This window comes from Vitis riparia, chromosome 5 (assembly GCF_004353265.1).
Source record: "Vitis riparia cultivar Riparia Gloire de Montpellier isolate 1030 chromosome 5, EGFV_Vit.rip_1.0, whole genome shotgun sequence".
Classification (NCBI taxonomy): Eukaryota; Viridiplantae; Streptophyta; class Magnoliopsida; order Vitales; family Vitaceae; genus Vitis; species Vitis riparia.
The window spans coordinates 13,732,186-13,876,364 of record NC_048435.1 but is presented as its reverse complement, the minus strand read 5'-3'; the positions used below and the strand labels follow the sequence as shown (position 1 = coordinate 13,876,364).

The 144,179-nt window shown below is 37.9% G+C and overlaps 3 protein-coding genes across 5 annotated transcripts; 1 reads left to right on the top strand and 2 right to left on the bottom strand.

The window, feature by feature from the left end:
- Positions 1 to 27,295: 27,295 nt before the first annotated feature.
- On the bottom strand, positions 27,296 to 28,386 carry LOC117915187. The gene is made up of 3 exons (XM_034830754.1): positions 27,954 to 28,386; positions 27,741 to 27,810; positions 27,296 to 27,647 (listed from the first exon to the last, which is right to left on the bottom strand). Exons 1-3 carry the CDS (start codon positions 28,384 to 28,386, stop codon positions 27,296 to 27,298), a joined length of 855 nt encoding a protein of 284 aa, XP_034686645.1.
- A 25,577-nt stretch (positions 28,387 to 53,963) lies between these two features.
- LOC117914955 (protein arginine methyltransferase NDUFAF7 homolog, mitochondrial) lies at positions 53,964 to 134,775 on the top strand. 3 transcript variants are annotated; one of them, XM_034830484.1, is made up of 14 exons: positions 53,964 to 54,042; positions 54,153 to 54,229; positions 54,371 to 54,482; positions 55,533 to 55,615; positions 64,803 to 64,868; positions 68,645 to 68,745; positions 79,536 to 79,654; positions 95,279 to 95,319; positions 96,138 to 96,226; positions 114,410 to 114,587; positions 114,666 to 114,782; positions 117,141 to 117,185; positions 133,253 to 133,381; positions 134,273 to 134,775. In XM_034830484.1, exons 1-14 carry the CDS (start codon positions 53,982 to 53,984, stop codon positions 134,405 to 134,407), a joined length of 1,353 nt encoding a protein of 450 aa, XP_034686375.1. In that variant the 5' UTR covers positions 53,964 to 53,981; the 3' UTR covers positions 134,408 to 134,775. The 3 variants fall into 3 exon arrangements, with proteins under 3 accessions (XP_034686375.1, XP_034686374.1, XP_034686376.1); XM_034830483.1 differs by having other exon boundaries at positions 95,276 to 95,319; XM_034830485.1 differs by having other exon boundaries at positions 53,978 to 54,042; positions 54,121 to 54,229; positions 95,276 to 95,319.
- Positions 134,776 to 136,013: 1,238 nt separating this feature from the next.
- Positions 136,014 to 137,495, bottom strand: LOC117915186 (probable pectinesterase 29). Its single transcript, XM_034830753.1, has 5 exons — positions 137,287 to 137,495; positions 137,014 to 137,173; positions 136,662 to 136,874; positions 136,298 to 136,545; positions 136,014 to 136,170 (listed from the first exon to the last, which is right to left on the bottom strand). The coding sequence occupies exons 1-5, from the start codon at positions 137,493 to 137,495 to the stop codon at positions 136,014 to 136,016; spliced, it is 987 nt and encodes a 328-aa protein (XP_034686644.1).
- Positions 137,496 to 144,179: the final 6,684 nt, after the last annotated feature.

The following is a 144,179-nucleotide window of genomic DNA, read 5'->3' as shown; positions in this document are numbered from 1 at the left end:
AGTGTCCATGCATGGGAAGGGTATGGGTATTTCATCACTTTTAGTGATGATTACTCTAGGTTTGGATATGTATATAGGAAATTTGATACCTTAGATGCATTCATTGAATTTAAGATGGGATTGAATAACCTATTAGTTATACATACCATGTCACATCGATTAGATCAAGGTGATATGTCTAGTAAGCTTGATTATTTCTCATATGATTATTTCCTAGTTATTTGCATTAGGGTCTCTATTGCAAAATGGGGAAGTGGAATGAAGATATCAAACTTGGATGGACATAGTGAGATCATGGATAGGTTTCTCGTATTTTCCCAGATTTCTTTGGAGATATGTCTTATAGACTATGTAATGCCTCTTTTTCTTAAGAGGTATATCAGTTTATAGGATATCATCAAGACTCATGCTAAAGACTCAAGAATACCCAATAAAGGTGTAAGGAACATACCAAATACTTTTGTTGTTAAGACCTCACCAAATGAAAGAGGGAAAAAGATGAAGGGAAACAATAACTAGGGTAAATCATCTCCTCAACTTTATTCATTTCCTCTAACCCATTATTGTTATGATTGTTATCTTTTTTTTAAAAGTAAACAATTCCATCTTTCTTTTGCATCATTAACTTTCTTTTACATCATTAATGTACACTCTATTTTAGTTGCTTAATGAGGCACTTTAACACCATGTAGAAATGAAATCACTGCACTTTGTTATCATAGCACATTAAAGCCAAAATCCAAGCTTTCGAATGGGACTCATCACCAAATAAACTGGACACATTACAACTATATGAGACGGATAATAAAAAATGATAGAATATATGATCCAAAATAAACTTGTTTCAATTTTAACCACAAAATACAATAGACTTATTTCAAATGGATAATAAAAAAATGGAACAAAGTATATGCATGAAATAAACTTGACTCAATAATAGAAAAATAAAATATAACTATACTATTTCCAAGCCTTAATTTTGTATTGGTGTTCTAATATTTGGTTGTTTAGATATGGAGTCTTTTTTGCAAAAAAAAAATAAAAATGAAAATGAAATCTTTCCTTGTATTCCAATTTGTATATGACCAATATCAAGTTATGTTAAATGCTACTTTGTAATTCAAATAGATTTTTGTATCATAGCGTGTTAAACTGGTTTTTTCTTATTACTAAGTCATGGCTAGTTGATGGATGATTTAGTTAGTTGAGTTTGTCCGTTCTATTAATTTTTCTAGATACTAATATGAGTAGAACTTGTTTCAAAAGGTTAGTGGTGGTCTTTAATTTGCTGGCTGGGTTCCTTGAGGATAGAGCAATGGATCATAATTTTAGTAGAGTTAAGACATATTTTTTTTTTAAAAAAAAAAAAACTAATACAAGGGTTTTGATATATGAAGGTTTTTTTCTCAAAGTGATTGTGGTGACATTAGCAGTTTTTCTTCTTTTGCATTTTCTAAATAATTTAAGGTTTTGAGATCAGTTTAATTTTTTTTAATGTCCATTTTATCTTCTCTTTAGTCTAACCCTACAATCATCACATGTATAGAGTTCTGTCCAGAAGCCTCTCATTCAAGAGTTTTCTGCATTTAGTCAGTACCATTAATGAACCAATTTCTTATTCTGGAAAACATTCTAGACCTACTATCAAGCAAATGCCTATGAAGATTCAACATAGGTGACAAATGTATCTGGAAAATTCTCATTTCTCACTCAACAAGTCTGCATCTAAAAAATTATGGAATTTGTAGCATCCCATCCTAACCTACCTATGAAGACTTATATTTCAATTATTGCATAGTAGGGCTGCTACAATGAACTTCCCAAATCGTTCTTTTTTTTTTTTTTTTTTTTTGCTTATGTTTTACTTTTCTTTGAGAAAAGTTTTCAAGACAACTTTTATTCAAAATCTGGAATAGGAGCACCGAGAACTGAGAAAAAAATGATATTAAACCACTTTGTTTTTCTTCTGTTGCAGTAAGCTACATGGCATGGATTCTAAGTCTTGCCCATGAATCTCATCAGGATCTCTACAGTCCATTCATTTTATTGTTAGAAACACAACCATCAAATGGGCATTATATCAAACTAAAAATATCAATTATTGAAGTGTAAAATTGAATAAATTGTTAAATAAAGATATAAAATAAATAAATAAATGCTCTATCTAGAAATATCTTCAGTCTCTGTTAAAAAATTCTTAAGGTGAGGTTGGATTTTTTATTCTAAATTAAGGAGTAGAAGGAGTAGAAATTATATTTTTAGAAATAAGTTTTCTGAATGTAATAGATATAAGATTCTTATTTAAAGTTTTTCATGGTCTGTGTATAAGCATGTATATTCTTCTTTATTGAACTTTTGTGATTTGTTTTTAATCAAGGTCGGAGCTTCTACACCAATAGTTTACCAACTGAAAAGTTTTATCCCCTGGTATATTCTGGAAATGGTAGAGCTGCTAATGCTTCTGCAAGTGATGTGTAAGTAAATTGATACTCCATCCAAATTCCATCTCAAGTTTGTTAATTGGCATCACAAACTCCTAGGTCTCATTCTATAGGCATGACTAGTAACATTTGCTTTCTTAATGTTGTAGACAACTTTGCTCTGTTGGATCCCTAGACCTAGAGAAGGTGACCACTCTTCAATGTAACATGTTTATTATTATTATTCACTGTTAATAAAAAAAGACGTTGTGGACCCTGTATTTCTGCACGTGTTTCTACTCGAATGGCAAACTCGTTTTTTATTTGAAAAAAAAGATTTTTTTTTATTTAGAAAATGACTTGGAGTCGCCACTTATTTTTGTTTTATTTTGAAAAGGAAAACAAAATAACAAAGAAAACCCTAAGTGTGACTTCTCATTTGGAAAAAACGGTTTGTAAAAAATCAAACCTAGGCTCGGGGGTCAGGTTACTTATTGGGAATGTACAGTAAAGACCGTAGCACCCCTCTAAGCCCCTAAAATGGGTTTCTAATAAATAAGATGAAACAAGCATGACAATTGGTAAGGAAATAAATAGATACCAAAATGATCATACACTGGAAGCCAAAACATGCATAGAGAATAGTCAAAGTGAGAGTGAGAGCATACTTTAGCAGCAAGCAAAAAAACGTTGTCATGAAATGGGGTTAGTGCACAATAATGAGTACAAAATATATCACATGTGTCATTAAACAGAGTAAGAAACCATCACTGATAGATATTGCACTTCAATCAAATTTATATTTTAAAGAAAACATCACTGATGTTAGGCCTCCACAAAAGCCCAATTTATTTTTGTATGAATTAATTCCATAAATTCCATTATTTGGAATTATAGAATTAAATTCATGCTTATTTTAAATCAGTTTGAAAATTAAAAAAAAATGTGCAAAATGCTAGTCGAAGATAAAATGGCAACAAATTTGATTGAAAATGGGATTTTTGAGACCTAAAAATTCTAATTATGAAAAATTGTGGAATCAAAGCAAGATTTTTATTCTGAAAATCAATTTTTTTATAAAAAAAAACAGGCACGAAGATGGATAAAGGAACACATGGGTTTTGAAAATGGGCATAGGAAGGTGGCAATGCAAACTAGAATCATGTATGTAGGCTCGAGGCACAATTGGTACCGCACTGTGAGGTTGGTGATTGCAGCTGCCATCATCTCTGAATTTCCTATCTTGCCAACTACCATGTAAACCATGCATGCCCACATGGGTGGACTCCTTCTTTTCCATGTTTGAATTTGAGGTAGAATCACTATGCACAAATCCCAAATTACTTCACTCCTCATGCTCTGATCAATCCTTATTTTTGTAGTGGTCTCATCAAGAACTGATTTTTTTCAAACTGTAATTCATGGTATTTTGCCACAACTTTTAATGGATATGACGCAAGTTCTTGGGTAACATTAGGGGGATTGAACCACCAATGCTTGTTGAATGCAACCAACATTTTGTCATTGTGAGAAACATTCACTATGCTGAGATTTGGAGCTAACAAGGCCTTTGAATTCATGTTTCGATCGAAACCTCCATCAACCGGGTAAGCATCTCAACCTGCTGCAACTTTTCCAAGTTCCCTTCATTTTACCAATTTTCATAACAAGCTTCTTTGCATCCTCCATTAATTTTTGCTCATGTTGGAAAATGTCATGCATGTTATGTAGACAGGGATATGGGAAAGGCGACAAAGAGATCTGGTAGAGGGTTTGGTGTAGGTGGAGGGCTGAATGGGATTCAAAGAGTACCAAAGTGGGACTGCATGATAATTCCTCCCTAAGTTGTAGAGCATTGTCATGATCCAAATTGAAATGAAGGCCCAGACGTGTGAGCATCAAACATATATCTAACTGCATCTCCAACTTCAACTTTTGTTACTATTTTTGTTCCTTTCAATTGAAGGCAACTTCGTCTTTTTTTCTAAAATCAACATGAGCTAAATCGACTGAAGCGAATGAAGGATTGGACTCTTGAATCTTGTATTATTCTAGAATATTGAGTTTAAACACTGACATAGCTTTTTTGCACACTGCCCAGGCCTTCCTATCCTCATCATTCAGTATTATACTTGCATTTTCGACTATTTGGTGTTGCTTTCACGCATTATAGGTGGCCATGTCAGTTGAACCCACGTGTGTATAAGCCCAAAATGGGATGGTTGATTGGCAAAATTGTGTGAGGATTATAGAACTTGAATTCTCATCATAATGGGGAGGGGAGGGGGGGGGGGGGGGGGGGGGGGGGAACTGCCAAGTATTGAATATGCTATGAGTAGGAACAAGCGAAAACAGGACATGTGTGCATCGAAATGGTCATGCATGCAGGCTGCACGCCTATGAGTAAGAAGAGGAAGAAGTTTTAAGTAGAGGAAATAGTGAGAGAAATGGGTTTGGAGGTCGAATGAATGGAAAAGGTAGAGTGAGAAGTGGGTTTATAGGGTATTGAAATATGGAGATATGAGTATGGTGATGGAATTAGCTGCTGGCAATGGGTATGATAGATGAGGAGGTGGTGAGCTTGTCATGACGTTTTAGACGAGAACGGTTTGGCTTGAGATTCAGGTTTGATAGAATGGGGTTTCGGTGGAGGGTTTTACAAAGGTTTTGGATGGCCATGCATGACAATGCAAAGATGGGATAAATGGTGGCTACAGCTGCACTTGCGTCCTTAGGCACTCCATCACCTCGATACTTTAAGCAACATGTTGTGTTCTTGCCCTGGCAGGGGTCACACTGGGCTATCATAGAAAAGGGCTCAAAATCACTGTTGGTAATTTCAGCTGTTGAAAGTTGCTCATGGTATGCCTTTTCAGTAGAAATCACAAAACATAAGAAATTTCTTCTGGACTTGTCTACCAATTGATTCCCATGAACAATATTTCCTTCTTCAAAAAGTCTCGCTTATTTTCTTTTGTTTGTTCAGCACTTCAATTTCCCCAGATGCCTACTACTCACACATTCAATTCTAGAAGTGTTCTGAATCAAGAGAAGGCATTGATATTAGGGGATCCTCCGGGGTGTGTCCATGTAGGAGCTAAATCCAGGCTAATAAGGCTCTCGTCTTCACATTCAAGCACCGCTCTCTAGAAGCACCAGGGGTACTCTTCACGTTGATTAATGGTGCCAGCAGAATCAATCTTGACCTAGGAAAACACCCTCAACAGCTAGACTTTTTCCATAGCTGAATCTATCGGACCTACTTGAGCTCTCTCAGAAGCACCCCGATCAAGATGGCCAGCCCAAACATGATACCCAACACTCTAAAAATGCCAAAAACAAATGAGAAAGTAAAAAAAAAAAAAAAAAAAAAAAATAGAGCATGCACAAACAAAAATAATACGGTTAAACCTAGATCCATTTCATAAAGATCAATGGGCTGGATACAGATAGGATCAAAAGGAAGCAAGAGCATGATCTTTGATAATCAGATTCAGTGATGGATCCATATTCAAGTCATTCAAGAACAGATAAATGCACAAGTTGTTTACAAACAAAGCTAAAACAACCAGACTAGAATCAACAAAAATGCATAAAAATCAGTTTTAGATTTCATAAATATACATAATATCTTATGTCAATATTCAAGCACCAAGATGAACCCAAAATCAGCAGGAAACAAGGGAGAATAGTCTAAAATGGGAAAATGTAAAATATGTTGTAATCATACTTAGACAAGAAAAAAAGTGGTGATTTGATTCTCTGCTTCTTCTCCTTTGCTGCTCCCTTTTGCTTCTTGTCGTTACTGCTCCAAATGTTCCTTTCTACTCTTTAACTCCCTATAGAATGGCCCTCATTGAAGTTGAAATCGTTTCCCTATCAGTTCACTCTTTCTATTTCACATTTTTTTCCAACTCTCACTCAAAACCCTTGAATCCTAGAAAAAGAAAATGTGCTCATCTCATTCTTATCTTCTCTGTAAAACCCCTATGTTTTTCCTTTTTCAATTGGTTTATTCCTCAAGCTTTTCTTCCTATTTCTCAACTGATTCCTCCTCTAGCTATGCCCCTTGCTCCTCCCAACGGTTTTCAAAATCTTTCCCCCACACCTATCACCTATTGATTGCCTCCTTTGAAAACGCGTACCTCCACCAACAGGTAAGCTGCCACTTCTTAATGACCTCTCCAAAGATGACACATGGACCTCTAAAAAACTACCATGTGGCAAAAACAAATGGGTGTAAAAAAATAAACCCAAAATGGGGGGTCTACAAATATGCCCATTTTCGGTAAAGCTCATGAGTGCAAGGAATATGAACACCATAGCGAAAAGAAAGTGTGAATAGTGAGTGAAATGAAGTGAACTCTACCAAAGAACAAAAGAGACCCCCAAAAGGACACTAGTAAAACACAAACTCACTCAAACCAACATATGAAAAAAAAAGGGCCTTAATCCTAAAAGAAATTTGACTCTCTCAAAGTGCCTCTAAAGTTACACTAAGGATCCAAACTCCCTCTAAGACGTCTCCAAAAGTGACTCGGAAAAATAATATCAAAGTCGAGTAGCAATCAAACCACCTTGGAGTACAGAAAAGAATGCATTCAAATGGAACTGCTTTATGTGAACTACATGAGAATGCTAAGGCATCAGTAATGTAACTGAATCATGTGCCTTAAGTCCAAAGGACTATGTCGTGTGCGATGAAGGGGGAAATCTAGAAGATCATGATGAAGAAGCGATAAGCGCAAGGTAATGAGGTAAGGAAGATGGGGACGAGTGCAAAACTATGAAGGTAATATGTGCAATGCATATGAATATGAATGTCGGGAGCTATGACTCTGAATGATAAGGCTGAGGAGAAATGACTCTAAACCCCAAAAGGGAGAAAAAATGGTGACTCTAAATGCCTAAATGAGTATGCACAACAACTTTGAACATCAAAACTAAAGAAAGATGGTGGCACCGAATGCCAAGCTGAACAATGGCTCTAAACACCAAATTAAATATACGGCTTTGAACTCCAAACTGAATATGTGACTTTGAATGTCATACCGAACAATGGTTCTGAATGTCGAACTAAAGATATGGCTTTGAACACCAAACTAAAAAAAAAAAAACATGATGGCTCTAAATGCTGAACTAGAAACAAACAACATCTTTGAATGTGGAACTAGAAACAAACAACAACTCTGAATGCTGAACTAGAAACAAACAATAGTTCTGAACACCAAACTAAAGATACAACTTTGAACGCCAAACTGAAGATGCGACTCTGAATGTCGAACTGAAAACATGGCTCTAAATACCAAATGAAAGAAAGACATGATGTCTATAAATGTCGAATTAGAAACAAACAACGACTCTAAACACCAAACTAAAGATACAACTTTAAACGCCACATTGAAGATGCGACTTTGAATGCCAAACTGAAAATGCGACTTTGAACGTCATACTGAACAATGGCTCTAAATGCCAAACTAAAGACATGGCTTTGAACGCCAAATTGAATATGTGGCTCTGAATGGCATATTGAACAATGGCTTTGAATGCCGAACTGAGATACGACTCTAAATACCAAACTGAAATCATGGCTCTGAACACCAAATTGAAGGAGATATGTTGGCTTTGAATGTCGAACTAAAAATAAACAACAATTTTAAATGCCAAACTGAAGGATGCGGCTCTGAACGCCAAACTGAAATCAAACAATGGCTCTAAACACCAAACTAAATATACGTCTCTGAATGCCAAATTGAAGATATATGATGGCTCTGAATGTCGAACTAAAAATAAACAACAACTCTGAACGCCAAACTAAAGATGCGGCTCTAAACACCAAATTGAAGGATGCGACTCTGAATGCCAAACTGAAATAAAACAACGGCTCTAAACGTCAAACTAAAGATACAGCTCTGAACACTAAACTAAAGATATACGATGGCTCTAAATGCCAAACTAGAAACAAACAATGGCTCTAAACTCCAAATTGAAAGAGATATGATGGCTTTGAATGTCGAACTAAAAACAAACAATGGCTTTGAATGCCAAATTGAAGACACGCAACAACTCTGAATGCCATACTGAACAGTGATGGTTCTGAATACTAAACTAAAAAATTGATAACACTAAATACTAAAAATGTGGCTCTGAACACCCAAATTGAATTGACAACTCTGAATGCTAGGAATGTGGCTTTGAATGCCGAAAATATGGCAATGAATACCTGATCGTGATGAGATGATGGCTCTAAATGCCACAACTGAGAAGAGATAGTGACTTTGGATGCCATAACTGTGGAAAAAATGGTGACTCTGAATGCCATAACTAAGAAGAGATGGTGGCTCTGAACGTCATACTATGAACCACGACTTTGAATTCCTACTATGAACTGACATCTCTGAATGCCTACTATGAATTGACAACCTTGAATGTCAAACTGAGAAGAACGACTCTGAATGTCGTAACTGATAAGAAATGGTGGCTCTAAATGCTGAGTTGCAAAGAAATGATGAGAAAGAAATATGCCCAAGTGTAGCATGTCGTCACAACTCTCAATCCACTAAAAGGGTCTGAAAGAGACTCCATGAGTCTCAAAAGATGCTCCGTTAGCGAGTTGAAATGGTCAAATCAACTATAAATATAGACTCACAACTCATCTGACTAAATCGCAATGCCTGACAAAGTGTCACAATAAGTCGAACGCTTCTAACTTGAAATGCTTTGCTAAAGGAATCCATCGTCGTCTCAAAGGAATGAATCATTGAGTCTTAAGAAAATAGTCTGCTAGGGTAACTACCACGACCTCAACATAACAATCTACTAATGAGTCATGGATGTGGGGACAGTCAAAACCCGAATGTCGTGCTCCGCTGAAGGCTTATCTCGGCAAAAATCATCTAAATTGTGACAGTAATGAGAATAAATATCACTCGTCCTAGTAATAAAGATTGTAACCACTCTGTGAGAAAACAATCATTTCCACAACAAAAAAAGGAAAATATGCCCCAATATAGCAACTAGTGCGTCTGGTTCGTCCCGATGACTCGAGAATAACTCAATGGGAATGTATAAGAGATTTGACATGTACTCCACTGAAATGATGATATGGGAGTTTATGCGCCTGAGATAACTCCATCAAAGAATCACGACAATATCAAAAAGTATGAGCCTGATTTAATAACTCAAGAAAGGCTCCACTGGAGAATTAGGACAAAATGAAAGAAAATCATCAACCCAACGTGTATCTCGTAAATGGGGGTGATCATGCAAATCAATGGAGATCTACAAATCTCAACTGAAGAGGAAATATGCCCCAATATGGAATCAAATGTGTGGTAGGTCGAAAAATTAGATGACATCAAATCATCCATCATCAAATGTGTAATCCTAGTCATCCATGTCCATAATTGAATTGGATCCACATATCAAAGAGACGTCTCCTAGAAGAATAAGCATGATGACATCTAAATGCCGAAAAGTGAGTCTGACTGAATGCCTCAAGAGAGACTCCACTGGGGGATCATGATAAGATAATGGTAGACCATCAACTAGACATGCATCTCATAAGTGGAGATGATCATGCAAATCCGTGAAGATCTATAAACCTCAACCAAAGAGGAAATACGCCCCAATATGACATCAGATGTGTGGTAGATTAGAAAATCAGACAACATCAAATCATCCATCATCAAATGTGTTATCCCAGTCATCCAAATCCACAGCTGAATCGAATCCAAACATCAAAGAGGCATCTCCCAAAAGAAGAAACATGATGACATCTAAATATCAACCAAATCTCAAAAACCTGTCCAAGTAGAGCCTATTAAAGACAACATCTGATCTCATGGCCTCAGGGTGATCTTAAGACATAAGACATAACGTAGGCTAGGGTAATAAGGTGATAGGATGATAGAAATGAAGGGCAACTAGGCCTAAATACCCAATGATCAAAACATATGCCCTCATGTATAGAAAATATTGTGAGCCATGGACTTAAGGATGCTCAATGTGAATATGGTAACAATAACGAGGCAGTGAAGAAAATCGAACTGATAATGAGATGCGTAAGGATGATGCAAAGAGAGTATCAAACCTGGAATGGGTCATTGTAAGAAAAGAACAAATGGGTGAAACGAAGAGGATGAATCAAAAGCAAAAGTGAGGATGATGGCGAAGCAAAGAACACAAAGAGGAGTGATGATCCACTCAAATCAAACATGAAATGAAGTTACATCAACAATAAACGTAATGATGGAAGAGACAATGACCCAGAGCTCCTAAGAGAAGGTCACTCATCTCACTCTCAAAATATACAACAAAGTGAATACATAGAATGGAACGTCTCGAAAAGCTCACATACGAACTCCCATTAACAAACATACTTAATAAAGTCACCCTCGAACATCAATATGAACGCTCAATGATGGAGAATACTATACACATGCACTTATTATTATTATATTTTTCATTTTTTTACATATATACAAATGCACATACTCTGAATGTAAACAAAGAAGCTCCACAGATGAGGTCACAAATGGACAGACATACTCTTAAATGCTAATGTAGCATAAACTCTCTCTGACGAGGTGACCTTCTCAAACTAAGGATCTATGGATCAATATCCATGAGATAGAGAATGGAAATAATGTAACTATCCTCCATGTAATGAACTAAGGAAGATCACCACTCGGGGTGGAAAAAGATGGAGCAAAACAAGTAGTAGATAGAATAAAGAAGAGGAGATGAAGAACACAACCAATGAGATGTGATGGAATGCAGTAATGTAGAAGTAGGAAAAAATAATGAGAAGAATGCGCCCATAGGCCCAAGGCTCATGAAACTCCTAAACAAAGCATGCATACACTAAAGGGTCCCTATCCCGATGTAGAAATGTGAGCAAGGCAATAAGAAAGAAAAGCTATAATGCACATGCAAGGCTCAATGGGCTAACAACGGTCTATATGTCAAAAGTGGGATAACAAGGTATATGGCTAACCGAAATGATGGCCACCCATCCTACAACCATCGTCTCAAACATAGTACCTCTTTAGTTGATCCACATTGGTTGGATCTAAGAATTGGTTTCCATCTAGATCCATCAACCATGTCAAGTCCTCTGGGGTCAACTCCTTAATGAAATAAGGTCCGCTCCAACTAGGTCTGAACTTCCCTCTAAGATCTCTGACCAATCCTCTAATGACCCTCAAGACTAAGTCACCTCTCTTTAATGGTCTAGGCTTGACCTGTTTCTTGAAAGCATAGGTCATCTTCCTCTGGTAGGCACGAACATGGTTTGTTGCCCTCAATCTCCTCTCATCTAGAAGATTAAGCTGAGCTAATCGAGCTTGAGCCCAATTTGCCTCTGAAATTTGCTGCTCCAATGCTACCCTCAATGAACCCATCTCAATCTCAACTAGTAATACTGTCTCCATACCATACACCAAGGAGTATAGTGTGGCTCCTGTAGAGATGTGAAAAGAAGTCCGATAAGCTCACAATGCAAAAAGGAGCTTCTCTGACCAATCCCGAGAAGTCTCGACCATCCTCCGTAAGATCCTCTTAATATTCTTATTCGCGGCCTCTATTGCCCCATTAGTCTGTGGCCTATATGAAGACGACCTATAATGATGGATACCATATCTCTACAATAAGGTGTCAACCTCTACCCTAAAATGTACTCATCTATCCGAAATCAGCTCATGAGGGATTCCATAGTGACAGATAATGTGTGATTTGATGAAACTAGCAACCTCAACCAATATCAATCTCGCATATGAGACAACCTCCACCCACTTGGTGAAATAATCAATGGCAACCAAGATGAACTCATGACCACTGGAAGACTTCGGCGAAATCTTCCCAATGATGTCTATACCCCATACTGAAAATGGTCATGGTGAAGTCAATGCGTGAAAATTTGAATGTGGCACATGAATAAGGTCCCCCATGTATTTGCCACTATGGAAATCTCTGAACAAACTGGCAACAATTTGTCCCCATGGTCAACCAGAAATACCCAATCCTCATGATCTTATAGGCCAACATATGCCCTCCCATATGTGGTCCACAAACTCCCGCATGAACTTCTCTCATCACTGGATCGATAGAGGCACGGTCTAAGCACAATAGTAACATCCCATCAACTGATCGTCTAAACAATGTCTCACCACAAATCACAAATCGGGTGGCTAACTGTCTCAATGCTTTCTTATCATTGGTCATGATGGCCTCAGGATATGCACCAAGTCTCAAAAATTGGTATATGTCATGGTACCAAGGCAAGCCATCATTTAACTCTGCTTCATCAATTAAACAACAATAGGTAGGAACAAATCTCAACTCAATCAGTAAAGGGCGAATAATGGTATCAGTAATGCGAAACCAAGGTTTGGTTAATCTCAGTTTTGATAATAACAAAATAAGTTTTGAAACTAATATTATATTTCAAGTGTGATTAGGCAAGAAGATTTCCAAAGTGGCAATCACAAAGAAAAAATCAAGCCAAAGAGAAATCAATAAGAAGAAGAAGACCTCAAAGAGAAGTTCTTTTTAAGACCCAAGCTTCATAAGATCTCTTTGTAAGGTTGTTGGTGTAATAGGTTTTTTCATGCATTATATTCTTTACTTATGCACCAAAATTATCCAAGAGTTATTTCATTTTAAATCCTTTAAAATTGGATGAATTCATGTTTTCAACTAAAACCTTATGTCAAATGTTTTCCAAACTTGTTTAAAAGGTTTTAAGTTGAAAAGAATGGTTGTTGAGTCAAAAACGGCTTATCCGGTTGAACCAGTCGAGGAATATATTGATTCCTAACTCAACCGATCCAGAAGTAGGTCGATCCCCAACTCAACCGATTGAGGTGTGCAAAAAAAAAAAAAAAAAAACTTCTCTTTCTTCCAAAACGGTTGTTCAACCGGTCAAGGATGAACCTCAACTGGTTGAGGTCCAAAAATTACCTGTCAAGCATTAAATGCTAACGGCTAGTCAACCAGCCGACCCCCAACTCGATCGGTTGAACCTCCAATGGTTAGTTTGGTCGTTTTCCTCTATAAAAAGGCTTCAATCTTCATTGTTTCATGAGCTTAATCTTCCTAAACATTTATTGAATATATTTAAGCCTTGGAAGAGTATTTTTTTAGGGCACCATTGTTCTAAAGCTTGCATATCATTAGTATACTTGTAGACCCTCCATTTTGTCCTACTAGCACATGTCCTATTATGTGTCTGTTTGATACTTTTTAATAATTCTCTAGTGACCCATTGGGCACCACCTTAGGCCCACTTCGGCACCCTAGGCCCATTTAGATACACTTGGTGCAATAGGTACACTCCTAGGTCACTTGACACATTTCTAATCACCCTACATCACTTAGCACTTTTCTAAACCTTCTAGGTCACTTAACACATTTTTTTATCACTTAGACACCTCCTTAGTTTAAATTCCACCTAATTCACCTTGGTACTTTCCACTTAGGTCACTTAGGCGTTTTTTCACCCAGGTCACTATGATGTTTTTTTTTTGGGCTTAATTCCCTAAGATTAATTCCTTGATTGCTTGATTTTGAGATTAGGTGAGTATTTGGCTTGATTTTGATTTTGATTGCTTAAGATGAATTTTCGATATTTAATTGTGTCAATTTGATATTTTGTTTTTTTTTTTAATTTAATTTTTTATTGTGTTTTAGTTTAATATTTAGATTATTAATTATATGCATGTGATATTTATTTATTTTTCTTATTTTTATTTATTTATTCATCTACTTATTCATTTTCAAAAAATTGCATGTGATTAGTGATCTTATCTTATTATTATCATTATTATTATTTATTTATTTATTTACTTCATGTTATTATTATTATTATTATTATTATTATATTAAATTTATTTTACTTTCATTTCTTTTCTTAAATGTTTATTTTATTTACTTAGGCAAAAAAAAAAAAAAACAAAAACAAAAAAATTTGAAAAGTAAAAACCGAGGGCATAAAAAAAACCGATATTTTTTTAAAATGGAAAGGTGCAGAAAATGAGGCTTAGAATATATATATATATATATAACATAGGTTTTGAAAAAAGAAAAAAAATTAAGAGCATTTTGGAAAATAGGGAAAGACGGTAGACGATCTAGAGGCGAAAGGAAAACAAAAAAGAAGCGTGAAGAAAAAGAGGAACCAACTAGTTATTCTAGAGAAACAAAAAATAGAAAGAAGAAGAACTGAAAAAGGAAACTGAAGTTTTTGGGAAAAAAATGGGGTCGTTGGCTGAAGAGAAAAATGGCGAGAAAGAGAAAAACAGAAGAAATGAAAAGTTGAGGAAAACCAACAAAAGTCTGGAAGAAGAAGAGAGAGAAAGCTTGGAGGAAGAGTGAAAAAAAAATAGGAGAGTAGGTTGTAAAAAGGAGAAAGAGGCTGTGGAAAAAAAAAAAAAAAAAAAAAAACGGAGTAAGGAGTCTTGAGAGAAAAGCAAAGAAAATGTGAGACGTTTTGAGAAAGAGGAAGAATGAGCTGTGAAGAGCTTTCTAGTCTTGAATCTCTCATGGTATTTGTGAATTGTTAGAGAAAGTCAGATTTGAGGAAGAGACATTGGGATCTTTTCCTCTTCTTTTGCCAATTCCCCATGAAAGGAGAATGAGAATGCTTACCTTTGGCTTTCAGTTTGCTCCTTGGAACTGACATTTTTTTAGAGATTTGACCAACAATCAAAGAGATAATAATTTAGGGGGTTGTTCTTTGGTACCCACTCTTTATTTTGGGGGGTACTTATCCACATTTTGACCCCAATAATAAAATGACATGTGTAAAGTATATGTCATTAAAAAATTTATAAAAACTTATCAAACCGGTAAAGATGACTTGTTGGTGAGAAATAATCACATGCATTTCATACATATCTAAATATTACAACTTTTTTTATAATTTATTATTAAATATCAAATATAATTTTTTATTTAATGAACTACCTAACTCTATCTAAAAAAAGAAAATCCTACCAACTACCCTTATACTCTCATTATTCATATATACAAAAATGGATACTAATTTAATATGAAAATTAAATAATTTCAACTACCATATTACAAAATATGTAAGATGTGTTTTGATAAATCAAATTTGAAGATCAAGTTTGAAACTTTTTGAGGGAGAAAATTTAAAATTTGTATTATACGAAGAAGATGAAGGATTTCAAGTGATTACAAGTGTCAAAGGTAATATTTGATATTTTTATTTAAATATAAATCTTGTAAGTAGAAATGTGATGTTAAATAACGAATATGTAATGATTTATAAAATTTAAATTTTAGATTTTTTTCTGAGTTTATTATTAAATTTTGTTATTAATATTTTTATATCATTTTTTTTTCATAGATTAAATTTGAAGATGAAATTTTATGTCTTGAAAAAGACATTATATGAAGGATGTCAAGTGATTACAAGTGTTAAAAAGTAACAGTTGATATATATATATATATATATATATATATATATATATATATATATATATATGTCATGTTAAATGACATTTAAGTATGTAATGATTTATAACATTTTTTTGAATTTTTTTATGAGTTATTATTAATCAAATTGAGACCATTTAGTCATTTGTTATGAAATTGTCATCAATATTTTTATATTATTATTTTGTATATTCATAGATTAAATTTGAAGATGAAGTTTTATATATCTTGAAGAAGGAAAACAATGTGAGAGAGGGTACGAAAATTGTGAGAAATGGTACGAACAAAGTGAGATGGTGTACGAACATTGTGAGATGGGGTACAAATATTTTGAGATGGGGTATGAACTTTATGAGAGGGGGTACGAACTTTGTGAGAGAGGGTACAAACTTTGTGAGAGGTGGTAAGAACTTTGTAAGAGGGTACGAACTTTGTGAGAGGGGATACGAACTTTGTGAGAGGGGGTATGAACTTTATGAGATGGGGTACAAACTTTGTGAGAGGGGGTACGAAATTTGACAGAGAGGGTACGAACTTTGACAGAGAGGGTACGAACTTTGTGAGAAATGGTACGAACTTTGTGAAAAGTGGTACGAACTTTGTGAGAGAGGGTATGAACTTTGTGAGATGTGGTACGAACTTTGTGAAAGATGGTACGAACTTTGTAAGAGGTGGTACGAACTTTGTGAGGGGGGTACGAACTTTGTGAGAGAGTGTATGAACTTTGTAAGAGATGGTACAAACTTTGTGAGAGGTGGTACAAACTTTGTGAGAGGGGGTATAGACTTTGTGAGAGAGGGTACGAACTTTGTGAGATGGGGTACGGACTTTGTGAGAGGGGTACAGACTTTGTGAGAAAGGGTACATATTTTATGAGATGGTGTACGAACTTTGTGTGAGAGAGTACGGACTTTATGTGGTACGAACTTTGTGAAAAAGGGTACAAACTTTGTGAAAGGGGGTACGAACTTTGTAAGAGAGGGTACAAACTTTGTGAGAGGGGGTACGCACTTTGTGAGATGGGGTACGAACTTTGTGAGAGAAGGTACAAACTTTGTGAGAGGAAGTACGCACTTTGTGAGATGGGGTACGGACTTTGTGAGAAAGGGCACGAACTTTTTGAGATGTGGTACGTACTTTGTGAGAGGTGGTACGAACTTTGTGAGATGGGGTACAAACTTTGTGAAAGAGGGTACGAACTTTGTAAGAGAGAGTACAAACTTTGTGAGAATTGGAACTTTGTGAGAGAGTGTACGAACTTTGTGAGAGGGGGTACGAACTTTGTGAGAGATGGTATGAACTTTGTGAGAAAGGGTACGAGCTTTGTGAGAGATGATACGAACTTTGTGAGATGTGGTACGAACTTTATGAGAGGGGGTACGAACTTTGTGAGAGCGGGTACGAACTTTGTGAGATGGGGTACAAACTTTGTGAGAACGGTACAAACTTTGTGAAAGAGGGTACGAACTTTGTGAGAACGGTACAAACTTTGTGAAAGAGGGTACGGACTTTGTAAGAGAGAGTACAAACTTTGTGAGAGTTGGAACTTTGTGAGAGAGCGTACGAACTTTGTGAGAGATGGTACGAACTTTGTGAGAAAGGGTACGAGCTTTGTGAGAGATGATACGAACTTTGTGAGATGTGGTACGAACTTTGTGAGAGATGATACGAACTTTGTGAGATGTGGTACGAACTTTATGAGAGGGGGTACGAACTTTGTGAGAGCGGGTACGAACTTTGTGAGAACGGTACAAACTTTGTGAAAGAGGGTACGAACTTTGTGAGAACGGTAAAAACTTTGTGAAAGAGGGTACGAACTTTGTAAGAGAGAGTACAAACTTTGTGAGAGTTGGAACTTTGTGAGAGAGCGTACGAACTTTGTGAGAGATGGTATGAACTTTGTGAGAAAGGGTACGAGCTTTGTGAGAGATGATACGAACTTTGTAAGATGTGGTACGAACTTTATGAGAGATGATACGAACTTTGTGAGATATGGTACGAACTTTATGAGAGGGGGTACGAACTTTGTGAGAGCGGGTACGAACTTTGTGAGAGCGGGTACGAACTTTGTGATAGCGAGTACGAACTTTGTGAGAGCGAGTACGAACTTTGTGAGAACGGGTACGAACTTTGTGAGAGCGAGTACGAACTTTGTGAGAGCGGGTACGAACTTTGTGAGAGCAGGTACGAACTTTGTGAGAGAGGATATGAACTTTGTGAGAGAGGGTACGAACTTTGTGAGAGATTGTACGAACTTTGTGAGAAAGGGTACAAACTTTATTGAGAGGTGGTACGAACTTTGTGAGAGGGGGTACAAACTTTGTGAGATGGGATATGAACTTTATGAGAGGGTGTACGAACTTTGTGAGAGAGTGTACGAAATTTGTGAGAAGGGGTACGAACTTTGTGAGATGGGGTATGACCTTTGTGAGAGGTGGTACGAACTTCCATCATTTCTAAGCTTAATTAGTATCAATAAACAATATTATTGTATTTCCATGTGGAAATTTTTTTTAAAAGTTTGAAAATTTGTAAAATTTTCGAGGGTAAAGATAATGTGACGAAGGGTGCTAAGAATATCATTCCTCACATTATTCGTATATTCTACAATTATTTAGTGTTTTAATTTTTTAATTTTCTTGAAAGTAATTTTCATCATTTCTAAGCTTGATTAGTATTAATAAACAATATTATTTGTATTTTTAAGTGGAGAATGTGAGGTAGGGTATGAAGAATGTGAGAATTTCTCATAATCTTCATACATTTTCTCATATTTTTCTTATCCTCTCTAATTTTTTAGTGTTTTAATTTTGTAATTTTTTTGAAGGATAATCTACATTATTTCCAATTTTAAAATTGTTTTAATTCTTTTTTTTTTTTTGTAACAATTCTATCAATAATAACTCAAAATAATATTATTAGACTATGTTATTATTATTTCAAGTTAAAAAGTAAATCTGAAAATTTAAAAATATAAATAATTTAGGGTACAAAAAATATGAGAACGGTACGAAAAATGTGATAAATACATGTTTGGTACTTTCATCACATTTTTCATATTGATTTTTAGTTTTAAAATTTTTGAAATTACAAATTTATTTTTGAAAATACTATCATTAGTAACTCAAAAGAGTAGTAGTAATTTATTTTATTATAATTTAACTTTAAAAACCTTAAATTCAAAAAATGTAAAATTTGGAGAGTACGGAAAAAAATTAGGACGATCTACTTACTTAAGCTTTACATATGTGTGGACCCTCACTCGATCCACCGGACCGGCGCGACTCGCTTTTAAAAGAAAAGAAACAATGAAAAAGTTGAGTTTTCCAGTTTTGAAAAACCTGCCCCGGTGAGGAACGGTGTTGTATGGAGTCGCCACTTACTTTTTATTTTTATTTTTAAAATGGGAAAAATTAAGTAAGAACAAAAACCCCTAATGACCCTAGTATGGAAAAAACGGTTTGCGAAAACTAGATTCTGGGTCCGGGGATCAGGTTACCCATTGGGAAGGTACCTCATGCGAGGTAGCACCCCTCTAGGCTTGGAACTCGGTCTCTACTAATGAATTGGGTATGTGGGAGCATATGGCTCAAAGATGAAACCCTAGGCTAAATAGATGTCATGAATCACACAATCCTAATTGGTATTTGGCATGCATATGAATTCAACCAATCAAAACAATGGGTGCGTGCCTGTGGTCCCTAGCCATGCGCTGTATAAAAGGTCAGCCAAACACAAATAAACACATAACAAACATTCAGGATTAAGCACCATGCATGCATATGATTCAACAATCAAAACCAACGATGCATACCTGTGGTCCCTAGCCATGTGCTACAGCAGAGGGTGAGTCAGCCACGCAACATGTATTCAAAATCAAGCATCAAAGCTTGTGCTAAAAAGGAAGATAGTTGGTTGAAATGAGGTAAGGGACTCCCCAAATGTCATACAAATCGAACTAGACTCATCTAGACCACACCACCCATAACTTCAAAATTGCCCATACTAACTGAAATCAAACACTGACTTAAACCTTCAAGATGGCTCACAAGTGCCCTATAGCAAATGGGTTTGAGCCCCAATAAATAAGGGCTCGAAAAATGCCAAAATCGAGAGCTACCTAAAGTCCCCCAGTAGAACAGGTTGAACTAGTTCTCAACTGGTACAACCGATTGAGAAGAATTCCCAAATTTTTCTAAAAAAACTCCTAAATGAGTGAGGATTCAAACAAAACAAACGGTTCTCAATTCTGAGCCCGGATGAGTGAGAACCAGACAAAGAAAGGTCAGGGGTTCTTCATGGCTGATAGAGGCAGCCAGCTATGGTGCTGAACCGGTTGAATCGATTCCCAACTGGTTCAGACGGTTGATAAAAAATCCAAAATTTGGCTAGAAAGTTTCTAACTGAATAAGGAAGCAAACAAAAGAAATAGCTCTCAATTCCGAACCCGGATGAGTGAGAACCAGACAAAGAAAGGTTAGGGGTTCCTCATGGCTGACAGAGGCAGCCAACTATGGTGTTGAACTGGTTGAACCGGTTCCCAACTGGTTCAGACAGTTGATAAAAAATCCCAAATTTGGCCAAGAAGTTTCTAACTAAATAAGGAAATAAAAAAAAAAACGGTTCTCAATTTTGAGCCCGGATGAATGAGAACCGGACAAAAAAAGGTCAGGGGTTCCTCATGGCTGACAGAGGCAGCCAGCTATGGCGCTGAACCGGTTGAACCGGTTCCCAACCGGTTTAGACGGTTGATAAAAAATTCCCAAATTTGGCCAAGAAGTTTCTAACTAAATAAGGAAACAAAAAAAAAGAAACGGTTCTCAATTCCGAGCCCGGATGAGTGAGAACAGGACAAAGAAAGGTCAGGAGCTCCTCATGGCCGACAGAGGCAGCTAGCTATGGCGCTGAACCGGTTGAACCGGTTAAGCTGGTTGATGAAAAATCCTAAATTTGGTTAGAAAGTTTCTAAACCATTCATAACCAATCAACAACAATCATGTGTGGCCTTTATCACCCACACCCAAGCAATACAATCTTCATATCAAAGGAAATAAAAGATGATGCGGAAGGAGAAAACGCATATGAAGAAGATGAAGATAAACTGCAGGTAAAAAAAAAATTCAGCCTACTTACCTCAGAATCTCCACCAGATATGATCCATGTATGCCGATGATGACCTCCAAAAAATGAGATGCGGTAGCTTTCCTCTTCAAAATAACCACAGTGCTGAAGCTTTCTCCCACGCTCTTAACTAAGAAGGTGCCCTGACCTTCTATTTTTCTCACTAGCAAAATATCCTTTCTCCCCATAGTCCTCATTTTCCTTTCTTTCTTTTATACTCATACCCCTCTCAGCATTTGAGCCTCCTGGGTTCCTTCCCCTTCAGCACCGAAATCCCCTCCATCAGCATGGAAAACACACCCCTCATTATTTCTCTTGCACTTACGAGGCCAGCTCACTCCTTTCAGTTTTCAGCTTGCTTCACCACCAAGAATCCATATGAATTCGTGGTGGGCTGCAAGGAACCCAAACCAAGGCCCAAAATGGGCCCACAACATTGCCCAAAACCAATCTGGAGCTTATGGGCCTGAGCCATGTAGGATTTGGGTCCCAAAATTACCAAAATCAGTGTTTTACAACGGCTGACTCGATGAACCGGCTGAACCGGATGCCAACCGGTCGAACAGGTTGCAAAAAAATTTGAAAATTTGCAAGAATGTTCCTGGAAGAGTGAGGAATCCATGAAAAAAAACGGTGCGCAATTCCGAGTTCGGAAAAGGGAGATATGATCAAAATAATTACCAAAAATCAGTGTTCTACACCAGTTGACTCGATGAACCGGTTGAACCTGATTCCAACCGGTCGAACCGGTTGCAAAAAATTTTGAAAATTTGACAGAATGTTCCTAGAAGAGTGAGGAATCCATGAAAAAAAATGGTGTGCAATTCTGAGTTCGGAAAAGGGAGATATGATTAAAACAAGCCTGAGTGCTCCGAACCTCAACATGCCCCTATAAACTCCAACTAAGCTAAAACATCGGGATGACCCCACTTCCTTTCTATAGGGTGATGTGAACGACTAGGAAAATGGCCACAATGACCCTCCAAAATGAACCACATATGCACCACAATGGACCACAGACAAGCCCACACGAGGCTCGGACACCGACTAAGCCTAAAAGGGGCCCTAGTGGTGCCATATGAGAACGATGGGTGCAGGTGACACCCAAAGGATAAATGTCAGTGTCGAGGGACAAAATTGAGGGTCTACAAATATGCCACTCTTCAGTAGAGTGAATGAACGAGTGAATTGTGAGTGCGATGTGCAAACAATTCAAGAGTGAAATGAACTCTAGTGAAGAACCCAAATGACCAACAATTTTGTCCCCACCCAATAATAAAGGAGGCTAAGGGAAATAAGTCATGCTGACCGAATGGACTATGGGATACAGGCACGATGCCGGAGAAAGATACAAGGAGACCCGATCACAATGTCGAGAAAGATTAAGGATCTAATTCGGGCAAGTACCAGAAAAAAGGTGGAATCCGGGCGAGTACCGAAGAAGGGTTCGGGCAAGCACCAAAAAAGGGTTCGGGAGAGTATCGAAAGAGGGTCCAGGTGAGTACTGGAGAAGGGTTCGGGCAAGTACCGAGAAAGGGTCTGGGCAAATACCGAAGAAGGGTTCGGGCAAATACCGGAGAATGGTGGAATTCGGGCGAGTACCGAAGAAGGGTTCGGGCAAGTACCGAAAAAGCTCCGAGCAAGTACCGGAGAAGGGTCCGGGCGAGTACCAGAGAAGGGTCCGAGCGAGTACCGGAGAAGGTTCCGAGCAAGTACCGGAGAAGGGTTCGGGCAAGTACCGAAAAACGGTGGAATTCGGGCAAGTACCGAAGAAGGGTCCGGGCGAGTACAGGAAAATGGTAGAATTCGGGCGAATATCGGAGAAGGGTTCGGGCAAGTACCAAAAAAGCTCCGGGCAAGTACCGGAGAAGGGTTCGGGCAAGTACCGAAAAATGGTGGAATTCGGGCAAGTACTGAAAAAGGGTCCGGGCGAGTACCGAAGAAGGGTTCGGGCAAGTACTGAAAAAGCTCCATGCGAGTACGGGAGAAGGGTTCGGGCAAGTACCGAAAAAGCTTCGGGCGAGTACTAAAGAAGGGTTCAGGCAAGTACGAAAAAAAGTCCGGGCGAGTATCGGAGAAGGGTTCGGACAAGTATCGAAAAACGGTGGAATTCGGGCAAGTACCGAAGAAGGGTCCGGGAGAGTACCGGAAAATGGTAGAATTCGGGCGAGTACCGGAGAAAGGTTCGGGCAAGTACCGAAAAATGGTGGAATTCGGGCAAGTACCGAAAAAGGGTCCGGGCGAGTACCGGAGAATGGTGGAATTCGGGCAAGTACCGAAGAAGGGTCCGGGTGAGTACCGGAGAAGGGTCCGGGTGAGTACCGGAGAAGGGTCCGGGCAAGTACCGGAGAAGGTTCCGGGCAAGTACCGGAGAAGGGTTTGGGCAAGTACCGAAAAATGGTGGAATTCGGGTAAGTACCGAAGAAGGGTCCGGGCGAGTACTGGAAAATGGTAGAATTCGGGCGACTATCGGAGAAGGGTTTGAGCAAGTACCGAAAAAGCTTCGGGCGAGTACCGGAGAAGGGTTTGGGTAAGTACCAAAAAATGGTAGAATCCGGGCAAGTACTGGAGAAGGGGATCGAACTCGGGCGCGATGCCGAGGAACCACCGAACTAAAAGGAGTAGGGATGCAAAGACTAAGGCTCTAGACGCCTAAACAGACAGGAGATGCCTTAAAAAAAAAACTCAGAGCATAATGGGGAGACTCAAGATGCAACCACCGATGTACTAACCTTGATGACAAAGGGGTATGCCCCAATATGACTCTCGGGATTGCCAACAAATGACTCGAAGAGGCTAGAAATCAAACACTTCCATCATGACAAAAGAAAGGGGTATGCCCCAGTGTAACCCTAGAAAATGACGACAAATGACAAGAGAAAAAACAATCACCATTAACAGATGGAAAGTAAGGGGTATGCCCCTGCAGGACAACTCACAAATGTGACCAAGGGTGACAAGAAGGAGTTATGCCCCAGTCTAAAGTATCAATATCATGTCAAAATCCCATAACCACACATATGGTTAAAGTCAGAGAGCTGAAAATATCACAAACATCCATCCTTGAAGAAAAAACCCTCAACTCTAACCCATAACATTCAATATCCACAAAAACTGATAGGGGGTATGCCCCAGTGTGTACATCTGAAACTCAAATATCTCAATGAAAACTCTGAAACACATCACTGAAGACCTACTCGTTTGAACATAACGAACAAGACAATGAATGGGGTATGCACCCCTACTAGGTCGATGAATACCGTGAATCTAATCTCGAGTCAGATCCTAGAAGCACTCTGTTGTATGAAGAAACTGAGCTGAATGCAGGGCTTACTCAAACTCTGATGCCCATAACATCGCTAGGTGAAACGGAATGCCTGCGTACATGAACAAAAACCACAGCCAGCATGCAAGGATGGGGACATGCCCCAGTATGAACATGTTAAAACATCGAGTAAAGGTGCCCTCAATGGTCCCAACTGTCTGTATCATCTGTCTCTGATCACGGGCCTAAGGCAAGTAAACTGAATGGAAAGACAATATGTGACCCTCGATATCCCCCGAAGTAATGGAGACCTGTCAACATCCCATACTCAATCAGTAGACGAAGCCTGTCCGAATGAACCGCATCGAAGCAAACACGAGACCTTATGGCCTCAAGGTGGTCTTACAACTCGGACTGTAATGTAGGCCAGGGGTAAAATGTGAATGAAATGATGGGAAACAAAGGCCCAAATCTCCAAATAGATAGTGCCAAACCCCTGTGTGCGTAATGTCAAATATCGCAGAACCATGTGAGCGAGGTGACTCAACCATGTATCTAAATAAATAAAAAAAATCAAACAATAGGTGACATGCACCAAAGAACTCATCGTTCATGAAGCGAGACGACGATCGGCGAGGGTAGCTGAAGATGAAGAGAGATGAGAGAAACAATGAATGGAGGTATAGGAAATGGAAAAACAAGCTAGGAAACAAGTGTAGCAATGTGTGACAATGGCGAACAACTCATCTTAAGAACGGCAAATCAAAGCAAGTCACTATATGATGGGAATGGTGATGTAGATAATGATCCAGGAAACCTAGTGCAAAGGAAACCCAAACCTCACTCCCAATGTGTCACCCAGATCCATGGTGAGAAGGATCGTTCAATGCTCTCACCCGACTATTAATTTTTCCCTCTTTCAATTTTTTTCTTTCTTTTTTTTTCATTCATTTTTTTTTCTTTTTTAAGTAGGCCGAATACCCCACTAGCATAGTCCAACCAAAAGAACCTCAAATCTCAAACCCAAATGGTCTCCTCAAACTAAAACTCCTGGATCAAAACCTAAGGGTGGAACGAAAGATGTGACAAGCCTGACTTGTAGCCTTGAGACAAGAGCGCGTCACCATCACACAAGGGAAAACAGAAGCGAAATGAATACGGTGTGAAGATGCAAAACGAGGAAGAAAAGAAACAAGCAATGATGCAAAAAAAACAAACGAAGAATAACACAATGCTCCCAATGCTCACAGATCTAATCAATAAATACAAAGCGCACAGGGGCAGGCCCCCAACCTAGGTCAAAAAAGGTATGCAAGGCTGAATGAAAGAAAGGGCCATAATAAACCGCGTGAGGCTCAAAGGGCTAGCAATAGGGTATATCGATGTATAGGTGTGCAATAGGGAATATGGCTACTCAAAGTGACGGCCACCCATCCTCTGACCATGATTTCACGCATAAAACTTCTTCAGTTGATCCACATTGACTGGCTCTGTGAACTGATTTCCGTCTAGGTCTGTCAACCAGGCAGCTCCCTCTCGAGTCAGATCTCGGATGACATAAGGCCCGCTCCAACTCGATCTAAACTCGCCTCTAGGGTCACTGATCAATCCCCTAAGGACTTTCAAGACTAGGTCACCTCTTTGGAATTTCCTAGGCCAAACCCTCCTTCTGAATGCACGGGTCATCTTTCTCTGATAGGCCTGAGCATGATCTGATGCCCTCAATCTCTTCTCATCCAATAGGCTAAGCTGATCGTAACGAGACTAGACCCACTCGGCCTCGGATACATGTTGCTCTAGTGCTACTCTTAAAGATCTCATCTCAATCTCAACAGGTAACACTGTCTCCATACCATACACCAAAGAATATGGGGTAGCTCCAGCAGAGGTACGAAAAGATGTACGATAAGCCCACAATGCGAAAGGGAGCTTTTCTGACCAATCCCGAGAAGTCTCGACCATCTTTCTCAAAATCCTCTTAATATTCTTATTTGCGGCCTCAACTACCCCGTTAGTTTGCGGCCTATACGCAGACGATCTGTGATGCTGAATGCCATACTCCTGAATCAACGTGTCCACCTCGCCCTTGAAATGCACCCCTCTATCATAAATCAGCTCATGAGGGACCCCGTATCGGCAGATAATGTGCGATCTGATGAATTTGGCCACCTTGGCCGTTGTCAATCTAGCATAGGAAGCGGCTTCCACCCACTTGGTGAAATAGTCAATGGCTACTAAGATGTACTCATGACCACTGGAGGACTTGGGCGAGATCTTCCCAATAATATCAACACCCCATACTGAAAATGGCCAAGGGGATGTGAGTGCATGCAACTCAGAAGGTGGCACGTGTATCAAGTCTCCATGCATTTGACACTCCTGACATCTCTGTACAAACTGGCAACAATCTGTCTCCATGGTCAACCAAAAGTAGCCAGCCCTCATGATCTTACGCGCTAGCATATGACCTCCCATGTGTGGGCCACAGACCCCTGCATGAACCTCTCTCATCACTCAATCTGCAGATGTACAGTCTAGACATAATAATAACAGGCCATCAGGTGATCTCCTATATAGTGCATCCCCGCAAATAACAAATCTGGTGGCCAACTGTCTCAATGCTCTCCTATCCTTGGTCGAGGTTGACTCTGGGTAAGTGTCGCATGACAGAAACTGATAAATATCGTGATACCATGGCAACTCAATCTGATCCTCTATCTCTCTAATCAGACAATAGTAAGCTGGTGCAGACCTAGTTTCAATCAGCAATGGCCTAACAGTCACCCCCGCGGGGATCACAATCAACACCCCATACTGAAAATGGCCAAGGGGATGTGAGTGCATGCAACTCAGAAGGTGGCACGTGTATCAAGTCTCCATGCATTTGACACTCCTAACATCTCTGTACAAACTGGCAACAATCTGTCTCCATGGTCAACCAAAAGTAGCCAGCCCTCATGATCTTATGTGCTAGCATATGACCTCCCATGTGTGGGCCACAGACCCCTGCATGAACCTCTCTCATCACTCAATCTGCAGATGTACAGTCTAGACATAATAATAACAGGCCATCAGGTGATCTCCTATATAGTGCATCCCCGCAAATAACAAATCTGGTGGCCAACTGTCTCAATGCTCTCCTATCCTTGGCCGAGGTTGACTCTGGGTAAGTGTCGCATGACAGAAACTGATAAATATCGTGATACCATGGCAACTCAATCTGATCCTCTATCTCTCTAATCAGACAATAGTAAGCTGGTGCAAACCTAGTTTCAATCAGCAATGGCCTAACAGTCACCCCCGCAGGGATCACAATCATAGAAGCCAAGGTGGCTAATGCATTGGCAAACTGATTCTCTGCCCTGGGCAGATGTATATACCTTAACACATCAAATCCATCAATCAACAGGTCAAAGTAAGCATGGTAGGGTTTTAGCTTCTCATCCCGAGTCCTCTAGATACCTTGAGTTTGCTGTATAACCAAATTGGAATCCCCGTGGATCTCCAACTGTCTAATGCCAAGATCAAGTGCAGTCTCCAAACCTATAAGCAAGCCTCATACTCCACAATATTATTCGTCAACCGGTGATGATCGGAAAATGCTAACTGGACTGATCTGGGGATATGATCACCCTGTGGTGATATTAACAAGATACCAATGCCAAACCTCAACTAATTGGCGGCACCGTCAAAGTACAACCGCCATCCCGTAATACTAGTCATTGAAATGATCTGCTCATCAGGGAAATCATCATCAACCGATCTGTCATCGGATATCGACAAAGAAGCTAGATGATCTGCAACAATGCTTCCTTTTACTGACTTCTGTGTGACATAATGAATATCAAACTCTGTCAACAATACCAGCCATCTCATGAGCCTACCGGTCATAATAGGCCTGTCAAATAGATACCTCAACGGGTCCAATCGTGAGACCAAGAGCACGGAATACTCTGTCATGTAATGTCTAAGTCTCCTAGTGGCCCAAACCAATGCCAAGCAAAAGTGCTCAATCATAATGTACTTGCACTCATACTCAAGCATCCTCTTACTCAAATAATAGATGACACGCTCCTTCCCCAAATCATCAAGATGAGCTAACATGCATCCTAAGGCCATGTTTGAAACTGATAAGTACAGAAGCAAAGGATGCCCCGGTGTGGAAGGCACTAAAACCGGAGGAGAAAGGAGACACTCCTTAATCCTCTCAAAAGTGCGCTGACAATCATCACTCCAAACTGTAGGCTGATTCTTCCTCAGAAGGCGAAAGATAGGCTCACAAATGTCTGTCCGTCTAGCAATGAAACGACTGATGTACTGCAATCTGCCTAGGAATCCCTGATCTCTTTCTCAGTCCTCGGGACAGGCATGTCAAGTATGGCTCTAATTTTCTCTAGATCAATCTCTATACCTCGCTCACTAACAATGTGTCCCAGCAATTTTCTAGAAGCCACCCCAAAGGTACACTTCTTAGGATTCAATCTCAGCCTGAACTGTCTGATCCTCTCAAAGAACCTTTGTAAGGCTGCTAAGTGATCTGTCTTGTCTCGGGACTTCACTATCATGCCATCCACATATACCTCGACATCTGTGTGCATCATATCATGGAATAGAGTAGTAGCAGCTCTCTGATAAGTGGCTCCTGCATTCTTCAACCCAAATGGCATTACCCGGTAGTAGTAAGTACCCCACTCAGTAATGAAAGAAGTCTTTTCCATATCCTTTGGAGCCATCAGAATCTGATTATACCCAGAAAAGCCATCCATGAAGGACAACATCGGATGCCCTGTAGTGCTATCAACCAGCATATCAATGTGTGGGATGGGAAAATCATCCTTAGGGCTGGCCTTATTCAGATCTCGAAAGTCAACACAAACCCTAACCTTGCCGTCCTTTTTGGGAATAGGGACGACATTAGTCAGCCACTCAGGATACTCAACCACTAACAAGAAGCCAACACTAAGTTGCTTTCGAATTTCTTCCTTAACCTGCAAACTCCATCGAGGGTGTAGTCTCCTCAATTTCTGCTTAACGGGCCTAGCATGTGGTAAAATGGGCAGGTGATGCTGCACTATGGAGGGGTCAAGGCCCGGCATGTCCTCATATGACCATGCAAATACATGATCGCATATAAATCCAGTCGGGTCATTTAATAAAAAACATTTATAAAACCTATGACCTCATACTAGTGTAGCAAAGCTACTATAGTATAGTGGCTCTAGGGTCGAACTCTGGGATGGGTTTTCATTCTACCAATGATATACTCAAGATTAGAAATTGAATTTAATGATTTCCTTTATCAAAACTTAAAGTTTAAAAGAAAATAAAATTTGTTTTGAAAGTGTTTGAAACTAAATTAACATAAACTAATTAAAAATGGAAGAAAGAAAGTTTCTCGGAGCTAAGGATTGCTAGGATCAAGTTTAGAATGCAAAGTGGAAAATTCTGGATTTTTCTCCTCGCATTGGGGATTTAACCTATAGTTATTTCCCGAACCGGTATAGGTTTAACAATGAAGATTTAATCCATAAAAATCAATAGAAATGGTAGTCAAGGTCCATTAATGGCTTTAGACACTATGGGTCTTCATCTTGAACCACTTTCCAATGGCTCGTACATAATAACTAATGGACTGATATGGATCTAGCATTAAGCATCCACAGAGACCTGAAGCTTACCATGTATTGGCCATTCAAAGTGATTCTAAGGGATTTAAAGCACAACTTTGGATTTAAAAGCCATTTATGAACTTCAACTACCTGTATTTAAGGCACGAGCGTTTTCCACCTTTGCATCTGGACTTTTCACCTAGCTTCCTTCACTCCAAGAAACCAAAAGTTTAGCCTCTCATCCTCTGAGAAAATATCCTCAGAGGTTGTTTGGCTTCCAAGAAAAAGAAAATAGTAAAGAGAAAAGGGAAAACAAGAGAGCTCTCTATTTTTCTAAGTGTAAAACATAACACGTATCATATTTGTCTTCAAGAGGTGATTTCCACCCCTTATATAGTCTTTACAAAAGCAAAGCTTGTGATTGGCTTGTTACAAGGAGAAGAAAGGAAATTACATCAAAAAATACATAAGAAAATATCTAAAGTGGAGTCGGCAAAAACAGAGGAAAATTCGCACCACGCATGGGGTGTGCGAAACTCGCACACCTGAGGGGGTGTGCTAGTTTTGCACACCATTCGCACACCATTCGCACAGCTGAGGGGGTGTGCGAGTTTTGCACACCATTCGCACAGCTGAGGGGGTGTGCGAGTTTCGCACACCATTCGCAAAGCTGAGGAGGTGTGCGAGTTTCTCACACGCCTGGAGTAGTTGTCTTCCGAAGGCCATATCTTCCTCATTTCAGCTCCAAATCGTACACGGTTTGAAGCATTGGATTCTTGACTTCCTGAGCTTTGAAATGATATATAGCATGTAGAAAATGGGTTTCGGAAAGTGCTCCAAAAGTGCCAAAGAAGACTGCAGCTACTGTCCTCTATTTTCCTCTTTGCTTCTCTTTGCTTTTCTTTGCTTTTCTCCTTTGGTTGGCCTGTCTTAATGATCCAAAAAGCTATTAAAACACTAAAACTAGCCACAAATATGATTCGAAGTCATTGCTAGGTCCTTAACATGCCAATTGGAATAAAGATGGAGAATTACTACACAAAAGTGCTTAAAACATAATGACTTAAAGGTGTAAAATAGCACTTTTTGGGTAGTAATCACTCCCCCCAACTAACACATTGCTAGTCCCTGAGCAATGAAGGAGAGAAAAAGAAAGAAAAATAGAAAATAATAATTTACAAAATCATGTTGATCACTCCAAAAAATAATCAAGTGGCATGATTGGATCAAACTCTCACATGGCAAGTTAAGGATATAAAACTCAATCATCACTAAGAGTCATCAAATAACTTACCTATCACAACATACAAAGAGTGGGCATTATGCAAATTTGAGTATCAAAATAATTTCCATTCCCAAAGGATCAACTCTTAGTCTTTCACAAAAATCTAAGTGTTAAGGTACTTAGTTTCCAGTTATAGTATGTCAAACTATATTCTCCCCCCAACTAAGGTTTTTCTCTAACTTTAGCAACACTAACTCATATATAAAAGGCTAAGAACGCACCTTTTTTTTTTTTTTTTTAAGGATAAATACTCCACCCATCCACCCATATAACGAGCATTGAGGTCGGTGACTCCTAACCAGTAAAGGCTTAGGGCACCAGGCTTTAAAGATTTTCACCATATACCCCTCAAACCTTGCTCGGGTTTCAAAGCAAGTGAAGCAAAAATTATTTTCATAAGACACATTGGCCTTTTATAAGGTGTCCCAACACTAATAGAATGAGGTCAATGGCACCAAGTCGAAAATTTCCTAAGTTTAGGGGGTGAGAAAGTTTTCCATCTTATAATTGGAATCTAATGTGTTCAGTGTGTGAAAAGATTAGAGTGGAAGACTTAAGATTGAAATCAAAAGGAGCTTCAACAATTTATCAACTTTAATAAGCATAATACAAACTCTGAGACTATGGCAATAAGATAAGAATTTAATTTCTCCCATTTACTTTTGAGAATTTATCTTTGAGAAAACAAAGAGAGTTTGCAAAAAAATTTGTTAGCAAAATAACTTAACCAAAAATTCAACAAATTACTTCCTCAATTCTCCCCCCAACTAGGATGAACATTGTCCCTAATGTTCCAAAAACAAGCGATAATAAAAGGGAGGAAGTGATACCTCCTGATAGTAAGAGAGTCTGAATGAATAGGAGAAACCACATGTTACATAAGAAAAGAAAAATCATAAGAGTGATGAATAGAAGAAATAAAATAGAATAGCTAAAATACACAAAAAGAGAAGATGTCTATATAAACTGAGAGAGTACAATATACAAAATAAACATGGAATACATCCAATCCCAGTATAAAAGTGGTCCAAAATATATAAGACATCCAAAAACGTAGCATATAGATACAAAAAAGGAGAGGAATGATCATATGATCAAGTAGTAGGCTCCTATGGTGGATAGGAGGGGTCCTCCGCTGCAACTGTGGAAGGAACCGCTACAGGTGGAGCTAGTGGTGAAAGACCGAGGTGCTGCTGAATCTCACGGAGAATGAGAGTCTGCTGGTCCTGCTGAAGCTGAAAGTGGTCCATCCGCTCCATAATGGCCGTCTGAGTAGTGGTCAAAGTCTGGAAAGAAGCGAGCAAGGCACAATACTCTACACCAGGGATAGTAATGGGTGGCTTTGATGTAGGAGGAACAACAGGTGGAGCATCAGATGATGCTGCCTCTGGTACTGGCTGTGGAGGAGCTGAAGTGGACGGAGCAGGAGGGACTTCCCTTGGCTCGGGAAGTTCTGAGGACTGGCGATGGAGCTATATCTGAGTCCATTGGTCAAGAGAGAAGCTCTCTCGACAATGGCGGCGGGGCTCGGAATGAGGGTCTGCAGGAAAATCCATATGCGCCAACACATGGCATAGCAGCCGAGGAAAAAGTAAAGGAATGGTGTCTGCCCTCGCAAGACGCCGCGTATGCACCTTCTCCTCAAAATGGAGGAGAGCGGCCATAATCAAATGATGGAGGCCAAAGTAGTAGCCCTCAGAGATATGGAATAATGCCTCCATAATGGCCCCTCGCCTCTGCACTTTATGCTGAAGAGGAAAAAGATTGGCGCGAAGCACCACATCAACTAGGAGCATCCCTGGGGGAAGCTCCCTCCTCAAAATGGTCCTCTGGGAAGATGTCCCTCGAGATAGGATGCGAACCATGTCCCACTCAGAAAGTGGGGCCCAACGTCTAAATGTAGCAAGATCTGCTGGTGCAAAAGGGATATGGAAAGCATCGACAATCTGTCTAGTCCCCAAAATACCCTAGCGTCCATCAATGGTAAAAAGGATCGAGGCTGGTACCGGGACGCCACGAGTAGTCATAGACTGGTAAAAGTCTTAAGCTACTCGAGGATAAAAGAACTGGGGTGGAGTCATAAAGGGTACAAGATGGTACCTCTCAAGTAGGTGGTATGAATCCCGCAACTCAGGCTGTTGTCGCATAAGAGAGTGATCGAAATATGTCTCGACATGAAAGTCTCTCGATCGGCAATCGGAGTTGCCCTCAATGGGCAAGCTGGGTCTAGGGCGCTTGGCGGAAGAAGGCTGAGACTGTGAATCCCGAGGTGCTCTAGAGGACTCTCCTGGCTCTGAAGTCTTGGTTTTCTTTGTAGGAGGACTTCGAGGTGGAATTTGTGTAGGGGCCACAGACGTGGCAGATGCTCTCCTTGTATGGTATCTGCTCTGAGGGGCAGACTCAGGTAAATGTGAGGGTGCATCTAGTGGGGCCAGCACAGGGGCGACATTCTAACTGCTCTGGGGAGCTGAGGTATGTCCTCCTCGGGTCGTAGGCATGATGAAGCGATGAAATGAGGCTCAGAGGCTTGGGATTAGGGAAGGTAGGGATGGAGAAACTGAAATTTTCGCACAAGGGAGGGGGGGTGTGCGAAATTTTCGCACACCACAAGGGGGTGTGCGAATTTTTTCGCACAGGGCATTATTCACCCGCGCGTTTGAAGAATTGTAGCTTGTTCAAATGGTGTAAATTTGTGGCCTTTGAGGGTGGGAAAAGCTGGCTTAGGTAGGAAAAAGAGTTTTCATGGTGGCTAGGCTTGGAAATTGGAGCTTTTCAAGAGGAAAATTGAAGATTGGAAGCTCCCATGGCCAGCGGCAATGGGTTTCTTATGAAGAAACCGTGGCTTGAATGCTTATGGTTTAGGCTTTAGTTTGGTAAGAACAAGGTTGGGATTGGATTATGGATGGATTTAGAGTGTTGAGTGAAGATTTGAAAGGATTTTGATGGTGGAAGGAGGTGAAATTGCCAAAAATTGAAGGTGGTGAATAGTGAATGCCACGGCTATGGAATGGAGCTATGGAGAATGGCTGCCATGGTGGTGTTGATGATGAGGGATGATGAAGAAGAGGAGCTTTGTGGATGGAAATGGGTGATCGGAAGAGAGGTGTGAGAGAATTGAGGAAGAAGCTTAGAATTTGAAGATGAGAACATGGCTTTTAAAGAGAAAAATGAATTTCGCACAGGGGAAAATGGTGTGCGAAATTTTCGCATACCTGTGATTCTCCAAGACAGAGAGCATGGTTTTGAAAATTGGCGCAAAAAAAGAATTCGCACAGGGTTCGCACAAGGTTCGCATTCTTGTGAAATTCGCACAAGGGACCAAGAGCATGCAATTTTGAAAAGTGGTGCAAAAGCAAATTCGAACAGGGTAAGTGGTGTGCGAAATTTTCGCACACCACAAGGGGGTGTGCGAATTTTGCTGAATCTTGTCTTTTCTCCCCTGTTTTCCCTTGTTTTCACCAAGACTTGATTCTTCAGCCTTCCTACCTACATGTTAGCACAAAAAAAACAATTCAAACCACATTAGAATGAAATTAAAGTCAAAATAGAAATCAAAACATGCATAAACACAAGAAAACACTAGATTAAACTAAAATCAACTTAAAAGAAAACAAAAAGAGGATGAACTTTTTAGTCTTTGGAGAGACTGAGTTCAACCATGAACCAAGTGTTTTCATGTTGGAGGTGGATCAAGGAGGATGAATTCCTCCTTGTCTCGGGAAAAAGATTCGATAAAAGGCTTGAGACGATGCCCTTTCACTTTGAAAGTTCGAGTGCTATTGAAGTTGAGTAGTTCCACTACTCCATTTGGTTGCACATCATGAATTATGAAAGGACCCGTGCATCTTGATTTCAATTTTCCCGGAAAAATATGAAGCTTAGAGTCATAAAGCAAGACTCTTTGCCCCTTGGCAAAATTCTTCTGATTTACCAATTGATCATGCCATTTCTTCAACCTCTCTTTGCAATTTTTGAATTGAGGTAAGCATCATTCCTCATTTCCTCCAATTCATTCAAATCCAAACATCTTTTCAACCTGGCTCTTGTCAAATCCATGTTGAGCTTCTTGATTACCCACCATGCTTTATATTCAATCTCCACTGGAAGATGGCACGCTTTGCCATAAACAAGGCGATAAGGAGACATTCCAAGAATGGTCTTGTAAGCGGTCCTACGCCCATAAGGAATCTAGGAGTTTAATAGACCAATCCTTCCTATTCACATTCACCACCTTCATCAATATATTCTTGATCTCCCGGTTGGCTAACTCAACTTGGCCACTTGTTTGAGGGTGATAAGGTGTAGCTACCTTGTGCTTAACCTCATATTTAGCTAGAAGAGTCTCAAAAGGTTTATTGCAAAAGTGGGTTCCTCCATCACTTATAATGGCCTTAGGCACTCCAAATCTTGCAAAGATGTTGTCTTGAGGAATTTAAGAACCACCTTGTGATCATTGCTCCTACATGGGATTGCTTCCACCCACTTAGAGACATAATCTACTCCCACCAAAATGTAGGAATGTCCAAATGACATTGGAAATGGTCTCATGAAGTCTATCCCCCAAACATCAAAGACATCCACTATCAAGATGGGGTTCAAGGGCATCATATTTCGGCGTGTAAGCTTACCAAGCCTTTGACACCGATCACATCCCTTGCACATAGAGTGGGCATCCTTGAAAAGAGAGGGCCACCAAAACCTTGATTGGATCACTTTCATAGCTGTTTTCTGGGAGGCAAAATGACCTCCACATGCACTATCATGGCAATGGGAAAGAATTCCGGATTGCTCTTGTTCAGGAACACATTTCCTTATGATTTGATCCGCACAATATTTGAAGAGAAAAGGCCTCCTCCCAATAATAGGCATGGACCTTAGCAAAGAAACGCCTCTTGTCTTGGGCACTCCACTCGCTTGGAACTTCCCCAGTAACCAAGTAATTTGCAATGTGAGAATACCATGGAGCTACATCTATTGACATGAGAGACTCCTCAGGGAAGTCATCATTGATAGGCAGACCATGTAAGTCATGTGCTATCACAAGTCTTGACAAGTGGTCAGCTACCACATTTTCTACTCCCTTTTTATCCCGGATTTGGAGATTGAATTCTTGGAGCAAAATGATCCATCTTATCAATCTTGCCTTGGCATCTTGCTTGGTTAGCAAGTACTTCAAAGCGGAGTGGTCAGTGAACACCACTATAGAGGACCCTACCAAATAGGCACGAAACTTATCCAAGGCAAAAACTACTGACAACAACTCCTTCTCAGTAGTTGTGTAGTTCCTTTGAGCCTCGTTCAAAGTTTTGCTCGCGTAATAAATCACATAGGGCTTTCCATCCTCTCTTTTCCCCAAAATAGCCCCCATAGCAAGATCACTTGCATCATACATTACCTCAAAAGGTAATTTCCAATTTGGGGCTCTCACTATTGGTGTAGTTGTGAGAATTGCTTCAGTTCCTCAAAACTCTTCTGACACTTCTCATCCCACACAAACTTGGCATCCTTTACCAAGAGTTCACAAAGAGGCTTTGAGATTTTTGAGAAATCCTTAATGAACCTCCTATAGAACCCGGCATGTCCTAGGAATTGCCTAATTCCTTTAACATTTGTGGGAGGTGGCAACTTAACAATTAGCTCCACCTTTGCCTTATCTACCTCAATGCCATTTTTGGAGATTATATGTCCTAAGACAATGCCTTGTTGTACCATAAAATGGCACTTCTCCCAATTTAGCACTAGGTCTTTCTCAATACATTTGTGGAGAACTACTTCTAAGTGCAACAAACACTCCTCAAAAGAACTTCCATATACAGTGATGTCATCCATGAAGACTTCCATGATGCGTTCCACCATATCACTGAAGATGCTTAGCATACATCTTTGGAAAGTTGCAGGAGCATTACATAAACCAAAGGGCATTCTCCTATACGCAAAAGTACCAAAGGGGCATGTGAAGGTTGTCTTTTCTTGATCTTTCAAATCAATCTCTATTTGGAAGTACCCCGAGTAACCATCTAGAAAACAGTAGAAAGGATGTCCTGAGACTCTCTCAAGGACTTGGTCCATGAAAGGCAATGGGAAATGGTCCTTCCTAGTCACTGAATTCAACCTCCTATAGTCTATACACACCCTCCATCCTGAGGTAGGACATGTAGAGACTTCCTCCCCTTTCTCATTCTGGATCACAGTGATTCCAGATTTCTTTGGAACTACTTGGGTAGGGCTCATCCACAAGTTATCTGAAATGGGATATATGATCCCTGCTTGTAGTAGCTTCAGAACTTCACCCCTCACTACCTCTTGCATGTGAGGATTCAACCTCCTCTGGGGCTGCCTCACTGGTTTTGCATCTTCCTCCATATAGATATGGTGGGTGCACACCAAAGGACTAATCCCTTTCAAACCAGAAATTTGCCATCCAATGGCTTTCTTGCATTTTCTGAGGACTCCCAAAAGACTATCCTCTTGATCACTTGTGAGATTTGAAGAGACCACCACTGGACATTTCTCATCTTCCTCCAAGTATGCATACTTCAAATTAACAGGAAGTGGCTTCAAAACAAGCTTTGGAGGATCCTCCATAGCTGCTCCTTGTGAGTCCTCCTTATTGAACAGTGGTAAGATCTCTTCCCGTCTCCTCCAAGGAGACATGATAGCTAGCACATCAGAGGGTTCAGGTAACCCTTCTTCAAGCACTTCAAGGCTTTCATTCAAGCTCTTTCTAAGCTCTTGTTACAATGCTCTTCAACCAAGGTGTTGATCAGGCACACATCCTCCAGTCCTTCATCCTCTTCTGGGTGAAGATGTCTCTTGCAAAGATGGAATATGTTTAATTCCAAGGTCATGTTTCCAAATGTGAGCTGCATCACCCCATTTCTACAATTGATGATGGCATTGGAGGTAGCTAGGAAAGGTCTCCCAAGGATGATTGGCACGTAATTGGCTTCCTTAACAGTGGGATCGGTATCAAGCACAACAAAATCCACGGGATAGTAGAATTTGTCCACTTGAACTAGAACATCCTCTATCACCCCCTTGGGATTTTGACTGACCTATCAGCTAAGGAGAGAGTGATGGCTGTGGGCTTCAATCCTCCAAGTCCCAGTTGCTTGTACACAAAGTATGGGAGCAAATTCACACTTGCCCCCAAGTCTAGTAAAGCTTTCTCCACAAGTGTCCCTCCAATGTTGACTGCAATGGTGGGGCAACCCGGATCTTTATACTTAACTGGAGACTTACTCTGAATGATAGCACTTACTTGCTCAGTGAGGAATGCATTCTTTGTCACATGTAACCCTCTCTTGACCGTGCACAAGTCCTTTAGAAACTTTGCATATGTGGGGACTTGCTTGATCATATCAAGTAAGGGTATATTCACCTTCACTTGTCTCAAGACTTCAAGAATTTCTGATGAATTCTTGATTTCCTTCTTTCCATGTAAAGCTTGAGGAAAAGGGGGAGGCATATGTTTCTTCATCATATCCTCTTTAATCACTATCCTTGGCTCTTCTTCCAAGCTTGATTTGGATGCACTTTTGTTCCCACTCTCCTCTTCTTGGTTATTGCTCTCTTTAACCAAGGTTTTCTTTGACAAGAGTTCTTCATCTTGCCTCACCTTAGGCAAGGGTTGATCAACCTCCTTTCCACTCCTCAAGGTGATCACAACTTTGACCTCCCTCAACTTTGAAGACTCCTCCTCTTGGGTTTCAACTTCATGAACACCCTTTGGATTTTGGCTTGGTTGAGAGGGAAACTTTCCTTTCTCATTCACTGTGTTGAGGTTGGTAAGCCTAGAGATGGAGTATTGAATATTATCTATCTTCTGATATAGATCATTTTGCATCCCATCCATTCTCTTATTTAGAGAACTCTCAATATTCTCAATCTTTTGGTGCAATTGGGAGTTGATTGACCTTTGTTCACCCATAAAGTCATTCATGACTTTACTTAGGTTCGCAATGGCTTGCTCCACTGAAGAGGTTTGTTGAGGTGCTTGAGTTTGGGCTTGTGGTTGGTATGGAGGTGGTCTTGGTTTCCAAGAAAAATTTGGATGGTTTCTCCAGCTTGAATTATAGGCGTTTCCATAAGGTACATTGTTGTTAGGCCTAAATTGCCCCACAACATTGGCTTGATCACCTAACATCTCCCTCACAGTTGGCATGGTTGGGCACTCATCCACCACATGATCACATGATTGGCAAATGGTGCATGGCATGACATGGGCTTAAGTCTCGGAAATGGCTTGGACTTCATGCATCTTTTTCAACTCAAGTTCTTCCAACCTCCTTGGTATTGTTGCCACCTTAACTTTCATGTCCATGTCTTCACTTAACATGTACATTCCACCCTTTGGATTTACAGGAGCTTTCATCCTTCCCAATTCCTTTGAGTTGGGCTCATCCCATCCTCTTGTTACCTCAGATACATAACTTAAAAAATCCATGGCTTCTTCCGGATTCTTACTCATAAAATCTCCCCCACACATGGTTTCAAGAATTTGCTTCATGGAGGAAGACATCCCATCATAGAAATAGCTCACCAAGAGTCATGTATCAAAGCCATGATGAGGACAAGCATTGATGGCCTCCATATACCTTTCCCAACATTCATGGAACTTCTCATTTTCTTTTGCAGAAAAGTTTGAGATTTGCCTCTTCAACCCATTGGTCCTATGGGTGGGGAAAATTTTCTTCAAAAATTCGGCCTGAAGATCAACCCAAGTCCTTATGCTCCTTGGCCTTAAAGAATTAAGCCATATTTTTGCCTTGTCCTTCAAAGTGAAAGGGAATAGCTTGAGTCTCATCAAGTCTATTGAAGCTCCTCCCTCTCTAAAAGTATTGCACACCTCCTCAAACTCCTTGATGTGGGCATATGGATTCTCACTCTCCATTCCATGGAAATTTGGTAGAAGGGGCACAATATGGGGCCTTATAATCAGCTGCTCAAGAGGAGGTACGATGTATGATGGTGCACTCATCCTTGGTGGGTGCATTCTATCCCTCATGGATAGATATGCATTTGGATTACCCCCTTGACCGTGTTAAGAATTCTGCTCCTCTTGTGGAGGGTCCATGATGTTTACACATATATCCAACTCTTTGTCTTGAGGATTCTCAATCCTTATTAATCTTCCCTCTTGGTCCCGAATCCAATAGGGCATGCACAAATCACTACTTACCTGAAAACAAAACAAAGACAACAAAAACAAAAGAAAACTAGAGGAAAGTTAAGGTTAGAAAGAAAACAAAAGAAATTCTACAATCAAAAGAAAGAAAATAAAGTTAGTGAAAAAGGAATTCACCAAACTTGTGATGAAAATCACAAGTAGCCTCTAAAAGGTTGTATCACTATATCGTGGCACCATCCCCGGCAACGGCGCCATTTTGATCGCGTATAAATCCAGTCGGGTCATTTAATAAAAAACATTTATAAAACCTATGACCTCATACTAGTGTAGCAAAGCTACTATAGTATAGTGGCTCTAGGGTCGAACTCTGGGATGGGTTTTCATTCTACCAGTGATATACTCAAGATTAGAAATTGACTTTAATGATTTCCTTTATCAAAACTTAAAGTTTAAAAGAAAATAAAATTTGTTTTGAAAGTGTTTGAAACTAAACTAACATAAACTAATTAAAAATGGAAGAAAGAAAGTTTCTCGGAGCTAAGGATTGCTAAGATCAAGTTTAGAATGCAAAGTGGAAAATTCCGGATTTTTCTCCTCGCATTGGGGATTTAACCTATAGTTATTTCCCGAATTGGTATAGGTTTAACAATGAAGATTTAATCCATAAAAATCAATAGAAATTATAGTCAAGGTCCATTAATGGCTTTAGACACTATGGGTCTTCACCTTGAACCACTTTCCAATGGCTCGTACATGATAACTAATGGACTGATATGGATCTAGCATTAAGCATCCACAAAGACCTGAAGTTTACCATGTATTGGCCATTCAAAGTGATTCTAAGGGATTTAAAGCACAACTTTGGATTTAAAAGCCATTTATGAACTTCAACTACCTGTATTTAAGGCACGAGCGTTTTCCACCTTTGCATTTGGACTTTTCACCTAGCTTCCTTCACTCCAAGAAACCAAAAGTTTAGCCTCTCATTCTCTGAGAAAACATCCTCAGAGGTTGTTTGGCTTCCAAGAAAAAGAAAATAGTAAAGAGAAAAGGGAAAACAAGAGAGCTCTCTATTTTTCTAAGTGTAAAACATAACATGTATCATAGCTGTCTTCAAGAGGTGATTTCCACCCCTTATATAGTCTTTACAAAAGCAAAGCTTGTGATTGGCTTGTTACAAGGAGAAGAAAGGAAATTACATCAAAAAATACATAAGAAAATATCTAAAGTGGAGTCAGCAAAAACAGAGGAAAATTCACACCACGCATGGGGTGTGCGAGTTTCGCACACCATTCGCACAGCTGAGGGGGTGTGCGAGTTTCGCACACCATTCGCACAGCTGAGGAGGTGTGCGAGTTTCTCACATGCCTGGAGCAGATGTCTTCCGAAGGCCATATCTTTCTCATTTCAGCTCCAAATCATACACGGTTTGAAGCGTTGGATTCTTGACTTCCTGAGATTTGAAATGGTATATAGCATGTAGAAAATGGGTTTCGGAAAGTGCTCCAAAAGTTCCAAAGAAGACTGCAGCTGCTGTCCTCTGTTTTCCTCTTTGCTTCTCTTTGCTTCTCTTTGCTTTTCTTTGCTTTTCTCCTTTGGTTGGCTTGTCTTAATGGTCCAAAAAGCTATTAAAACACTAAAACTAGCCACAAATATGATTAGAAGTCATTGCTAGGTCCTTAACATGCCAATTGGAATAAAGATGGAGAATTACTACACAAAAGTGCTTAAAAGATAATGACTTAAAGGTGTAAAATAGCACTTTTTGGGTAGTAATCAATACATCCAAGTATGACCTGAGCAGGTCAATCAACCTACTCCTCTCATAAGGAGATAGAGAAGAGCCAATCCTAATCTCCCTGGGCTGATCTGGTGCCCCAAAATCTATCAACTCTGTGCTACCAGAAATGGGTGTGACTTTCTCGTCCTCTGTGTCAGAATCACACTCTGACTGACCACCCAGTGGGTCATTTGTATCTCCCACATCATCAACATCATATATATGTGTCGTGGGTGCTAGTGGTGCAATAAAAGGAAAATGTTGTGACATAGTCAAGTACTTGAAAATACTCATATCATTATTATCATCAGAAATATCATCAAAGCGGGTGACAAACCCGGACATAGTGTTAGAAGAAAGAGGCGGGTCCACAGAGTCGGACGCTACCTCAACAGAAGTAAAATCGAAGTAATGACATCAAGGACTGACTCATCATCAAGTATGAGAACTCCAAATATGTCAAAAGCAGAATGGGGCCCGCATGGGGCTACATCAAGGATACGACCAATGCTTATAAAATCCATATCATCAGTGTAGGCATCAGGAATAGAGTCATCCTCATCAGTCTCGAGTACAGAACTCCAAACATATCAAAAGCAGTATGGGGCCCGCGTGGGGCTGCATCGAAGATACAGCATATGTCGATCATGTCCATCTCGTCAGTGCCATCTCCCAAATCCATAGGTAGGTCATAGTCAGGGACCTTCTCGGGAAAACACATAGAGAACACACTAGCTCGGTCTAGTGATGGGGGCGCAACTATCATGGCACCAGGCGTCTCAGTAGTCCCGGTGTCCAAATGCATCGGACCCAGGGCTTGCTGGATGTCCTGAATCTCAACTGTCTCTGGAATGCGAACAGTCCCCTCTGTGCGGGGTGTATGCTCTAAACCCCTGATGAAGTAGTCAGCCAACTGGAAGGTGTATGGGTGGAGTGGATAATCAAATGGAATGCCAGTCATGCGAGCCCTCACTCTATCCCTGCGCAGCCATGCCATATAATGTGCATCAGCCTCTATGGGGATGTAATCCAATCCATAGGGTGTGTCATGATCAACTGCGAAAGTAAACTCGTGGGGCCCTTGCTGGCCGTGACCCAATCCCATGCCAGGCAAATAAGACATGCCTCTCATCATGCTGAGCACCAAAGTCCTGTTGTGCTGGTCGAATGACATAGGTACCATATCTCTGCTGCCATCCTCTAAGCTAACAACCTGAACCTCATCGAATGTAAACCCGGTCAAATGTAAGTCATTCTCACTATGACTGATATGTAACACTGGCTCAGCCGAAGTGATAATATCTTTATCAAACTGTATCGTGATAATGCGCCCCTTGTGTATGAACTTCACCTTCTGATGAAGGGAAGATGGTATAGCACCAGCCTCATGAATCCATGGGCGACCAAGAAGCAGGTTAAAGGATGATTGAATCCTTAAAACCTGAAATACTATGGAGTAACTAACTGGCCCAATCATGACATGTGTACTGAGTATACCCATAATTGTCCTCTGAGTCCCATCATAAGCTCTAACAGTCTGTGTAGAAGCCCTAAAATCGGCTGGCGAAAACCCAAGTGCAATAGCAATAACCAATGGACAGACGTTCAGGGCAGAACCATTGTCCAGCAGAACAGACGGCACCCGACGGCCTGAACAAACAACATCAATGAATAAGGGTCAAACATGATTTGATCCCTCTGGTGGCAAGTCATCATTAGAAAACACTATACATGTAGCTCTATCAGCTGTCAACATGTGAATATGCCCCTCTAGGGTAGTAGCAGTGTCAACCCTAATCTGGCCAAGGGCTCTGACCAATGCATCTCTATGTGTACTAGATGAGGCCAAAAGGCTCCAAATAGATATGTGAGCTTGAGTAGTGCGCAGCTAGCGTAATATCTCATCATCTTCCCTCTGAACCTCCTCTCTGGCAACTATACCAGCAAATGGCCTATCAACGGGTGGAGGTTGTGCTACCCTTCCACTCCGTGTAACTATCTGAACATCTCTGTGAGGGGGCCTATATTCCTTTAGGAACAGAATGAAGGGTGTCATAGGTGGCACATGCTGTAAGTATACTGGTGATACTGGAGGCGGCCCATAAATCTTGTCCGGGGTCAAACTAAATGGCATGAGGATCTGCTATCTAGGTATATATCCAACAAAATCTAACTCCTCATAAAGACTGATCGACTGAGGAGCCTCTCCATCCCAACCCATCATAAATATCTCATCCCCTGCAAACTCAATCAAATGTACCCCTTCCGGGGGTGGAGGTACTGCTCTAGTGTCATGAGTAGGTAGCGGGTCTGTGGCTACACCCGGGCGCCCCAAATCAACCAAGCCCTGATCAATCAAATCCTGAATGGCATGTCTCAGTGCTGAACAGCTATCTGTATCATGGCCTATTCTCTGATGGTAGGCACAGTGAAGATCTGTCCTGAATCCTAGGGGAATAGGCTGTAATGGTGGTCTAGGCGGTAGTGGGACAATTAGTCATCCCTCAACCAAACTCTGAAAAGCTCGGCTCAATGGCATCCCAAGTTGTGTGAACTGTCTAACTGACCTCGGTGGAGGCGGTGCTCTATATTGATGATGGAATTGCATAAGCGGCCTCTGGGGTGCCTGTGTAGCATATACCAGCTATGGTGGTGGGTGCAGATAAGTAGTCCTTGCCGGCCTAATGGGAGCAACTGGTCTGTACCGATCATGCTGTATCATTTGATAAGGAGTGCCTAAAAACTGACTTTGAAACGGAGGACGATGTGCGGACCTGTGTCCTGTCATGCCAATAGTACCAACATCTGAGGGCCTGGGTCCTGATCCCGGTTTCTTCCCCTTTGAGTCCGAATGGGAAGAATCTACCCATAAACCTCTAGATATACCCTCCTCAATGCTATAAAGGGCCTGCACTAACGAGCCAAAGTCTGTCTGAGGGAAGCCCATGAGATGCCTAGCAAAACGGGGCTGAAGGCTACGCATAATCATAGTGATCTAATCGCACTTTGAAGGTCTATCAATAATCTGTGCTATCTTCTCCCTCCAACGGGAAATGAATGAAGTGACTGACTCATCCGGCCCCTATCTGAGGGCCTCTAACTCCCTCTAAGATACATCCACTACAGTATTGAAAGAATACTGTCTAATAAACTCTTGTTCCAAATCAACCCATGTCCTACGTCTCGAAGGGTCCAATGAGGCAAACCAACGTTGAGCAGCACCACTCAGTGACAGAGGGAATAACATAATCATATATGCCTCATCTAGTCTATGTGTGAACCCTCACCCGATCCACCGGACCGGCGCGACTCACTTTTAAAATGAAAAGAAAGAATGAAAAAGTTGAGTTTTCCAGTTTTGAAAAACCCGCCCTCGGTGAGGAATGGTGTCGTTTGGAGTCGCCACTTACTTTTTATTTTTGTTTTTAAAATGGGGAAAATTAAGTAAGAACAAAAACCCCTAATGACCCTAGTATGGAAAAAACGGTCTGCGAAAACTAGATTCTAGGTCCGGGGATCAGGTTACCCATTGGGAAGGTACCTCATGCGAGGTAGCACCCCTCTGGGCCCGGAACTCGGTCTCTACTAATGAATTGGGTATGTGGGAGCATATGGGTCAAAGATGAAACCCTAGGCTAAATAGATGTCATGAATCACACAATCCTAGTTGGTATTTGGCATGCATATGAATTCAACCAACCAAAATAATGGGTGCGTACCTGTGGTCCCTAGCCAAGCGCTGCATAAAAGGTCGATAAACACATAACAAACATTCAAGATTAAGCACCATGCATGCATATGATTCAACAATCAAAACCAATAATGGGTACCTATAGTCCCTAGCCATGTGCTACAGCAGAGGGTGAGTCAGTCACGCAACATGCATTCAAAATCAAGCATCCCAGCTTGTGCCAAAAAGGAAGATAGCTGGTTGAAATGAGGTACCCTAAATGTCATACAAATCGAACTAAACTCATCTAGACCACACCACCCATAACTTCAAAATTGCCCATACTAACTGAAATCAAACACTGACTTAAACCTTCAAGATGGCTCACAAGTGCCCTATAGTAAATGGGTTTGAGCCCCAATGGATAAGGGCTCGAAAAATGCCAAAATCGAGGGCTACCTAAAGTCCCCCAGCAGAACAGGTTGAACTAGTTCTCAACTGGTACAACCTATTGAGAAGAATTCCCAAATTTTTCTAGAAAACTCCTAAATGAGTGAGGATTCAAACAAAAGAAATGGTTTTCAATTCCAAGCCTGGATGAGTGAGAACCAAACAAAGCCCGATCAGGTGCTCCTCATGACTGATACAATCAGCCAGCCATGGTGCTGAACGGGTTGAACCGGTTTCCAATTGGTCCATCCGGTTGATAAAAAATCCCAAATTCAGTCAGAAAGTTCCTAAGTAATTAAGGAAGCAAACAAAATAAACGGTTCTCAATTTCGAGCCTGGATGAGTGAAAACGGGACAAAGAAAGGCAAGAGTTCCTCATGGCTGACAGAGGCTGCCAGCTATGGTGTTGAACCGGTTCATCCGGTTGATAAAAAATCCCAAATTTGGTCAGAAAGTTCTTAAGTGATTAAGGAATCAAACAAAAGAAACAGTTCTCAATTCTGAGCCCGAATGAGTGAGAACCAGACAAAGAAAGGCAGGTGTTCCTCATGGCTGACAGAGGCAGCCAGTTATGGTGCTGAACCGGTTGAACCGGTTCCCAACTGGTTCAGTCGGTTGATAAAAAATCCCAAATTCGGTCAGAAAGTTCCTAAACCATTCATAACTAATCAACAAAAATCATGTGTGGCCTTTATTATCCACACCCAAGCAATACAATCTTCATATCAAAGGGAAGAAAAGATGACGAGGAAGAAGAAAAAGCATATGAAGACGAGGAAGATAAACTGTAAGTAAAAAAAATTCAGCATGCTTACCTTAGAATCTCCACCAAATATGATCCATGTATGCCGATGATGACTTCCAAAACTGAGATGTTGTCACTCTCCTCTTCAAAAAACCACAGTGCTGAAGCTTTCCCCCATGCTCTCAACTTAGAAGATGCTACTGACCTTTTGTTTTTCTCACCAGCAAAATTTCCCTTTTCTCAAAAATGCCAAAAAGGTCATTTGCTCTCCTATCCTCTCACCTTTTATACTCATACCCCTCTCAGCATTTGAGCCTCCTGGGTTCCTTCCCCTTCAGCACCGAAATCCCCTTCATCAGCATGGGAACCACACCCCTCATTACTTCTCTTAAACTTACGAGGCCAGCTCACTCCCTTCAGTTTTTAGCTTGCTTCACCACCAAGAATCCATATGGATTCGTGGTGGGCTGCAAGGAACCCAAACCAAGGCCCAAAATGAACCCACAACATTTCCCAAAACCAATCTGGAGCTTACGGGCCTGAGCCATGTAGGATTTGGGCCCCAAAATTACTAGAAATAGTGTTTTACCTTAGCTGACTCAATGAATCGGGTGAACCTGCCGAACCGGATGCCAACCGGTCGAACCGATGGCAAATAATTTTGAAAATTTGACAGAATGTTCCTAGAAGAGTAAGGAATCCATGAAAAAAAAAATGGTGCGTGATTCAGAGTTCGGAAGAGGGAGATATGATCAAAACAATTACCAAAAATCAGTGTTCTACACCGGCTGACTCGATGAACCGGCTGAACCGGCTGCCAACCAGCCGACCGGTTGCAAAAAAATTTTTAAAATTTTACAGAATGTTCCTGGAAGAATAAGGAATCCATAAAAAGAAACGGTTCTTGATTCCGAGTTTGGATGAGGGAGATACGATCAAAACAAGCCCGAGTGCTCCGAACCTCAACATGCCCCTATAAACTCCAACTAAGCTAAAACATCGGGATGACCCCACTTCCTTCCTATAGCGTGACGTGAACGACTAGGAAAATGGCCATGGTGACCCTCCAAAATGAACCACATATGCACCACAATGGACCACAGACAAACCCACACGAGGCTCGGACACCGACTAAGCCCAAAAGGGGCCCTAGTGGTGCCATATGCGAACGATGGGTAGATGTGACACCCGAAGGATAAATGCCAGTGTCGAGGGACAAAATTGAGGGTCTACACTATGCCCACGCATAACAGTGCTATACAACTGCAAGTGAATACGGGGGCACCCTATCCCCGTGTATCTCTCAATGTCCGGCATGCGGAACTCAAGAGGCAAAGCTGCTACTGGCAGATCATCATATCCATCCCATCAGAAACATGTAGTGATCTCATCCTCTGCTCAATCCTGTCAATACGAGCTTGGGTGTCATCAGCAATCTGTGCAGGTGCCACAACAAAATGCGGTGTAGTCTCAGTTCGGCCTTGCAACACAAATGCTCCAGCTTGGGGAGCTGACTAAACTGGTGGTGGTGGTGGTGGTGGTGGAACTATGTAGTCCTACTGTATAGTAGGTCTAGATGGCCCAGGTGGTGGTGGTGGTGGTGTGGTAGAGTCATGCAGTGTGCTTCCCGGAATCGGTAATGGCTGGGCCTGGTGCCCATCAATCCTCTGACCCAATCCTAAGATAGCGTCCTTGAGTGACGCCATGGTATCGGTAATCTCAGCCAACTAGTCAACAGTAGCGTACTGAGGGTCCATATCTCTATGATCTGGTATCTGCTCTAACTGGATGTGTGGATCTGATCCTCTAACCAGTCTATCTCCAATCCGAATCCAAGCTCGGGAACCCAGGTCGATCTCAATCAATAATCCTACAAAAGGAAAGGGGTACGCCAGTCCCCGTGACTATCAATCCGGACATCAAACTAGGAATGTATGACTAAAATCTTCCAAGAAAATGAACTGACATGTGATGTCAACAACTAAACCGATATACAGTTCCGTAGGTAGGAGCGGGATTCTGACATGGTGATACCTTAGGGGTAATGTGGCTCAAAAGTCAAAAAAGAGAAGAGGCAAGTCCTAAAAGACTAGATGACTGTACCCACAGGGATACGCAACCTAAGGTCCTAACCAACAATCAATCAACAATCAAAGTGACATGCTGGCCACGCATGTATCCATGAAATCCAGCTCAGGGCTATACAGGTCTTCATTGCTCAAATATCTGTCTTCTCCATAGTGCTCCCAAACATCGATATAGCCCTTATGCTAGACCCTATTCCAAACCCCTAGCTTGGTCGAAGGTGAACAATTGGGAATGACTCCCAAGAAACACAAGCAATCCATGAGGAATAGTTGACCAAGACTAGTGATTCGGAAGTAAGAGGATACACACGTGCCCTACAAACACAAGCAGCAAGCAGTCATGCAAGGGAAGGAGCAGTCATACAGCAAATAGTCATGCACAAAGAGATAGCCTACCACACATCTACACACAATCTAATCATCTAAGTCTAATCCCAAATGTCATAGCTAGATACCAATCAACAATGAGCAAGCATGCTAGAATCCAACAGGTGAACACACAAGCAACAACACATCACAGGTGCAAGCCAAATACCAACCAAGTACGTGATCATCAATCATCTATGTAGCCTAAGAGTCTACTGATCAATGAACCATGTGCTCCAATATACCCAACTCAAGTTCAAGCTTGATCTTCTTATGAAAGCAGAGATTCTGGGTTCGATCCCCAGCGGAGTCGCCAATTTGTGGACCCTCACCCGATCCACCAGATCGGCGCGACTCACTTTTAAAAGAAAAGAAACAATGAAAAAGTTGAGTTTTCCAGTTTTGAAAAACCTGCCCCGGTGAGGAACGGTGTTGTATGGAGTCACCACTTACTTTTTATTTTTATTTTTAAAATGGGGAAAATTAAGTAAGAACAAAAACCCCTAATGACCCTAGTATGGAAAAAAGCGGTCTGCGAAAACTAGATTCTGGGTCCGGGGATCAGGTTACCCATTGGGAAGGTACCTTATGCGAGGTAGCACCCCTCTAGGCCCAGAACTCGGTCTCTACTAATGAATTGGGTATGTGGGAGCATATGGCTCAAAGATGAAACCCTAGGCTAAATAGATGTCATGAATCACACAATCCTAATTGGTATTTGGCATGCATATGAATTCAACCAACCAAAACAATGGGTGTGTACCTGTGGTCCCCAGCCATGCGTTGCATAAAAGGTCAGCCAAACACAGATAAACACATAACAAACATTCAGGATTAAGCACCATGCATGCATATGATTCAACAATCAAAACCAACGATGCATACCTGTGGTCCCTAGCCATGTGCTACAGCAGAGAGTGAGTCAACCACGCAACATGTATTCAAAATCAAGCATCAAATCTTGTGCCAAAAAGGAAGATAGCTGGTTGAAATGAGGTAAGGGACTCCCCAAATGTCATACAAATCGAACTAGACTCATCTAGACCACACCACCCATAACTTCAAAATTGCCCATACTAACTGAAATCAAACATTGACTTAAACCTTCAAGATGGCTCACAAGTGCCCTATAGCAAATGGGTTTGAGCCCCAATGGATAAGGGCTCGAAAAATGCCAAAATCGAGGGCTACCTAAAGGCCTCCAGCAGAACAGGTTGAACTAGTTCTCAACTAGTACAACCTATTGAGAAGAATTCCAAAATTTTTCTAGAAAACTCCTAAATGAGTGAGGATTCAAACAAAAGAAACGGTTCTCAATTCCGAGCTCGGATGAGTGAGAACCAGACAAAGAAAGGTTAGGGGTTCTTCATGGCTGACAGAGGCAGCCAGCTATGGTGCTAAACCGGTTGAACCGGTTCCCAACCGATTCAGACAGTTGATAAAAAATCCCAAATTTGGCTAAAAAGTTTCTAACTGAATAAGGAAGCAAACAAAAGAAACGGTTCTCAATTCCGAACCCGGATGAGTGAGAACCAGACAAAGAAAGGTCAGGGGTTCCTCATGGCTGACAAAGGCAGCCAGCTATGGTGCTGAACCGGTTGAACCGGTTCCCAACCAGTTCAAAGGTTGATAAAAAATCTCAAATTTGGCCAGGAAGTTTCAAACTGAATAAGGAAATAAACAAAAGAAACGGTTCTCAATTCCGAGCCCGGATGAGTGAGAACCGGACAAAGAAAGGTCAGGGGTTCCTCATGGCTGATAGAGGCAGCCAGCTATGGCGCTGAACCGGTTGAACTAGTTCCCAACTAGTTCAGACGGTTGATAAAAAATCCCAAATTTGGCCAGGAAGTTTCTAACTGAATAAGGAAACAAATAAAAGAAATGGTTCTCAATTCCGAGCCCGAATGAGTGAGAACCGGACAAAGAAAGGTCAGGGGTTCTTCATGGCTGATAGAGGCAGCCAGCTATAGCGCTGAACTGATTGAACCGGTTTAGCCGGTTGATGAAAAATCCTAAATTTGGTCAGAAAGTTTATAAACCATTCATAACCAATCAACAACAATCATGTGTGGCCTTTATTACCCACACCCAAGCAATACAATCTTCATATCAAAGGAAATAAAAGATGATGTGGAAGAAGAAAAACATATGAAGAAGATGAAGATAAATTGCAGGTAAAAAAAAATTCAGCTTACTTACCTCAGAATCTCCACCAGATATGATCCGTGTATGCTGATGATGACCTCCAAAAAATGAGATGTTGTAGCTCTCCTCTTCAAAATAACCACAGTGCTGAAGCTTTCCCCCACGCTCTTAACTCAGAAGGTGCCCTGACCTTCTGTTTTTCTCACCAGCAAAATATCCTCTCTCCCCATAGTCCTCTTTTTCCTTTTTTTTTTTTTATACTCATACCCCTCTCAGCATTTGAGCCTCATGGGTTCCTTCCCCTTCAGCACCGAAATCCCCTCCATCAGCATGGAAAACACACCCCCCATTATTTCTCTTGCACTTACGAGGCCAGCTCACTCCCTTCAGTTTTCAGCTTGCTTCACCACCAAGAATCCATATGAATTCGTGGTGGGCTGTAAGGAACCCAAACCAAGGCCCAAAATGGGCCCACAACATTGCCCAAAACTGATCTAGAGCTTATGGGCCTAAGCCATGTAGGATTTGGATCCCAAAATTACCAAAATCAGTGTTTTACACCGGCTGACTCGATGAACCGGCTGAACCGGATGCCAACCGGTCGAACAGGTTGCAAAAAAATTTGAAAATTTGAAAATTTGAGAGAATGTTCCTGGAAGAGTGAGGAATCCATGAAAAAAAAATGGTGCGCAATTCCGAGTTTGGAAGAGGGAGATATGATCAAAATAATTACCAAAAATCAGTGTTCTACACCGGCTGACTCGATGAACCGGCTGAACTGGCTGAACCGGATGCCAACCGGTCGAACCGGTTGCAAAAAAATTTTGAAAATTTGACAGAATGTTCCTGGAAGAGTGAGGAATCCATAAAAAAAAACAGTGCGCAATTCCGAGTTCGGAAAAGGGAGATATGATCAAAACAAGCCCGAGTGCTTCGAACCTCAACATGCCCCTATAAACTCCAACTAAGCTAAAACATCAGGATGACCCCACTTCCTTCCTATAGGGTGATGTGAATGACTAGGAAAATGGCCACGATGACCCTCCAAAATGAACCACATACGCACCACAATGGACCACAGACAAGCCCACACGAGGCTTGGACACCGACTAAGCCCAAAAGGGGCCCTAGTGGTGCCATATGAGAACGATGGGTGCAGGTGACACCCAAAGGATAAATGTCAGTGTCGAGGGACAAAATTGAGGGTCTACAATATGATTATCAAAATGTTGAATTTTAATGAAAATACTCATTTCATATTAAAATATTATCATATTCATTTTCATGTTGAATTTAAATGTTTAATAACTTGTTAAAAATAAAATAATGTAATTATGATATATGATGACTTTTTTTTTTGTTAATAAATATGTTTTCAAATTTTATATCATTTTTATTTTTATTTTTTTCCAATTCTATTTTTATCTCATATTTATTTTACTTAAACCCAAAATTGTTGAGAATGGGGGAAGAAAGAAGGCCACAACCGGTTCTTCTCTTAATTGGTTAAGTGGAATTTTTATTTCAAATTTAAAATGGATGGCCAAGATGTAATCTTGAACATCCAATGGCTTGAAAAACTTTTCGGTAGGTACCGAAGAGGTACCCTAGAATTTTCCTAATTTAGGATTTCTCAAAACAAGACCTAGGGAGGCATTCTCTGTTGCATAGACCCTCTCCAAAAGCTCTATCTTTCGAGTATATAGCCTTTTTTCGTCGTCCCTTTATTATGGCTCTCTCTCTACCTCTTCCTTTCTCAGTGTTGTTCTCAAAACCAGTGACTCTCATCTAAAGCTGCCAGAAAAAAAACTACTATTTCAGCACCCAAAAAGTGGTTTTCCAGTGACCTAATAGTCTCTAAAACAAATCTGCCACTTTGCTCAAAATAAATATAGACAAATTAGAGAGTAAAAATAAATTAAAATTAAAGAAGTTTTATGAGAAAATGCACGAGCATATTAAAAAGAATATAAAGAAAAAAAAGAAAAATAATAATAAAAAGTATAATAGGTGACAATGGATTTATGGTGGCAGGAGAGGAAAAAAAAAAGTGGAAATGTGGCAAGTGGTAAGGGAGATATATTAATGTGAGAAAAATAATAAAAATAAATGACACATGTACTTGTTAATAACTGGTATTAAATTGGTGTGTATTTTGTTATTTATTTTTGAGGGTAATTATGGATCAAATTTGAATGCATGAATAGACAATGAATAGACAATATTTTTTCCTATTTTACACCAAAATTAAAAAGAAAAAATTAAAGTTCCAAAATCTCATATTTTTTGTAGTTGGTGTATGGTAAGGTGATTTTCCCTTTATCTTTATATATATATATATCATAAAATTAAAAATATCAATATTTTAATAAATTTACATTTTCTGGCCATTACTTAAACCCCGAATCCATTGGTGAGACAATAAGCCCAAGAAAAACCTCGAGTAAATGGCGTCTCGCACTCTCACTTGTTCCAAAAGGTTTGCTCTGTATTTCGGCAAGCCCAAAGGTATTTTCTCTCCAACAGGCGCACTCTCTTTAACTGTTTCTCTCTCTAAATATTCTAATATGCCCTCTCTCTGTACAGTTTCTCTCTCTGAATTTTCCATTTTTGTACAGTCTTTTCATGCGAATCGTTTACTCCTCTGATCCCAGCTTTTTTCTCAACGCATATTGTTGGGGACAGACCAGTTCTTGTGAGTTATTTTCTTTCTGAAAAAGCGCATTTCTATTCTCATGTCCTCAGCTTCTTCAATTCAAATAATGGACAATGTTTTTAATTTTTTTTTTCTTGGTTTCTTGGTGTTTTTTTGTTTTTTGTTTTTTTGTACCGGCAGGTTCGAGATTTTATCTGGTCTGCATTGTACGACCCAAATCATGGTTACTTCTCCCAGAGATCTGGGTCTGTGGGAATGCTTGAAGAAAGCATTAAGTTTAATCGGCTACAAGGTATCTTTAAAATTGTCAATGTTTATGATTCATCTTTTAAGTTCGAATTTGATGAGTAATTTTCTATTCCCTTTTCTGAAAGATCAGACGTTCAGTGATTGGAGGTACAATTTATATAGCATTATAGTGTAATAATATAATTTTTAATGTGTAAGAAAACTCAATCTTGGGAAAAATTTGTACTGGTATATATATATATATAGGGGCGTTATAGGGTTGAGAAGTGTGGCTAAAATTTTTGTGTTCACCTTTTTTGTAAGCAAGGAAAGAATGAGGGTGAGTAGGTTTGATGAAGCAGAAAAATGCTTCTGCATTTGCTGTGATCCTTGATTCTAAAACTTTATCATAGTAATAAATTTAGCATTTCAATTAATTTTCCCTTTTAACAGGTGAATAAAAATAGTATTAACAATTCCTAATAAACAGGGGCACACTGAAGTACATTAGACCCAGTATGACAATGTGGAAGAGAAAAAGTAGAATAAACTATTGGAATGAGCCAATCAATCAGATCTAACAAGAATATGGAATCCTCATCCATGAACTTTGTAATCATGATGTGTCTATATATTGTGATGATCATGATGTGTCTATATATTGTGCCCACTGTTGGCTTCTCACCTAGTCCAATCCCTTTGAATGCCAATTTTATCCAATCATTGGCTTGTATATTGCACATATGGATGGCATATCATTTCCATCATCATGGATTTTCATAATGTTGGTTGCCTTTGATGAAAAATCTTTCTCAAGGATATGTTGAAGTTTCAACCATCAATGAGTTGGGCAGCTGGTTAAAATATCATTTATTGGTACTATTGACTATCATAAATAACTCATGTATTTTAGATAATATGTTGCATTAGCTTTTGAGACTCCAATGTCAATCAATTGGGAACCCATTTGACACAACTCCAAATGGACCTTGGAGTTTCAAACTATATCTTGCTTACTCTTGCTCAATTTCTTTTACTCCTCTTTAAGTGGTTACTAAATGAAAATATTGCATAATATTCTATTGCTATGTACTAAACTCTTGGCATATTTTAGGCCGGAAAGCTTATATGAAATACTTGGAAGGTATCTACAGCCAGAATGACATCGCCTGGTTTACTCCAGTTGAACTTTTCAAGGTAATGTATTATTTATCTTTTGGTATTCTGTATACACAACTTGCTAAATAATAAAAAAAAACTGAAGAGGGGTTTTGAAGTGTTAGAATTTAAGTGATAATGATACTATTGATTGTTACCTTGATGAACTTACAAGTGTGCTAGGCACCATGTATGAGGAGTTATGTAATTATAAACCTCGTTATCTGAATAGATGGGGTTTAAATTTCAATCGAAAATTTTTTAGTTTCTCTAAATTTTGTAAAGTGGAATAATTTTTCATTTGTTTACATTTTGTAGCGCCTCCCCTTATTTCCCTTTTTAATTATTTATGAAGCTTTTATGAAATTTCCACTTCTTTTTTTTTTTTCCCACCATCTTCACCAAAACTTCACAATTTTTATTTTTATTTTTTATTTTTATTTATTTATTTTTATAGAATTTAATACTTACATCAAACTTTTTTTTTGATCAAAATACTTACATCAAACTTTGTATGTCACTTCTTGACATCTTCACTACTTCTAAATTTCTAACTTGCACAAGCAATTGCATTATTTGACTTGTGCTTGATTTTCATTGTGCGAGAAAGTACCTAACACCTTGCTCTCAAATTGTTAATGAACTTGATTTTTAACCATGCGCTTTGCTAATTGGACATGAATTATGCGTAAGATATGTAGGGAGTATAACCTACTTATAAGTTACTTGTTTATTGGTCCACAATAGTTTTCTTCATGATCATGTTGAAATTATTTTCTTTCTTCTTTTTCCTTTTTGTTTTTGTTTTGTTAATTTTTGTTCTTCATTGTATTTTCTTTTGTCTTTATTTATTTTCTTTTTCTTTGATTTGTTTTTTTTTTTTTTGGTTGTTGTTTCTAATTATTTTTTTTTGATCAGTAAATGATAGTAGTATTGAAAAGCGCCAAAAAGTGGTGCACCAAAGTACACATGATGTATACAATGACCTCTATAAAGCACCAAAAAAAGGAAGAGAAAACAAAAAACTACCGCCTCCCTCAAAATGAACCTAACCAATCAATAAAATCAACAATGGACTTCGAGCTTTCACCTATAAACAGTTTGGTCTAAGTTAACTAGTTACTCAAAAACAAGAATTTCAGTCTTTGGATAAAGAGCTCCACACTTTCAAAAGATCTCCTATTCCTCTCTTTCAAAATTGTCTAGAAGAGATATAAGGGTGCTGCTCTCCAAACTTTTTTCAGTTTTCTTCTACCAAAAGAGCCGTGCCAACCTAATAACATCTCTTTAATTGTGGACTGCAACACCCAACAAACCTTAAAGAGAGAGAACAATAGCTCTCACAACACCTATGGCTTGCCACAATGCAAAAGGATATGGTTAATTGGTTCCTCATGAGCCAGACAAAGGCAACAACGATTAACCAAAGATCAACCCCTCTTTTGAAGCTGGTCAAGAGTCAATACTTTCCCCCAAGTTGCCTCCCACGCAAAAAAGTAGGTGGAACCCACGCATTCCACACAACACTAGCTGGAAATTGCACTAAACTTCTTGTCTCAAGGCTAGCATAAAGGGATTTAACAGAGAAGGTTCCATTCTTAGCCTCCACCCACCATATCTTATCCTCACTACTCATCTACCACCTTATCTTGCAGTCTTGCCAAAAAGCGCTCCATCATATCAATCTCCCAATCATTTAGAGGCCTTGGGAAGATAGGATTCCAAACACCCCTCTCATTTGAATGCTGCCATAAGTCCACCACCCAAGCCTCTTTGGAGTTAGATAAGGTAAATAAAGAGGGAAAAGAAACATTTAACAGTTCATCTCCACACCATTTATCTTTCCAAAACTTGATCCTCTTCCCATTGCACACTGAGAAGGATACTCTACAAAAAACTAAATCCCATAGCTTCCTTATGACCTTCCATAACCCAATGCCATAGCCACCTCTCACTTCTTTAGAGCACCAACCCCCTTCCATTTCACCATATTTGCCACTAATAATTTGTCTCCAAAAAGCCTCCCTTTTTGAAGCAAAATGCCAATTCCACTTACAAAGGAGGGCCTTGTTAAGCGAATAAAGGCACCTAATTCCTAGACCCGCCTTCTTTTTGTTAGTACAAATGTAGCCCACTTCACCAAATTAGGCTTACTTTCTAAGGTCCCACCTCTCTAAAGAAAGTCCGTTTGAATTTTATAGCAAAGGGTAATTTATTTAATGGGAATTCATGAAGCAAGGTAAAAGGTGTTTTAGAGTTCCTTAATTGTGTTACTGAGTTGGTGGAAAGATTTACTGCATTACTTTTTTTTTATAGGAAACGACAAAGGGATATATTGATAAAAAAGAAGTATAACAAAAGGATGAAGAATCCTCCCACCAAAGAAAAACAAAACTACAAGGAAGCAAATACAAGAAAATATAAAGTAAAAACAAGTAAACTCTCTAGGTTAGACTAACCCAATGGAATTACACACCGCTAACCAATCAAGTTGTAACACATTAAGGGGAGTCCGAGAATTGAAAGGTTATGACGAAAGTTTAAGTTTCAAGATAAGGGACGAGTAGAGCCGAGAATTGAAGAAATAGGACTATTCTTAGTCGTGACTACTCTAAATAGTCTCGGATATTGGACTCCCAAAGGTTGGCCCCCCCACCACAAGTCTTCCCATAACCGAATTCTTTTCCCATCTCCTACCACAAACCGAGTAAACTTGGAAAACTCCTGGGAGACTTGTGCTTGACTTTTCATAACGTTCCATTGTCATATCAGCATACATAGCCTTGAAATAAGACACACTTTCAATGGGTATGAGAATGATAAGTGTACCGAAATTTCTTTTTTTTTTTCTTGGGCAGAATTTGGATGGGTTAGATAGCTTTGCAACTAAGATATGGAAATTGTCCTCCCATCCATCTTTTAGTGATAAAATAAAATATGAATGCATAAGTGGATGAGTGAGAGAAGCAATGGGAGAGAAAGAGCAAGAATGTGACGGCAAGGGGGGTGAAGATAGTGAGGTGCTTTGAAGAAGAAGGAAGGGGGAGCAGCTTTGTAGTGGAGTCTAAGGTGTTCGAGCTCGCGTTAGTAGAGAGAAGAGGAAAATCCCAAATCTACATCGTGGAGAGAAAGAGAGGGGTCTCGTCATGGGTCCGAGTAGGAGTGGAGAGTTTAGGGTTTCTCTTGGAGGGTTTAAATCACTGCATTAAGGACGAGAAAGAAGGAAGATGGGAAAGGGAATGGAAGGAAAAGGGGAGATCTTACTCTCTGTTGCGAAGTGCGAATAAAGCGGGGTGTTTCCTCCGACTAGGGGTAGTCGACTCGGAGCGGAAGCAATACAACATCTACATTCCAAAAGGTAGAGGAGAAAAAGGGGGATGGGCTTCTATGGCGGAAAATCTACAACTAATGGGAGGATCAATCGGCAGAAAGGACAACATACAAGAAGAAAGGGTTGTTGGGAACTTTGCTTTGGAGAGAACGTACGCGGAAGTGGTGAAGAGGCCGAGATGTAGGGATCAAAATTCAGTCAGAGTGGAGGTACGACGGGAGGAAATCCACAGAAATTTGCGGAAATTGGAACATTGCATCGTTGGGAGTTGGAACCCTAGGTCAGGTGAAGGTGAGGATTTGGAGAAATTGGGGAGATTATTGGCGAATTCTTGGGGGTTGAAAGGAAAATTAGGGCTGGCAAGACTGGAGAAGAATAGGGTTTTGTTGGAGTTTGAATTCTTGGATGAAGCCAAACGCGCTCTCTACTCAGGGGAGCGAATGATGGGAGGGCTTCACTTGAGACTTGAGCAATGGAGCCCTAAGACCGGCTGTAGGGAAGAGGAGGAACTAAGAAACGAAGCTTGGGTTAAAATTGTTGGGCTACCAGTTTCGTTGTGGGACCTGACCATTTTGAGAAGGGTGGGGGATGAGTGTGGTGGCTTCATTGCCATCGACCCTCAGACGGAGAAGCTGGAGGAGCTCCAATGGGCTCGGATCTTGGTAAAGACGAACAGACAATTTATGCCGAGCATGCTGGAGATCGGTGTTGAGGAGGACGTTTACTCCCTTGTTCTCTGGTGGGAGCTTAGACCGTCCTTGAGGAAGGCCAGGGTAGACAGTCGTGAAACGATCAGTTGAAAAAGTGGGGAGGTTAGGGGTGACGACTCCTCACGTGCCGGCTCACGCGTGGAGGAAGAATCGGATTTCGAACGGCCCAAGGCATTGCTTTTGTTAGCTGAGGGGATGGGCATGCAGGAGAGGGGTTTGGGCCGTGAGGTGATAGCAGACCGGGCCTAAGGATCAGCAATCATGGGCTCATTGAAAAGGGCCTGTGGGCCGCGTTTGCAAAGTCCATCAATGGGCTTAAAGCTAAAAGGAGTGGTGGCTGAAGTTGCTGGGCCAGAGGTTGGACCGTCCAAGAGATGGGCTGTTAATGAGGCTGGCCCAAAGCCTAATGGGCCAACTAATCTGGATGGGACCAGACCAGATAAGCCTATGTCCCAAGCCATAGTCAAAAGCCCCCAGGAGAAGGACTGTCTCCTGGACTACAGAATAGCTAGAAGCGGGAGCTTCACAGAGGTAGAGCATTTATTTTACTAGGAGACAGAGGAAATAAGGAAGCAACAAGAGAAAGCTATTCTCTCAGCAACAGACAAGGCTCTGGTAGAGGAAGCCATGAGATATGGTTCTGGTTTAAAAACAAGGGGAAAAAGGGTCTATGGGTCTCCTCATCTTATTCCTTATTCTTTTGATCGGGCTCCGGAGGGGGAGTATTAAGATTGCTCTGGGGTGATAAGGGAGGTAACTGAAGTTGGGCCCGGAGAGGATGGCAATGGCTGCTAGGACTTAGTAGAATTCACTAATGTCAGTAACATGGTTAGGGGTGTGGAGTGGGGCTCAGATATGTCCGAGCCTCAAGATATCAGGAGCGAGAAAGAGGACAGATGGGAGGAAAGTAGTTTGGCAAAGTTTAGTCACTTGGGTTTTTCGACAGAGGGTCTGGAAAAGGAAATTTTGAGCTTTCTGATCAAAATAAGAAAGAGATGGGAGAGGATTCATAGCAAAGAGTTGTTGAAGTCAAAATTCGAAAGGGAGTTAAAGAGGTTGGAGTGCTCAGTTAATTATGAGAAGGGGAATAAGCAGAAAGGCCCATCACAGGGCAAAAAGGGTCAGATTGCAGTAGATCAATGAAGCTAAAGTTGTTAAGTTGGAATGTGAGGGGAACAAATGATAGTTCCAAAAGGAAAATCATCAAGACTTTCATAAGGAATCAAAAGGTTGATTTACTGTGTATTCAGGAGACAAAAATCCAACTAATGTCGGAGGGTGTGGTGAGAAGTTTAGGTTCAGGGAGATTTTTAGATTGGAGGGCCTTGGATGCGGATGGGGTAGCGGGAGGCCTATTGATTTGTTGGGATAAAAGGTCGTTGGAAATATTGGTTTGGGAGGAGGGCCAATTCTCTCTATCTTGCAGATTTAGGAATGTGAAAGATGGGGTTGTCTGGGTGTTCACGGGAGTCTATGGTCTTTTCACCAAAGAGGAAAGGGAATGCTTGTGGGAAGAGATTGGGGCCATTAGAGGAATTTGGGAAGATCCTTGATGCTTAGGGGGTGATTTTAATATTACCCTCTTCCAAAGAGAAAAAAGTAGACAAGGGAGAATAATCCCAACGATGAGGAGGTTTGCTCATATTATCGATGAGTTAGGACTGGTGGATCTTCCACTGCAAGGGGGGGTGTTTACTTGGAGTGGGGGTCTTAACAATCAGTCCTGGGCTAAACTGGACAGGTTTCTTGCGTCTCCTAGTTGGTTAGATCATTTCAGTGGCGTGCTCCAAAGAAGACTGCCTCGGCCTATCTCCGATCACTTCCCTGTTCTCCTAGAGGGTGGCGGGCTAAGAAGAGGTCCTTCTCCTTTTAGGTTTGAAAACATGTGGCTAAAGGCTGAGGGCTTTATAGATCTTATCCGAAGTTGGTGGAGGGGGATTGAGGTCAGAGGCACTGCTAGCTTTAGATTGGCAGAAAAGATGAAGGGAATCAAACAGAAACTAAAAGTTTGGAATAGAGAGGTTTTTAGGAGTCTGGAGTGCAATAAAGTTTCAGCTCTACAGCAGGTGGAATTTTGGGACTGGATGGAAAGTGAGAGAAGTCTATCATTGGAGGAAACAGAATTAAAAAAGGAAGCAAAGAAAAATTATAAAAAATGGGTACTCATGGAAGAAACCCACTGGAGACAACTCTCAAGGGAGATATGGCTAAGGGAAGGGTATAAAAATCCGGGCTTTTTCCATCGTATGACAAATGCCCATTGTAGCAATAACTCCTTGGACAAAATTAAAATTAATGGGGTGTGGCTTTCAGAGGAGCAGGAAGTGAGGGAAGGGGTTGCTAATGCCTACCAGCAGATGCTTTTTGAAGATTTGGGTTGGAAGGTGGATATTAGGAGGCTTCAATTAGAACAAATCAGCCAGCAAGAAGCAGAGAATCTAGAGATCCCTTTTTCTGAAACTGAGGTCCAATCGGCTTTGTTAGAGATGAATGGGGACAAAGCCCCTGGGTCGGATGACTTTACTATGGCGTTTTGGCAAAGCTGTTGGGAATTCGTTAAAGAGGAGATTTTGGAAATGTTTAAGGAGTTCCATGAGCAAAGTTCCTTTCTCAAGAGTCTCAATAATGCTTTTCTGGTTCTGATTCCTAATAAAGGTGGGGTTGATGATCTTGGGGATTTTAGAACCATTAGCCTTTTGGGGGGGCTATATAAACTACTGGCTAAAGTGTTAGCTAACAGACTCAAGAGAGTGTTAGGTAAAGTGGTAGCCCCAACCCAGAATGCCTTTGTGTTGGGAAGACAAATTCTTGATGCTTCTTTAATTGCGAATGAGGTGATAGACTCGTGGCAGAAAAGAAAAGAGAAAGGGCTCATATGCAAATTGGATATTGAGAAAGCGTATGACAGCATTAACTGACAATTCTTGTTGAAGGCCTTACAAAAAATGGGATTTGGATCAAAGTGGTTGGGTTGGATGTGGAGTTGTTTATCTTCAGCTAAGTTCTCAGTCCTGGTTAATGGGGTACCAGCTGGCTTTGTCCCGAGTACTAAGGGGCTACGCCAAGGAGATCCCCTATCTCCTTACCTCTTTGTTTTGGGAATGGAAGTGCTTGATGTTCTTATTAGGAGGGCTGTTGCTGGGGGTTTCCTTTCAAGGTGTAGTATTCAGGGTGGTAGAAGGCCCACCCTGAAAATATCCCATCTATTCTTTGCTGATGACACAGTTGTGTTTTGTGAGGCTAATAAAGAGCACCTAACTCATTTAAGCTGGATTTTATTCTGGTTTGAAGCTGCTTCAGGTCTAAGGATTAATTTGGCCAAAAGTGAAATCATTCCAATTGGTGTGGTGGAGGAGATTGATGAGCTGGCAACAGAGTTAGGGTGTAGGGTGGGGTCGTTGCCTTCTCAGTATCTGGGTTTGCCTTTAGGGGCTCCTAACAAGGCTCATTCTGTGTGTGATGGGGTGAAAGAGAGAATGAGGAGGAGACTTGCGCTGTGGAAACGATAATATATTTCCAAAGGTGGGAGAATCACTCTAATAAAGAGCACTTTGGCTAGCATGCCAATTTATCATATGTCTCTCTTCCAGATGCCTAAGACCGTTGCTAGAAGATTAGAAAAAGTACAAAGAGATTTTCTTTGGGGAGGGGGAAACTTGGAAAGGAAAGCTCATCTAGTTATGTGGGAGGTGGTTTGTGCGGACAAGAATAAGGGTGGGCTAGGCTTAAGGAAGCTAGCGCTTTTGAACAAAGCTTTGCTTGGTAAATGGATTTGGAGGTTTGCTTTTGATAAAGACAATATTTGGAAACAAGTGATAATGGCGAAATATGGGCAAGAAGGTCATGGTTGGAGGACAAAGAAGGCTAATGGGGCGTTCGGAGTAGGGGTTTGGAAGGAAATTTTGAAGGAAATTGATTGGTGTTGGGATAACATAGTGTTCATAGCTGGGAAGGGTACCAAAATCAGTTTTTGTACTGATGTTTGGTGCACTGGTATAACGCTATCCCTAAACTTCCCTCCTCTATTTGTTCTGGCTTCCCATAGGAATGCTACGGTGGAGGAGATGTGGGATCAGAATTTTGGTCAAGGGGGTTGGAATTTAAGATTTTTGAGGGATTTTAATGATTGGGAGTTGGATATGGTAGAGGACTTGCTCTATGTTTTGAGGGGTCATAGGCCCTCTTTGGAGGAAGACTCAGTTTTTTGGAAGGGAGGAAGAAACGGACAATTTAGGGTCAAAGAAGCGTACAGCTTGTTGGCTAATCCCAATGACATTGCTTGTCCGTCAAGTTGTATTTGGGTGGATAAAGTTCCAACCAAGGTTGTGTTCTTTGCTTGGGAGGCTACATGGGGGAGGGTGCTTACTCTTGATAGGCTTCAGAAAAAAGGATGGCAACTCCCTAATTGTTGCTTTTTGTGTGGGTGCGAAGAAGAAACTATAAATTATATTCTTATACACTGTATAGTGGTTAGAGTCTTGTGGAATATCGTCCTTGGGTTATCAGGTGTGCAATGGGTCTTTCCAGAAACTGTAAAGGAGGTCTTAACTAGTTGGAGGGGCCCTTTTGTGGGGAAGAAAAGGAAAAAGATATGGAAATCCATACCGTTGTGTATTTTTTGGACGGTTTGGAAGGAAAGGAATAGACTAGCTTTTAGGGGGGGACTGTTAGATATTCAAAAACTTAAGAATTTTTTTGTTTGTAATTTATGGAGTTGGGCTAGATTGAATATTTGGAGAGGTGTCTTTTTCCCTTATAGGTTTCTTGGAGTGGTTAGCTTCCAATTAAGGGGTGGTGAGGCTTTGTTGGCTTTCTTTTTTGTTTGAGAGGTGCTAGTTGCTTTGTATACCCCCTGTATGCTTTGTGGCTTTTCGCCTCTGTTTTAATACAAATATGATTTATTTATAAAAAAAAAAATAAATAAATGAATTATTATTTGTTTTCTCTCTGTATAGTGTAATGATGATTATTATATCTAATGTTTCATTGTGCTTTATGGCTGTGAAACTAAGCTTCATTTCTACTTTCCATTGGCATTTTGTTTCTTCGTGTTGATAACCGATTTTGCTTACCCTAGTGATTGGATTTTCTTTTCACTTGGGTGCGATGTTGTCTTTGTTCCCTTTTGTGAGTATCTAGAACTTTTCTTTTTTGCTATGTTATACACATTTTTTTTCTCTTGTAGCCTTGGTATGCCTATGGAATTGCTGAAGCCATATTGCGCACTGCTGACCTTTCAGTTCCTCTAAAAGTGAGCTTCCTCCTTTTTTCTATCTTCCACTTTAAATTTTTTTAATGTTAGATTCTTATTGCTTGTATTGCTTGTAAGTCTATCTGGCATCTGATAAAAGATAATAAAAGCTTAAAGGGACCGATGTAAGTTTGGTGATGAAAATTTCATTGTAGTGAGGCCTTCTATAATTGGATCAGTAACCCATCTAAATTTAACAATACTGGCTCAAATATGACAGGCGAGATTTTTGTTGGTTAATGGTTTCTATGTTCAATTTTAATGTTTAGATCCCAAGCCTTGGTTCTATGGTAGATATTTCCTTAATTTTTGGGAGAAGTGCTTTATTGGAATGTAGGGAGCACAACCTTTCCATTCTGGCTGGGTTAACTATGTTGCTTCAAAGTTCCCTTGGTCAAGTAGTTATTAACACATTGGGGCTTGAAATGGTCAATCACAAAAAAAGTATGGATCCTTATAGGGGAGTTCACACCAACACCTTTGGCTAATGAAAATTTGAGAAAATAAGAGAAATTTTTTTTGAAAGGAAACCACCCTACCACAAATCTTGATGAAGGCTATAACTCTTAATCCATCTTAATGATGTACCTTTAGGACAACTAAAATCTAGGTATCCTTAGGACATGGCTCCACTAGGTGATTTTGGAGTTTTCTCATCAAAATCGTTGTCTTCATGTACTAGTAGGACAACTAAAATCTAGATATCTTTGGGATATGGCTTCAAGAGGGGATTTTGGAGTTTTCTCATCAAAACCGTTGTCCTTTGTGTCATATATAGGTTATAAACTCCAAGCCATAGGACAATTGAGAAAGTGAATATTCACTGTTTTGCTATTGTCTATACTTACCAAAAAAAAAAAAAAAAAAAATGTTTTTCTAGTGTCTAAAAAGACAAGACGATGCTTAGGGAGCCATGCTTGCCATTCTTTGTGTGATTTTGGTTGCAGAAGGATGGTAGGGGGTACTTGAACCCTTGTAGGATGCTTTGGGAACCTTTCTTCCTTGTGGGATCTATTTGTTAGAGTTCTAGGCATCATCATTAGGGTGACTATGTTGGATATAGGGATGTGTGCAATGGTAGCTAGACTCAACTTGGGGTTAGTGAAGTATGGGAATCCCTGCCTTCATGATGTCTCTAACTTAATATTCATTTAGGTTTTGCCAGGAAGCTTTGACTAGTTGGGGATTGGTGGAGTATTTAGAGGTTGTTATGCTTAGAACTTTGTCTAAGCCCTAGTAAGTTCTAGGAGGGAGTAGGGATTGAGATTCTAGCGTTACTAGAATGCATGGTTGAGGTGAAATCTATGGAGATTAGCAACTTTAAAGTGGTAGGAGATTCAAGTGTTCTTATGTTGTAGCTTGTGAGGGTAAGATGAGAGCATAGAGATGGGAGATGTGGTTCAGAAGATTTTAGATCATTTGAGAGGGGTGTGTTAATCTGTTTTTGGATGCTTAGTTTTACCAACCAGGCAGCGAATGGGTTGGTTAATAGAATAGCTTGGTTAATAGAATAGTTTTGTTAATAGAGGCATTTGTTGGGGACTTCCTCTCTAAATGTTCACCTTGATCATTGGTTTCCTTGCTTGTATTTATGGTGATGTGGGCTCACATTTTTATCAGTCACTTTGGATCCTTTACTTCTATTCTTTCCTAATAGGCATTTGTTTGGCATGAAAGATAGCTTGACCTTTCTATATCATTTTTTTTTTTTTAAATTTTTGGAAGAGAATTAACTTCTCCTTGCATTTAAGAAAGTTTTAGAGACCTCCTTTGACATTTGGTGGAAGATTAATCCTTCAAGGTTTCAAATCTTAAAAAAATTCCTTCCGTCCCTTCCAAAATTTGAGTAAATTCTCATGTTACTCATTAAATCGATCTAATAAATAATAAAAAAGAATGGTTTAACCTTAAATGCAATTAATTTGACATCCAATCTAATCTAATGAGTATATCATTTGTAAAAGAAAATTCAGTTTTTTTTTTCCATGAAATTCTGTTATTTTTTCAAATTCTAGTTATAAAAAATCTATATTTTTTTTTAGATTCACTTAAAATTTTTTTTCTTAATTAGAATTTTTTATGAATAGAATTGGAAAGTCGAAATTATAAAAATAGAAAATTTCCAAAATGTAACTTGAAATAAGCCTGTGTGTGCACTCTCGTGTTTCTTCGTTTTTAATGAAAAATATTTAGAAATATAATGTTTTCCTATGAATGGAAGTGAGAAAATTCAAAACTTTTCATAAATGAATATGTACAAGGAGATGATTCCACAGAATAAAAATTGAAGATATAGAAGTTATTTGTAAATATAATTAAAATTGAGCGTTTTACTTAAAATTTATTTGTTTATTGGATTGAAGCCATATTAATTGAGTTTGGGATTAGATTGGTCTTTCATTGTGTATTGGATTGATGTGAGAAAGGTAAATAGGTTCTTTAAGAAAATTTTGGAAAAGGAGTTTTCCATTAGAAAAATTAAGCCTAAGTTAGGATTGCATCTCAAATGTCTGGGGAGGTACTTGTAATTTGGAAAATCTCAGGGGGGGGTTGGTGCACTTCTCTCTCTCTCTCTCTCTCTTTCTTTCTTTCTTTCTTTTTTTTTTATTTTTTTTATTTTAAATGATTTAAATGCTTGTTTGCTGTAATTTTGGTAGTTATCCAAGTGTTAATCCTCCTTAGAGACATAGAAGGTGGTTGTTGGTTGACTACTTGTCATTCTCATCCTAAATGAACCTTCTAATGAATAGTCTTTAACGACCATTAAAGCATCAACATTCTCTATAGTTAGGCCATACCTTCAAAGAAGACATACTTCTTGGCAGAATTTGTTTAAGGCATCCCATAAATATTTGAAAGACCCTATGACAGAGGCTTAAAGAGTATATGTGATGGGGACAAGTGGCAGCCACCTTTAAAATTTTATTGAAGGAGCAAAGGAATGGGCTATAAGGCCCAAGATTTAATTTGGCATTCTCTGGATGATAATGGGCTGAGCATAGATCTTATATGATTCAATATGAGTTCAATCTAGAAGTATTTTCTAGAAATTAGATTATGGGCAGTCATAAGTTATGACTTTTAATCATTAATGTTGTTATTTTCCTAGAGGCTTTTAATGTGGTCTGGTAGTCAATCCAAGTTTTTGCTATTTTCAAGCTACATTACTACTATGTGAATAGTTCCAAGGAGTTATAACTCTCTGGAGAAGTTCTATTTGGTAGTTGATCTGTCTTCTAAAAGAAATCAGTAGATGAATGATAAAATTTTCTAACATCCACTATTAGTTGCTAGGAGTTGTTCACCTGGGTGTGAAGCCTAAAGGTTTCTAGGAGTGATTTCTAGAGTTCTTTTAGAGGTACCAAACATCTACCCTCCTTTCATTTCACTTTGCTGTCATGCATCAATATGCTGAGGAGATTATTGTCAGGGGCCTAAGGGACAGTTTAGAAGAATTAGTACTATGCTAAACTAGATACTTGGGAGCCAGTTTGAAATTATCCTTAAAACTGAAGTAACTATCCACATAACTCCTTATGATCCTATTACTTTGTCATCCTTATCATGCTTCTATCAGTTGTCACACTTGTTCCTCAAGGCAAGTATCCTCATTCACTTTGCCACCTTATTACTAAAGTGTTACACCATCAAGGTAATGCTCAATCATCACCATTACAGTGCACCTTAATGCTGAAAGGTCCTCGAACAAAATAACACGAAACATCTTTTATTCATCAAGGCAAAATTTGATCCTGCTGTTTATTTTGTGCATACAGATATATGAAATTGGTGGTGGATCAGGAACTTGTGCAAAGGGCATAATGGATTACCTAATGCTGAATGCACCTGCTAGAGTTTACAATAGTATGAGTTACATGTATGTACATTCATTCTCTCCTTTTACCATGACAATAAGTTAAACCTGTATATGCTGACATGGGGCTTACAAATGCCACCTTTTTGATATTTATCTTTGTTTACATGCTTTATCCAAAGAATTTATTCTTTAGGGCAGAACTTAAACTCTACATGGTAAATATTAGATTTAAATTAATACATCTCCTCATTTTCCTGCCTTATTATCTTTTTTAAAGATTATAACATGCTATGGGAAAAAACATATAAATTAATCCTATAAAAAATGAATATAAATTTAGATTTTAAATATTCAAAATACCAGGGGAAACAACTTATAACAATGTGAAATTTCTGGCAGTGCAGGATTTTGTGTGTGTGTGTGTGCGCGTGTCATTGAGTGTTGGTTCTCATCTGTGGATAGACCTCTTCAAAGTAGCTATCTGGATTGAGTTCTGTTCTTTCTGTACAAAGACATATAGTTACACCTATTGCTGCTAATTTGGTGCTTGGAAAAAAAATAAAAGGTTGATTGGATCAACTTTCAGATTTTATCTTGATAAGATAATTTCATTTTATGCCTGCTGAGGTTAGAGTTGGTGATTACTGGGATAACTAACTGATAAAAAGGCATCCAAGGCAGTCATGAAAGTGCATCTAAATTCATTGGAATCTGGTAGATTCTGAAGTTGATGCTGTCTTTTTAAGTTTTTAGAAAGTATCAGAGTAAGGTCTTAACTTCAGAAACTTAATTTGAGCTTTTGAATTGAATGACCATTGGCTCAAAAATCAATCTAAAATGTTGCTAAAGAGTACAGATTGGTGATGCTGTTGTGACTATAGAGCATAATGTCATTATGTGGTCCATTGAAATGATGGTCCAAACCAGCTCTAAGTGCTACTTTTTTTTTTTTGATCAGAAACACACAAATGTATTAATTGATAATAAAAACATAAGAAGGATGAGAAGTCTTCCTCATGATGACAAACCTAATCTAAAAGTAACTAAGTAAACCTCCACAAAACAAGGAAGGCTATACAAAAAGGACAAAAGACCTATACAAGTATAACAACACCAACCCCTATAACCCATCCCTAATGTGTACAAATTGAGAGCCAACTAAGCTGAATAACACTCAAAGGTTAGGGTTTAAAAATGTCTATACAGTAAGCCCAAAAAGAAACATGGAAATGAAGCAAAACCCACAACGACTCCGACGTCCTCCAAGTGTCCTCAAAAAATCCGAGCGTTCCTCTCTCTCCACACAATCCGCAACAAAGAGAGACATGTGATCCTCCAAAGAACCCTACCTCTAATTGAATTCCCAAAATACTTGAAGGAGATCACCATCATATCACAAATATTGCTTGGTGGAACCCACTCCATCCCAGCCTATTAAAAAAATCCTATACCACAATCCCAAAGTAATCGGACAATGTAGGAAAAGATGATCAATTGTCTCACTACTCCTACATAGAATGCACCAATTAGGACTAAGGACTTTGAAAGGCCTTCTCAACTGTAGCATGTCTGGTATTTACCTTCTTAAGTGCCACTAACCATGCAAAGACCTTGATCTTAGAAGGAACTCTTGATTTCCACAAAAAATTAGCTTGGTAGAAGTGAATTGAATCTGGAGAAAAGTATAAGGCTGAAAAAAAACGATTTTACTGAGAAAACTCTTGAAGAGGATGGTACCCAAGTTCTTGCATCTGAAATAGAAGGAGTCAAATGGACATTGGACAGTAAGGACATTAATCTTTCAAGATCCTCAATCTCTGTATCAATTAGATTGTAATGAAAGGTGAGATCCCAAGACAAAGAAGTGTTATTACCAAGGATAGCTGAGATAGGATAGTTTTTAGTAGTGGTGACTCTGAAAAGACTTGAGAATTGTAAACACAAAGGTTGACCCTCTCACCACAAATCTTCTCAAAAATGAATTTTGGACCCTTTACCCGCAACAAAACGAGTGTGTGTAGAAGAAACTTGGAGTAAATGTGCAATGGCCTTCCAAGGGCAATGATGTGACCATCTGACTATATATTGTTAGCATCCCATCCATTAGGATGTGTCCCATAGAGACTCAAGATGACCTTATGCCAGAGGGTAGAACTTTCCTTAGAGTACCTCCAAAGCCACTTCCCTAATAAAACTTGATTCTTCAAAGAAATTTTCCCTAACCTTAATCCATCAACTTCCTTTGGCCTACAAACTAAGTCCCAACTGACCAAATGAATCTTTTTACCTTCCCCACAATCTAACAAAAAAAATATTTTTGTATTTTCTCAATGCTATTGAAACCAGGATCTTGAAAAGAGAAAGAAAGGAGCTTGGAATATGTGACAAAGAAGACTCAATTAAGGTGATTCTATCGCCAAAGGATAAGAAGACTTTTTTCCAACCATCCAACCGCCTAGAGACTCTATCCAGCAGGAGGTCCTAAAAGGAAATCGATTTTGTGTTCCCCCCTAACGGGAGGCCCAAATACGATAAAGGCCAATCATAAATTGCACAATCAAGCAAAAAAGCCAACTTGGTGGTTTGGTCTTGGGTAATGTTGATTTAAGAAAGAGTGCTCTTATTTAGGTCAATCCTTAGCCTTGACAAACGCCTAAAAACCAACAAAATTAGCTTAAGTGAATGCAACTCTTCTAAGGATGTTTTAGAAAAGAAGATGGTGTCGTCCACAAATTGTAAATGAGACACCTTGGTCCTATTTCTACCCACCCTGAATCCCTCGAATAAACCTCGCTCCTCCGCTCGCATAACCAATCTGCTTAAAATGTTAGTCACAATGGTGAAGAGAAAAGGGGAAAGAGGATCTCCTTGTCTTAGACCTTTGAAAGCCTTAACCCACCCTTTAGCATTTCCATTCACTAAGATTGCGAAAGTCACCGATGATAAACATCTCCTCATCCAAAACCTCTATCTTAAACTAAACCCTTTTCTTTCGAGTATGTGGTCTAAAAAATCTGAATCAACATGATCATAGGCCTTTTTGAAATCAATTTTGAAGATTATGCCTTCCTCTCTTGATCTCCTCTTCTCATCCACCACCTCATTAGCGATCAAGACAACATCCAAAATCTGTCTCCCCTCAACAAAAGCACCTTGGGTCAAATAGATGGTGTCTTGGAGGACTTTATGTAAACGCCTTAAAAGAACCTTGGATATGATTTTGTACAAACTGGTAACCAAATTGATAGGTCTATAATATGAGATTTTGCTTGTTTGACTCTTTTTTAACACTAGAGCGATGAAGGTAGCATTCGTGCTTTAATTAATTATCTCGTTATCGTGAAACTCTAACAACACTTTTAATAAATCATCCTTAATCGTCTCCAAACACTATTGATAAAAACCAATTGTGAAACCATCTACATCAAGGGGTCTTTTCCTTATTGAAAAGCATCACAACATTGAGAATCTCTTCCTTTGAAAAGGTCGATCCAACCACTCAACACTCTCTACTGAAATAGGAGGCAATTCAAACCTTCTATCCTCCAAGACTTGCTTGAAGGTTTGGAAAATAACTTCCCAAAATGGCGCTTAATCTCCTTTAAAATGCTTTCAATGTTATCTAAGGTTACCCCATCTTCTGACACCAAAGATTTAAAGAAACTCCTATTCTTCCTGCCATTAGCCACCCTATGAAAAAATTTAGAATTACAATCCCCTTCTTTTATCCATTTGACTCTTGTCTTTTGCCTTCAGAACACCTCTTCCTTAAGCAGCACCTCTTCTAGATCCCCCTTTTTTAAAGACCTTCTTGTTGCCAATTCAAGAGAAAAGTTCCCTTCTTGTTCCTTCTCATCCAGTCTTGCTATGTCCAGAAGAATATTTTTCTTTTTTCTTTTTAAGTCTCCAAATGACACCTCATTCTACTTTTTTAATTTTGACTTGACAAACTGAAGCTTTTTCATGAATTTGTGACCTTCCCACCCTTCAAATCGACACTCGTTCCACCAATACCTTAAATTATTCTTGAACTCTGAATGAATTAGCCACACGTTTTCAAATCTAAAAGGTGTCGACCTTCGCTTAAACGGATTGGTAACTAACACAAATGGACAATGGTTCGAAGTTAGTCTGGGAAGTGTGAAGAAACTGAGAATGATTTAAAATTCATTCAAAAACTATATCTTTTTACATAAACGTATCCCTATTTAACAAATACACAGAGAGCAATTAAAAAGGAAAAAATACAAATATGGAAGAACACAAATTATCCACAATTGGGGCCTCAATCTTTCCCTATTATCTTACTTATCATCATTCAAAATTATAACGGATTTCCACACTCCCTCTCAAGTTGGATCATAGATATTAATCATGTCCAACTTGCCAATAAAGTCTTCAAAGCTTGATTTCTGTAACCCCTTGGTGAAAATATCGGCCAATTGTTCCCTTGTAGGGATATAAGTCATGCAAATAATCCCTTTTTCAATTTTTTCCTTTATAAAATGTTTGTCCACTTCTATATGTTTGGTTTTGTCGTGCTGAGCAGGATTATGAGAAATACTAATGGCAGCTTTGTTGTCACAATAGAGTTTAATGGGGAGCTTTATTGTAATGCGTAGTTCTTCCAATAGTTTCTGCACCCATAGTCCTTCACACATACCTTGTGCAACTGCTCTGAATTCAGCTTCGGCACTGCTTCTGGCTACTATACTTTGCTTCTTACTTCTCTATGTTACTAAATTCCCCCAGACATAGGTACAGTAACCTGTAGTAGACCTTTTGTCATCTACTGATCCTGCCCAATATGCGTCTGTATAGATCTCTACTTTCTTCCTATCACTCTTCTTAAAGAATAGTCCTCTCCCTGGAGAACCCTTTAGGTATTTAAGGATCTTATACACTGCTTCCAAATGACTTTCCTTTGGTGAGTGCATGTATTGGCTAACCATGCTTACGGCGAAAGCAATGTCAGATCTAGTGTGAGAAAGGTAGATTAGTCTACCTACTAGTCGCTGATATTTCTCTCTATCCACGGGCTTTCCGTCACTTTCCATTATGTTTCTTGCCTTGATAGGGGTATCGCTTGGCTTGCATCCCAGCATGCCAGTCTCAGTCAACAAGTCAAGTACATACTTTCTTTGGGAAATACTAATTCCCTTCCTTGATCTGGCAACCTCCATTCCTAGGAAATACCGCATTTGACCCTGATCTTTCACCTCAAATTCTGTGGCTAAGACCTTCTTCAACCTTTCCACTTCTCTTGTGTCATCTCCAGTGAGAATGATGTCATCGACATACACGATTAGAATGGTCATCCTTCCATCATTGGACTGTTTGAAGAACATAGTGTGATCTGACTGTCCCTGTTGGTATCCTTGGTTCTTAATCACCTTTGCAAATCTATCAAATCATGCTTTGGGTGATTGTTTGAGACCATAAAGAGATTTCTTCAATTTGCATACCGTGGTTTCTTCTCCTTCCTTACAAAACACTGATGGTAACATCATAAACACTTTTTCTTCTAGTTCACCATTCAGAAAGGCATTCTTGATATCAAACTGATGGAGTGGCCAATCGAGGTTTGCTGCCAAGGATAAAAGAACTCGTATAGTGTTCAGCTTTGCTATTAGTGCAAATGTCTCGGTATAGTCGATGTCATAGGTCTGAGTGAACCCCTTTGCAACTAGGCGGGCTTTGTATCGTTCTATTGTGCCATCTGTCTTATATTTCACTGTGAATATCCATTTACAACCCACTGGTTTCTTCCCTCTTGGCAAATTCATCACTTCCCAAGTCTCATTTTTTTCCAATGCCCTTATTTCTTCCATCACAGCCTCTTTCCATTCTAGAATTTCGAAGGCTTCTTGAATGTTTTTAGGAATCTGGATTCTGTCAAGGTTAGTTGTAAAAGCACAACACTTTGCAGAAAGAGAATTATAAGACACAAATTTCAAGATAGGATGGAGAGTACATGAACGAGGTTGTTTCCTAAGAGCAATGGGTAAGTCATCTGTTACCTGATCAGAATTAGAGCCATACTCCCGAGGGGTTGGAACTATCACCGGTTCTGACTCTTTTAGTGTTTCGGAGATGACTGTCTCATTGAACTTCGATTTTGGCCTCCTTGAGTAGACAAGTGTTTCCCTATTTGTCTGTAATTCCGTATCTCCCCCTGAGTTTAAGTGTCCTTTTGTATTAGACAAAAGGGTAGATATAATGCACGGAGTGGATTCAAACATAGCAACATCAAGATAGTCAAAGGTTAAGGAAGGTCTAGTTTCATTCATGGACTCCTCCTGAAGCGAGTAATAGGGAGTATGCTAAAAAAATGTGACATCTAGGCTAACATATAGCTTCTGAGAAATTGGGTCATAACATTTGTACCCTTTTTGTGTGGAAGAGTAGCTAAGAAAGACACATTTAGCGCTCTGGGATCAAATTTGTTCCGCTTAGGTCCGTGAGTGTGGACAAACATAGTGGACCCAAAGACACGAAGTGGAAGATGTGCATCAAGTCTCGAATGAGGGAAAAACTCTTGGAATTTCTAGAGGGGTGTGACAAAGGATAGGACCTGACCAGGCATTCGGTTAATAAGATATGTGGCTGTCAAAATAGAGTCACCCCAAAATTGTGAGGGCATGTGAGATGTAAACAGCAAAGCACGAGCGACTTCAAGAATATGTCTATTTTTCCGTTCTGCAACCCTGTTTTGCTGAGGGGTGTCAACACAAGAACTTTGATGTATAATACCATTTTCTTGTAGGTAAGTGCTCAAGGAGTGATTGAAATACTCTGTATCATTATCAGTATGAAGAATTTGAATTTTGGTGTGAAACTATGTTTGTATCATAGAGTGAAAGTTCATGAAGACCGATCGAACCTTAGTTTTATCAGTCAACAAATATACCCAATACAGACGAGTATGATCATCAATAAAAGTAATAAACCATTTTTTATGGGTCCTATTAGGGGTACGTGAGGGACCCCATAGATCACTGTGAATCAGAGTAAAGGGTATGGATGGTTTATACTTAGATTTAGGAAAAGACACTCGATGATGTTTGGCTAGTTCACACACTTCACACTGAAAATCCAATAAAGTTTTATTTGAACATAGTGAGGGAAATAAATGTTTTAAGTACTGAAAACTAGGATGACCCATCCTTTTGTGCCATTGCAAAAGTTCACTGTCCTTAGGATAAGAGGTAGAATTACAAACAGTAGGAGAACTTTGTCCAAGCATCTCAGTTTCGTCGAAGTAATATAGACCCTCACGTTCCTTAGCACTGCCAATCGTCTTCCCTGATGATAGGTCCTGAAAAACATAATGAGATGGTAGGAATTTAGCTGAGCAATTAGACCTTTTGGTTAACTAGCTAATAGACAGCAAATTGCAAGACAAATTAGGTACATGTAGGACAGGGTTGAGAGTAATTGACTTAGAAATACGAATACTCCCTTTGCCACCTACAATTTTTACTTTTAAATTATCGGCACAGGGAGAGTATGTAGAAAATAAATGATGAGCATCAGTCATATGATCAGATGCACCAGAGTCAATAATCCAGGGAGTAGTAGTCTGAGACATGGTGCTAAGTGCTGTAAAAAAGGTGCCTTTTTTTGTCGAAGAACCAGAGGATAAAGTGGTAGAAGACTGACCAGAGGCTTGAAAATTAGAAAAAAGCTCATATAATTTGACAACCTGGTCGGAATTAAACCCCACACTGGAAGTTGACGGACAAATTTCTGTGGGAGTTTTGTCTGCCTGGGTTTCGGTGGAGGCCTGATGACTATGGGCTTTATTGGGCTGTCTGGGCTTCCAATCTACGGGCTTGCCATGTAAAGCCTAACAAGTGTCTTTAGTGTGGCCCAACTTCTTACAATACTCACAATAAGTCCTCTTCGACTGTCTTGGGCTTGGCCCACTAGATCCAACAGCATGAGGCCCACGTCCAGCAACAATAAGAGGCCCATGAGGCCCATGAGTTAAAAGGGCTGAGCCCTCAGGTCCAAATGAGAGATCCAACATCACTCTCCTTCTGCTTTCCTCTCGCCGCACCTCGGAGAAGACTTCTCGAATGGAGGGCAATGGCCGACGATTGAGAACCCTACTCCTGACGTCATCAAGCTCGCGGTTCAGCCTCGCTAGGAACTCAAAGACCCTCTCATTCTCCATCTTCTTCTTGAAGCGCACACTGTCCCCTGTGCACTCCCACTCCTCTTCGCAGCTGAGATTGAGATCTTGCCACAAACCCAGCATCTCGGTGTAGTATTCCGTGACTTCCCAATCTCCTTGCTTCATCTGCTAAAGCCGCGTCTTGATTTCAAAGATTTGGGAAGCATTCTTAGCATCGGAATACGTTTCCCGTATCGCATCCCACACGTCCTTTGTCGTCGGGAGGAACATGTAAGTCTTTCCAATGGATGGTTTCATGGAGTTAATCAAACATGAGGTGATAAAGGAGTTTTCAGACCGCCATTTCTGGGATGCTGCTACATCGGTCGAAGGTGGTCGCCGAGTCTCACCGGTAAGAAACCCTAACTTTCCCTTTTCGTCAATAACGAGCTTGATTGCTTGAGTCTACTCTCTGTAATTCTTACCATTCAGTTTTTCAACGGTAAGGTGGAGTGGGGAGTTGTCGAATGCACCGACGGGGCCCATCGAATAGTGTATCTCCAACACTCTTTCATGGTGGTTTCCTCTTTGGGCATCCATGGACAGATTAGGGTTTTAGAGCAAACGAGGCTCTGATACCATGAAGAAACTGAGAATGATTTAAAATTCATTCAAAAACTATATCTTTTTACATAAACGTATCCCTATTTAACAAATACACAGAGAGCAATTAAAAAGGAAAAAATACAAATATGGAAGGACACAAATTATCCACAATTGGGGCCTCAATCTTTCCCTATTATCTTACCAATCATCATTCAAAATTATAACGGATTTCCACAAAGTGCTTCCTCTCTAAGACCCTTCTCACCCCAAAGGAAATCCCTTTGGATCGGCTTTATTCTCAATCTAACCACTCTTCACATATGGAATAAGGACATATAGTAAATGGGCATGCTAGACAATATGCTCTGAATGAGAGTGATTTTCCCTCATTTAGAGATAAATTACCTTTCCACAAAGCTAGCCTCTTGCAAAACCTCCCCTCAACCCCATACCAAACCGCCATTGGTTTACGTGGAGGTAAGAGGAGGGAAACACTCCCACCTTGCAACCAAGCTCAAGGGCCAAAACCTCTAAATTCTCCACCCTCCCAACTGGTAAAATCTCATTTTTGTCCAAATTGATAGGATATTCTTAGATGCCATTATAATGCTAATAGTTGTCTGCAATTAGTTTTGATTCTTTGAATTTCTATCCGTGCTATGATTCATTTGTGGCTATTCATAAATAAATTAATTATTTGTAGTCCATTCTATGAGATTGATCTAACTTGCTGATAATGACCATGCATAGCTCAAATGGTTTGAGTCAATTTATTTATGGACCTGTACTCAAATAAGCTTACTATTTTACTAGAGGGCCATGTTTGGTTCACAAAATTGGAGCTTGGGAATAGGTGTTTAATTCCCATTTCACTAATTCCCTTATTTGGTGCAATATTTTGGACTTAGGGATCAATCCTCACTTGGAAATCATCAACCACAAAACATGAGTTATGAAAACTCACAATGGTCCCAAGGAATGCTACCCCTCATTTCCTCATTTCCTCATTTCTAGCATATTCTCTAAGCTTCTAAACAAATAAAATGACAACTATATATAATTTTAACTTATATTTGCATTATTTATTTTAAAAAATGATGTCTCCATAATCTAATAACTTGTTTCTTATTCATTTTTTAAATATCAATTCCCTCTTGCACTAGTATAATTTATTAGGCATACAAATAATTATATATATATATATATATATATATATATATATATATATATATATATATATATAGATATCTATAGATCATACTTATTTTTTTATAAAAAAATAATATTTTATTATGGTGTTTTTCAATAGTAATTATGTATTTCAAAAAGGAAAAGAGTTTAATGCTTAAAATTAACAATATAATACTTAATAAGTTCCTTCCATTTTTTTAAAAAACTTCTATGTTTTAAAATACATTTAAAAATGCATATATTTAAAATCTATACTATCCAAACAGTTGAATAAAGATTGATATCTTTTCTTAATCCCAAACTTGACTTATCCAAACACAAGAATGAGAATTATTAGCTTGTACAATGCTTATTCCTGGCATAGATTTTCAAAGGAATAAAATTCCTATTTTGGCTGTTCTGTGAACAAAATGAGGCCTAAATGAACACAGGTTTTCAGAATTGAGATTCTAGATGGAATCAATGTGTTCTCAAGATCAATTTGAGAATTGTAGAGTTCTAATATATTTGTACTGAAAGTAAACACTTATATGCCAAAAGTCTGAATATGAAAATATTTTAGAAATGTACAAAGATAAAGCAAAAAGCTCACGAACCTCAACAAAAGAGTAAAGAAACAAAAAGCACATAAAGCATAATTTCGGTGGATATGCAAAATTAAGATACAAAACTTCAAGATTACGCAATAGTTGGCTTACTCTTATTTTCTTCTCATTTTCTTACCTTATTTATTGTCAGGACTTTAATAAACTTATTTGATTTCAATATTATTTTCGATGTGTTTTAATTGGTGGGCCAATGTATAGTACTGGTCCAAATAGGAATTTTCACAAGCCTGGATGAAATTCCTTAGAAGTACCAAATAATTTTGTCTTCTTTTTTAGTTCACACAAAGTCATATCGGATACATAAAAGATCCTTATATTGAATGCAGTTCGGTGGAAATTAGCTCATCATTAGCTAAGAAACAAATGGAAACTGTTGGAGCAGTTCGTAGTCACTTGTCAAAATTTAGAGTAGAATGTCATGATGCTGCCGACAAGAATGCATGGGGTATGCTTGCTTTATTTTTGCACTTTTTGCTAATTTGGAGAGATTCTTGTTACTTAAGTTACAAATATATATGGGAAAGGAAGCAAAATAAATTCCTACAGTGTGCTCTGAAATTATAGCATGTATAATAATCAAATCCCTAAAATAAATGGGTCAAATATGAATGCTAATGTGGAAAGTCTAAGGCTTGAAATCTCCAACTGTACAACTAATATTAGACTCATTTGTCAACAATTGCCTTCAAGGTGGAAAATAGATGTATCAAATGCAATGTTCACTGCCAAATTGAAAGTCCCATTTGACACTTTGTTAAAATATCTATAAGTTAATTCTTTATCTTCACAAATAGAGTAAAAATTAATCTTTATGGAACTAAAGAAATACCAAAAAAGGAATGGAAGGAAATAAAGAAATTCTGAACTACTCTATCGAGGGTATATAGGTAATTTTTCATTTTTTAGGTTCTTTATTGTCTTAATTTTTTTTTGTAATTGGTGCACTTCTTGTTTTTATTTTTAAAAACAAAAATTAATGATAACTTCTATATAAAAATAGAAACTCTTATATAAAAAGTATAGGCTTGCCTTATTTTCTAAAAAATTGCTTTCATAGATTTTAAAATTTGAGGTAGTAAAATTTTTTTAATATCTCAATTTTTTTTTTAAAAATAATTTTCAAATACCATTACCTTTTTAATATAAGCCTCGAAGAATTTTTGTATTTTATATAAAAGTTACTATTATTTTCTATTTTAAAAAATACAAAGCAGGAAGTGTATCCAAATGGATATTGATATGCTTATTTGGATACACTTCTTGTTTTTTGTTTTTAAAATAAAAAATAGTAATAACTTTTGTATAAGATATAAGAAACTCTTAGAAGCTTATATTGAAAAGGTAACGGTTTTTAAAACTATTATAAAAATCATGGTATCAAAAAATTTTTACTACGTCTAATTTTAAAATCTCTGACAGTGATTTTTAAAGACAATAAGGTTAATATATACTTTTTGTACAAGATGTTCTATTTTTATGTAGAAGTTTCTAATTTTAAAAACAAAAAGTACAAAGTGGATCCAAATGGACACTAAACTTTCTATTTTTCTAATTTTTTACCCTTAAAATTTCTATTACAGTCCTTAGAATGTAGAAGTTTTTTTTTTAAATTATTTATTAGAAACTCTTATTACAACAAGTTTTTACAAAGTTAAATTTCTAATTCTAAGTACTTTCATTTGATTTTTTTAGGAGATTAAGTAGTTTAAATAAAAAAGAGTCCTATAAGTTACTACATAGGTTAGGTTTCTATTTTCATAGTTTTATTCAATTTTTAGGATTGATGATCAGTAATATTATTATTTTTATTTTTTTATTTTTTTGGTATACCTTACAATATTCAATGTTGAGATTCCATTGCTTTTCTTCTAGGTGATGTTTCTATCTTTTCTTCTTTATCTTTTTTTCCTATATTTTATTTTACTTTTCCACATTACCATTTTTTGATAGGGAAATGCAAATCATATTAATAAAGCACCAAAGAGGCACATTGTAGTACATAGGACATATACAACGGGATATTAATAAAGCACCAAAGAGGCACATCGTAGTACGTAGGACATATACAACGAGTGCCAAAAAAGGACAAGGGAAACAAAAAATACTCCCTCCCTCAATGAGAACCTAACCAATCAATGAAGTCGAATAAGGCCAATGGTCCTTCACCTATATACAACTTGGTCTAGTACATCAAGTTACAAAAAGCCCAATTTTTAGTCATTGGTTCGAAAACTCCTCATTATCAAAGATCTTCTATTTCTTTCCTTCTACATTGTCTAAAAAAGGGCACAAAGGTGCTGCTTCCCACACTTTTTTTCTGTTTCCTTCCAACAAAGGAGCCTCTCTACCCTAGTAGAGTCTCCTTAACAAAAGAAGGCAACACCCAAGTAGCACCAAAAAGGGAGAACAAAAGCTCCCACAACATCCATGCCTTGACACAATGTAGCAAAATGTGGTCAATTGACTCCTCTTCGATATGACAAAGAAAACATCTATTAGCAATTGACATCCTCTCCTTTGAAGTTGATCTAGAGTAAGTGCTTTTCCCCAAGATGTCTCCTAAGCAAAAAAACACACCTTAGGAAGAACCCACACATTCTAAACAACCCCAGTTGGAAAAGACACTGATCTCCTAGGCTTTAAAATAATGAAAAGGGACTTAACAGAGAAAGTTCCATCTTTGTCTCCAACCAAATGATGTTATCCTCCCTGTCTCCAATAACCACTTTATCTTGCAGCCTTGACAAGAAACACTCCAATCCCTCAATCTTCAAATCATTAAGATGCCTAGAGAAACTACGGAACCAAACACCCCTCTCCCCTAATTGAGTCCATAAATCCGCCACCCATGCCTCTTTTGAGCTTGCTATGACAAATAAGGAAGGAAAAGCAACTCTTAAAAGCTCTTCCCTACACCAAATATCCTTCCAAAATTTTACCCTCCCCATTGCCCATAGAGAAGGAGACTCTACTGTTAATGAATTCCCCCAATGTCCTTATGGCCTTCCACAAACCAACCTTGTACACATCTCTCACTTCCTTTAAAGACCAACACCCTTCATTCTTCCCATATTTCCCACAAACTATCTGCCTCTAGAAATCCTCCCTTTCCTTAGCAAAACATCAATTCCGTTTACAAAGAAGGGCCTTGCTAAGAGTGGGGGGAGATGCTTCCCTTTACTTTTCCACGTTACCATATTTTTTATTCTCGTTTCAAGTGCTTCCCTTGAATCATACAAGATTGAAGCTCTAGTCCTCTTTATTTGATTGTAGAAAACCATCCCAAGGTTGTATTATATCAGTTTTGGTATCATAGTAAAAGTTCTTGGCTTGATGGTACATGCAACTAAGGAGTGGTGCAATTTACCTAAGCATGAGTTCGAAGAGTGCTTCTATTAATTGAAATGTTGCTTCAACACGTTTATAGGAAATTTAATTGCTCAACAAGAAGCTAGATGAGATAATGAGACTATTGGAAAGAAGTCAAGAAACACAATTTATTAGAGAAGATGGTGGGAGCAATCGCTTTGACCAATAACCTAACAAAGTATGTAAAGAGTGAGGTAGTTTAATGATGTATAATCGACCAAAGAGCAAAATAGGAGACATCCATTGTAATATAAACATAGAGAGGCTCTTAAACATTGAGTAAGATCAGAATGTAATATAAAAGGTACGTATTGAAGTTGTTGAATTTTTAGGAAAATTGAGTCCCACTTTTCTTGATTATGTGTATGGAAAATTACTTTGATGGGTATATTATCCTTGAGGATATCATGGTTAGTTTTGTGAGAGCAAAATTAAAAGGCATGTTGCATTTATGATTTCATGGTATTGAAGATAAACTCTATAGAGCCAACCAACTGCCTATGAACACATGGAATAAGATGAAGTTGAAGATGGAAGAGTGCTTTCTCCCAATTGATTATGAATTGCTCTTATGTACCAAAGTGTTTAATCTCAAACAAGGTAATAAATTGGTTGAAGAATTCATGGACGAATTTCATGAGTTGAGTATTTAAAATCAAGTAATGGAAATTCTTATTTCTATCAATATATCTCTTTGTCGTTTCCTATAAAAAAAAAATCAAGTAATGGAAAGTGAGACTCAAATTATTGCTTGCTATAAAGTTGGACTTTGAATGGAGATCCAACTTGAGACGTTAGTTGGATAGACTTATACCGTAGATGATGCTTATTACAGTAGCCCTTATGATTGAAATTTTTTTAGCTTCTTGATGTCTAGGGTCACAAAATGGGGGTTCTTTATCTATTTAGACAATAATTAAACCCTTAAATACAACAAAATTCCAACACTTCTTATCATATGAATGATGGAGGCAACAATCAACAATTTTCAAATGTGACTAAGGGAGTTGCTCCAATAGTAAAAGAAGAAGAGAATTGGCGACAAATTAATATCTTCCATACTCGTGTTAGAAGCTAAATCTAAGGGTGCAGAAGAATCCAAATCCCTATTAGATAGCATGGGTAGACAACTCTATTTTGGTGAGTTATTGTTGTCTAGTCATGTTTAATTGTAGTAATAATTTTAAGTATGGTGTAATATTTTGCTGATGAAACTTATCCATAATTTGCTTGGAAGAATGGGGCTTTTTGATGAAAGAGTTCAAAATTATAGCTATGATAATACGTGTGTAATGCACACAAATGTGCAATATCTTGAAGTTGATTTTTTTTGTTACAAATTTTGCCCAATTAGCATCTATATATCTTTCTACTTTCAAATGACCTGTTTTAGGAAATATAAAACCTTTCATTGGAGTAATCAACATTTGTATACTTGTCCACTTTTAGGTCACCTTGTTTAGAAAATAGTAGATCTTTCATATGAGTAGAATTTAAATTTTTGAGAATCATCTATACAACCAACATATATGTTTTGCAGGGAGCATGCATGAATTAACTTCTATAATCCTTGCATAGGTTATGTCAAGATGAGTATGAACCAAGTATGTTAGCTTCCTAACCAATCTTTGGTATCTATATCTATCTACCGGTGTATCATTTGTGCCTTTACCTGACTTGTGATTTTGTTTAATAGAAGTATTAATAGGTTTAAAAGCTAACATTCTGGCTTCGGTCAACCTATCTCTTTCTGGAAATGGTAAATGAAATATACCAACAATGTAGGCACATGTTGGCATAAATTTGTAAATAAGTGATGTACATGGTTGAGCTGTTGCAATAAATCTTTCTCTTCCCAGTAGCAATACAAATAGGAGACCAATGATTATATTAAGCATTAAGCAGTTTGGTTATGTTAGCTCATTGCTAGAAGGAAAATCATAGGTAGGGTGATTGAATATCAGGCTGGAAGGAAGGAATTAAGACGGGCAAGAATTAAATTCACAGTTGGCTTAAGGCTGATGGTTTCAAAGACCTACATAGGAGTTGGTGGTTGGGATATAGCTTTATTAGTTCTTATAGCCACTCTCTAGCTGCAAAGCTAAAGGCCCTTAAGCAGGACTTTAAAAAGTGGAATAGAGAGGTGTTTAGAAATGTCATAACAAGAAGAATCAAGCTTTAAACAAAGTCAGCTTTTGGGACTCTAAGGTGATGAAGGAAGTCTTGTTTACTGAAAAATTTGAAGCTAGAAGGTTGGTAGTGGATGAGTTTAGTAAGTGGGCGACTTTGGAAGAAACCATGTGGAGACAAAAGCGAAGAGAAGTTTGGCTAATGGATGGGGACAAAACACAAACTTTCATAAAATGGCCAATGCATGTAGAAGAAGAAACTTCTTGGTCAAATTCAGAGTAAATGCAAAGTGGCTAGTTGAAGAGGCAAAAATTAAAGAAGAGGTTTTTAACGCTTTCCAAACCCTTTGGTTAAAGTTAAGGGATTGGAGACCTAGTTGAGCTTTGTGACTTTAGGGAGGGAGGATGCTAGGACCTTGGAACTTTTGCTCTTAAGGAGGAAGTCTTTGCCACGTTCTCTAGTCTTTATGGGGAGAAAACTCCAGGGTTTGATGGCTTCACTATGGCATCTTAGTAGTTTTGTTATGATTTCGTTAAAGATGAGGTAATGAGGTTCTTTAGGGATTTCTATGATAATAGGTCATTGAGAGAAGTTCAAATGGTAATTTTTTCTTTTTGTTTTAATCCCTAGGAAAGGAGGAGTAGAGGATTTGAAAGATTTTAGACTCATTAACTTAGTTGGGGTGCTATATAAGCTCCTGGCAAAAGTGTTGGCTAATAGGATTAGAAAGGTGTTGGGAAAGGTAGTATTAATTAATCTTTCAACATGCTTTTGTGGAGGGTATGCAGATTTTAGATGCAGTAAATGAAGCCATAGACTCAAGGATAAAAAGTCTAAATGGTGGGTTATTGCCATGGAAAAGATGGGTTTTGGTAAAAAAATGGGTTAAATGACTAGATGATGTATTTCATGGGCAAAATTCTTTGTCCAAATGGATTAGATGATGAATTTCATGGGCAAAATTCCTTGTCCTTGCTAATAGGACACCTTTAGACTTTCTTTTTAGAGTTCTAGGGGGAAGGGGGCTTTGTTTTGGTTTTCAAGATGGGCTAAAGAGGAGGCAAGGGGCTTGAGTTGACCCATCTCTTGTTTGTTGACGATACTTTAGTTTTCTATTGTGCTAGTTAGGAGCAACTAGAATATTTAAGCTACACCTAAATGTGGTTTGAGTCAATCTTGGGTTTGAAAATCAACTTGGAAAAAAGTGAGCTAGTTTTAGTCATAGATGTTTCTAACATGGAGGACCTTGCTTTGGTGTTGGGTTGTAGGGTGGGGAAACTTCCTTCTACTTACCTGGAGCTCCCATTGGGAGCTCCTTACAAATTTAGGATGAAATTGAGGAGAGATTTCTTAGAAGGTTAGTTGTATGGAAAAGACAATAACTCTCATAAGGAGGGAGGCTCACTTTGATTAAGAGTAGATTATCCAACCTATCTATTTCATGAGTATAGATAATCTCTAGAACATTCTAGAATCGTGAGGAACCATCTAAGGTTTTAGAGCCTATAAATAGGTGGAGTCCTTATTTGGGTAAGGTACCAAAAACTTGAGAGCTCCAAGACATTGTATAGCTTATTAGTGCAATAAAGCTTCTATTCTTTTAAAATCTCTAAGTGTGGCTTTTGTTCCTTGTCTCTACCTTTTGTCGTGCAACATTGCTAACTTGAGTCAGGAAGCCTGACTTGGTAACTTGAGCTGTCTAAGTGCTGCATGATTGCTTAGAAAGCACTTAAGTTAGTGAAAAGTAGTATTAAAGTACGTTTGCAAAGTGGAATCATGTTGAGCTTTAGCATCAAGGAAATGACTAGTGAGCAAAGTTATGGTAGGGAGAAAAGACTAACCACATGTAAAGCAAGGAATGAGAAGTCTAATGATGCTATTGCTAACATCAAGGTAACACTAGCAAAGTTGGAGCTAGCCATGATTGATATTAGGAAGGGTATGGACTAAGGCAAGACATAATAGGGCCTAGAGGATCTAAGGAAACAGATCTAAGAAAGGAGAGTGTCTAAACTCATCACAAGTCAAATTAGCGTTATACAAGGAGTTCAATACTTTCTAAGGTGATGGATGCGTTCACTAACATAAAGTCAAGGGATAGAGGCCTTGGTGACATGAATGGAGACTTCTGACCAAGAGATCTATCAAGAGATAGCCATCTACAAGATTGCTATCCTTGCTAGAATGATGGCTGCCCATAAGGCACCCAAATAGAGGTTTAGAAACCACATGTCTTTAGTGGTAGGTAGGATGCAAGAAGCTGAACAATTTTCTGTGGCATATGAAATGATATTTCGAGGTGAAAATGTTAACCGATGAGACTACTAAGGTAAGGACTCCTTCTACCTCACTAACACTACTACCCTATGGTTGCGTCATAGGTCTACGAATGTAGATAAGAGCACTTGCACCATTGATACATGGGAGAACTTTAAGAGGGAAATCAAGAGGCATCTCTATCTTGAGTGGCTTACATAGCGAAGAAAAGCATGAAGCATCTTAAGCACATTAACTTGATCCTTGAGTATGTCAAAGAGTTCTTTATACTTATGCTTGAGATTCCTAACATAATTGAGGAGTTTCTATTCATCTTCATGGGCAACTTATAGAACAAGGCCAAGTAGAAGTTGAGGCGTTATAGTCTACAAGACCTTGCCATGACCAGGACAGTAGTGGTCCCTCGTGGAGTATTAGAAATGAGACTCCTCCAGGCACTATAGCATGTGATGCTTGAATAGTGTTGGATCTTCTCTTTAAAATTGCCTAGATGGCCATAGAAAAATCCAATTGATTGCAAAGCATTTGGAATATCCTATTGAGGAAGGGTTATTTGAAGAAGTTCTCAATGGAAATCAACAATCAGATAACCATATGCAGATGGAGTATGACTTATTTTGTGGAAAGGAAATGCTTTCAAATACATTTCATTTGGGGGAATGGATGATTATTGATGGTTCTTGATGAATGTAGTTGAGGAGCTTCCTTTTTTGTGGGTTTTGTGAAAGAAGAGATTGGATGGCTTCTGGACCATTTGAAGAAGGCTTCAAAGATGGACAGGTCAATGGATTTTAACCGTAAATACATAGGACGAACCAAAACATCTATTGGAGGTGTTAATAAACCCTAATGATAGGTGTTTGCAAATCATAGAGTTCATGAAAAGCCGAAAACAACTTTAGTGGTTATTCTATAGGACATAAGAGTAGTGGTTGGGATATGATGGGAGAAGCTATAGCATCTTTGATGTTTTATCCTTCCTACATTCTAGGCAACAAGGGAAATTAAAATGCAGCAAATGAGAAGGCTAAGTCAGTTTTGGACCTTCTCAGACACAATTTCACTAGCATTGTGGCTAAGGGTCAAGAAGAGGAGGTCTTGAACTTGTGGGGAAGTGGGCTAGGGCTTTGGTTTGTGGACCCTCAATGGCAGTTGTGAGCAGAATTGATACAGGCATGGGTATAAGAGATGATCTCCATCACACCCATATTTGAGTCCTAAGGGATTTTCTTTGTGGAGTATGCAGATCTAGCAAAATAGTTGCATGAGTAGAGGTTTCAGTGAGTGAAAAGACAGAAGTTAAGGTGTATAATTTCAGTGAGGGCAAGCCAATCAAAAAAAAAAAAAAAAAAAAAAAAAATTTCAATGAGTGCAAAGATAGAAGTTAAGGTGTATGGATGGAATAAAGGTAAATTCAACGATATCAGGGACTTTTTGAATGGGGTGGATTGAGGTGAGGGGATTACCTTTTTATTTGTTGTTCGAGAAGTATCTGTTTCATTTGGCTGATGGGTGGGGAAAGGTTATCAAGATCGACAAAGTATAGCAAAGTTAGTAGATCTATCCAAGATTCTCTTAAAGGTTGAGGTGAAGGAAATTGGATTTTTTTTAGCTTCAATCACAATTACTTCAGAAGGTGTTGACAATCGAACAGGTATCATTGAGATGAATTAGGGTAAGATTCTCATCTCTGGTGGTCGTGGTAGCCATGAGAGGCTTGAGGCTATGTGCAAGTAGTTTGCTGCCCTCTTTTAAAGGTTTGTTCATGGGCAAAAATCGTGATTGGAAGTTTTAAAGGGATTTAAGGAAGGATGGGTCTATCACAGCTGGTGGCGACGTGGACTACAATGTGGACCCTATTTTGAAGAGAGGTTCTAGAATGGAGGTTGAAAGGTCCATCGGGAAGGGTTTGCTCAGTCCTTTAGATGAAGCAAGCCCTAGTAAAAGGTCAGGTTTCATTTGCATTCAGTGAAGGGAAATGCTTTCGTAACTTAGATGCAACTTGGTAGGCATTAGAGGGGTTGAGGAAGGTTTTCTCTTTGTGGTTTTTTGGTCCAGGTATTTCCTTCTTATCTTGAAGCCTATGCTGAGGGCCAGATTTTAGATGAGGCTTCTGATTTGCATCCTCTTCCACTTGTTCCCACTTCTCACCTCAACTAGTACCTACTTCACTGAAACCCTTTGGGTCTATTCTAGTTTCCTAGATTGTAACCTTAGTGAATGAATTTGACTTAGCATCTATATCTAATGTTGACAATCCCTTTTTTAAGGTGTGAAGTCCCTTAGAGAGATCACTAGCCAAGAGCTAAAGGGTGTTTTTTCCCTTTAGCGGAAGGGGTTTCGATGAGTTTATGAGCAAATGTGAATTAATCGACCCTCCTCCTCGAAGTATGTCTTTCACTTGGTTAAACATACAAGAAGTTCCTATTTGTAAGAGTTTTGATAGATTCTTATACTTAATGAGTGGGAGCAAAGTTTCCCTCAAAACCTATAAGAAGTGCTTCCTAGATTGATCTTTGATCATTGTCCCATGGTCTTAGGTACAAATCCAATTAATTGGGGTACAACTTCATTAAAGTTTGAGAACATGTGGTTGCTTCACTTAGATTTCACGGAAAGATTTAGTTCTTGGTGGCATGAGTGCTAGGTTGAAGGCTGGGAAGGCCATAAATTTATGAAGAAGCTACATTTTTTCAAAGGTAAACTAAAAGAATGTAATAAGGTGTCTTTTGGAGATTTAAAGGAGAAAAAGAACATTCTTCCAAACATCATCAGGATTGATATTAGTGAATTGGAAAGGAATCTAACTCCTGAACTTCCAACTTTGAGGGCCTCAAGGAAAGGGAAATTGGACCAATTATTGTCAAAAGAAGATGTTCATTAGAGGCAAAAGTATGAGGTTAAATGGATAAAAGGGGACTACAATTCTAGGTACTTCCATAGAGTGGACAATGGTAGGTGAAATAGGAAGTTCATAAAATCTCAAGTGTTTGGAGAGGGGGTAACTCAAGGCAACACTAAAAACATTCAAAGGAGATTGTGCATTATCTTGCAAAGCTATACTCCAAGGCCCTTTGAGCAATTCATGGATGATAGAAGGTTTGGATTAGTCTCCCATATTAGGAGAAAGTGCCACATGGTTGGACCACTTCTTTTCAAAAGAGGAGGTATGCTTTGTTGATTTTCAGTTAGATAAGGAAAAAGCCATTGGGTTGGATGGTTGCATCATTGCACTATTTCAGGAGTGATGGGATGTGATTAAAGAGGATCTTATGAGATTTATTGAAAAAAAAAAAAAGAGGATTGTATGAGGGTGTTCTTAAGAGTTCCACAGTAATGGGATGATAAATCAAAGCACCAATGTTTCATTCATTGCTCTTGTGCCTAAAAAAAAAGTCAAACCAACAAAGTGTTGGATTTTAGACCTATTAACCAAGTTATAAGCCTGTATAAGACAATCAATGTTTTAAAAGGTTAAAGGCGGTCTTGAGGCATTTTGCTCAAATGAGGTGAAGCGTAAGCCTTGACTTAAACAAAAATAATGAATAATAAGTAATAATAAAAAGAAAATAAAAGTCTTAAAAATAAAAAATTTAATAAAATCACATGAAAATTAAATCATAAGAAAACCATACAATTCATAATAATCAAATTAATTGTATGTCATTTTCAATAGTTTCTAATTTAATTATTCTTTGTCTTTTCTGAAGTCCAACTCTTTCTCATACCTTTATCAAATAATCTTGAAAACTGCCATTGCTATTGCTAGTAGGATCCTCAAATGAATCATAATTATATCCAATTGCTCTATTATCCTCTCTATTAGTGTTAATATCAATTGGTTTTCCTCATCCATTGATTACAATGATCCCTTTACCCTTTTCTATTAATAATTAGATAATGATTATATTTAAATTCAATAACTAGAGTGATCAATAACTCTTTTATTTCTTGTCCTCAATCTCTTCTTTTCCTTTCTATTTAAAGGGTTAATTAGCAGCTAACTAAGCCCTTTAAAAGGTTTAACTATTGTCTCGAATGTTAGGTGAAACTTATAAATTTACATCAAAACCTCGTAAAAGAACAACCTCACTAAAACCAATTAATATTGAGGTTTAAATCTCTTATAAAATGTATACAAAAAGTCCATAAAAGGCCCGAAACCCATTAAAACCTTTTGAATATTTAAGGTTTAAACCTCAATAAGGTGAGGCTTATGCCTTGATTACCTATACTAAGGCTAGAGCCTCAAGGCTAATTTTTATAGCCTTGCCTCGAGGTAAGCTTCATACCATAATCCTTAATAACCTTTTAAAACATTGAAGATAATAGATAAGGTTTTATTAGGACACATTTGAAGAGTTCTCCATGAAACCATCTACATCCCATGGGGAGCCTTTGTTGAAGGGAGACAAATTTTGGATGTTATGATTACCAATGAAATGTTGGATGAGAAAAGGCGTTGAAGTGAGGAAGGAGTAGTCTTCAAAATAGATTTTGAGAAGGCTTATGATCATGTGGATTGGGGTTTGTTGGATGAGGGGCAACTTGTCTTCAATAAGTTTGGTGACGCTAATAAATGAAAATGCCAAAGAATGTGTTAAGGCAACTAGAGGTTTAAGACAAGGGGATGTTATTTCCCCATTCCGTTTTACCATTGTAGTTGGTGTTGTAAGTAGGATGATGCTTAAAGTAGAGGATAGCAATTTATCAAAAGACTTCATAGTGGGTTGGAAAAGGATTAAAGTGTATCTTTTACAATTTGTAGATAACACCATTTTTTCTTATCTAGAATCTTTATGAAGATCTACAAAACCTTAAGTTAATCCTATTGGTTTTTGAGCAAATTTTTAAGATCAATTCAGACGAGCACTCCCTTTGGTATCAATTCAAGTCAGGATCGGGTCTCCAAGTTGGCTTTAATGCTTGACTGTAAAATCTCTGATTAGCCTTTATCTCATCCAAGTTTTCCTTTAAGAGGGAATTTGATGGCAAGCGGGTTTTGGAATCCAGTGCTTCATAGAATCTCGAGGAGACTAAATGGGTGGAAAAAAAACCCTTTTGTCATTTGGGGTGGGCGAGGGGAGGGGCAGTAATCCTAATTTAGTCATGATTATCTTGCATTCTTAGCTATTTCTTATATCTCTTCAAGATTCTAACATCAGTAGCTTCAAAGATCAAGAAATTACAAAGAAATTTTCTTTGATGGGGGGTTAGGGAGGGTAAAAAACTGTTTCTCCCCTAATAGGAATTAGATATATTTTTTTCAAATCATAAGGCATGGGTTACCGGAAGAAGATGATATATATATATATATATATATATATATATTATATATATATATATTATATATATATATATATATATATATATTGGAACTCCATTCTATTGTGGGGTGTGTAAAATTTTTATTAGTGTATCGTGCTTTCTTTTCATAGATATGGAGACAAAAATTAGTTGTAGTGCTCATTGCTATTATTTGATATGATGATTGATTTGTACACCAAACTGAGTATTGATCATCTTGTGAAATGCAAAAATTATAAAACCAACATCGGATTTGTTTTTCAACATATATAATGAAGTGACTTAAGAACAATTATCAATAAAGGAAACAAACTCAACAAGCTCCAGTGATATTTGGGATTCAAGAGGGACTCCATATATTGGTATGAGTTAATGAAAAAGGATGAGACGGTTTTATGCTATTCAATGATGAAAAATGCGAAGATGTTTGGCCAATTGACAAATTTTGCAATGAAAATTATTAATATCTGAATTCTGAAACAATAGAGGAAACATAGTCCTTAGCAAAAAAAAGGATGGATGTCCTACATAGATACTATAGCCAAATTTGGACTTTATTGGGTGAAAGCTTTTCTCAAAGATGAAATAGTGATAAGTGATCATTGTTTGTATCAAGATAGTAGAGCCTTTCCTAGTTCTTGGCATGCCTAATCATCTTTCCCGTAATTTAGTTTTGAAAAGTACAATAATATGGAAAAAAACCCTTATAGTTTGAATATTTTGTAATATAATGGAAAAAACATAATAACATGGAAAAAAAAACCCTTCCAATTTAAATCTTTTGTAATATGATGGATTGGTAAAAGATTTACAAAGAGTTCAGGGACATGAAGCATGGATTTCAAGCAAAGAGATGGTGTAAGAGCAGTTGTTCCTTGTCCACCATTGTGGCTAGGTTGCCATCGACAGTTGTAATTTTCTGATTTCCAAGACATGGGTTATAAAATGTAAAACAGTATGAGGACTTGATCATGTGATCAGTTGTGCCTAATTATCCAAGGTCCATGCAAACAGTCTTTTGGGACATTAAGAGCATGAGTCATGAAGTACTTACCTAATTGTTCTAAGGAACATGAGGCAATAGGCTTGTTTAGTGGAAAACTACAAAGTCTCTCAACCTCTTCCTTATTCATTCCACCTATCTTGGAGCCACTAGAATTTGAGTATTCAAGGTTAGGTGTCTCTTTGACATGTGCAATATTTGCTTGACCCACTTGCTGTCCATACTATTGTTGGTTCCTATTCCCATGATTTGTACCTAGGGACTATGCTTTCCCATGTGACTTCCAGCATGCGTCTTTGCTGTGTGTGATTTTCTTACAATAATTACACCAGAGGCCATCTTTGTTACTTGGTGGTCTGGTACCTCTCCGCTGCCATTTTCTGTGTCAGAATTCAGTCCACTATGAGAGCCCAATGGAGATTTCACAGTGCTAAGAGTAGATCCTCCATTCTATGGGGAATCAAACATCACACTTCTCCTACCTTCCTTGGCCTTGATGATTGAGAACACCTTTCAGGGCCTCCTAGATTGCCTTTGCCATGGTTTGATATTTGCATGTTGTACTGATTTCAAGTTGTATAGAGTTCCACAAACCGAACATAATCATTAAGTCCTCATCCCATGTAGCAAACCTTGGGTTGTCCTCACATAGAGTTGGTTCACTCAAGTGACTGAGCTTACCTTTCCCTTTCAGGAATGTACACACAAGCTGAGACTAAACAAGGTAGTTTTGGCTGTTAATTTTAAAGGAAGGTTGTAGAGTTTGGTATTTGCTCATTGGTGCTTGGATCTGGGTTTGAGTTGCAGTGGCTGTTAGAGTATTTTCAGTGGTTTTCTTCATGGTGGACAGGGATATAGGCTATAGATCTGAGAGTTTGAGAAACAAAAATAATAACTTTGGCAATGAAGGCCCTGAAAGATTGGTTATGGCTTCTTCTTGCCAGCAATGAAGGGCAGACAGGGCAAGGTTCAATTTTGGTGATTAAGGTTGCATATAAGAAACGTACACAGAGAGCTTATGACTCTGATACCATATGTGTGAATAACTCTGATATTATTTTTATTTTATTTTGGTTAAGGAATTACATAATTTATAGAACATACAATTACAAAGAATAGGAAAATTAATTTTCTACAAAATTAGGAAACTATCCCTGGAAATACTCTACTCAACTGCACAATCTTGGAATTTAAGGGAATAAAATTCCCTGATTTTCCAAGGAAATTTGGTCTACAAAGATCAGTCAACAACAACCTTGATCAAAAGATACCAACATTCATATTTGTAATGGTCTCATATGAGGTGTGAATAAGGCATATAGCATCCACCTCTTGCATTAACCAATTTGATTGAAAAAGCTTGGTAGTAATATTACTTTCTTTAACAAAATAAATCAACTCTGTTCTTGTTAAAAAAGGTGAATCTACTCCTTTTAAGTCAAGAAATCCCCTCTAAAGAAGCACAATTTGTAATCAACTTGTCCTGCCTAGAGCCATATCCTTCCTTAAGGTGTCCTGGACCTGATTCTTGGCATTAAGGGCTAAACTACCAAAAGTCTTGGACTTCCTGTTTCCAACCTGCTTCATTTCTTCTAAGAAATACTAGCATTTAAGACATGTAGCTGGATTGTTGATTGCACCCACCTAGACCCCATCATTTCAAATTCCCACTAGGTTTCAACAAAAGTCATTAAAATTTCAATTGTTGAACCTCATATTCTCAAATGTGAAAAGGATAAGCCCATATCTAGTATGTCCTTGCCCTCCTTGTTTGTATCCATGCATGTCCTTTTTTTAAACCTCATTGATTTCCCCTTCAGTATTGATACAGAAGAAGCGCCATTGCATGATAGTCTTTTTCTTGCTTATCTACTCTCTCCTTTTGATGTGACATCTGTTTTCTTTTCTCTATGCTTCATAGCTTGCATGGCTACTTGGTATCATTAAGTCAAAAATTAAATTTAGTTTTGCCTTTTCAAGCAGGTAGCATAGATCAACAGCCATGTTGGGTTATAATGCTGGAGGTAATTTCTATCTCAAGTTCCTTGTACTTCTAGGTGAGGAATTAATTTTATTAGAGCAAAAGTGTATATTAGTGGGGATAATCAAAGTTGATTGGTACACTCCCAAGTTCAGTCATTGTGATTATCATGCATACATGATACGTGATAGTATATATCATTTTACATGTCTTGATCAACTTAAGATGTGCAAAACATTAAATCATTGTTAATGCAATACCTTTTTTGAACATCTAGTCACACTAATTCCATTCATTAGGGATCCCATTTCATCTCTCTCTCTCTCCCTCCCTCCTATGTATATGTGTTTGTGGCTTGGAGGTTTCCCTCTATGTATGTTTTCTTCCTTTCTTTGTTCTTTTCTTTTTTTTTACCCCTTCTTTTCATTCTAATGGGCTTTGGACTGTTTCCTCTGGATCTGAAATGAGGCAATTTGACTAGTGTTGACTTATTTGTCATAAATTGAATATAATAAATATACTTTTAGGTTTGACAAGTTTTCAATTAAGTACATGGGAGGAGAGTTGTTGCATGTATTAGTGTACTACAAATTCATTTGAAAATCTAGTCTTTCTTGATGGTTCTTTTATCAGCAGCATATGCTATGGTGATGGTAATATGCTGTTGCTGTTCCATTGAAGCCAAAGGCTATAGGTGTTGCTTATTGTGTGCACTGATAATAAGTGACGTAAATGATGAAAAAATATGTTTACCTCCAAGTTTTTATTTTTTCTTAATGAATGTCTCCTGTCCAATTTTAAATTAATGCCCAAAAAACAAAATTTATTAATTTTTAATTGATTTATATATTTCCTTTATAGGTGCTTGATAATCTTCCACATGATCTTATCTATTCAGAAAATCAAGCATCCCCATGGATGGAAGTATGGGTTGAGAAGCAACACAACAGGTACACAGGGACAGCCTTAATGAAGTTCTCTTCACTTGAAAACATTCCACCAAATTTGATTCTGGACCGTATTGATCTTTGGTTAGGAAGAGGATAAGCCCCTTGCATATGTCATATATTCCCATCATAATTTCTTTTCTTGTATAGGCTGTCAACACATTTCCCATTCATGGGTGTTGAACAATAATTCCTACTACTTATTCTGATTAGGTTATTGAGGTTTCATATTGTGACAACCCTCCTTTGCAGGTGCCATCCACATAAGATAGTGTCTCCTCTCTAGTTTAAAGACTGAGACAAAGTTACTATCCTACAAAAAGAAAATTACCTTGTAACTAAACATAATGTGTCAGAGCAACATAAGGAAGCATGTTAAAGAAACTACATATTCATTACCCTTAAAAGATACAAAGTTTTTAGTACACAAAAATGGCCTTAAGGCCCACTTCTAAACCTAGTACAAGCGTAAGGAGATGACTACATGCCAATAGTTTATGCAAAAAGAAGCAAAAAGCAAAGGGTAACAATAGCTACATGCCTTGTTGTTCGTCCTCCAGAACTCTTGGTATCTGGTTCAACTAGATCCTTGTTTGAAAAATTGAGGGAACTACAAAGTGAGTATAACTCAGTGAATGATAATATAATGTAGGTGTTAGAATGATCCCTCCAAAATAGAAGGGAGTTTCATCATGCATTTGGTACTCATTATAAATAATTTTTTTTTTTTTTTTGATAAGTAAGAGTATTGTATTATGAAAAGGCACTGAAATAGCGGCTTAAGATGTACAAGAAAGAGACACTCACCTCCTTATAGCTGAAACAAAAAAACTGTCCAACAAGATGTACAAAAAACAACCTTCCCTTAACGGGAACCCACCCAATCAATGAAATCAATTAGTGTTTGATGAAAAAAAAATCTCCCGTATATCTTTACATTCTGATTTACAATACATATATACAAAGAATGAGATCTCCTAAATTAGGCTACTTATAAAAGAATCTCTAAAATCAAGCAATCTGATTGCAAGAGTCCTATATGGAATTTACCCAAATTCTTGGTACAAGAATCATGGGTCAACTTCTACAAGAAAGGAAAATATGGTAGGAGAAATCAGATATATATGGAGAAACTTAATTGCTAATTTTTTGGCTTATTCTTCTAACACTCGCCCTCAAGCTGGTGCGAAAATATTTTGCATTCCCAACTTGTTTAAGATTATATAAAAAGTTGAACTTGGTAGACCCTTTGTTAGAATATCTGCCAATTGTTTAGAAGAGGGGACATGCGGAGTGCAAATCAACCCAATATCAAGTTTTTCTTTGATGAAATGCCAATCTATCTCCACATGCTTGGTTCGATCATGATAAATGGGGTTATGGGCTATATTTATAGCAGCTTGGTATCACAATATAACCTCATGGGTTCTTTTAAAGTGATGCCAATGTCGGTAATAATGACCTTTATCCAAAGTAGTTCATAAATCGCTTGGGCCATGACCTTAAACTGAGCTTTTGCCCTAGATCTAGCCACCAGTAGTTGCTTTTTTACTTCTCCAAGTAACTAGATTTCCTCTCAAAAAGGTACAATATCCAAAAGTTGACCTTCTATCGACAATTGATCCAACCCAATCAGCATCACTATAAGCTTCCAATTCCATATTTCCTATCTTCTAAAATAAGATTCCGTTGCTTGGTGTAGACTTTAAGTAACGAAGGATTCTATATATTGCCTCCATGTGAGATTCATGTGGTGAATGCATGAATTGGCTTACCACACTTACAACATATGCAATGTCTGGTTGAGTGTAAGATAAATAAATTAATTTCCCCACCAATCTTTGATAGAGGCCGTGGTCTACCATATCATCCTCTATTTTTCCTTATAATTTATGATTTGGCTCAATCAGAGTCTCTATTGGTTTGCATCCTAGCATCCCTGTCTCCCTTAGCAAATCGAGGATATATTTCTATTGGGAAATAAATATTCCCCCTTTTGAACGTGTCACTTCAATCTCGAGGAAATATTTTAGACTCCCTAGATCCTTGATCTCAAATTCATTAGACAAATAAGTTTTTAGTCTTTGAATTTCCCCCTCGTCATTTCTAGTAACAATAATGTCATCCACATAAACTATCAAGGCAGTTAACTTACCAGAGGAGTTATGTTTGATAAACAATGTGTGGTCTCCTTGGCTTTGATGGTAGTTCATTCTTATCATTGATTTTGTAAATCTCCCAAACCATGCTCTTTGAAATTGTTTAAGTCCGTAAAGAGACTTCTTAAGCTTGCAAACTTTGTTCTTCCAAGCCTTGTCACCAAGCCCTGGTGGAGTGTCCATGTATACCTCTTCTTCTAAGTTGCCATGTAAGAAAACATTCTTCACATCAAATTGCTGCAAAGGCCAATTAAGATTAGCAGTTAAAGACAATAGAATATGAATAGTGTTCATTTTTGCCACCGGTGCAGAGGTCTCTTGGTAGTCAATGCCATAAGTTTGGGTAAATCCCTTAGCTACCAATCTAGCCTTATGCCTTTCTGTTGTCCCATCAGCCTTGTATTTAATTGTGAAAATCCACTTGCAACCTACTGTTTTCTTCCCTTTGGGAAGCTCAACTATATCCCAAGTCTCATTTTTTTCCTAGGCTTGCATCTCCTCGTTGATTGCTTTCCTCCAATTCTCATCTCTAAGTGCCTCTTGGATTGTGTTTGGAATCTCAACAAAAGACATTTGGGTAATAAAGGCTTGGTATGTAGATGATAAATGATGTAATGAGGTAAAATTTGAAATAGGATGCTGAGTGCCTTTTCTAGTGCCTTTCCTCAATGCGATGGGCCATTACAAATCATTATAGACACAAGAATGAGTATTTTCATTACCTGATTCAGAATTGGATGATGGGATATGGGAGGATGTTGTAGATCTTCCCTTCCTCGAATACACTTTTAGTTTGGAGGTGTTTGCTGGCAGCATGTATTCCCTTTCTCTGAGCTGAATCTCAAGTTTATTGGCTGGAATTTCAGTGGGCAAATTTTCTACAATTAGCTCTTCATTGGGAGTTTGCTGGAATTTCTTATGTTCACTAGCTGATTCATTAGATGAATCCAAGGCTGGAACATTTGGAACAACAGGTAGTGTTGGTGCAGAATCTGAAAATTCTGGGGCTGAAATATCTTGGACAGCAGGGGAACTTGATGTTTTTGAGGTAGAGACATTTGGCACACTAACCGGTTGTGGAAGGACACCCCCACCATTCTCACCATTCGTAGGAAAAATTCCCGGCAGCTTATCTTTCATTCCTCTAATCTCCCCCTGAAGATAAGTGTGCGTGAAATATGGTTGGCTCTCAAAGAAGGTAACATCCATAGTGATATATGACCTTTTTGTGGGTGGATGGTAACACACCTATCCTTTTTGATTGGAAGAATATCCAAGGAAGACACATCTAAGAGCTCTTGGGTCATGTTTGTCTCTAGATTGTTTGGGAATGTGAATGAAAGATACACACCCAAATATTTTTGGAGGAAGTGTTTCAATACCTTAAAGTTAGGAAAAAACTTTAAAAGTACATCAACAGGGGATTTAAAGTCTATGACGCGAGAAGGCATTCGATTTATTAGAAATGTAGTAGTCAAAATGGCTTCCTCCCAATATGTTTTTGGAGCACTCATTTGAAAAAGTAAAGACCTAGCAACTTCCAAGAGATGTCTGTTTTTTTTTTCTCTGCTACCCCATTTTGTTGTGGGGTATCTACACATGAAGATTGATGCATAATACCTTCACCTTGGAGATAGGTGTTCCATTATCTGACCTTAAGGTATAGATTTTGGTGCCAAATTGGGTATAAATGAATTTGTGGAATATCGGGAAAATGGAATTAACTTCCGATTTGGATTTTAGGAGATAAACCCAAGTGGTACAAGTGCAGTCATCAATGAAGGTAACAAACCATCTAGAACCTGAATTGTTTGGAATTCTAGAGGGTCCCCAAACATCAATATGTATTAAACTAAAAGGAGATGTTTCTTTTTTATTTCTTATTGGAAAGGGCACACGATGGTGTTTTGCATGCTTACAAACCTCACAATGAAAATCACGGGATTTAGTTTTGCCAAACAATGTGGGAAACATTTTTTCCAAGACAAAGAAAGGTGGGTGTCCCAACCGTTTGTGCCATAGCCATATTTGATCAACTTTTGAGGTATTGTTGGTGGTAATAAGAGCTTGTGGGATAGAATCACAAATCTTCCAATGTATATTGAGGTAGTAGAGTCCACCTTTCCTCTCACCATGCCCAATCATGCTCCTCGTTATCTGGTCCTGAAAACCACAATGGGAAGGGGTAAATGTTACAAAGCAAATCAAATCTTTAGTGATTTTACTGATAGACAAGTGATTACAAGACAAGTTTGGAACATGTAACACATTTTGCAAGGTCAAAGAAGGAGTGATGGAGGCTATGCCTTGACCAATTATAGAAGAAAAAGCGCCATCAGCAACCTTCGCTTTTGGCCTACCTGAAAGTGTTGTATAATTGAAAAAAAAATTGGAGTGACTGGTCATGTGGTCAGTAGCACCAGAATCAATGATCCAAATGCTTGATAAACAATCCTTGGAGGCACTTAAGGTTTTGATATTACCTGTTTGGACAAAAGAGCATGAGGTGGTTTTTGCAGTAGGAATTTCAGCACGTGTATCAAGCTGGTTGAGAAGTGTTTTCAGCTTTTCATAATGCTCCTTGCTGAGTAAAATTGGTTCTTGTTCAGTGGTAGGGATATTTTCATGAGAGACATCAATGGTGGCAGCTTGATGCGCCTGTCCAGATCTTGTGACAGGTTTTCCTCCTCTATCGCTTCCCCCTTCACTTCCTAACTGAGGCTTGCCATGGAGTTTCCGGCAAGATTCACGTGTATGTCTTGGTATAATTACACCAAAGTGAATCTTTATCATTTGGTTTTCTTCCTTCAACTTTGGATCCCATCGACTTGAAATTTCCAGCAGTAGCTAGTGCTGAATTTTCTAGAGTATCTCAATGACTTTCTTCTCCAATCACATAGGCATAAACCTCCCGGATGGATGGAAGAGGTTCGTTCCCCAATTTTTGTACTCTTACTTGGTCTAATTCAGGATTAAGACCAGCCAAGAATTCAAATACTCTCTCTTACTCCATTATCTTCTTCAATCTAGTAGTGTCTTCAGCAACTACCATTTCTATGTGCTGGTAATGATCTAATTCCAGCCATAGGCTTTGCAATTTATTATAATATTTAGTGATAGACCAGCTTCCTTGCTTTGTAGCATGAATTTGGCACTTCAACTCGTATATTTGTGCTGTTATTCCAATCTTGGAATACGTTTGACTGATGGCATACCAAATCTCTTTGGCAGTGGAGAGAAACAAGTATTTTTGGCTAATTCATATTGTGGATCATTGGAGTTGGGTTCTGATTTGGCACTCGTGATATAGCCCATCTTCTCTTTACTTTTAATGAAAAGTTTGGCTGATTGGGACCATTGTAGGAAATTCTGGCCATTGAGTTTTTGAGTGGTGATTTGGAGTGTAGGGCTATCATTCGGATGGGTAGATAATGGTGATAAGGTTTGGAGTGTAGAGGAGGGATTGAAGGGTAGGGTTATTTGAGAGGATGGTGTATTTTCACTAGTTTCAAACACTTTAGGGAAAAAAGCAACAAGGTTTCTGGTTTTTTTTTTTTTCAGAGTAAACAAGAGATGACCTTGAGGGAATTATAATGGGAGCTAAGGAACTAACAAGCACAACTGATTAAAAGAGGGAACAAGCTACAACAATGAAGGCTTTATGTGATCGAGCAATGAAGGCTCTATGGATCTTGGCAGAGTCAAACTTCTAGCTCTGATACCATGATGAAAAAAAACTCCCATATATCTTTACATTCTGATTTACAATACATATATACAAAGAATGAGATCTCCTAAATTAGGCTACTTATAAAAAGATCCCTAAAATCAAGCAATTTGATTGCAAGAGTCCTATATGGAAATTTACCTAAGGTTCCTATATGAAATTTACCCAAATTCTTGGTACAAGAATCATGGGTCAACTTTTATAAGAAAGGAAAACTATGGTAGGAGAAATCAGATATATATGGAGAAAAATAATTGCTGATTTCTTGGCTTATTCTTCTAATAGCGTTGAAGGACCATCTTTTATAAACAATTTAGACTATGACCAAAGTAAATATACAAAAAATGCTTTCAACTTTTGCATGGACAACACCACCTTGAAAGGCAATTATGTTCCTTGCCTTCCAAATTGACCAAAACAAGCAGAAAGGGCCCGCATTCCAAACTGTCCTATGCTTCTTACCCACTAAAGACCCTTTCCACCCCAAGAGGCTTTCCCTAACCAAGGAAGGAAACACCCAATACAACCCAAAACAAAGTAAAGAATAGCTTCCACACTATCCTTTTCTTTTCGCAATGGAGAAGAAGATGGTCAATGGACTCTTCATGCGCTTGGCACAAATAACATCAATTTGCTAAAGCCCAACCCCTCTTCCGAACTTGGTCCAAAGTTATAACTTTTCCCCATGACTCTTCCTAAGCAAAGAAGCTTACTTTTGGCTGCACACTAGATTTCCATATTATCTTCATTGGGAAACACCTTGTTGAGTCCGACTCTAAGGCTTTGTAAAGAGACTTTACCGAAAAATTGCCATCCTTTAATTCCACCCACCTCACCCTATCCTCTTCATTCACAATCACTCTCTCCCCACTCAAACACAACAACAAGTTTTCCACCTCATCCATTTCCTAATCATTAAAAGGCATATAGAAACAAGGGCTCCAACTCCCCCAATTTCCTCACTTTCTAAAACAGCCCAAACATCTTTCACCCAAGCCTCTTTGTAAGTAGCTAAGGCAAATAAGGAGGGAAAAGATTCGCGCAAAGGTGTAGTTCCACATCACTTGTCCTTCCAAAAACTCACCCTCTGTCCATTTCCCACTACAAAAGAAATTCTAGAGCTAACAAGGTGCCTGAGCTTCCTAATTGCTTTCCACAGGCCTACACCATACCCCTCCCTAACTTCTTTGAGAACACCACCCACCACGTTCCGCTCCATATTTCCCCCTTATTACTTGATTCCAAAATGCCTCTTTTTCATTCGCATAGTGCCAACTCCATTTGATTAGGAGAGCCTTATTGAGCGTAGCAAGGCTCTTCACCCCTAATCCCCTTTTTCTTTTTATCTAGACAAACTATCATCCACCTTACTAAATGAGGTTTTCTCTCTAGAGCCCCACCTCCCCACAGAAAATCCCTATGAATCTACTCTAATCTCATTCTAACCACTCTTGGCAAATGGAGAATAGAAATAAAATAAATTGACAAACTGGACAAAGTGCTTTGTATCAAGGTGATTCTCCCACCTTTAGAGATATATTGACGCTTTCACATAGCCAATCTCTTACAAAATCTTTCCTCAATTCCATCCCAAGCTGCCACGGATTTAAAAGGAGCACCCAACGATATCCCCAAATAAGTGGACGGAAGACTTCCCACCTTATAACCAAGTTTTGTAGCCAAATCTTCCACATTCTCCACCCTTCTCACTGGGATTAGCTCACTTTTATCCATATTAACTCTCAATCTAGAGATTGCCTCAAACCACATCAGCAACCACCATAAAAACATCATCTGCTCCTCCCGTGCCTTACAGAAAATCAGAGTATCATCAACAAAAAATAGGTGGGAAACCTTGACCCCTTGACCCCCTCTACCCCATACCTGGTATGCGGATAAAAAGCCTCCACAGACTACTCTCTTTAGAAGACAACTGAGGGCTTCCATTGCTATCACAAACAGGTAAGACGAAAGTGGATCTCCCTGCCTTAGGCCCTTAAAGCTTTGAAAGAAATCGGAGGGGCTTCCATTAACCAAAATAGAAAAACTAGCTATGGATAAACACCATTTAATCCACAATAAACACTTCTCCCCAAACCCCATCTTCTCCATAATTGATAGCAAAAATGACCACTCAACATGGTCATAAGCTTTCTCAATGTCCAATTTGCACAGAATCGCCTCCTCATTACTTTTCAAAATTGAGTCTATGGCCTCATCGACAATAAGCACTGCATCCATAATTTGCCTACCCTCCACAAATGCATTTTGGGCCTTAGAAATCACCTTGGCTAGCACCCTTTTTAGCCTATTGGCCAACACCTTAGCCAACCACTTATACAACACCCCCCCACCAAGCTTATTGGCCTAAAATCCCTTAAGTCGTCCGCCTCCCCTTTGTTCGGGATCAACAATACGAAGGTTGAATTCAAGCTCCACACAAAACAACTAGATTCATAGAAATCCCTAAAAAAACTCATCACCTCAATCTTCACGAAGTCCCGCGAGAACTACTGAAAAGCCATGGAGAGCTCATCCGGGCCTGGAGCTTTATCCCTGCTAAAGCCCAACAGCACCTCAGACACCTCCTCTATAAAAGGCTTCTCCTGACCTGTCACCTCAAAGTCTTCCACCCTTTAAAAAGACAGCTCACTTAAGTTGGGCCTCCAGTCATCATTGGTAGAGAGCATAAGTTGGAAAGTTCTGCTCACTTCCTCTCTTAATTCTCTGACCTCAGTGATGCATACCCCATTAATTTTAACTTTAGCCATTTGGTTTCTCCTTCTATGAGCATTGGCCATTCTATGAAAGAAGCTCTTGTTTCTATCCCCCTCCTTCAACCAAATTTCCCTTGATTTTTGTCTCCAAGACGTTTCTTCAAGAAGAACCCACTTTTTGTAATTCTCTCTAGCTTCCTTCCTAGATTCCTCCTCTTCCAAAGACAAAGGGTATGCACTCTCCTCCTTATCCCAAAAATCCAGTCGATTCAAAGCTGGCTCCTTCTGCACCCCATACTCGCCAAAAACTTCCTTATTCCAACTTCTTAGAAGAGGTTTCAAAGCTTTCATCTTTTCGGCTAGGATGAAACTAGCAGACCCACTGAAATTAAGCCCCTCTTACCATGTCCTCAAAACATTCTTAAAACCTTCCTCTTTCAACCACATGTTTTCAAATCTAAATGGAGTTGGGCCTTTCCTCACCCCTTCTCCATCAAAGAGGGCCGAGAAGTGGTCTAACAACGGCCTAGCAAGAACAATTTGAAATAGTCCCCAAAAAATGATCTTCCCACTCAGAATGAGGAGACGATCAATTCTCGATTTGGATTGGTTATTTAAGCCATCGTTCTAGGTGAAAAACCCTCCCTGAAGGGGCAGGTCCCTCAATTCTAAGTCCTCAATCACCTCTGAAAATCTCCTCATGGCTAAGGACAATTTACCTCCTCTACTACACTTCGAAGGGAATCTAATCATGTTAAAATCGCCTGCCACACACTAAGGGTCACTCCATGGTCTTCTAACTGCCCCCAGCTTGCTCTAAAACACTTCCCTATCCATCTTCAACGTGGGTCCATAAACCCCTATAAAGCTCCAACAAAATCCATCCTCATAGTTCTTGAAATGATAAGAAACTGAGGAAATTCCCACCTCCATCTCCAACAGCTGTAACACTATTGTCTTAGAACACTACAACCCCCCTACCGCTCCCCTTGAGTTCACAACCCCCCATTCTAGACATCTTCCTACCTGAAGACTTCGCACAATCACCATGGTCATTTCCTGAATTTTGGTTTTCTACAGACAAACTAAATCCACCTTCTAAGATTTAATAAAAGCCTTTATCATCTTTCTTTTATATCCATCATTTGCCCCTCTAACATTCCATGACAAGACTCAAAGCTTTATCTAACACAAGTTGGTTCCCCCACAAGCCTCTCCTGTTTGACAATAATTCACCGAATAGTCCAATTTCTTCAACGCCTGGTCAAATCTTGAGGGTTTCTGCCCTTTCCACCTTTTCCCAATCAACTTCTCAAAATGTTCACTTCTCTCATTCATTCTCTTAAGAAGCTTCAAAATTTCCCCCTCAAAACCCTCAGTTGGCATTCTCAAACAATGGCAGAACTGCGCTAAACAATTATACTTCCACCACTCCATTACCCCTCCCTCTTCCTCTACTAACCCATCACTCACCTTCTTCATCGGGCAAGAAACTCCAACTCCTTGGCCATTCCCCACCTCTTCCACCAAAAGTACCTGCAACAGATCTACTGTCAACTCTCTTTCCCTTGCCACTAAATCGCCAGCCTCGCTATGACCCTCCCCTACCGCAACCAATGCCCTTTCCAACCTAGAGATGAGAAGAAGAAGAAAAAGAGACTTGTTCCCCCAAAACCTAGCAAGAAGTAGATGCAAGGGAAGAGTACCTGGAAGCTTCCTCCAAGAGGCACACATTATCTGAAGGACCGCTATCGAGCTCCCGACAACTCTCTTCTGCCTCTACGAGCCCCACTCTACCAAACAAGATTTCTTCAGCTCCTTAAGACTCAATGGAGAGGCGTCTCCCAAAAGCCCTACCCACTTTTAAAATCCCCCCTAAACTGACCCGATTTGAGCCTATAGTCCATTCCGCAACACAATTGGGTTGGCCTAACTCCCAGATTGAGTTTGGCCTGTAACCTACTTCCTCCAATAGGGACTTGGCCGACCCAATCTTTGAGGACTTTAAAGAGCCCTCTTGAATTGAAAAATCTGGCACCCCTTTAGCATAATCGCCCACCCCAATAGACCTAGGGCCCTTTCCACCTGTAAGCCCCCCATCGCAAAGAGACTCTCCCCCTATAATCTCCTTTCCTTTTCATTTCGCCCTAAAGCCTACGATGCCATCAGAGGCCACAACCCCTTTTGCAGACCACCGTCGTCTGCGACCCTGGCTTTTTTGACTATGCAGTCCGATCCATCCCCTTTAGCACGCAAAGGCTCCCACTCCATCCCCATGCTACTCCCCGTGTGTGAAACATCAACACCATCAACCCTAACCTTCGCCCCCTCACTCCCTCAACTTATGTTCATTGGCACCACTGCAGACACCCACGACTGCACCTCCCACCATAGTTGGATAGCAAAACATGAAGCATCCACCACCAGTTGCAACGTCCCTGAAAGCTCTTTCCTCTCTGACTTTACTAAAATCCTTGCCCATTGGAGCTGAGAGAACCTCCTTGTATCCTCATCTACCCTAATGAAGGCCCCCACAACAATCTCTAATTTTTCTGAACACCTCCCCATTGCAAATATGTAGGGGAAGACCCACCACCCTCACCCATACTTCTTTGGCATGATTTCCTAAACGCAGACAACCAGCCTCCGCACTCCATTTATCCCAAAGCAACAACTTATCCTTAAAACATCACAACCCCCTCTTCAACACTCTCTTTGCCTCCTCCCCATCTTCAAACTCCAATAGAAAGAAACCACCTACCAGCTTCGAGAACCTCACTCCTCTCTTGAGGTTCCATAGGTGCTCTCCCCACCTTCATAACGAGATCAGCTCCGACTCTAAAATCGAGTCTTCTCCGCACCTACCAACCAGCTAATGACCCAACTGTTCCTCCTTGCACCTCTTCTCCCTACCACCAAGTTGAAGCCATAAAGCATCACCTATCCTTCCAACCGGCACTCTGGCCACATCCACAAAAGCCCTCTTCTCACTCTTCCCCAAACTGCCAAGGCTTCTTTCGACCTTACCAACTGCAGGAACAAGTGCATTCTTTGCTTCAGAAAAAGTAACTACCCTTAGGGATCTAGGTTTCTTAGCCAAAGTGGTCTAACCCCCAAGCAACCCCTTTCCTTCAGGGAACACTAAACAGAATCTCTTTGCCTCAAGATTGAGCACTGAGCATAAGATGAACCTCCCCGCTCCATTGATGCACCTATCCAACCTGAACTTTCTCCCCTCATCTTTCCAGACTTTTACAAATCTTCCTTCCTTTTCCTCCCTGCAGCATTCTTCGATACCTTCTAGCAGCTTCCTTAGGCTCCCATCCCCAAACTGAATCCAAGATGAGAAACCCCTGCTTCTCTCCACAATGATTCCCCTTAACTTCCCACGTACTTCCTCCACTGAGACTTCAAAGGACTTCGATTCCATCGCAAACCAATAGCTGCCCCCGCTAAATGGCATATTACATGCAAAATGTCCTCATTATAAATAATATAAAGTGTAACAACCAAATAGTCATAAAACATCGTACAACCCGATGCATGATAAATCAACCACATGCATAATCTTCGACTACGGTGCTACTACAACTCTCAACACATCTCCATATCATGCAAAAATTGCTACTATGCTCCTTCCTCCAATGACATAAATAATATATGTGCTCGTAAACAACACATCTCACATAACATAGTGTGTTATAGACACAATGCCCCTACATCTCTCAACACATTCAAGCTGCTCTAGTGCCTCTCATCTCTTAGAACAAAAAGATTATGTGGAGAAAACTAATTTTCATTGATGATTAATAGTTGAGATTACATTGGGATATATACAAAGTTGGGCGTACATATTCTAGGAAATAATATAATCTGTCTAGGCATAATTCTAGGGTCAATGACGACCCATATATTTATTAGATCACTACCATTTAAGAGAGAATACATGCAAGGAAAGATACAAAATCATAAGAGAATGGATCTCCTTAAGATTAGGGAGATTTCCTATGGCAGAATTTCAACACTCCCCCTCAAGCGGATGCAAATATATTTTGCATGTCAAGCTTGTCCAAGAATTGATGAAATATTGTGCTTGATAGACCCTTAGTGAGAAAGTTGGCCAACTGCTTAGTTGATGCAACATAAGGATTACAAATTTGCCTACTGTCCATTTTTTGTTTTGATAAAGTGCCGATCGATTTCTACATGTTTAGTTCTATCATGATGCACTAGATTATGTGCCATGTTTATGTCGACTTTGTTGTCACAATAAACCATCATAGGTACTTGGGTCTTGGCTTTAAGATTTGTATGAACTAACTTAATCCAAAGTAACTCATAGATCCTTTGGGCCATGGCCCTGAATTCAGCCTTTGCACTAGACCTAGCCACCACCATTTGCTTCTTACTCCTCCATGTGACAAGATTATCTCTAAGTAGAGTGCAATACCCTGTAGTAGATCTCTTATCAGTTAAGGATCATGGCCAGTTTGCATCAGTGTAAACCTCTAACTGGAGATTTCCATTATTCTGGTACAAAATTCCCTTGCTTGGAGAAGACTTTAGATACTTGAGAATTCTATACACAACTTCCAAGTGAGTGGAGAAAGCAAGAATTGATTCACAACACTAACAACATATGCAATATTAAGTCTAGTGTGTGAGAGATATATGAGCTTCCCAACCATCATTTGATAACTTCCTTTGTCAACATGAGGTTTCTCCTTTGTCCCCAAGCTTATGGTTGGCTTCAGTTGGTGTTTCTCCTTTGGATTATTGGCTTGTACCCTAATAATCTTGTTTCTTTGAGTAAATCTAGCACATATTTTTGTTGGGATATAAAAATACCCTGTTTTGATCTTGCTACCTCAATTCCTAGGAAGTATCTAAGACTTCCTAGATCTTTAATTTCAAATTTAGCTGCCAAATAAGACTTGAATTTTCCAATCTCAATTAAATAATTTCCAGTAACCACAATATCATCTACATACACAACTAAGGCAAATACCTTTCCATGAGTAGGGTGTTTGATAAATAACATGTGGTCACCTTGGCTTTGTTTGTTGCCTCTTTTTACCATGGACTTTGTAAACTTTCCAAACCAAGTCCTTGGGGATTATTTCAGTCCGTATAGAGATTTCATCAACTGCACACTTTTTTGCCCTATTTTGTATGAGAAAAACTTAGTGGAACATTCATATATACCTCCTCTCCCAAGTCTCCATGGAGGAATGCGTTCTTCACATCAAATTGTTGCAACGGTTAGTTTAGATTTGCTGCTAGAGACAATAAAATCCAAATGGTATTCATCTTAGCTACATGGTCAAAAGTGTCTTGATAATCAATACTACAAGTTTGTGTGTACCCTTTTGCCATGAGCCTTGCCTTGTACCTTTCCACTGAGCCATCAACTTTATAGTCAATGGTATAAATCCATTTGCATCCTATGGTCTTGCATCCTTTTGGTAAATCCACTATCTCCTAAGTCTTGTTTTTCTCTAATGTTCTCGTTTCTTCCTTCATAGCTTCTTTCCATGGTTCCAAGTTCAGAGCTTCCTCAACAGTTGTATGAATTCTATGGCCAAATAATTGTGTTATAAAGGCCTTGTATTGAGGTGAGAGATTTTGTAGGGACACAAACTAAGAAATAGGGTGCATTCTGGAGGATCTAGTTCCTTTTACCAAATCCCTGAAAATTAGGAAACAAAGAGTGGAGTTTTTCTATGGGGGATTTGAAATCAAGGACCCTAGTAGGAATCCTATTTATTAAATAGGTGGCTGTCAAAATGGCTTCTCCCCAATATGTTTTTGGAATATTCATTTCAAAAAGTAGAGTACATACCACTTTTAATCGGTGCCTATTTTTCCCTTCAGCAACCCCATTTTGTTGGAGTGTGTCAACACATGATGAGTGGTAAACTATACCCTCATTTTGAAGATAATTAATCAATGTTTAGTTGAAATACTCCCTCCCATTATCTGTCCTGACAGTATGGATTTTAACTCCAAATTGGTTCTGGATAAGATTATCAAGAGATGAAAAAATAGATGATACTTTAGATTTGGATTTCATAAGATATAACCAAGTAAAATGAGTTCAATCATCTATAAATGTAACAAACCATTGTGAGCCAGAAATATTGGTGACACGAGATGGGCCCCAAACATCAAAATATATTAAACTAAATTAAGGAAAATTATTTGGAGTATTTATTTGAAGAGGTACGCAAAGATGTTTAGCTAGTTCACAACTTTCACAATGCAAATCCTCGACATCAAAATTTGTAAACAAGTAGGGAAAAAATCTTTTTAGAATTGAAAAAGAGGAATGATCTAAATGTTAATGCCAAAGCCATATCTGATTTATTTTTGAAGTAGTAGTAGAAACCAAGCCTTGAGGGTCCGAATTATTAAGCTCCAAATTTGCATCCAGGTAGTACAACCCATCCTTTAGTTTAGCATGCACAATCATCTTCCCTGTCACATGATCCGAAAAAATGCAACCAGAAGAGGTAAAAACTATAAGACACTGCAAATCTTGGGTGAGTTTACCTATCGATAACAGATTATAGGTGAAATTGGGAACATGTAGAACAAATTTTAAAACTAAGTATGGAGATATTTGAATTGTTCCTTTACCAGCAATGAGAGAAAAAGAACCATCTGCAACCTTAATTTTTTGTTGCACAGAACAAGTGGTATATGTAGAAAACAAATTAGAGAAACTACTCGTATGATTGGAGGCACCTGAATCAATGATCCAGACACGAGAACAATTCTTTTCAAAGGTATTTAAGGCAAGATCCTGCTGCTGGATTTTGATTCTCAAACTGCATCAGGAGCTTTTTCAGCCTATCAATGTCATCTTTGTTGAGTAAAGCCTCTTGGGATTCCTCAGCAACGACCATTTCATGTGCCTGCCCTGTTTTGCCTCCAATTTTGTTTCCAATTCCTTGTTGGGCAGATTTGGTTCTAGGTTGTGGTCGTCCATGTAGTTTTTAACACATTTTCCTTGTATGTCGAGGCTTGTTGCAGTAGTCACACCAAAACTTGTCCTTTTCTCCATGTTTCCTCCAACTAGGGGTGTTCTTGGAAATTACCAGTGCAGATTCTTGGAGGCTGAAATCAAATTTTCTGGTTTCCTGAGAATGACTTCCTTTCGACCTTCTCCTCGAACATAAGCAAAAGCCTCTCTTATGCATGGAAGAAGATCCTTGCCCAAAATTCTACCACAAGCCTCATCAAATTCCATGTTAAGTCCAACCAGAAAATCAAACATTCTTTCTCACTCAATCATATCCTTTAGTGTCTTTGTGTCATTCACACATTCCATTTCCACATTTGGATAGAGATCTTATTCTAGCCAAAGTCCCTTTAAAATATTATAATATTCAGTGACAGATTTGGCACCTTGTTTGGTGGAGACGATCCTCACCTTCAAGTCATATAGTTGGTCTGCCACACCTTTCTTTGAGTAGGTCGAATAGGTTGCTTCCCAAACATCCTTTGCAGTTGTTCACAAGAGATGAGTCTTGCTAATTTCTGGTTGCATGGAGTGTAACAAGCAGGACATAACCATTGAGTTCTCAGCATCCCAACCTTCGAATTTAGGATCATCCACTGCAGGAGAGGAAGTGCCCAACACAGACTTCATTTTCCCCTTGCTTTTGAGGAAGATTTTGGCTGATTCAGACCGTTCCATGAAGTTTGATCCATTCAGCTTTGAAGTTGTAATCTGTAGAGTGGGATTCTCTGAAGAAAAGAGCCCTAAATTGGTAATAGTTGTTTGACAGCTGATGTGATGTGTGTGACATTTTTCCAAAGAAGGATATGGACGAGATTATAAAAAGTTTGAGAGAATATGGCTAGAGGAAAAGCGAAATCAGAGAAGGGTTTCAGACCTCAACTTGCTTTGATACCATGTAGAGAAATTGGTTTTCATTGATGATTAATAATTGAGATTACATTGGGATATATACAAAGTTGGGAGTATATATTCTAGGAAACTATATAATCTGTCTAGGCATAATTCTAGGGTCAATGACAACCTATATATTTACAAGATCACACTACCATTTAGGATAGAATACATACAAGAAAATATACAAAATCATAGAGAATGAGATCTCCCTAAGAATAGGGAGATTTCCTATAGAAAAATTTTAACATATTACATCTCCCTAAGATTAGGGAGATTTCCTATAGCAAAATTTTAACATATTACATGGTAAATTGGCTGGTATGCCCTTTCTTCTCTATGGCACAATAATGGTCTAGGATATGTAACAATCACACCAATAGAAATTATGAAGAGCACAATAATAACACCATTGATGGTACTGGTGACTTTCAGCGAATAGTACGTACTAGGTAAGTTCCCAGGAAAGATTGGAGGGGTTATAATGGTCCAACTTAAAGCCTAACCTCCTTAGATAGAACTTCCCTAGACCGAACCCATCCCTTCATGATCACCGAACCATCTGATGGCTTTACCATTGCAGTATTTCAAGATTGTTGGGATGTGATCAAGGAGGATTTAGTGAGAGTGTTTGCAGAGTTTCACAGGAGCGGAATTATCAATCAAAGCACTTATGCCTCCTTCATGGTTCTGCTACCCAAAAAGAGTTTGACAAAGAAAATCTCAGATTTTAGACCCATTAGCTTGATCACTAGCCTCTACAAGATAATGGCCAAAGTGCTTTCAGGGCGTCTAAGAGGGGTTCTACATGAAACCATCCACTCTACTCAAGGCGCTTTTGTTCAAGGGAGACAAATTTTGGATGTGGTTCTCATAGCCAATGAGATAGTGGATGAGAGAAGACGACCAGGGGAGGAAGGTGTCGACTTCAAAATTGACTTTGAAAAGGCTTACGATCACGTGAGTTGGGATTTTTTAGATCATGTGTTGGAGAAGAAGGGGTTCAGTCCTAGATGGAGGAAATGGATGAGTGGTTGTTTGTTTTCAGTTTCTTATGCAGTCTTCGGTTTCTCATGCTTGTTTGCATACATTGCAACACCTCATTCTTGGTTACATGTTCTTCTATATTCATGGTTGGCTACATGCCTCGAACACCTCATGCTTGGTTGCATGTTTTCAACATCTTATACTTGGTTGCTTGCTTTTGACATGTCATGTTTGGTTGCCTGCTTTTGACATCTCATACTTGGTTGCATGGTAAAGGATAGACAAGAAGGTGATTAAAAGAGGAAACTTCAAAAATATCATTCATAAAAGAAAACTAAGGTCATCACACACATAATGTCACTTTAGCCTGTTGGTTGAAAAGATGGTGGCTGATAAAGAGCTTGCAAGTAAAATAATAGTTTCCACTACAACTACAACCAAATGGTCATCATCTCACCTATTATGGCAAAAAATTGCTCCTTTTTCCAAGTCTACTCATGTCTTATGCATAAACTATTGCCAATTATTATTATTCTGAATGGGGTGTTTCAAAATCTTGTTTGCTTATTTTATGAATCTTAAAAGTGTTCCAGCATGCCATTGAGCATATTAGCATCATCTATGGGACAAGTGAATTTAAATTGATCCTCCCTGATGCAGTTTTCTGTCCATTAATAGGGTAGCACTGTCTGAGTTGTATAAACCATTACAAGATCCATTGATTAAACGGTGTGTTGAGATCATAGACCTGGAGAAGGATCATAACACTCAAGGAAGAGCAATTTTAGCTGCAAGACACATTTGGTCTAAAGTTTTTCCAAAGCCTCGAAGATGCTGGCTACCAACTGGTTGCTTGGTAATGGAATGTTTGAAATAAATTTTGTGTCCTTTTTCATGAATTTACTTGAAGCAATAATACTATCTTCAAACACAGAAACTTTTAGAGGTTTTACATGGAGCCCTGCCAAAGATGTCTTTGATTGCTTCAGACTTCAGTTACCTACCAGATGTGAGAATACCTGGTGAAAGAGCTCCATTAGTTTCAACCAAGGTATAGTTTTCCATTTATTAATGCAGTTATTATGGACACTCATGCTTCTACTTACTTTAATTTGCTTCATTTTACTTGAATTAAAGCTCATGCTCTTTGAATTGGAGTTGGACCTTTTTTGTCCTAAGAATTGAAATTGTTGTGGAGAACATATGAATAATGCGGCTGATTTATTGAATATTAAGTGTGTAATTTTTATTTTTTTTGAATTGGAAATTCAATACAATTTCCATTGTAAGTTTTAAAATAGGGTTAATTATCAGCTTGAGTCCATAAAATTAATCTTGCACACATTTTCATGGGTGGATTCATGATTGGAAGTTTCTTGGTTGAAGACAAAGACCATCTGATGACCAAGGTAATGTATATTCAAAGTGATTATGTTTTAAACTAACATAAGATTGGATTGTGCTCTAATTAGATCCATGTAGAAGTCTCTTCTGACCTTGTAATAGCATTTTTTATCAACAAGGGAAACCCCAGATGCTTAGGTAGTGGTACCATGGAATATTGTGGTAGATTGCGTGAAAAGTCACACTTTGGGAGAGGGTTAAACTGTCTCATGGTTAGATGCTCTAGTGCCTCATGGTTTTGACACTGAAGTGCAAAGCTCCAAAGTTGCATGAACTGCCCTGTAGTTTGAACCATCCCATGACATGGTTTCTGCCATGTTTTATTCCGCTGTTCATTATTAAATATCCTATCCTGTAGTGATTTGAGATCACAAGATTGTTGTCTAGACCTTGAGCTAGTCTATATTTTTACACCTCTGCTGTTTAGATTCTTAGATGTCCAATGCTTAACTCCAGAATGCATTATCACCTAACTGCCTTACAGTTTGAACTGGGCTGGGGCACAGTTTGGGTCAAGATTTCATTTCTCAAGAAATTTTCATCTTGCCCCGGAGAATTCAAATGTGCCTCCATTTAAAATCTAAATGGGTCAATGGAAACTTGCCATGTGGCTATTTTACTTCTTAGAGTAGTTGCCGATAAATAAGACCTTGAGATCACATTGTGAAGAGTCTTGGGAGAACGCATGCTACACAATTTGTATAGATCTTTTGAGAGAGACTAGTTTAGGTTTGAGCAATTCAAGTGTCTTTGTGTGCTTGAGAAGATTTCATCTATAGATTTGGGTTCAATTTGAATCCATTTTGGTGATGCATCTACATGAGACTTGGTGATTGGATCCAATGTGACTCCATAGATCAAATTGGTGTCAGACAGGTGATCAAGTCTCAATGTGACTCTGAGTTACTTGATGTGACTTCGAGCATGTGAAAGTGATAGCATTCTGTGTGACTCTGAAGACCATTGTTGTAAGGTTGTTTCTCAGATTCTGACTTTGTTGATGTAACTTTGAGTATTTGTAGATTGATTGTAGAGCAATAACATGAGATGAGTGGGTATTGATCTGGTGGACTTGGTTTTGGTAAGACTATGTTTTCTAATTTGATCAATCAATAATGGATTTTTTTTAGCTGTGATAGCTCTTGATTTTTGACCTCACGATGAGTTTTTTCATGTAGATCAGCTTCTTGCTATAATTGAATTTGTGAGATTAATTTTCTTGTTGCTCAATCATTGAATAATTAATTGAGATAAATTATGATTACCTAGAGATTAAGTGGTAGTTCAATTATAGGTCAATCACAAATTAAATCCTAAGTAAATCATTTATAAGTTCCATTTCAAAGTAATCTTCAAAGTGCACATACATGTTATTGGAGGGTAATCAACAGAGAAAAATCTTTCTATACTCATGTTATGTTTTATTTGATATTTCATATTAACTGATATCAGTTGTAAAATATTTTATATTAGTTTACATCTGTCCATTGAGTATTGACTGCTCAGGAGTTAAGTCATTTTATTTCATTTATTCATAACCTGAGAGTTATGACTTGGTTCTGAGACTGTAATCATGGTTCAAGAGAAAAATTGTAACTAAATTGTTAGGGATATAAGAACCATCACATCCCAAAGTTCCAAACTACTGGATGCAGAGAAACTAAAAGGAAACTGAACAGAAAATATTATATATAACTCTATGTTGTTAAATTAGAAAAAGTTTTCAATGAATTACTGGCTCAATTTTCAAACTAAAAAATATGTGAGCTCCATAGCTCAATTGGTTCATGATACATCACAACCAAGAATTATGTTGGTAGACCTTACACTTTACATGCAAATGGAAAGATTAGAAGGGAATAGCTAGGAAAGCCTATTTGCATGTTCTGTTGCAACTATGCATTATTTTTTAATTTTCTTTAAGTGAGTGGAAAAAGCATGTTCAACATGATTAAAAACCTGTTTGACAAGTTGAGTCCGACCTTCTTCCCCTCTTGCTCTGCAGAAAGATGGTAGCAGTTCAGATCACAGCAGTTATCTAGATGCAAAGGTGCACTATTTCGATCTTCTCATTCCTCTATTTGTATTTTGTCCCATATTTGTATGAATGTCACGAATGCCATTATTTTAATTAATTATTCATTGTATAAATTTATCCAACAAATTCTGGAAAGAGAAATGCTACCATGGGAGCACCTTCCTTCTTAATCCATGAGCTCTTCCCTTGCTCAATATACTTATGGTACATTTAGTGAGAAATATCAATGGGAATGAGTCCTCATTCTGGAAAGAAGAATTTTGCTGATTTAGGTTCTTTAGAGTCATAATTAGTAAGTATTTAGTGGTTTCAGTCTTGTTTAAAATTTATATACTCTTCTTAAAACTTCCTTGCAGTAATAAGTTCTTTATAGTCTTTAAATTTTCCATTTTCCGAAGCTACTATTTTATAAATGCCTCTATTTCTAAACGTTCCTATTTTCTAAAAGTTTCTATTATAATCAACTATTTTCTACTTTTTTAATTTTTATTTTTAAAAAACTTATATTTTGTAAAAAGACTTTGTTTCTATAAGTTCATATCTTTTTTTTTTTTCTTTTTTTAAGTTTCTATGTTCATTTGAGAAAGGTTTAATGGTTTTAGGAAAGAATTGGGATTTCTAATAAATTACCATATAGGTTAGGTTTTTTTTTCTATACTTTTGTTAACTCTTTGGAGTTTTCTAAAGCCTGTAACTAAAGCTATTTGATGTAATCAAGAGACTGATAAATGGACGATGAATAATATAATTATTTATTTATTTATTTTGCAAATCTTGGAATTTATAATTGTGAATCCCCATTGGTTGACTTCTAGATGAGGTTCCAAGATTTCTTATCTCTTCTCTTTTCTCTTTTTCTTTTACTATATTTTAGTTTCTTTTCCTTGCTGCTATGGTTTTAGTTCATCTTTCCTCTCCTTAAATTCTAAAAGATTGAAGTTTCAGCCCACTTATTTGATTGAGACAATCGTTTTGGAGCTTCATACATTAGTTTTGATATCAAAGCAAAGCATTTGGCCTGAAGATGCATACTACTTTTGGAGTGGAATAATTTATGCAACCATAATTAAAGGCTATAATTTTTAGAGTTGAACAATTTATGCAGCCATGATTGAAGGATATCATTTTCAATATGGTATTGGTGACTATACCAAAGGCAAACAAAGAGGATTGGTGATAGACTTGTGTCTTTTGCTTGCTAAGGAGATTATATATTATAATTATTAACTAAGGTAGAAGTTCCACCACAACTCCAGAGGAACTTGTTGAGAAGCTTAATCTAAAGATGAAGAAACATTCACATCCCTATCAAATAGCATGAATAGATGACACTTATATGTCAGGCAATTCTCCTTGTCTAGTAACATTCATTTAATGTTAGTAAATAGTTTTTCAATTGGTTTGGTGCAGTGTTTTGCCAGTGAAAATTTGTCATATTTTGCTTAGAAGACTATGGTTTTTGGATCGAAGAATCCAACTTGATGACTATGAGAACACCTACTTACTTGTGCACAACAAGTGCAAAAACATTGTTTGCCCAATGAAGGAATTCCACCATCTAAGTAATTGGAGGGAAATCAACATCTTTGGAACCAAAAGAGTCATCAATTTCTTGTATTAACAAGCATTTTGGAGTTGCTAGCAAGGAGGAAGAGGTTGTTAGTGTTGAATTTGGAATGCAAGATCTGATAGAACCTATCCTAAAGCAATCTCTGGGATAGCTAAAAGAAGTTTAACAACTTCTAGTTGATTCTAGTGACTTAATGCCCCAAAGTACTGAAGAATGAATTACTAGCTATGTGAAACCTACAACATGCTATTACCTAACTTTAGATTCATCTTTCCTTAATTTATCCACTTGCCATAATCATCTGATGGAACATGTAAGCCCTAACAGACAAGTTGATGAATTGTCTATTGAAGACTTTGTTCAAGAAAGATCAAGTCTTTTTGGAGTTTGTTGTTACTAACTCATAAAAAGGATCTATATGAGTGGTTAATTACGATCTCTAGATTTTCAAATGCATCGAGCAAATTTATGGGAGTCATGGCACGAATATGATTTAAAATACCAAGGAATTAACTCCCAAATTTTGAGATTTGATTGGAAGTATCAGGGAATTAATTTCCCGATTTATGAAATTATATAGTTGTATAATTCCCTAATTTCTGAGATTGTATAGTCGTACATTTCATGTTTTATTTTTTCTGATTTGTGAGGAAGAGGATTTCTGGGGATTAAGTCAGCTTGTTTTCTATAATATGGTTTTTAAATTTTGTAGGATTGTACACTATAAATAGTGTACCATTTTGTTAGAAATGCAATGAATGGAATCATTCTTTTCCACATGGCATCAAAGTTTGTTTAAGGTCTCTAAGTTCTCTTATAACTTTCTCCTAGTGGTTCTTTATTATTGCTGATTTCTGCTGGTCTTCATTGTACTATTCTCCACTTCAAGTGGATTTCATTGTCGTCATCATTTTTTTTTTCTTCTCAGCAGTCTTTACTATTACTCCCTATTTCATTGTCCACTATGTCAGAAATCTTAGAAAATTCAACTTGAAACACTGCATTCTAAAACCAATCACCTGTAGTCTTCATTTAGACTTTTATGGTTGAAACTATCTGGTATAGACTCAACGTGTGTGCAATTTTTTGAAGGGAAAAAGCAAGTTCGGTCCCTTGACTGGACTTATGCCAAGTGAAGATGATCTTATGTTTGCCACATAGGATAGAGGACTCAATGATCATATCTTGGCTATGGAATATGATGCAACCCAAAATTGGTGGAGCATGTATGTTCCTAACCATGACAAAGGAAATCTGGGAGACAGTGAAACAAACCTATTCTAAAGTCCAATATGCTAATTAGATTTACAAGATAAGGGCTAAGATTCACTCTAGAAAGCAAATTACTTCATCCATAATTGAGTGCTATAATGTTATGAAAGGATTTTGGTTTGAATTGGACTATAATCAAAATCTTAAAATGAAGAATAGTGAGAATCCTGCTATGTTTTTTATGTTAATTGAAGGAGAGTGAATATTTGGATTCCTCGTTGGACTTAACATAGAATATAATCAAGGACATATTCAAGTACTTGGGAAGGAATCACTAACATCCTTAATATGTATTAAGGATGGGCACTCTAACAAGTGAAAGGTTTGTTAGGTTTTAAGCACTGTATGGTAAGACATGTTGCAACATTTGTAATGTAATGTATGATTTCTATTCATTCATTGGTATCGTGTGCATTGATAGTTTCTTTCTCTATTATTTTGATGAATACTTAGCCTAATTAGTTTTCAATGTATACAATATGGGTGTAAGTGGATACATAGAGGACACAACTATGGGTTCCTTGTATCTTTCCACGCTACCATCAACTTTACATTTGATTGTAAACATCCACTTACAACCCACGACCTTCTTTTCCTCAGGCAATTTTACAATCTCCCATGTTCTATTTCTTTTAAGGGCATTCATTTCTTCTAAAACTGTTGTCCTCCAATTTGAATGACTACGAGTTTCCTGAATGTTCCTTGGCACAAACAAATTAGTGATTTTAGAAGTAAAGGCCCTATGGTTTTCAGACAGTTTATGGTAAGATAAAAAATTAGCAATAGGGTTTGGTACAAGATCTAGTTCCTTTTTAAAGAGCAATAGGAACATTGAGATCAGTGAATTGAATAGGATTAGAAGAGGAATCTGATATACTTGGACCTTGAGGAATCGATGAGGTTGATGATTGATCTTCTAGGATAGCTGGGTTGTCTCTGGTATTTTGATGAAATTTTCTTCTTGTATAAACACACAATTCAATAGGATTATTATTATTTTGGAGTGTTTCTCCCCTTGCTTGCAACTCACTATCCTTTAACATAGGTGGACTAGGCTATCCTATTTTTTCTCTATCAAACAATTCAGTCCCAACAATAAAAGGAGTATCATTGAGGGAAATATTTGGTGTTGGAGAAGAAATATGCTAAAACTGATATTCATTTTCTCTCTCACCCTGAAGAGAAGTTTTGTGAAAAAAAATGGTTATTTTCAACAAAATGAACATCCATAGTTATATGAAATTTCCTTGTAATTGGATTGAAACATTTGGAACTCTTTTTATTCAAGACAACCAACAAAAACACATTTTTCAGCCCTAGGGTCTAACTTATTCCTTAGATGACTAGGTATGTGAACATAAGCAATGCAACCAAACACTTTCAAGGATAATTCTATGGTCAACGAATTTGTAGGGAATAATTTCACAAACGCTGCAGGGGTGTATCATATTTCAAAATACAACTAGGCATTCTATTGATCAAATAACAAGAAGTTAAAATCGCTTCACCCCACAAATAGTTTCCTGATCAAAACAACAAGAAAAATTGGGATGTCCTAGTCCAAGATGCCAAAACATTATTCTATCATGAGCAGAAGTATAACTGACACTACCACCAAAGCTCTGAACTTGTTTATTTTTGAAGACCTTTTCATCAAAATAATAGAGACCATCTTGCATCCTAGCATTGCCAATCATCTTCCCCGTGTTCCGATCCTGAAATTCACAATGAGAATTAAAAAAGGTGACACAACAATTAGAATCTTTAGATAATTTACTCACTGACAACAAATTGCAAGTAAGTTTAGGAACATATAAAACTGATTGAAGTACAATGTTTTCAGAAATAGAAATTGAGTCTTTCCTTGCAATGGATGAGAGGCCATCATATGCAATTCAAACCTTTTTATTGTCAGGACAAGGGACTTAAGTTTGAAACCAATTAGAGATACTGGTAATATGATCAAATGCACCTAAATCAATTATCCGTGGTGCAGATGAACAAGATGTAATGGAAAAAACACTACCTAGTTGTGCCAATGAACCAACAGTAGTAGCTGGTGGATTAGACTTCAACAGTTGAAGAAGTTGCTCCATCTTTTCCCTGCTAAGAGAAGGCATCTCAGCAGTATTGGCAGCAACAATATTCTAGTTGAACTGGTCTCCAATTTTTTTTCTCTCCATTGGTTTCCAATCTATTGGCTTTCCATGGATCTTGCAGCACATCTCACGAGTATGCCGAGGCTTGTTGCAAAAATCACACCAAACCTGAGTCTTTTCTTCTGTCTTCCTCTAGGTGGTGGGGTTCCGACTAGTGGCGACAACAGCAATAGGCATGGCTAAAGTTGAGTTTTCAACTGGAGCAGTCACCATTTTCTTCCCCAACATCACACTTCTTCGACTTTCTTCCTTCCCGACTTCAAAGAACACTTCTCCCATAGAGGGTTGAGGTTGTCTTCCAATGACTCTTCCTCTAACCTCATCAAATTCTATATTAAGGTCAGTCAGAATTTGAAATTTCTGGTACACTCACCATCTTCCTATATTGATTTCCATCTTCTGGACACTTTCTTTCGTATTCATTCAACAAGTCAAGGTCCTGTATTGAGAATCAACAAGCATTCAAGGATCTATTGCATGTTCCAGTTGGGCCTATTACTAAAGCAAGATCTAAGAAGATCAAAGAAGCACTTAATGGGCTAATTCAAGAGATTTGGGCTGATTCTAACGCAGGACATTCCAAGTTTGCCCAAAGGAAGATGAAGGTGTAATAAATTTAATCCAAGCTATTGAGGGCTAATCTGGCTTGATTGGGCGTGATTTATGGCATGGATTAATGACTGATTGACTTTCCAGCTTCATATCAGTTATTTCTTATTCTAGAGTTTCTAAATTCAGGTCAAATCTACCTTAATTTTAGGCTTTTATTATTTAGAACGTTTTTTTAGTTATTTTCCTATTTTGGATCTACTAATTTCAGACCAAATCAACCTTTATTTAGGGTTTTAATATTTAGTACCTTTTTTAGTTTAGGGTTTTAATATTTAGTAAGTTTTTTTCATGACATATAAATAGCACGCACTCATTGTAATAGGAATAATTTTTATTTGAATAAAAAATCAGAAAATGTGAGGCTTTGCTCTTCTTTTGGTTCTTCAAAAACTGTGAACTTATCAAGGATTCTTCCTTGTGGCGTTCTAACTTTATACCTTCGGTTCGTGATTCCATTGTAATCATTGGGTCAAGGTCTGTTACTTATACTTTTGGTTCGCGTTTCACTTATAAACGTTGGGTCAGGGTTCTATCAAAAATCTGTATTTTAGCTTTCTTGGGCAATTATTCCAATACTATTTGTTGGGTCTCAAAGCATGTCGATTGAGGTTCGCATCATCCTGCCATAACCCTTTCAGGGTATTAAAATACTTAGTGACAGTATTATTTCCTTGCCGAATTTCTCTCAGCTTCATCTCCAAAGTAAGAGTACATCTGATTTATATTGTCCCATAGTTCTTTAGCAGTTGAATAACGCATATAATTGGCACTAGTGTCTTCCTCCATAACATTAAGGAGCCAATCCATTATCATGGAATTCTCCGTATCCCAAGTCGCATACGCTGCATCAGTCTTCATCGGCTCCTTTGTATCTCTAGTCAGACAACTGATCTTACCTCTCCCTCTTGTGTACATGCAAACCGCCTGAGACCACCGTAGAAAGTTGTTCCCATTTAATCGAATAGTCGTAATCTGAACAGAGTAGGAATGGGATTCATAACTGGTAACTTTTGGGACTGTTGGTATGGTGGAAATAGTGGAAGTTGTTTCAGAGGTAGCATCGGCCATGGGTTATTTTTCAAGGAATCAGAAACAGTATTTTCGGGACTACTAGTACGATTTCTGGAGAAACACAGTTGGCTATTTAGGCCAAAGAAGTAGTGCAGAAAAAAAATGCCAGAGAACTTTTCTGCTCTGATTAGAAACAATTTCCAGAAAAATTCCAGAAAAAATATTCTGGTAGATTGGAAACAATGGCAAACGTTTTTCCCATAGAACTTTATTGCTTTGATACCATAAAGAATCCCATTTGGGCTAGTAAAAAAAATATTCTGATGATATGTTTCTAATATATGTACAAGAATACCTTATATAGGCAAATTACAAAAAATAGATAAGGAAAGAATAAATAGGAAAAAATCTCAACAGCTATACATATATTTACAGCTAGAAAATATCTCTACAGTTGTACAAATATTTACAGCTAACACCTAGGATAACAACTCCTAGGATCTCCCAAGATTTCCAACTCACGGTGCCTTCATGTGGCGCAACCTGCGGGCGCAATGACATAGGGAATGTGGGAACTAAGTATGAGTGCCTCGTTCGTAGGCAAGCATAACCTCAACAAGGCATGGCGAGATGCATGAGCCTAGCACATGCATGGAACTGCCCAGAGATACGTTGCAACAGCATATTGTCACAGACTTAGGCCTTTCCTAAGTTCACGTGTGGCACTTGGACAACTCACCCTGCTTGAAAGTTGCATCAGCCTTCCCCTTGATGCTTAGTTCGCTAAGCTAAGATGCACACGATTTGGAAGCTAAGAGAACCGTAGGCAACACTTAAAAAATAGGAAGCTTTTATCACTCAAAGGAAGCTTTACAAGTGCTTGGAATCTCACTTGCTTGGTTGGTTAGGTTCTTGGGTGGTTTTTGGGTTGGCCAAATAAGGCCTTTACCTATTTATAGGCACCTTACGAAGTCTCTAGAACTTTGGAGGGTTCCTTACAAATCAAGAATAATCTAGAAGCTCCTACATTAGTTTATGTACAAGGCTATGTACAAGATGCCTTTGGAAGACTCTAGAACACCCCGCACTATTCCAATGCTCTCCTAGCCAAGTGTAGAGATGTGTGGACATCTCTAACCCTCTCTAGAAGCTTCTATATTCTTCCACTTTGTAGCTAAGTGTAGATGTCTCCAGGGATCTCTAGAAGCTTCCTACCTCCTCCTATATAAGCTTATGGGGAGGGTCATTTGAAGCATCTTGTGACACTCTCCCCCACCCATGCCGTCGACGTCCCCATCATTGCCTCATCTTGAAACCTCTCGATGTGTTTCCAAAACCTTCTCAAGACATCCGCATGTTCCTAGCTTGCTTGCCGCTTAGGTAGTCCTTTCCATCAGACTAGATACTTTAATCACATGAGGGACCCCTTGTCTCCTGGTGACCCGTTCAACTAAGATATTCTTCACCTTCTTCTCCCGTGAGGCCTCAAATAGTTGCAGACACCTGCACTTTCAATGCTTGGAGTGTTGCTTCTTTTTGCCCATCGAGTTCACCTTTCCCTTCGTGACCTTGTCCATGTGTGTGTGGGCTACCTCAGCTCGCTCCTCTTTTATCTCCTTTACTTGCACCCCTGATAGTAAGGAAGTCTTAGGCATACTAGGCTTTGGGTTGACTTGGAGGGCACCTAGTAGCTGCATTGAGCCCATATGTGCTTCGTCTTCCTGTTCCCTCTCCTTGATCATGGCACTGAGCGGCTTTCTTTTTGGACAATCTTGTGCCCAATGTGGACCATCACACAAGAAGCATTTGATTTTAGGTGTAAACTCCTTCCTTTCCGCCTTACCCCTTCCTTCCTGGACATTAGGCATCTTGCCTGATCCCATTTTAGGAGCATTGTGGTCCCTTGAAACCTCATCTCCCCTACTTGTAGTGTGACTATCCTCCAAAGACTCAACCTTGGAGGAGTCTCTCCTCTTGTAATCCGTTAAAGACTTTGCTACTGCCATAGCAATGGCTAAGTCTTGAACACCTCGACACCTTAATTCCTATTCGGCCCACCCTTGCAGGTTATCCATGAAGTTGAATAGCGACTCCTCCTCAATCATATTAGGAATCTCAAGCATGGGCGAAGAGAACTCCTTTAACATAGTCACAAATCAAGCCTGTGTGCTTGAGACGCCTCATGTTTTTCCTGGCTAAGTAAGCCACGTCTTCGGGGTAGAACTGCTTTTTGATCTCCCTCTTGAAGTCCTCCCACGTCTCTATGGTGCAAATGCCTTTCTCCATATGGGCAAACCTTCGACGCCACCATATAATACTTGTGTCAATAAGGTAGAGGGTTACAGTCCTTACCTTAGTCACCTCATCAACCAGTGCAATAGCCTCGAAGTATCACTCCATATGCCATAAGAAGTTGTCCAACTCTTTGGCATTGCGCTTGCCACTAAACCCCTGTGGCTTTGGCACCTCCACCCTAGATGCCTCTCGTGTGGCCATGACCCATGCTGACACAATGGCCTTGTAGATGGCCAACTCCTGCCTAACCTCCTAGTCTCGAGACTCTATTCGAGTGGCCAAAGCCTCCATCCTTGACTCCATGTTAGGAAGCATGTTCAAAACCTTTTCTTGGAACGATACAAACTCCTCGTGCAACACTGGTTAAACTTGAGAGACTAGCATCCCCTCACGAAGGTCTTAGATCTGTTCCCTAAGATCCTTCATACCTTTCTCCATGCCTTGCTCAATCAAGTCCAACCCCTCCTGAGTGTTTGCCATGGCTAGCTCCACCTTGGCTAACCTTGCCTCCATGTTGGCAACGATATCACAAGACTTATCCTTCCTACCCTTGTCCAATGCAGTAGGCTCAGTCTCCCTTCCACGAGTTTGCTCACTAGCATCCTCAATTGTTGGACCCTGACGTGTTTCCTTCACAATGCCCGCTTCGCAACCATGCTTTGATACCAACTGTAATGGACTTAGGCCTTTCCTAAGCTCACATGCGGCAGTTGCTAAGTCAACCTTCCCCTTCATGCTTAGTTCGCTAGGCTAAGATGCACACGATTTGGAAGCTAAGAGAACTGTAGGCAACACTTAAAGAAAGGAAGAGTTCTGTGGACCCGCATTTTTCATGTACGTCCCCACTCAATCGGCGAGACTCACTTTTATTGGTGAAAAATTAATTTTGGAAAAGTCGAAGTCGCCACTTATTTTATTTTATTTTAAAAGGAAAAATAAAACAAGAAATAAAACCCTAAAGAAGTGACTCCATAGTTTTTGGCCTAAGTGGACCTAAGTGAGCCTAAGTGGGCTAAAGATGTTTAAGATAGTGTCTGAGTCTAAATTAGGGCTGCCAAGGGTCGTAATGGGGTTAGATAAATCCCTCAACCAAAGTCTCTAAGGTGGCTTTGAAAAGATAAGCTACATGAGTAGTAATGGGCCACCGGAGAATTATTGTAAAGTACCAAACGAACACATAATAAGGCATGTGCTAGAAAGACAAAATGGAGGGTCTATAAATTCCTTATAGAGGAAGAACAAGCTCTTTCTTTAATCTTACCAAGAGTTTCTTCTACTTCACGAAGCTTATATAGGGGACGTTTTTTGGTATTTTGATATTATTTGTATCAATGATCTAGCCAATCATGAATAATTGGTTACGAAGTCTCTAGAACCTTGGAGGGTTCCTTACAAATCAACAATAATCTAGAAGCTCCTACATTAGTCTATGTACAAGATGCCTTTGGAAGACTCTAGAACACCCCACACTATTCCAATGCTCTCCTATCCAAGTGTAGAGATGTGTGGACATCTCTAGCCCTCTCTAGAAGCTTCCATACTCTTCCACTTTGTAGCTAAGTGTAGATGTCTCCAGGGGTCTCTAAAAGCTTCCTATCTCCTATATAAGCCTATGGGGAGGGTCATTTAAAGCATTTTGTGACAATATGCTCATGTGTAAGCTAACTTGAGCATATGCAGGTTGGCTGCATGGCATGAGTGGGACTGACTCGAGGCGAGCTTGGGCGGTCTTAAAGTTGGCCATGAGAGAGATGCCTTGGCATTGGGGCAAGCCCAAGGTTGACATAGTGCTACACGACCTAGGAGCACGGTTGGCTGATGTGTTATATATATATGAGCAAGACTTTGAGTTAGAGTAGGAGTCAGAGTCCCTACTCCATGACTGGCTAATGCGCGGGACTTTGAGTTTGAGTAGGAGTCATAGTCCTACTCCAAGAAGGATTTGTTGAGCTTGATGTGGCAGCATAGAGGCAAACTGAATCTAGAGTTAGAATTTGACTAAGATTGATGTGTTGGTTCCCTAGTAGGATTGGATAGCTAGTGCATCCACCCTATATATAAAAGGCATGTGTGCCTTCAGAAAAGTAAGTGAACTACCCATTATATATGTTGGAGTCCTTATGAGATGAGTTCCTTGTATTTTCTTGAGATTAATAATATACAAGTTGGGGAGAGTCCCGTAAATCTCTATCTGGAATCTCATGTGGGTTTGAGAAGACTGGCTTAGAGGGCATCTAAGTGCCACATAGACGCGAACACTTGGTGCCTGAATTAGTGTTTGTGACAGTAGGCTTGGGATCAAGATCCTAGGTATGACATGCATTTCCTCCTTCCATTGCCTCCACCATCTAGGATTAGAAAAAGATTTATGGTAAGATTTAATAGAAGAAAGAGGTGCAAAAAAGCTTTAAAAGAGGGGGGCAAATGTCCATAAGAGAAACATTTGGAAATAGGATGTTTAGTACAAGTGTGTATACCTTTACAAATAGCAACAAGGAGATCAAAAGTAGGAGTTGAAGGCACTAAGGGGATTGGTGGAGGTAACCAAGACCACTCCATTGTGTTAGGATTCACACCACACACTCACAACAGAATTCTATTAGCAATGGAGGAAAGAGCCAACAATCAAGAAAATTGCATTGATAAAAAAAAATTCAAAAATTGGGTAGCAGACATTCGAGAGGTCTGCAAACTCTCCCCACAACCCCACTTAGCAACTTTTTTCCTGCCTTCTTTACTTTTCCTTTTTCTTTCTTTTTATTCTCAATCCTCACTAGCTCAGCCCCAAAGATCCTAATGCAGTCTAAGGGAATCCAGCTCAGCACAACTAACAAAAAGCAACCAAATTACACTAAAAAAGATAAAGGTTGCTCATTGATTATTTTTGGCTCGCCTAGCATATGTGAAACGCACTGGAGGTCTATCATTACCCCCCTCCCAAACAACCACCTTGTCCACAAGGTGGAACTCAGGAAATTGATTCTGAATAGTAGCAAAACTTTCCCAAGTAGCCTCAAAATCTGGAAGATCTTTCCATTGCACCAGAACTTCAATAACAGAGGTTGCCTTGCGAAGTTGCAAGATATGAAATACAGGATGGACGGTGGAGGATGGCAGAAGAGTCAACCGATACGCCACTGTACCCACTTGAGCTTCGATTGGAAAAGGTCCATAATAATGTGGGCTCAATTTCTCATTACGGCGCTTGGCAAGAGATTTTTGACAATAGGGTTGGAGCTTCAAATATACCAAGTCACCCACATCATAACGTTCCTCACGACGTTTTCTATTGGCAATAGCCCTTATTCGATCTTGGGCCTTGTGCAGATGGAGTTTCAATTCCTCAAGTACAGCATCACGCTCCTCCAACATGTATTCTATTGATGACACAGTAGTAGAACTATGTCCATAACGGACTAATGGCAGGGGATCTCGCCCATATAACAACCAAAAAGGAGTGGATTGAGTGGCTGTATGGTACGAGGTGTTATACCAATACTCAGCCCAAGGAAGCCACTTAACCCATTGTTTCGGTTTGTCTGAAACAAAACAGCACAAGTAGGTTTCAAGGCACCTGTTAACGACCTTCGATTGCCCATCTGTTTGTAGGTGATAAGAAGAGCTCCTTTTTTATATTGTGCCCTGGACTTTAAACAGCTCCAACCAAAAGTGGCTAAGGAACACCTTGTCACAGTCAGAAATAATAGAACGTGGAACAGCAGCACAATTTCTTTAATGAAACAAACAACAATAGATTATGCAGTAAAAGAGTGTTTGAGTGGAATGAAATGCCCGTACTTAACCTGTCAACAACCACCAAAATAGTGTCGAACCCCTCAGACTGCGGTAGTACTTCGATAAAATCCATGTTGATGTCGTCCCACACCTTATCAGGTATCGGGAAAGGTTGGAGTAAACCTGCTAGTGACAGCCATCTATTTGTTTTGCTGACAAACTGTACACAAAGCCACAAAATCCTTAATATCGTGTTTCATCTTAGGCTAGTAAAATTCGATTGCGAGTCATTGCATTGTTTTAAAGAATCCCGAATGACCACCCATTGAACTGTTGTGAAATTCCTATAATAAGGAAGGAATTAGCTTGGAATGTCACGGTAGAACAATCCTACCTTTGTATAAGAGTCATCCTTGTACTATAGCATAGCCGGAGTATTTGGGATTGCCCTCTTAACACCTCAATTCTAATGTGATTCAATGCTTCGTCTATTTCTACCTCTTTCTGTATCTCCTTGAAATTTAGAACAAGGGATAAGGTGAGTGCAGTAAATTCAGGATATCATGATAAAGCATCTGCTGCTCTATTTTCCAGCCTCGGATGATATTGAATTTGAAAGTATAGCCCAGAAGTTTTGTGAGCCACTTCTGGTGCTCCTCGCTGATTATCCTTTGTTCAAGAAGGTACTTTAGACTCCTCTAATCAGTGCGGACGAAAAATTGCCTTCCCAACAAATAAGGTAACCACCTCTGAATAGCAAAAAAAATGGCCATTAACTCTCTTTCATACACTGACTTCAATCTGTTTCGCTGAGGCAAAATATGGTTGTAGTATGCAATAGGGCACTGGTCCTGCATCAAGACAGCTCCCACACCAACCCCTGAAGCATCGGTCTCAATGACAAATGGTTTATTAAAATCTGGGAGAGCTAAAATTGGTACTGTCGTCATTGCATGTTTAAGCTGATTGAATGCATGTTTGACTTCATAAGTCCACCCAAAATTATCCTTTTTGAGTTGTTTTGTCAACGGGCATCCAATCTTACCATAACCTGCCACAAATTTCCGATAATAACCAGTAAGACCAAGAAAACCCCTCAACTCTTTCAAATTTTGTGGTGTGGACTAGCGTTGCATTGCTTCAATTTTGGAAGGATCTGCTGCTACCCTGTCTGCTGAAATAATGTGGCCAAGGTATTCCAATTTTAGTTGAGTAAAATGACATTTTCTCATGTTGGCATAGAGTTTTTGGTTGCAAAGAATGCTTAATACGACTTCCAAATGATGAACATGGGACTGTAAATCCCTACTATAAACGAGAATGTCGTCAAAGAAGACAAACAAATTCCCAAAGATGCTTGCGGAAAATGTCATTCACGAGTACTTGAAATGTGGATGGTGCATTCATAAGTCCAAACGGCATTACGAGAAACTCATAATGCCCATCATAGGTTCTGAAAGCCATTTTTTGTTGCTTCACTCTTATTTAATGGTAACCAGATTTAAGGTTCAGTTTGGAGTTCCACATCAAAAACTCATTCTTACTCAATCACCATGTATCAAAATACACTATTGGTATTGAAGTGGTGATCAATTTCCCTTTATTTCTTCCTCAATTTCTTGCAATTGCGCTTCAATCTTGTTTGCTATCCTTTGGATTAATGTGAAGGCTATAAAATAAAATACTTCAATTCTGCACAAAAACTTGCTATCTTCCAACATTAATTTCAAAAGAGACATTTAGCATAAATATAGTTTAAAGTAGTTAATTTATGTGCAAATATCCTAAGAATATCAACATTTTAGCTTTACAAAACCATATAATTTGCACATAAATCATTGATCTTCCAATAGGAAAGGAAAGTGGGTTGCAAATGGGTGTTTACCACAAAGTTTAGGGTTGATGGCACATTAGAAAGATACAAAGCAAAACTAGATGCAAAAAAGGTTATGCTCAAACTCATGGAATTGATTGCCATGAAACCTTTGCACCTATGGCAATGATGAACGCTATTTGGATTCTGATAAAAGCTTTGCATCTATGGTAAAGATGAACACTATTTGGATTCTATTGTCGTTAGCTACTAATCTTGATTGGTCATTGCAGAAACTAGATGTCAAGAATGCTTTTCGGCATGAAGACTTAAAAGAGAAAGTCTACATGGAAGTGCCATAGGGGTTGAAAGAAAAGTTTGAAAAGAGCAAAATGTGCAAGCTCAAGAGAACATATGAGTTATTGTGCTTACATATCACCCATTTGGGTCTCTAACAACTATTCCACTAATTACATAGCTGATTTGACCTATGGACGAATATGCAAGCATACGTTTCATGCTTATTTGAGTAATAGCAATAAGATTCCCTAATATCATGCTAAGAATAGCTGTTCCAAAAGAAGGTTTCATTCATTTGATGAGAAATAAAAAGGAATATCGAAAATTCGAGTGGCTGAAGCAGAAGCAGAAGCAGTTACTTTTTAAGTAACAAAAAGAGAGAAGATTCCTCTCTTCTCATTCAAAACTGTGTATTTTGTGTACTAGGGTTGCACACTCTTTGGGTTGCAAGCTCTTTTATGTTAGGCCCTTATTCATAAACATTCCTTCTTGATGACATGAAATATAATTGATTCTCATAGAATTTCAATGAGCTATCACATACTCAAAAGCTGAATCATTACAAGAAAATTGGGGTATCATCTGAGATATGAGTTCAATACAAACAACATAATAATTCAATTGTTACCAGTCATTTCTTGAAATTTGACAATGTTCTTGTTGGGGGGAAAACAAAAACAGGTCTTGTCAATAAATGTGAAAAGTGCCCTAAAAATGTGGTTGTTGGAATGATTATTTCTATTTGTCAGAAAAAGTTTATAAATTTCAAATCTCTTCACTTTTTTCTTATCCAATTCTCTCTCTCTCTCTCTCTCTCTCTCTCTCTCTCTCTCTCTCTCTATTTATAGTGTTGGAATTCAAGGTGTTCCAATTGATTGAGTGGACATGATATGGGAATAGTCAAAATTTTGAGAAATTTCTATCCATCTTCTTTTCTTCCTGCTGGCAGTTATGTTCAACTTTTAGTTATTTTTTCCTATATTGTATATTATCTATTATTTAATTTCAAAATTTAATTAATTTTAATTAAAATAGAAAAACAAATCATAGAGATTAGATTATTTATTTAAGTGATGTAGATGGTATAGGTAAACATACTAATAAGTTGGGTGTGGCCAAATCTATTGATCACATCAACCTAAATAGGCAGCGGAGTCTTTTCTGTGGCTGTCCACCAGTGCCATCTTTAGAAATTCAGTCCTGATTGCATAATACTTGGCTTTCAACCCAATTGAGAAACATGAAGCAATTGAATTGAATTTTTTTTTTTTTTTTTTTTTGCTTTAATCTTCTTTTCATCTCACTATTGCAGGGTGATGCTGATATCTTTTTCCCTACAGACTTTTGGCTTTTAGAACGTATGGATCACTTCTGCTCTGGGTGGCTGAAAGCATGTGAATATAAATCATCCAAACAGGGAAGGAAGAGGCGAATTATTACTGTAAGTTCTGCTTTTTCCAATTTTATTTTTATCTCCACAACTCTAGCATGAAGAAAGTTCTTCACTACTACGTTTACAGGTTGGCATATTTTTCACACAAAGAAAGGAAATATTTTTTTCTAAAGGAGGATCAGGTTGATCAACCACACCTCTACTTTAAAAGTTTTATACTATCTCATAAGGGTGTGATATTTTAGGTTGGTATGTGGTGATGTTCTAAGTTATATTGTCATGTTTTCATATCTAGTTATTTTGTATCAAAACAGATTTTTGAACCATCATTTTTTCAAAAAAAAAAAAAAAATTTGTATGGGCCCAATTTTGATTCAAACCAAATGAACTGAACTATACCAAACTGAGCCAATGTTGAGGTGAGTTGGTCTAGGTTAACAGATAAATTGGTAACTAAAACCAATCAGTTCGATTTGATTCTTGGGTTAGTTAAAAATCAACTAAAACCAAACTGTATTAACCTCTAGTGCTTTCAACAGATCAAGTTCTCAGTGCATGTCTGATGCATCTGATGCAATATATCTGCACAAATAAGTTGAATAAACAGTATGAACTGTTGCCGTGTTCTATTATTTGAATTTGTACTTTTTGGGGCCTACAACTCTCCATCCCTTGTCCAAACTTTATTTCAACAGCTATGCCAGAGAAAGAATTTTATTTTGTTGTCAACATTCCAGTGGCCTGTTGTATGTAGAGATGCAGTTACACTTTTTTTCATATAGTTTCCTTAGATGCCAAAAGCAGCCTGAATGTTTATATTGCTTAGAAGTTTTGGGATATTTTCTATAGATTTGAGTCTCGTCTATACATATTTTTAGTTTCACAATTTTATTCTAACTTTCTTTGCATTCTTGTCAAATATATATAAATTGGATGTAGCTTGATACGTCCTCATTCATGGAGGAATTTGGCCTGCCCTCAAAAACGAGAACCAAAGATGGATACAACCCACTGCTGGATGACTTCAAGAACACTAAATTTTATCTGAGTGTTCCAACGCATAATATCAAATAGACAACCAGCATCACTACTCGAGTGAGTCGGGGCACTTTGTCTCCGAGCAAGCGGGCAAGTTGAGAATATGTAAGGATTCTGGAGCAGCAATGAGAAATAAGATCTACCTAATGAAGAATTACTTTGGTGGCAAAAAAGAAGCGGTACACAAAGCTTCATTATTTTTGTTGTGATATGCATGAAAATGCTCCTGACGATTGTCCCGGATCACATTCAGTTTTGGTCACAATTATTTGTGTTGAGGATTAAATGAGCACTGTGTTATTCATGTGTAATACTAAGACTCCATGGACAACGCTTTTAGTGAACATTTCTTATATAAAAAGAGCTTTTAAAGAAAAATCAGGTGTGGGGCAGAATTTCGAAAAGCGTTTTTCTTATCTAAATAACACAAGCGGATACATGTCGATTTTCCCCCAAAAAACTTGTTAGGCAGATGGGAAAGCAAGAGGACTAGATTATGATTTTCATTTTTTTCCTTGCAGCATTTCTTGTTTTGGCTGGATCAATTTCATGGGAAATAAGGTAGGCAAAAGTCAAAATTCATGCAGAATTGGTGCTCTATCTTCCTTCTCTCGCTGGGTTTTCAAATCTGTATTGATGTCTCTGCTACAATCAGCTTTTTTCTATTCTTTCTAACCAAATCACCCTTTTTCAATAGCTCCAGAGAAACTGGGCAAGGAAAGGTGGATGTCTACTTTATTTTATGTTCAAGGGCGTAAATCAAACATGGAGTGAGCAATGTCAAGTAAAACCTTCAAATGGGGGGTGTGACAATAACTTTGATGCTGAACTGCTCAAATGTTGTTATGGGGTAAAATGTAGGGGATTTTGAAAAAAAAAATATTAAAATTATTATTTAAAATATGATAATTTTTAAAAATATTTTCCAACCTACAATAGTTGAGAAGAATTCAATTAGAAGTTAGTCTTTTCAAAATTAATTTTGAAACTCTCTGAAAAACAACTTCAATATTTAACTCAAGGTATTTGAATGGAAGTTGTTTCAACAAAAGATAACTTTCAATGATGTTTTCTGTTCTTACTAAGGACAGCTGAACACTGAGGATAAAGTGGAGATGTTATCTAATGCTGTTTTATATCAGTGGCTTGCTTTAAGAAACCCGAAACCAATTTTAAAAAGGGGAGAATTAACGAAAGGATTAATTGATTAAAATGGATGAAAAAATCTCAAATTTGTAAAACAAACTGCTTTCATTTTTTAATTTGAAATATAACTCATTGTTTAACTTGAAGTGTAACACATTTTTTACATAGAGACCTTTCAATATTTTCATTATTTTTATATGTATGTTTTAAAAGAAATGGTTACTTTGCAAGAAAAAAATGAAGATATTTTTGTTCAAAATTGATATTTATTATATTAAAAAAAGGTGAAAGATTAGTTTTCCAAAAGTGGGGATGATTTCATCCTTTCTGAGTGTGACAGTGGTTGCTTCAACGCTATGCAAATGTTTCGGAAATATCAATGTCGATCAATTGGAAATGGATATTGATTTAGAATGGAAATAGGCATTAATTATTGTCATAGGAAGAATTTTAAGATAAATATTCACAGGTGTAAAACGAAAAAATAAAGCAAGAATTAAGGTTGTCTGTTAAGCCAACCCTCGGCATTAATGTATCCCAAGCTTGTCATACCCATCACCGTTGATGTGCTCAGCCTCTTCTCCCACGACACACGCTTTGAAGTATCCGCTCCCGCACCATAGCAGTCATGTTCAGCGTAGGTTAGAAGCTGCCTGCTTACAATATATTGTTGTTACTATGAAAACTCATAAAAACACACACAATATTTAAATAATAAGGAAAGAGCTCTCTCCACATCATATGAAACATAAAGGAAAAGATAATAATACGACTACTTACTCATTTCCCGAATAATTCCAAGGATCCCATCCAGCAGGAACAATAATGCCGGGCATCTCCGTCTTGTAGAATAGAACCCTGGAATACACCCTCCATGGTCTTCCCAAGTAAGCCTGACCATCACCAGTCACTTTGCATTCTTTAAAAACAAACCCATTTGTCTCCTTAGGACTGTCTCTTCCTTGCGCCGTTATGAACCCTCGAATGCCAGGCCCCAGAGCTCTTCCCACTACTGATATCTTACATTTCTGCAATAATAAAGAACATGATGAAATCACGACGTTGACAACCATATATATATATATATATGGTTGTCACACATACATAATCATTGTAATAGACTTCAAAGCAATTGTTATCCTACCTCATAAATCGACTGCCCAGCTCCAAATATGAAGTCTACAGCTCCTTCGATGAAGCATCCCTTAAAGTAATGTCGACCTTCAACATCCCACAAAGTGTCTTGAACACCATAGAAACTGCATTTATAAAAGGAGGCCTTGTCCCCAGCTATCATAGCAGCCACCGCTGGCTTCCTTGGATTCCGATTTTTCAACACCGGAAGATTGTAATTGTTCTGTTCATGATTGATGATCGCAATGTGAAACTCAGTGTCCAGTGATTAGTTTATGTACACATCCACAGCTGTACAAGTAACGCTATATATATATAGAGAGAGAATGTATCATGAATTCTAGTAGCTTACTAATAATTACCATAAAGCTTATGCCTCTGGCAACGAAATTATCGGCCATCATAGAGAAGGTAGGACTCTGAGAAATTGAGAGATGATCTGCCCAAACAATAAAAGTTCTTGTCCTCCCAGCTCCTCTAAGAAAGATGAATGGCTTGTCCATTGGGATTACCACCTTCTCCCTACAAGTGAAAATGCAATATCAAAATACTTGCACGTAAGTCCATAAACACATGCTTTCATGCACAACAAAATACAACACGAAAAATAAATGAATAATCCAGACAACCCACACCTATAAATTCCAGCCTTGACATAGATACAGATCCAACGATTATTGTTTGATGGAATGGAATTGATAGCCGACTGAATGGTTCTGAAATTGCCATGCCCAGATCGGTCCACTGTGATTGTATGATAAGCTACGCCATTGATGCTCACTGCTTGTTGCGACACAATGAAGAGAGCAAGCAATGCAGACAGATGCCATCGATGAGGGGCCATTTTTTTCTTTATTTTTTGAAGTACAGAAACTGAAGGGAGAAGATTCTGATATAATTGAAAGACAATAGCATTGAATTAGGATTAGATACTCTGCATTTAAAGATGGCTCTAACGCCTTTGGAGGGAAAACCAATGGTCCATTCATGGAAAAAATATATATTGACTTTTAACATATTCTCAACTTCTGCACATTTTCCCTTTTTTACATTTTTCTCCCTTTCCTTCCCTTTTATGTCAAAGATTTTTTCCCTTGACATAGTCTTATAGAATAAAAGAACAAATGGAGTAGCACGCCCAAATGGGAAAAAAAGTAGTGAGGAAGAATATCTTGTTTATATTTTTGTAAGGAGAATGAAAGAGAAAAGATCTACAGAGAGAGAGAGATTGAGAGAGAGAGAGAACGCGCCATGCATACGATGTCTTAAAGTGATGATAAAGGTTTAGGCCAAATTTCATGCATTTATCGTGCTACAGCACAGTATTTGTAGCCTCAAAGCAAGTTATTTTATTTATGTTGAGTTGAATAAGGTGATTGACTGATGTGGGAGCAATGAGTTCAGAGAAAGAAATAATAGAAATTAAAGAAAAAATTGGAGTGAGACTCCTGGTAGATCTTAGATGTGGATGGATGGTTTTGTATATAAAATATGTATGTGAGCAGTAATTTAGATTTTAAAATGTATGGTTGATCAAAACTTAGGACTATTTGCATACAGTTTTTTAGAATAATTTTTTATTCTTTAAAACAAAAAGACATAAAAAATAGTTTAGTAATAAAAAATTATTTTCTATTTTTTATTTTTGTATAGTTAAGCACATCTTTTAATTATTTTCTACTATTTTTACTTGTTTTCTCATTGTTTGAATAAATAATTATACAAACATATAAAATAATTAAAAATAAAGCACTAAATATAAAAATTATTTTAAAAATATTAAAATAAGGTTAAAAATATTTTAAGTTTCCAACCAGACTTTTATTCTACAAAAAGAAGGTAAAAAATAATATTTTCCTCATATGTTGGATTAAGATTGATTGATAACCTTCCATCTCAATCACCTTAATTTAGCCTTAATTTATCTTCAATTTTATTAAATATGAGTAAGAATTTCTTAAAGTATTTTTCATTGAAAGGATTTCCCCAAAATTGCCTGCTAGGATTTTAATTAATTATGGTACAAGGCACCGGCGTGATACCTTACCTTTTCTATACATGGGATTTCTTAACGACTTAACAAAGATGCTGCTGATATCTTTTTGATATTGTTTCATACTATATAAATTGTTAACAGTTACTTGCAAGTTGCAATCCATCATAGGAGTGCAATTTGGGTGGGTTTAGCCCAATTGAATCCAAATCTAACCTAATATTTTGAAGGTCCATACTCGGTTAAGGTTTTTTTTAACTTAAACTCAATTTAGGTTGAACTTGGGTTAAGGTATGAACAATCCGAACCTAACCCAAATCGCATTTGATATTTTTATAATATTTATAATGTTTATTATCTTTGATAATAATATTTTATTTTTTTTAGATTTAAAAAAATATCAAATTATAATTATATTATATATATATTTTAAAGATACATAAGTTTATTTATTTATTTTTATTATTATGTTGAAAATTCTCCTTCTTTATTTAAATTTTGATATAAATATATATATATATATATAAAGTTTTAAAAAAACCACTTTGAACAATCATGCAACCCAATCAATCAAATCAATTCAACATCAACCTAACTTTAACTTGACAAACTCAAGTCTAATTTAATCGAATTCAATCAAGTTATGAAAAATAAGGTTAGGATAACCTTGGGTTGAGTAACTCAAATTAGAGGTTAAGTTAGGTTGAGTTTGGGTTAATTGTTTCTTAATTCAGGTGGGGTTTAGATTAACCATTATAACCTTCCCTCATAATTTGAATATAATACCCCTTCTTGTTGTTTTAACTTAATGTTCAACTCAAGTGGTAATAGTTTAAAGGAATAAGGGTGTGCATGATTTGGAATAGTTTCATAGTTTTCATTTTCTAAAAATAATTTTTATTTTTATTTTTTAACTAGATTTGGTTAGAAAGTGAAAATTTTATTTTTAAAAAAAAAAAAAAAGAAAAAAGAAAATTGGGAAACCTTGTTTGGTGTTGAAATATTTTTAACATGAAAAATAATTAAATAACTAAATTATATTTATTCCTTAGTTTTAAAGTTTAGTTGCTCTATTATTTATTTTAATAGCGTGAGAGAAAATTTTATTTTAATAAAATTGAAATTTTCAATATATCCTTATCTAAAGGAATATGTAATATATCTCTAATTTTAATATATAATAGGAAGTGCAATATTATTGGCAAGATTATATATTGTTGGTAAATATTTATATTTTTTTATTTATTTAAATTATTTTATTCACTATTTTTATTTTTTTAAAGCCTATTTCCACTTTTCTTTTAAAAAAAATTAAAAAGCTAAAATAATATTTTTCAATTTTTCCATTTTCTAACTTAGTTTTCTAGAAAATAAAAATAGAAAATAATATGAAACAAGGTTATGTTTGGGAAGCGTTTTAAAAAATGATTCTTAAAAGCAATTGTTCTCTCATGTTTTGGAGAGCAAAAGTCTACTTAAGATCATAATATATTTTTAATATGTTTTCTATGTTTTTTAAATATGTTTTAAAATTAAATTTTATGTATAATATTTTATTTTTAATTATTCTTCATATTTATACATTTATTTTTTAAAATAGTTCTAAAAAATAAATGAAAACAACTAACAGATATTTTTTATTAAAAATACCTTATTTCCCCTTTTAAAAAACAGAAAATTGTTTTTTATTTTTTGGTTGTCAAAAAGTGTTTTTTTTTTTTTCTAAAGAATATAAAACTATTTTTAAAATAATATCTAAAATTATTCTCTAACTTGTTTTTTTTTTTAATGAAAAAAAGTAAAAATGAATTTTTTTTTATTGGGGAAAGTAAAGTGAAAATAGAGAAAATTGAAAATATGATTTGAGTGTGAAAAATATACTAAATAAGGTTTTTTTTATTAAAAAAAATGAATGAATGAAAACAAGAAAGATTTGACTAACATTATGTCATGTTGTATTGAAGATACTCTGTTTAAGATAGTAGATTACTTACTGCTGTTTATGAAAGTTGAAGGTTGACATTTATAAAAGAGAGAATTGTGTTTTGGCCTAGCTGGACCGACATTTATAAAAGAGAGAATTGTGTTTTGGCTTAGTTGGACCAAAAAATTAACATTTGGTCCATATAACTTCCATAATCGATGGAATGATATAAGATGTTAAAATACCAATATATCCTTCAAATTTTATATATTACCTTTTAAGGATATAAAATAGTGATGGACTAAAATACCCAATGACCTTTCATATAAGTTTTTTGTCTTTATTGCACCACTATTCATGCAATCATAATAATTCTATTTTAACAATTTGGATTTTTCATTGTTTTTAAAAAAAATTATAAATAATTAAAAATTAGCATTATTTTCTATTTTAAATTATAAATAAAGAAAAATTATGTTCAAAAAATGAAAACTATTTTTAAAAATAAAACTTGAAAACCATGTTTAGTATTATTTTTTATATGAAAATAATAAAAGGAATTAAATTTCATTCATTGATTATCCATTTTTATTTTTTTCAATTAGTTATTTTAATAAAAATAAAAAAAATATAGTATGTTTACAATTAAATAGAGAAATTAATCAATTATGTGTTTTTTGTGGAACTATCTTTTACATGAAAAATAATTAAATAACTAAATTATATATATTTATTACTCTTTTTAATTTAATTTTATTTATTTATTTATTGTCTAATAGAAAATTTTAATATATCCATAATTAACAAAGTAATAAATCAATTGTGCACATTTTAATCTATTAAAATAAATTACTTTCTAATTTAAATAAATAAAATGAAATAAGTAAATAAATTTGGGGTTATTTCTATTTTTTAGCATATCTTATATCAATATTTTTTATGGTTAAATAAAGTTTTTATTTTTTTCTTTAATTCCAAAAATAAAATGAAATAAATAAATAAATTTGGTATTTTCTAACTGGTCTTCTTTGATATTTCTTATGGTTAAATATTTTTTTTTTCTTTTTTCTTTATTTCCAAAAATAAAAGGAAATAAATAAATAAACTTGGCTTAAATAATAGTTTTTAAGTAATTTCTTTGTCTTATTTTTAATTACATTTTGCATTGAAAATAAAATAAAATAACGTTTTATTTGTTTTAATTATTTTAAATGTCAAACTATTGGGAACATAGTTTACACACTCATATAAATATAATTTATACATATATATGAAATTTATACCATTATACAAAGTTATTACACTAATTGTACAAGGGGTGAACAAAACTGTACATTTTGAACTTTTTTTTTCTTGTCATCTAAGGATTATACGTTCTCCTACAACAAATTATTTTATTTCATGTACTTTATTTAACTTGCATATAACAATTCAAATATTTACCTTAACAATGATGTTTAGAGAAAAATTTTGTTTTTATGTTTTATATCATTTTTTAAATCAAACCATTGGAAACATGGTTCACACATCATATGTGGCACATAATATATGCATATGGATGAAATTTGCACCATTGTACAAGGGTGTTATACTAACTGCACAAGGTAAATGTTCAATTGGACAAGGCAAATATTCTAACTGTACAAAACAAATGTTCTAACTATATAAGGGGTATACGAAGTTATCCTTTGTGAAAGATTTTAATCAATTTTGGACAACTTTTTTTTTTTTTTTTTTTTTTTGTCTTGTCATCTAAGGATTGCACTCTCTTAAGGTACACATTCCTCTATTACACACTCATCTTATGCATTTTATTTAACTCGCACATGATAATTCGAATACTTATCCTACTAATGATGTTTGAGAGAAAATTTTGTTTTTCCATCTTCCACTATTTTTTTAAACAAACCAATGAAAACATGGTTAACCTACCTATGGTTACACATTGAGTTGGGGGTATATGGAATTTGAGTCACTGTACAAGGTATTTACACTAAGTGTACATGACAAATATACTAACTGTACAATGATGTACAGGACTATTATTTGTGAAGGATTTTAAGTGATTCTGAAAAACTTGTTTGTTTATTTTACCTAACCAAGGATAAATGACATTCCTTATACACATTGGTTAAGGATACATTCATCTCATGCACTTTATCTAACTTGTATATGGTCATTTGAATATGTACTTCACTTATGATGATTGTAAAACAAAATTATACAACAATTTTTCTTCTTTTTTAAAACCAAACCAATGCAAACATGGTTAACCAACCTATTGTAAGATATTTATGAAATGATGTATGAAATTTGAGTTATTGTACAAGGGTATTACACTAATTGTACAAGACAAATTTACTAATTGTACAAGGGTGTACAAAACTACTTTTTGTTAAGGATTTCAAGTAATTTTGAAAAACTTTCCCATTTTTTTCCCACTCAAATTCTCTCACTCAAGAATTGTTTCGAATTTTATTTTTAAATTTCATCATCAAAATTTTGTAATTGCATTTTTTTTTTTTTTTTTTGTAGTTTTAGCAATGTTCTTTCTTTCCACTATTTTTTTTTTTTTTTTGGTGAAATTTTATCCAAATGAATCTATATTTAAAATTATAATCATATTTATCAAATTTTTTACTAAGATTATCTTTAATTCTTTTAATATATTTATACTCATTTATTTAAAAAATAAAAAACTTTTTTTTTTTTTTTTTTTTTGTAAACATGTTCTATTACCTTTCAAGTAAAAAATTAGATAAGTTTGAAAGTCAATAAAAAAAATTAAATACCACTTTCAATAATTTTCAGATAAAATTTTATATAATATATTTTATATGAAATTTAATTTATAAACTTTAACTAAAAAATTGTATTGACAATTTTCTTGTTGTGAGTCAAAATACTTTGCATTAGTCTATCTAGATAAGAAAAATTATTAATACAATATTAGAACTTCATATCTTAGTTATTTTTTTTCAATAAATTTATCTTTTTTAAAATTTTAAAATAAAAACATTAAAAATTAAAAAGCTAATATATATATATATATATATAATAAAGTGAAGTGATAGTCAATTTTTAAATTTTTTAAAATATGATTAATGTAGAAAATATAAGAAATAATTAAAAATAAGAGAAAAATATAAATGAAAGGGTAATATAAATTTAAAATAAAAAATAAAAAATAAACTAAAAGATAAATACAAAAAGATAAAAAATATTTGGATGAAAAATCCCAAAATTTTTATCATTGCTTATAATAAGAGCAAAAAGATTCAATATCTTTAAAAATGAAAAACAAAAAAACATTATTGCTTTTTATTTGACATAAAATAGAAATATAGATTGGAAGAAAAAGAAAAAAAAGTTAGAAATGAGTAATACTTAATAGGGAATAGAAAAGGGAAAAAAAACACAAAAAAAATTGAAATTCAGACTTACTTGTGCCTATGTAAAGATTAAGGGTATTTTAGGGATTAATAAAAGATAATATCCTTCATCTTAATTTTCATACTTTGTTTGGGTCTTGGGCTTAAATATGTATGATATATGGACCAAATGTTAATTTTTGGGCCTAGTTGGGCCCAAAACACAATTCTCCCTTTATA

Bases quoted from the DNA above. Each gene is read 5' to 3' on its own strand.
- LOC117915187 (XM_034830754.1), bottom strand. From the start codon at position 28,386: ATGGCCTTAGGATGCATGTTAGCTCATCTTGATGATTTGGGGAAGGAG. The intron at 27,811-27,953 runs GTGCCGCCAATT...GCTTGCTTATAG, and splicing joins ATGGCGGTTGTACTTTGACG to GTTTGGAGACTGCACTTGAT. The intron at 27,648-27,740 runs GCAAACTCAAGG...TGATGTGTTAAG, and splicing joins GATTCCAATTTGGTTATACA to GTATATACATCTGCCCAGGG.
- LOC117914955 (XM_034830483.1), top strand. From the start codon at position 53,982: ATGGCGTCTCGCACTCTCACTTGTTCCAAAAGGTTTGCTCTGTATTTC. The intron at 54,230-54,370 runs GTGAGTTATTTT...TTGTACCGGCAG, and splicing joins TTGGGGACAGACCAGTTCTT to GTTCGAGATTTTATCTGGTC. The intron at 64,869-68,644 runs GTGAGCTTCCTC...TTGTGCATACAG, and splicing joins ACCTTTCAGTTCCTCTAAAA to ATATATGAAATTGGTGGTGG.
- LOC117915186 (XM_034830753.1), bottom strand. From the start codon at position 137,495: ATGGCCCCTCATCGATGGCATCTGTCTGCATTGCTTGCTCTCTTCATT. The intron at 136,875-137,013 runs GTAATTATTAGT...AATCATGAACAG, and splicing joins CCAGAGGCATAAGCTTTATG to AACAATTACAATCTTCCGGT. The intron at 136,171-136,297 runs GTAAGTAGTCGT...TATTGTAAGCAG, and splicing joins TGGAATTATTCGGGAAATGA to GCAGCTTCTAACCTACGCTG.